Genomic DNA, 121,475 nt, shown 5'->3' with positions numbered 1-121,475 from the left:
ACTGGAGTACAGGGCAGGGAAGCAGGAGTGTAGGAGTGGCCCATAATGGACAAGGATGTGAAAGTTACTCTTGAGTTTAGCAATCTTACTGATTTCTGTGTCACTTGTGGTGGTGTAAGATTTCCGTCTGAGCATTTATTCACTTAATTACTGAATTGTAGCAAAAGAAAGTCAAGGAAGATATTTTCAGTTTGTGAGTGCAGAAAATAGGAAAATGATTGATCCTGCCCTTTGCTGTGAAGATTTGTAATGTTGATTTAAAGTGCAGTTCTGTTTGTATCTCCTGCATAACAAGAAAACATAAGAATATTTTGAGATGTGGCTTATTGTCAAAAAACAGGGCTGTGAAGAGAACAAGAAGGTTGAAATCCATCTCTAATCAGAAATATGATTGACAGCTCTCAGCGCAAACTTTGACCGGCAGTATGTGGGTCTTTCCTCCAAAGGCCCTGTAACTGCTGCCCCAGGAGAGTGGAGAACAATGCCCAGATTCAACCCAGTTAGGTGGCTGCGGGAGAGCAGGGGCTCCCCGCGGCTGGTGCTAGTGGTGGTGTGTGTGGCCCTGCTGCTGGACAACATGCTGCTGACTGTTGTGGGTGAGTCTCACATACAAATGGGGGTGGAGGTGTGGTGGTGGTGGGAGGGGGGGAATGAGAGAGCCCAGTGAGGAACAATGCAGGGTAATATAATCATATATATATACATACAGTGTATGGATTTATGTTAGTCTGATTATATATAACTGTAGCCTGATAAAATAACCTGATGAAATGTAGATGTATGTAACTTACTGCATCTTACATGCTCTTACTCATACGCTGCTAGTGTATTTTTTTGCTCGCAGCATTTGATCACTGCACTGCATTCAGCTTCAGAGCTGACATTCAGCAGGGAGGGATCACAATGTTGACCTTTACTGGCCGTGACCTAAGAAGTACGGAGAGTAAAATTGGACAGACAGCACAATATTCGGCCTTCACCTCTCCGGCAGTGATCCTGCATCTTGCAGGGTGTGCACGATCGTTCAGTCGCAAACCACAGGAGACTCCGAGTTCACTTGCTTCTGGTCCCCTTCCCTGCACTTTTCATGATCCGTGCATCTGCCTTTTAAAGTGCATCATGTCCCCCTGAACTAAACAAATCATCTCCAATCTCTTCCAGTGCCCATCATCCCTACGTTCCTATATGCCACCGAGTACAAGAGGCCGGACCTCTCCCTAGCCCCCAACCAGAGCCAGCTTCTCACGCAGAGACCCTCTGAAGAGACCACCTTCTCCTCCATCCTCTCTCTCTATGACAACACCACCTTCAGCACCAGCGTATCTCCAGCCAACCTGTCCGACTCGGTCTCTCACGATGCTTCAAACGGCTCCACCCCGGGGCCTCTGAGCAAATGCCCAGAGAACAGTGACTTCCTGGTTGGGGAGAATGTGCGGGTGGGGCTCATGTTTGCCTCAAAGGCTGTGGTGCAGCTCCTGGTTAACCCCTTTGTGGGTCCTCTCACCAACAGGTACATGTTCTTGCACAAGGAGCCACAATGGGAACGTGCCTGGAAGAAAAAACTACACAAAAAATGAAACAAAACAAATGGAAATACTTTAGAATAGCAATTTGAGAAATCAAAACTTCTAGTTACAACTCCTGTTGGAATTACACTTTTCATCTGATGTTTTCATGAAGACCCTGACTCCAAGGAAAGGAAAAGCATTGGAGTAAATAGTAAAGGAATAAGGAGTGTAACCTTGTAAAGCAACACACGAGCAAAGAATAATGACATGAAATGAAAGCAGAATGTATCTAACTCATTTCTCAGTTTTATTCAAACACACCATTCCTTCTCTCTTTCTTTCAAGGATTGGATACCACATACCGATGTTTGCTGGCTTTGTCATTATGTTTGCATCAACAATAAGTAAGCACTAAATTATTAAATCATAACAATTTCCTTTTGGGTCCATTACATTGGTATTGTTACTGATATTCCTTGAAGGATTTGTACCAGGCTGCTGAATTCTAAAGTGTAAAGCAGATACACTAGTATTTGTTTAATGCTGTACTAATAGCTGCTAATATTTCCAGACTTGCTGTCTAACACTGTGCATGTGATTACAATTCCCTTTCAAGGAGACAGGAGTGATATATCAGTAATGAGATTTTTCAGGGGGCATTTCAGAAGGGTGGGTAGAGATCAAGTGGAGGGAATAACAAAATTTCCATGACTTCCCGTACTTGCTGTGTCACTCTTATCAAACTGCACATCACTGCTCAAATACAAATGGAAATCAGCTAATAATTAATGTTTGTGCCTGTCTGTCTGGCAGTGTTTGCGTTTTCAGGAACCTACAGCATGCTGTTTGTGGCCCGCTCTCTGCAAGGAATCGGCTCTTCTTTTTCTTCTGTGGCAGGTACCATGAATGCTTATTGCAGCCATTCATTATATATGAGTGCTGCCTATTGCCCACATTCTGAGTTCCAGTGCACCAAGGCTAAGGGTTCGCTCTGTCTTCGGCAGCACACACAAAAAGATGGCTTTTGTAAGGCAAATTTATAAATGCTTGGTATCCCTACGCAACTCTTTTCTGAAATTAAATGTTTCAGACGACGCCTCTAGGTGCCCTTTAGATGATCATTAATTGAACTAACTTAGCCCTGGAATGCTGGATATCACAAAGTTGCTACAGGGGCATTGTGGCAGTGATGAGTAATATCTCAATACTTGAGAGGATGCAAAGCTTTCAGGCAATGTAAGGATTCAGGGAACAGGTCATTCTGTAGTGTTTTAAGCTGTATGCTTTACTGTAGGACTGGGTATGCTGGCCAGTGTGTACACTGATGACAATGAGAGAGGAATTGCCATGGGGATTGCTCTGGGTGGACTGGCCATGGGTGTCCTCAGTAAGTGATTTTCCTGTCATGGAAAATTTTGTTGTTCTTCACTGCTCGCTCACTGATGCTCATGAACAAAAGTCTGACCTCTTGTACATGTAAGAGTGATTTGCACAGCCAATCACCAGAGTTGTAACTATATTGTCAGTGCATGAGGATCAGATGACAGCTCTACGTTGGTTGAATACTACATATATGTAGTACAATCTGTTGTGTTGGTGTTATACATTACATAAGGGTATGGTATAAAATATGTCTCATTAAGTGAGGATCATCTGGTGAATTTGGAAGCAAAACAAACCATGCCTGAGCCTGCATCTGTGAACTGTTGTTTATAGTTGGTGCACCATTTGGCAGCGTGATGTATGAGTTCGTGGGGAAAAGTGCTCCCTTCCTCGTTCTAGCCTTTCTGGCTGTATTTGATGGAGGTAAGTCAACAAGATCAATATTAACTTCCAAGATTAGGCCTGGATTAGAGCACAAAGTAAGGGCATTTGAATCTTTTGAGCCATTTGCCGCATGACTCTCTCACGGAAAAACTACAGAAGCCACTGTATCTATAACAAAGGGCAGTAGATGCAATGGAAATCAGCTTGAGAATTTCATTTATCAACCTTGGTAAATGTTCCCCATTTCATGAATTTGATAAATGTGCTTCACTGCAGAATATTTCTGGTTAATGGGTCTGAAAATGGCCACATACCTCTCTGTGCGGCACTCATTCATCTGAATGACTGTCATTCCAGCAGCGTAATGATAATTAGAGAGTGAAACAGGGTTACTGCTTAACTGTAATGATGAATGACTGACACTTTCTGTGTGGTTCTCAGCTCCTTCACGGTGTACAGTCTAGACACATTGTATTGAGAGGGCAAGTAGGACTGCCCTTTGGGGATTTTTGTGAAAAATTAACATAAATTGATTTAAGAAAGTAAAGCTCAAAATAATAGATAAATAATGCAAAAATGAAAGTACACACTTTCCCTCTGCAGACAATTTTTCTAAATGTCAGTTGATTTCTTTATATATCTACAGCATTACAATTATGCATCCTTCAGCCATCAAAGATTTCTCCAGGGGTGAGTGCCTTTTCTTTTCACTGTGCTGTGCTGTTTTTGTTAAATGTATTGTATTTAACTGCCACATGTGGTGTTGCACAATAGTAATGATATACTTTGGTCATTCTAAAACCATGAGAAAAACAAGTCTGATTGAAGTGAATATGAGTCATACTCCCACAGTCTAAAAATGTCTCAATCATACTGCCATAGTCTAAAAATGTCTAAAGCTCTAAATGTGTCAAAAACCTACTGTGTGTCTGAATCAATGGCCAATGATGTGACTGCCATAGTTTGAGGAGCTGACTATGTCACCCAGGCTAAACTTCAGCTTTGACTTACAGAGTGTGGAAGGCACCCCATTACTGACCCTGCTGAAAGACCCTTACATCCTTATCAGCGCAGGTGAGATAATCCTTCAGGTAACCTCATCCCTCATCAGCTGTCAGAGTGGAAGGAGCAGCATTTTAAGATCCAGGGTCTGTATGATGATTTAATTCACTAACAGCTGTAGAACCTCTTAGAATGTTATTTGTGCAGTTAGAGTGTAGGTTGTGGGAATTTGATGATCAGATATTTAAAACACAAGCATGAAACCAGAATTTCTACAAGTCACATTTCTAATTTCTATTCAGCAAATGTACAATTTTCTGAGTGAGAGGAAACCCCGTATTGTGAACTGCCAGAGACATGAGTGAAAGCAAACGGTTGAGAGTGGAGAAAGAGGCAAAGGTGGAGCTGAGAAGTGATAAATGACAATCCCCTGATTTCAGGGTCACTGTGCTTTGCCAACATGGGAGTGGCCATGCTGGAACCCACCCTGCCCATATGGATGATGCAAACCATGTGCTCACCCAAATGGCAGCTGGGTATGTTGCTTTATAATGGACTTTCTTGCAGTATTCTAATGTGTGTAGACATCATTGTTAATGTTTTAGCAGATTACTGGTGCTTCTTTCCTCACACATAAATGTAAGAAATATGGATTAGGTTGTGTAGTAGGTTGGGATATTAGTTGGTTTCATCTCTGTAATGTTCAGAATATAAAAAAAAAAAATTCAGTCTTTGGTCGTATTGAAAGTACTACAAAACATAAATCAAATAAATTAAATTAGCTCTTGAAGTAATTTCATCAAATGGAGCCAAGAGGAGCTTGATGATGTTTGTCTGCTAATTCACTGCATTTGAAATGTTCTCCAGGCATGGCTTTTCTACCGGCTAGCATATCCTACCTCATTGGCACAAATTTATTTGGCATGCTGGCAAACAAAATGGGAAGGTAAATCATTTTCAGCATAATTATTTATCGAATACTGTTTTACATTTGCTCAGCACTGTATGTTGACAACTATCGCAAATCCAAAAATAAAAAAGCTATATATCTTTGTCCAGTATGCATCTAGTCCTCTGCAATTCCCTGTATTAAATGTTTGTCATTTCCCTCAGGTGGCTGTGTTCCATGATAGGAATGCTCATTGTTGGAATCAGTCTCCTATGTGTGAGTACCACCTCCTCAACATCATTTCCTGCTCTGCAATGCCATCACATTAGATCTAGTGATGATACTGTTTTTCAATGTTGTATGACAGGTCCCTTTTGCAAAAAGCATTTTTGGACTCATTGGACCGAACGGTGGACTAGGTTTTGCAATTGGTAAGTAAAGACCATATTATAAATGGTCACGTAAACAAAAGTGAAACACGATTATATTCATACGTATATCGTATTACATTACTTCTGATTAGCACAGTGGGGGTCCATTCAGTAACCTATGTGAGATGTAATGGATTAATTTATTAAGAAATCTGAAGGAGATGAAAAAACTGTAGAACAACAATGAAACGAGATAAAAGACCTGGCTGATGAACCTCGTGTATACCACCTTCTCTGTGGCATAGGTATGGTAGATTCCTCGATGATGCCAATAATGGGATACCTGGTGGACATTCGTCATGCCTCTGTATACGGCAGCGTCTATGCTATTGCTGATGTAGCCTTCTGCATGGGGTTTGCCATTGGTAAGGACCTTCTCACTAGCTCGATTCACCGGTGTCCAGCAATGAACCCCGTCATGATAAAAAACTGACAAAACATTCTCAGACACCTCTGGCACAGCATTCAAAAATCATTCAGTAGATAGAAACCCACAACACTGCAGTGAAATCACCCTTAAATATAATACAAACTGTACAGCACCTCTGATATTCTCTGATGTTCCAGGTCCTTCAACAGGAGGCGCCATCGTGAGAGCCATTGGATTCCCTTACCTCATGGTGATCATCGGCATTATCAACATCCTGTATGCACCCATGTGCTGTTTCCTGAGGAATCCAGCTGCCAGAGAGGAGAAGATGGTGAGTCATAGAACTGGCTTCCACTCCATATCTTGCCCTGCAGTATTGTTTTGCTCTGTATGCCACAACATGCCTCGCTATTGGTGTATTTGCTGGTGTGGGATGGAACGGAAGCATGATTAAGCTCAATTTTGTGTCTCCAGTGTATGATACTACAATGCCTCTTTGTAAGAATCCAGCTTTTAATAATGGGCTCTTTTTGCCCTTACATGAAGTAACTAAGGTCACACTATGGTGCCGGCTAATGAGTTACAAATTTTTGAGCAGGCAAATAGAATGAACAAGGCTGCACACCACAGCACTGTTGGTGGCCATGATGTATCGTAGCTGCGTACTTCAAGGACACTAGAATATGAGCAGTTTCCAAAGCAGCAAAAAAGCTGCCTGTAAGAACTAGCATTAAACCATATTAGTATCCTGTTCTCATAAAATACAACGCAGCCTAGTCGTCTTTTAATGAAATGGCTAATTCTGACTTGAAGGAAGCATGTATATTCCCTGTCACAGTGAATGGCACCGAATGATAAACTTTACGATCAGAACCCATAATACTAATAATAAGGCATTTTGAATGTCTATATTATACACCATCTTATTGAAACAAGAGACGTTGCCTGTTCCATGTGTGGAAGCCCAACAAGATGATTACACAGGGGAGTTAGAGATCAAAATAATGTGAAATTTTAATTGAGTGAATAATTGTTACATATGGCCAAAAGCATGAGAAGGATACAAAATAATCATCTGAATTGTGAATCCTGTACTTTTTCCAGGCTATAATCAATCAGGAGTGCCCTATGCATGTGAAGAGCTACAACACCCAAAGACAGTGCCGTGAGTTTCCATTGAGTGATGAAAGCGAGGATGACATGGAATAGTGACTCAACCACTGCCTCTCTCTCTCTCTTTCTCTCTCTCACACACACACACACACTCACACACATGCTCAGGTAGAAGGCCCCAAACTGCCCTCCTTGAGAACCCAGACATGTGCGTAAGGGAGGTGGAATTTTTTTGACTCCAGTAGTAGGCCATTAGGGTGCTTACTGGAGAAAGAAGAGGGGCTGGGGTTTCAATCAAACCACTGACCCATTTTAGAGTCTGTGAAAGCAGCCTTTTTACTTCATGGTCAACCAGCCCTAACACTCTCAGAGTGACCATGTGATCTGTGGGCCAAATCAAAGTTTTGATTTAATCTGCCCCATTGAATGAAAGGCTGGGGTCTGGTGTTACGCTCCATGATTTGTCACTGTCATATGTGCCAAACTATAATGTTTCATTATGTTGAATACCACATTAACCCATCCTACATTATTGTAAACTGACATGAAAATGCATTCCAACAACCAAAGAGTCATGACAAATCGCTGATATAGTCTTTTCCCTGAATGCAAGAGAAATGCAAGTGCTTTCTCTTATTTATTTCACATGGTAGAGAAACTATAAAGAATATAGCACAATGCTGGTTAATAACAACAACATTACAGTAGTAACAGTGGCACATGAAAAAAAATGTTTTTGACAAATTCAATTCATGCTAAAGAGCTTGATACTTAACATGTATTGTTCATATTTGTGTCCTTAATACATTTTACTGTGAATCTGAACTTTTTACTTGCCTTAAGCCCCACTTGTGGGTAAAAAATGTGAGGTTACCAGATTTTTTTTTTTTTGGATAGCTGTCTCTTAGTAGACGGGATTCCCATTGGTGAGTGCTGACACTGAAAGACTTGGCATAGTAAAAAATGGAAATGTTATGATTTCCACCTGTGGTATTACTACATTTTTTGTATAGCGTATAATTGTTATATTTTCCTCTATTTCCAAACAGATCTGATATTTGCATATGGAAGTATTATTCTACATTGTAATTTAATATACTGTGTGTCTATAAATGTGGGGAATCAATGGAAAAATTCCCATTATTATTTTTTAAATGTAATGTATGTGTTTTGGTAGTAATTACAGCAAAAAGTCTTAATCATTCTGTGATGTCTGGTTTCAAATAAGGATAAGTCTGCTGCAACAATGACATGTAACAGTAATGGTTAACATGTATGGGAATATTAGCTACACACTACACATATTTCCCGCTAAAATAAAAGCAGACAGAAACTGCAAACTTGTCAGCATATCAGCAAATATTCTTGATACTTGAGTGGCCACACTACTTGAAAATCACACCTTGTTATTTATTAGTATTGATATTGTTATGTTGCTTCTTACATATTCTGTATTCAATGCTGCAGTATGTAGCAATCTCTTCATTAAAAATGTCTCTCATGTGCAAACGTCACAATTGATTGCATTTTATTGTTTATATCTTATTTGTTGCTGAAGTGCTCTTCAACCATAAAGATTAAAAATATTGTAGACACTGTATGAATTGTGAGATGTCTCTGAATTCAGACAGGTGTCAGTGAAATGAGGTTTACTGATGAGAGTAAATGTGCAAATACCTTAGCACAGGGCAAGCGTCTTCATACGTCTCAGGACTCACTATGATGGTCCACTCAAAGTTCAAAAAGAGGGACTTTCTTAACACAAAAACAGTGGTGACTTATACTAATGCATGAACCAAGTGGCTTCCTTCCTAAAGACATGTAAGTGAGCCTGCTTGAGACACCTGGTTCCACTGTCAGTAAACCAGTCTAACTTGCAAAAACACAAGGAGACTCAGCAAATCATATGGTCAATTTTCCTTTCAAATTAAATGTCGTATATGAATGCTCAAAGTGTTTAAAAGAGGTGTAATGAGAAAAAGTTATGTGGACATGTTGACATAGAATTCTAATACAATGTATGATAATTACTACACATACACACATACATGCACACACAAGCATAATTTTAAAAAAGCACATGAATTTGAACAAAGAAGTGTTTTCATTTCTACAACTGAGTCACACATCCTCACGGCTGCTGGATGAACGAGGAAACATTTTATTCCTTTTTTTCCTAAGCTACAGTTCGAATGTTGTAAAATTCAATATGCTTTCCTTTTCACAGCCTACGTCTCCACGTTTCTTTGTAAATACATTTTTATCTGTTAACAGAAGGGCTATCTTGACTCACCTTTAATTTCCTTCTCAGCTGAGGCTAGTTTCTATATTAAGACAGGGTTTACTGCTTATCAAAGAGGGAAAATGATGGTGAGATGGAAAGAAAAAGGACAGAAAGGGCAAGATCTGCATCAGTTCAGCGCCTGTACTTTCAATTTCCACATCCCATAAATAACAAACTTGAGTCTGCAAGTAGAGCAACTGAAAAAAGGCTTGCCTCTCAGAGCCATCTGCAGAAATTATATTTGATTACCTCACTAACAGTCATGTTCTCAGTTGCTTATGTAATTGGAAAGATTGAATGAACTGATCTGGTCCCTGTACTTAGGGACTTTGTGCCATTGATTCTTTCAAATGAGATTTGTGCACCCTAGTATGTTTAACAGTAGAATGTCATCTACATCTATTGTACATCTATCATCTGAACATCATCCTCATTACTGTTGTTATTATTAACAATCAAAGTATTCATAATGACAGTTGCACTATACAGTTGCAACAGTTGGACTATTATTGACTTTGTGTATAACAGTGCATTTCTATATAATAATTTATTTAGCAAATTATTTAGCAAGTTATCTTATGTACAGTGGAGGTGGTTTTGCCTTGACTAAAAACAACGCAGAAATGGATCGTAACTCCATTTTTTTCAGTTTATTCTAATCCAAAATGTGTGCATTCAGGATTAGTTATTTTACATCTATCCATTATTTTATAATGTATAGTATATAAGACAAAACAATATATGATAAATGAATAAATAAATAATTTAAATAAATTAAATTATAACAATAGTGGAACTATACTGCAGCTACCAGTATTGCACGTGATCTTGATGATTCATCTTTCATATCCAACAGAAACGGGGTGTTCCGTTTCTCCTGTTTTCCGTTGTTATTCAATGGAGGGACACGCAAATGTTGAGGTGATGGCTTTGTCATCCTTTAGATTTAATATCTATATTTATCCATATGCTGACATTAGACTTCCCACACCAATATGCCTCCCCTTTGGTTGATGGAAGCTGAATCAACAGAGTCAAGCCTGTGTTTGCACTATCATTATGAGGGAAAAGGGTGGCATTTGTTTAATTAAATGTTTCAGACCTGCTCCAGGTTTCAGATAACAATAAACATGGTTATAAAAAACACTTGCGTCATTTGAAGACGGGTAACGGTAAGGATTAATCCAATTTCCTGGTGACCTGGACGTTATGCACGTAAAAAAAACTCTTTCAGGTGCAACCAAGTCTTACAGCACAGGAAGGGTAGTCTAAAAAGGATAAGCGATTTAAAGTCATAAGCTTTTAATATCAGCTAAACAGTAAAGACCGGAGAAATTATCATCAAAGACATGTACAGGAAATAGATCCTTCAAAAAGTTTTGTTAATTTTGTTTTGTTGGGGGAAAAACTCATTCGAACTGGCAATCCATTCTAAATGAGTTGGAATAACTACGAACAAAAACGTTTAAGCAGCGCGTCATTTGGCAGAAGCCTTGTCGCACACAATGAAGCTATATCCCTATGTCTGTTCAGTACGATAGCCCCTGTGATCTTCACAGAGAGGGTAGCTGAAGGGTTTAATGCCTGATTATTGCCTTTGTTGTAATCACTACTTTATACCAGCCCTTTTATGTTTTCCCAAATCTAATGCCTGTTGGACAACGTCATGGCTGCGGGGTATACAGGCTCCTACCACACGTGCATCGGGCTGAGCACATGGCTGGTAAGCAATGCTGCAATGCTACACAGATGAGACAACGACGAAGACAGATGGAGAGACAGTGAGGAAAGAGATGGAAAGCTCGGATGAAGGATGGAGGATGAAACTCGGATCAGAATATACTGAACCAGTCAAAGTTTGTCATCGTGACTGTACAATGGAAAAATCGCTTGTAATATGTGTGAAAATCTCACATTTTGTCGTGCCAATGAGAATTGTCCTGATGGATTTTTAAGAGGCTCTTATTAGAATAGACGCCCTCTTGTGACCAAAACCTCTTGTAAAGAAAAAAATACTTATATTTTAACGCTGTTGACTTAGAATTCTGAAAAAAAAAATCATGTGACATTGCACAGTGTTTGTTTAGAAAAAGATAATCACCACTTATCATCTCTAATCCTACATAATTTCTTATGATTAAATTATGTAGTGTAATACCGCCTTTACTTATAGTCTTCTTGTTCCATTTAACTCTGTAATTCCATATAAAGGTGATGCAATCTATTGATTAGTCAGATGGGTAGGCCATTCATCTGAACAAAATTCCTTCTATACACAATTAAATCACATTGTGTAATAAAATAGATGAATTTAAATGACAACTCCTCAACGCCATCATCAGTCACCATCTCATCTCATGCACATTTCATTGCGAAAAGGCGTAATGTGAAAAAAATACTTTCCCAATAAAGATGATATTGCCAATTGTATGAAACAACTTTTTCAAAGGATGGACGGAGGAAAATGACATTGCCATTACATAAAGCATCCGTTTCAGAAGTCAACAGATCTATTTGCATTTTATACACAATAAATGTAAAGCAGAATAAAGTCAAATTCTTTTAGTTTGTTTGCATTAAGAACTCGTGTCGTATGTTAATATTTCTGTAATAAAATTGCTGATAGCCTGTGGACTTCAGAGAGCAATCTTATAAATGCGGACCTTTTTGGATATGGGTCCAGGTTTCCCCAGTGAACAGGGACGTATTTTGACGTTGCGCTCTTAGAAGCATGGCGTTCAGTATTGCATTGCTTCTTCGCCTCAGCTGTCGCTTGTCGGGGACTGAGAAGGCAAATTGTTTGTGATTCGTCATGTTAGTTATATGAGAGAAACACAACGTGAAAGGTAATGTATGCAGACTAGCTAGGTTGTTCGTAAACGGTCATTGTTGAACAAATTTCAAACTAGCTAGCTAACTGTGCTTTGAACAGCGTTTGCAGTATTCTATAGAAATGCTGTTTTGAAAATAAATATTGTAATCCTTAACTAACTTGTTAGCTAGCTACACATATCGTATTTAAGTGTCTAGGAAATGCAGCATTTATTTTTCGTGCCGTTGACTGGGAAATTGAAGTTATCTGAATTTCGTGACTCATGGTTAGAAATGAAACCGATTCATGCCTGTAGCTAGAGAGGCATGCAAAGGGTCGATCATCCAATTGGGGTTTAGACCAGAAATTTTTGTATGCTTCTTTAAAAGTAACATCCCTTCTCGGTACATCGTGTAAAATCACACACGTGTGCAAATTAAATGCGTGCCCGTAAATGTGTCCTTTTTCTCTTGACGTGTAACGCGTTTGGATTTTACTCAACAGAGACATCTCAGAAATGGCTTTGTCCGACACTCTTCAAGACCTCCAAATAATAGAGGGACGTGAGTTTGGTGAGTCCCAAACCCGTGGCCAGTTGTCAGCCCGCTCTGTGCGTGAGGTGCTGTCCCGGGTCCAGGACAGCCTTCGAATTGCAGGCTCCTCGGTGGAACAGGGGGTGGATGCCTTGAAGAATGTCCAGCAGATGTTTGAAAGCGGAGAGGTGCACCTGCTCCTCTCTGAGTGCTGCAGTGATGAGGGCATCAGCGTGGAGAACGCATACCTGGACCTTGTGAGCTCTCTGACTCAGTTTGCCGCATTGCCCCTCTGCGAGGCGGACAGCGGGGATCTCCCAGCACGCTCTTATGCAGCCATTCCTGACAGGGCCTGCGCAGTTTGCGCAGTGCTGCTTACCCTGCTGCGCAGACTGGGGACTGGAAAAGAGACTCCACACTGCAGCGGTCCCGCGTCTCCCCCGAGTCAGCTTGCACGAGCGCTGGCGCCTCTTTTCTGCGTGTTTGCAGTAACCCACCTGGAGGATCAGCCATGGACCAGTGAGGCGTCCAGAACGGCAGCATCTGAGCTCCTGGACACAGTCGTCCAGGGGGGGAGCTTTGTGTCTGTCGCCCATTTGCTGTGTGGGGAGGCTCCGGGTGATGAGGCAGGATGCCTGGGGGCCATCTTGGAAATTCTGAAGCCAGAATTAAGAAAGTAAGAACCCAATGTATTCTCCTTTTTGAAGGGTACAAAGACTGCAATTCCTCTATGGCGAAACATGCTTAGGTAGACTTCAAAATGGATCCAAAAATTAAACCACAACATTTTATTCTACTGTGGCCTAATAGACATTGATGCAGTAAAGCTTGGAAGTACTGCACTTGTTCTATTATAACTTCTTTGTCTTTTCCTCTGCAGAGAGACCTGGAAGCGAAACCAGTCCACAAAGCATGTCTTTGCCTGGATACTCATCCATGTGGGTCGTCCATGGTTGGCCGAGTTCCTGGATAGAGTCTTTCCTCCCTCCCTTCTGATGTCAGATGATTACCGCACTGAGAACAAAGTTCTGGGTGTACGCTGTCTGCATCACATCATACTCAATGTGGTGAGAGAACCAGCCCTTCACCCGCTCAGGGATGAGACCCCTGGAAGACAGCATTATAGCTTACATTTACATTTATTCATTTAGCAGACGCTTTTATCCAAAGCGACATACAAAAGTGCATATAGTGGGCAAACAACAGGCACAAGGGCAAGATGTGTACAAGTCATACAGTGCAGATAGTGCCGAAGCTGAGCGCAAGGTCAGTGTTGCAAGATGGAACTAATCTGATTTAAGGTTACATATATCAAATGCAGTCACTGGGACAATATCTTATCTTTCTTTAAACTTCGTAACTGATGCTTTTTTTCTGTTTCAGCCTGCAGCTGATCTTAGGCAGTACAACAGAGCCCAAGTGCTCTACCACGCCCTATTCAACCATCTCTACACATCTGAAGCACAGCTTATAGAGGTATACCTGGAGATGTTTGTGGTCTTATGATGACTGGCATTTTTTATGTTGATTGGCATTGCAGTTTACCTTAATGGCATGTCCAGTAATACACTGGTGAGGGTGCACCAGTGTGAAGGCATTTAGTTATGAATGATTTGATCAGCCTGCGACTTTATTTGGACATGTGCACATGCTCTCTAGTTATGTTAGTCATACCTTTTATAAGCATTAAATCAGGACAGTCTTGGAGACATGGAATAGTACATACTAAAATCTGTCACTTTAAGTCAATTTTCCGTACCTTCTCGTCTCAGGTAGTCCTCCCGTGCCTGTTGGACCTCCTCTCTATTTTGGAGAAGCCCCCTGGTAGCACTGGGACTCCCCGGAAGCCCAACCGCTACGACGAGGTGATGAGGCTGGTCCTCACCCACATGGAGATGGAGCACAAGCTGGCCCTGCGCCGGGTGTATGCCCGCAGTCTCACCCTCTTCATTGACAGGTGAGCTCATCCCACTGTGTGTGAGGGGGGTGACTTATTTTCACAATAAACTACACTCAAAATGAATCATTCCTGTCCAGCCTGACCACTAAATATGAATGTAATAATTAACAAGTTTGTTCATCTTGGACATGATCATTTACCCAAATTGCCTCAGTTAATACCCATCTGTTTAAATGGAAAACATGTAAAAACCATGAGCTATGTGAGTCTATCTGGATAAGGCCGTCTGCTAAGCAAATGTAGTATAATGTAGTTAACCATGTGACCAATGTATTTGCACATTTTTTTCAAATTTACTTGAATTTTTGTGAGCATTATAGGAGTTATGTCCATCTTTGTACCAAATGATGCTTTAAAAATTATCATGCAAAATCAGATGCTGTAAAGTGTGCAAATCAGGCTTATACTGCATTTCTGATTTTTATATTGATTTTTGACAAAGTAGGCCTACATACATAAATGACTCTGGTGGACTGAAATAAAGGAGTTATCTGGAAGTCTTATCAGAATTGGCCTTAGTGTATGATAGGAAAAGCATTGCACAGAAACTTTATGTTCACAGTTTAGATAAAGTACTTTACAAGTACCTCACCATAAGTGTTAACGGCACTAGGATTAGAATTGATATTTGAGTGTTTTGTATAAAATCAATATGGCTGACAACCTATGTGACTTATTACAAGCAGGGGTTATTGCATATTGTTTATAGCTAGCTAGATGTACATGTCATTTCATATTTCCTTTACCTTTCAGTACTTGTATTAACAATTATTCAAATTCAAACAGGTTCACTGACAATTTCACCGATCCATGGCAGCCATATTATTTCCTTTCAAAACAATGGAAAATTCATCAGTCAGACTTGGGGCTCATATATAACTGTCAAATTTGAAATGCTCAGTGATGAAATGACCGACTTATGTTAACAGAATTAACCAGTTTTTTAATTAATGTATATATTTGTATATTATACACACACACACACACACACATATTTGCACCATGTTATTAGCCTCTGTATTTGTCCACTAGGATGGGTATCGTCACGGTCCGCCATCTGAAGAGATTGGAGAGGGTAATTGTGGGATACATGGAGGTCTCTGATGCCCCTGGAGAGCAGGCCAGACTTAGTATCCTTGACGCTCTTGAAAGGACTCTGAAGCTGGCCTGGCTAAGGTGAGCAGGGCATAGAACACAGGCCCCACCTTGTGTGAGTTATTGAGCGTGTCCACCTATACACATTTCTCTGCTTACGCTTTGCATTCTCCCCTTTGCTGGTGCAGAGTGGAGTGCAGGCTGGCTGTGCTGGCGCGTGCTCTGCTGAGGCTGCTGTTCGACGTGTCCATGGACCACACCCCCCTGTCCCCTGGCGTGAGGGCAGAGCTCCGGGACAAGGCCACGCAATGCCTGATGCTACTGGACCACTCCACTCAGGGCAAACTCAAGGTAGGAGGCCTTGCAAAGCCCTTCAGCTACAGAAGGGAAGGAGGCTCAGGCCTGCAGTATTGTGTCAGCCAAGGTGGTAGATGTTATTTTGAGTTACAATGTGACAAAATGGAACTAGTGTTTGTTTCAGTATAATGCTAAAGGAATTGTCTGAATTGCACACCTTACTGAAACGCGTACTGAGTGATACTGTCTAGTACAAATTTCATTCTTTGTTATATGGATGTTTGACGCACACGTAACATGTTTTTGTGATTCATGTTAAAAGTGCTGTAAGGTGAAGCAAGTTTTTTGGAGCGGTCTGTTAAGTAATACATTTAATTATATGTGTATGTATGGGGGTAATTTCAGGAAGTGACAATATTTTCTCCCTCCAGGTGCTCCTCATGGAGGTAGACAGTAGCTGTACTGACCATGCTGTGCTGGAATGCATAAAGAAAGTCATAGACACCAGCTGAAAAGATGCAAATACTTGGACTGAACAGCTAGAGATTCAAACCCAACCTTTCCTCAAACTAATATCTACGCACACACTCAGACAAACAAACCATATGTAACCACCCATTGCAGTGGGATCTGTTGGCTTGAGCGATTTGGAATCTTGGACATTGTCATGTTTCCAGAGGATGGCGAGCGGGCAGATTCCTACGATGTGTGTTGGTCACATCGAGAGGGATGAGTTACACAGAAACAGTGTCAGTTCCATCCCTGCTGGTTTCAGCTTTTTCGGTGAGTCCTCCTAATCTACAAATGTAAACTGACTGCCCAAGGTGTAGCCCAGTATATCTTGGGGACATAAACCCAGGAACCATGTGTTTATTGAAACTGTGTTTTATTGAAAGTAAGCCTGATTTTGTTGAATTTTATCTAAAGAAATATGAAGGCAGTGCCATGGTGACATACAAAGAGTGTAAATGCATTTAATCAGTTTTTAGCTTCATTTTATTTTACATCTTTGAATTGTTTAGACTTGGGACAAGATGTACTTCTACACATCTACACCTTTTTAAATAAAGACATTTCAAATTTCCAGAATTGCTTGTAATCTGCTTCAGCAGAAATGAAACGTCTCCCTCATCATTATTTTGCAATGGCATCAAACAATCATAATACTAGGAAACAATTGAGCAACCACAGCTGATGCCTGCAATCAGAGCACCATTACCAAAATGAAGATCACTAAAACATTTTAAATATAGATGGGTAGAAATGGGTTTTGCAGACAACTGGATAGTTTTGTCTTTTCAGAAAAAAAATAATGTACATTTTATATACCATTTTGATAAACCATCAGAATGGTTAGAAAAATACAACACACTGACCTTGCCATTTTGCACACGAACTTACATAATTGGATGTATATCCACATATAATACCCAGAACAACTTGCATGTTATTTTAATATTGTCAGTGGCCCAATCCAGTCACTTTGACTGAGAGACACTGCAGCAAATGCAGATCTCAGATCAGGGTCTCAGAAGGCAACATGGTCCATAATATTCCACTGCACTGACTGATTCCATTGCACTAAAGGAATCAGCCAATCACATCCCGTATGGCATGGGCAGGGTGGTGTGCTCACAGTACGTTATGGGTGGAGGTAGTCTATGTGGCCTTGCTCTTTGCAACAGTCTCAGTTTCCTGCTCATACTCAATCTCCACGTAGGCCCGTTTCTTCCTGAAGGGACCTTTGAGTGGCATCTTTCCTTTCGACTTCCCCTTGGCCCTTGAGGCTGCAGCCTCCTTATGCTTCTTCACCTCTGTCTCCATCTCCTCCTCAGATTCCTCCTCCTCTTCACTAGAATCTTCATCCTCGTCGCTGCTGGCCTTCAGATTGTTCATTTCCTGCCAGAAAACATACATTAAACACCATTGACGTGTGTCACTGACATTCACTGGATGTGTATACAAGCTCTATGCAGAACTCAGATAGCACTGAATACACAAATTATACAGGTTTGGACTGTCAATACTGCAGTTTGTGTGATTAGTATAAATGTTAAACTTGATTACAGGTGTTGGTTTTAATAACCGCCCCTTCAGCTAGCATGGATAGACCCGGCTGGCACAGTTTACACCAGATATACAGTGGCATAGTGGTAAGGAGCAGGGCCTGTAACCAAAAGGTTGGTGGTTCGATTCCCCACTACAGCACTACTGTTGTACCCCTGGGCAAGGTACTTAACCCATAGCTGCCTCAGTATACAGATGGATAAAACTGTAACCTATGTAAGTCACTCTGGATAAGCGTGTCTTGCTAAATGACAGTGTAATATGGGCAGCTTGAACAGGAGAAGACAACGGTAATTGCAAAAAGACCAAGTTAGTTCAGCACTCTCATGATGGCATGGCACATATTCTAAAAAGCAGCCTTGGAAGTGGTCTTTCTCACCTCTGATAATGTGCAGAAAAGGGTGAATAGCTCATCCAGCAAAAGAATAAGTTAAAATAATAAATAAAGTTAAAATAAGGTTATTTTACCTCAAAGTCACTGATATCACTCTCTTCAACTTCATCCTCGGCAACAAATTCTTTCTTCCCAACATCCTACAAACATGGAAGTAACACAAAAAGCTAGAAGTAATCTGTACAATCTCAGCATGACCGCAACAAACACATAAGATGTATTTCTCCTCTTCTGAAGAATGCAAAAAGTCAATGTATTAAACAATACGTTGCAAAGTAACATTTAATGTTATGGCTGGACGGATTTGCTTGAAAGGATTCTATTATTTCAGGTCTGAATGTGCTCTCCTACTTTTGCTGCATGTAGAGTACACATCAGGACAGGCAGAATTGTCATTATGCTTTGATGCTGCCATTCAACCTTTCAACAGAAACATGCCCCTAAATTCCCTTACCTCATCATCCTCCTCCTCTTCACCCTCCGATGAGTCCGTCTCACTCTCCTCATCCTGTTGCTCTAGCGCTTTGTCAAATGCATGGACAGGGAAGTTATAGATGTCTCCGTACTGGGGTGGGGAACAAAAAAAAAAAAAAAAAATGTCATAAAACATGCCTACTGTTCCATGTAAACATATTTTAGTATTTAGAGATGTTTTCATTTAAAAGCACTGATATCAAGATGCAAAATATCAAAGAGCAGTTCTTGCTTAACCTTTATTTTTGACATATAAGAGCAATACATTTTTTGCATTATTAATGGAAAAATTCTTACGGTTCCTTGTTTCAGTCTCTCCAGCAATTCTTTCTCTATGGCATTATCCAGCTGGGCAGCGATAAGGGCCTTTTCCTACAATACAAAAAAAAATAAAGTACAGAAAATTACATACATCAGTTCTGGAACTCTGATACCAAATTAATTCCCTGTCACAGATACCCTCTGTATCTGTGAGCGCTTTCACATTACAACTGTAAATGATATCAAACCAACAACACTGTCTAGCTACAAACGATAAAGGAGAGACAAAAGCCAACCTGAATAATTTTATGAAAAACACGCATGCTCCATATACCACCAAAACAACAATACTAGACCCTATCTTAAGAATGTAGAGCAATATGATCATTGTTTATTCACAAATGTTTTCCATTGGTGTTATAATTTAAAATCTACAGTTATATTTGTGAAAAATACATGTGATTAATATAAATCTGCAATATAATTGACTGTTTTCTCACAAAACAATCCACCTGCTTCACACAGTAATACCATGGCAATGTTGATTCTCAACCACCATCCAACTTCTTAACGGTTTGCAAACCCATATTTACCTCTCTCCTTTTCTCTCGCCTTTCCACTTTTCTGCTGAGAGGAACCAATTTTCTCCTGGGCAAAAAAAAGATTTGTTAATATACAATCACATGTTATGGTGTATCTGTGATTGAGATGCTAAAAACAGTACCAGTCAAAAGTTTAGACACACCTACTCATACACATGCTGTTGCAACCAACCATAACCATAACAATATACAGTACCACACAAAAGTTTGGACACACGTTTCTTTGTTTCTTCTATTTTCCATTTTGGAATAATAATAAAGACATCAAAACTATGAAATAACACAAATGGAATTATGCAGTGACCAAAAAGTGTTAAACAAATCAAAACTTAAAAACTTATTTTATCTCAGAATTATTTTAGATTTTTCAATGTAGCCAAATATATATATATATATAAAACTCATTTTTTGGAAAGAAATTCATACATAGGTATCAACGTCACTATTTATTTGTCTAAGAACTTCAAGCATTTATGCATACATATTTAGATCAAAATGTCTTGAATGCATGTTTCCCATTTTCTTAATCAGGTATGTCTAATCTTTTGACCAGTACTGTATATACAAACCCCCCTCACCCCTACTTGCAAGTAAACCACAACTACTTTTCACTCTGCAGGTTCTGCAATTTCAGCTTGTTCCGGAGTACTGGACAACAGTGTTCATAACTCAACTTAATGCCCAGTACAGTACTCACTGTCGCTTGAGTGTGAGCTTGCGGATGCGGATCAGGTACTGCGTGATCTTGGTGAAGCGCTGTTTACACTTGTGCCGGATGAAGCGAGGCCAGTAGATGAGGTTTTCATCTATCTGCTCCAGAGCCTTCTCGTAATTTTTGCTCAACTTCACCTGTGAGTTGGGACAAGAATTACAAAAAAAAAATGCATGAAACAAGTCAATACACTCCAATGCTCTTTATTATGTTATCAGCTCAAATCCATTCAATCGGATTTATTTTCCCACGTAGGTCTTATTGATTCAGTGATGATGCTTAAAACTCTTCATTTAGCTGACACGACCACTCACCTTCTCCCACATCCGTGCAGGAAAAGCTGCTCTTTCGATGACTTTCATGTACAGAAAACACTGACCTGGGGGTAAACAGCATAAATTAACATAGTAAAACCCCACATTAACATTCCATATTCCTCAACAATATCATTATTATTAAAATATTTATCTCACAAATGATGATCCCCCCCCCCCCCCCCCCCAAGTCAGAGGTGTGACAAGTAGCCGGTTGCTGTACCTTTTTCCTCTCTGACGGTTGCGTACTGACTGTTTGCCAGTGGACATGATGAGCGGTTACAAAGCCCAGTGATATTGTATTCATTTCGGCAAAAATTCTGATTTTTTGTCCTGGGTGGGTGAGAGAGAACATACAGTTAACCACTGCTCCGACAGTGTAATAGAATTATTACGCATTCCACGAACGTCTCATTTCTAAAATGAATCCATTAACTAGCTGGCTAAGTGTATTACATTAGAGAATGGAATAGAAGGTAGCATGCTAACCATGTGACTACCAGTCATATTCACAACCTAACGAAGAAAGTAAATATTAAGGCTCTATCAATCTTAAACCATTACGAGCCAGTTATATTTATATGTTGTGACCTTAATATGCTCTTTACAATTTGCTTCCCAGTTAGTTAACGGAACCGTCTTTACGTATGTAGCCAGCTAATTAGCAAAGTTAAAGACTAACTTACCCAGACTGAACAAAACAGTGTGTCAAGTTGACTGAACGGTTAGCTAATGTTAAATTAGTTAGTCAGTTACCTGGCATGTTCTATGTAGCAAATAAGACCTAAGTTACTTACTTGGCTTTGAAGGAACAGAACTGTTTGTTTCCTATTACGTCCCAAATAACCTAAAATGAGAGAAAAAAAAGTTAGCTCAACGCCACAAGTCTGGAGCTAACTAACCTATCTAACGCTATGGGTACAACGTTAGTATAAAACCCAAGTTATAGATAAATAGTCGTTTAATCATTTGGTATCACAAGTGTCATTAGCTAATAAGTTAGGTCTTAATGGAGAACAGAAGATTCATCAATAGAATATAAGTAGTCAGCTGTATGAAGGCTAGCTAGTCTATGGCTACATTACTTACACACACCGGTATCTACTTACGTCGTCGTGCTGCATCTTCTGATCTTCGTGGAACTACTATTTTTCTGCCTTATTGCTGACCTTGTTCAGGAGAGTTTGTGAACTTACCCCAAAATATAACTGGTTTAATATTTAAGACATGAATTACACGTACAAGAGATTGCCTACCACATGTGAATATGGGAGGCAGCCATGTTGAAAATTAGTGAACGACGTATTTAAATTCTCGCGATACTCAAGAACCGACTTGTGACGTATGCCGCTAACGTAGCTATTAGCTAAGTACTCTGTCCAAAAACAGAAATGTAGTATTAATTGTAGCTGTCGCTGATATGCATAAAGTCTGCTTAAATGCGGTAGGAAATGTAATTTCTATGTATAGCTTAGCCAAACGTAGTCAGTTCGTCCGTACCCACTGGCATTAGCTCCGGTTTCCTTAACTTGTTAGCTTTTAGCTAGCAACAAAATGGCATCTGCATCAGACAGCTAGCGACACGTGGTCTCGAATTTTGCAAAGAAATTTACCTTAGTTAAGGTCAACTATGTAATACTGAAAAGGAAATAATAAATCTGGGACAGTAACACACATTTCACCGAACCTCACTACACGTTAAAATATAAGGGACGTTGTTTTCTCCTCAAACTTTAATCATGAACATTAACATTTCTGTAGTTTCATTAAAAAACACCCAAAACTTGATATTTCCGATTATGTACTTCGATTCAAGATCAGAAGGGTTATGTACACTGCGTAACAAGTTTAGGCTGTACATTTCACAGATCATCTGTGAAACACCCAATCATCATACTCATGAACCGAAGGATCACGGGAGATGTGTGCGAGCTATTCGTATATCTAACGGCTTAAAGCTTTTCGCATATGGTGGGGAAGTAAAACTCAGTTTGACATGAAACCAATACGGAGTAGACACAATATAAACCGTTGCATAGATATCAATGCATGTAATGAAGATAACTATGTGAATTTTAAGTGAAAGCAAAATGTGTGTCTTGTAATATATTCATTACAGATGCATTCTGGGGAGAGCTCATTGGTTGGATTTTGAGTCCACTCAACTTTTTGGAATTTGTGCAGTGTCGAATAAAAGCGACGAGGTGTTTTTCTTTTTTGAAATAGTTTCTACTTAAACAGAACGTATCACTGAAAATGACATACTTGTTCAATTTAGAACAACCCTGATTTCATGGTAGACATGTTGTGCAAATTATTGTTCAAATTTGGTAAAACGTCACCGTTAAGATCTGGCAAAGAGACTGCGTTTGAGTGCTTCCACGGGAGAAAGCAACTCTGCTGTATTATGTATTAATGTACTAATGTATTATTAATGTTAATATTAATGGATTAATTAGTAAACGTATGGCTCACCCAGTTATGCATTAACTAAGAGAACCAAAGGCGTTGTGTTGCTAAAATGAATTATTCTATATTTACAAATTTCCATAGATATTTTGAAAGAGATTTTCTTGAAAGAACGTGAAGACACTATATGCAATAATCCGAAATACCCATCTGGGTTGTCCTAACCTCAAACTGAGACATATTTATGAACCACTAAATCTTTGATTTATTTAGTCTGAGAGTTAGTCATTGCATATAGGTTAGGAACCCTGGGTATGGAGGTCTGAGTATCTGAAGGTTTTGGGGTCACATTTCGATAAGCGACTATCAATTACCGTGACTGTATTCCAGTCCCGAAATTGTAAAGGGGAAAAGTAGAACAAAAGGCTCTGTAGGTCTTTTTATTCATGACAAATAAAAACTTTAACTACTAAAGATTTTTTTTTCACTCAAATGTAATCACTCAAGATGAACTGACGGTTGTGTTTTTCTGTAAATTTAAAAGAACCAGCACTGCACTGTAATTATTTACCTGCAATAACCAGTGTGTCCACTTGTGTCACTCGTCCTCCTTCTCATCGAAAAACTTGACAAGTGCTGATATTAACCACAAGAGTGCGCCGGAAACACCTTCGCAGAGGCTGTATGAAATGGGTTTTCAGTGCAGTTTTTTTTATTTCTGGCCTACAGAAGCCTCATACCAGGTTTGGATAACTGATGCAGTATTTGTTATCGAGGAAAAAACTGTTGAATGAGTTTTTAACGGTAAATTATAGCACCAAAATGCCCACTGTCAATGGAAGGCATGTTTAATATAATTTGCTGCTTTTCAGACCTTACTTAAAACAACTACAGATGTAGGCATTTCCAAGCTATGAGATAGCAAATGTCCAGTCATTTAAAATTCAAACCTTAAAAATCATTTAAATACGTTTCCTTTTAATAATCAATAAAAAGGTAGTGCTCTCATCTACAGAGTTGCAGTGAGATTGTGTCGATTTCTAAAGCTACATTTTCACAGATTAATTTTCCCCTAAATCTGTGTTGATGCTGGTGAGGGCACAAATAATGTCTCAAAGTTACTTTTCAAAATTAAACAAAATATTTATGAAAATAAGAGGTTCAGGGACACTTTTTTTTTTTGATAAGATCCCCTTTTTCTTCTATGCCAAAAAGAAAAAAAAAATTGAACCTGTTAGCACAAAAACTGCAAGCAATGCTAGTAAGGAAAAACAAACCGAAGCAGAGCAAAAGCAGAGACGCAAGTCAAAAAGAAGATACACTATATGGACAAAAGTATTTGGCCACACCTGTTTTTCAGGGTTTGGGCTAGGCCCCCTATCTCCAGTGAAGGGCAATCTTAATGCTTCAGCATACCAAGACATTTTGGACATTGCTATGCTTCCAACTTTGTGGCAGCAGTTTGGGGAAGGCCCTTTTCTATTCCAACACAACTGTGCCCCAGTGCACAAAGCAAGGACTATAAAGACATGGTTTGATGAGTTCGGTGTGGAAGAACTTGACTGGCCCGCACAGAGCCCTGACCTCAACCCCATTGAACACCTTTGGGATGAATTAGAACGCCGATTGCGAGCCAGGCCTTCTCGTCCGACATCAGTGCCTGACCTCATAAATGCTCTACAGAATGAATGGGCACAAATTCCCACAGAAACACTCCAAAATCTTGTGGAAAGCCTTCCAAGAAGAGTAGAAGCTGTTATAGCTGCAAAAGGGGGACCAACTCCATATTAAAGTATATGTATTTGAATGCAATGTCATTATAATGTAATGGTCAGGCGTCCGTATACTATTGTCCATATAGTGTATACATAATTTTTTACACAGACATTTTACCACTGAAAAGACTCAAAATATATAAAGTATGCCCTGGACACGCATTCTGACCACCTCCAGGTTGATGGGGAACATATGAAACTGTACTTGTAAAAATGAAAACCATCTTTGTTTTTGTTGTATTTATTTCCCCCGACAATTATACAAAAGAAAAAAAAAACAAACAACCAAAACAATAATCAGATTGTACACCTTTGTAATCATCGGTTTGGTGGTGGCCACCCCAGTTAAATAACTCGATACATACACAGATAAACTGAATTCAACAAAGCATAAAAAACGTTCTGCAGATATCTGTTTGATCCTCTGTATGGTCAGTTAAGGTGAACACAAAAATGCATGCAGTATAAATGTCAGGCACTTTGCTGGTGGATATTGCCATTTTCCTTGACATCCCTCTGTACATATATATATACATAACATAGTGTTGATCAGAGCATCGCTTTCACTGAAGGAGGCCAACCATATTTCTGGAGACTCACAATCTTGCATATTTCCTAGGATATCTGTAAATCATAAATTACTGAATATGTTGATCAATTTCATTTTTTGATGGAAAAGATACAATTATTTGTAATTGAAAGAAGTGTCAATATGTGGAAAAAAAAGAAAAAAAACAGGACACAATTTGGCACCAAAACTATGGTTGGCAGCAACATTTATACCTTTAGTATTTCATCAACTACACTCTCCATTATCTGGTCATTTCATGACTTCACATTCAGATTAGTTGTTGTCTGAAAGATACTTTTTGGCAAATGAACTGACCTTCAGTGATCACAACGGCTTACGTACATTCCGCAAAATTAACTTTCCATTTGCTCAATCAATTGATCGCAGAGCGTGCTGCCGTCAGTGACCACAAATAAATGGTTCACAGGTTGCTAGGCTACAAGGCAGTCGTCTTTTCAAGACACATTCTTCTGCAGGAAAATCCATCACCCAACTCATGACCCAGGTAACTGCAGAAATGACCTTTTGAAACAGTTGTTACTGTGCTTAGTGCTGTGCTCAGTCTGGGCAGTGTTTGCTTGTTAGTAGTAGACCTAACGAGTTTAGTGACTGATATTCACTGCGATAAGCTATAAGGGTGGCATTAAAAACAGAACCATAAGTACTAAACATGAAAATGTAGCACAGATCAAAACCAGATTTGATAAGACTCATAAGACTCAAAGTGACTTTATCCCTTTTTAACATTTCGGTCTCTGACACTGAAAATTAATGGAAAAATAGACATTAAGGTAGTGACTGAACTTACATATTTATCTGATCGTGTTGTCATTTCCCTTTAGAAATGTCACACAACATAGAGCAAGCCTAAACTACAGTCCCTTTGTTCAAAATCTGACTGAAAGGGTGTAAGTATATGTCACAAACAGGAATGCAGACATAGTGTCTGTGGACTAATGCATGATTTATCTACCCATTCCCTGGTATGTTACCTGACACAATCGCAGGTTTACCAATAGGAAAAACGTGGGTGTGACTGACAATGCAATACAACTCTAAAAATCTAAAAATGCAAATCTGGCTATTCATCCTGTACAAGAGTGTCAATCTCAGAAAGCAACTGAGATGCCAAAATTTTGCACTTGACTTGCATTTCAGTTACATTTATAATCTGCCTTAAAAAAATCTATCCTTGGTTGGTGGATATCTTCACAAATCTGAAGTCACTTTTGCGTTGTTGCTGAATAGCCATGGGCAAGAAAATCTTGTGAACCCAGTCTCAAATTTATCAGCATTTGGCTGGGTCCATTTCACAACAAAATAGAAAGCAACTCTCACTCGAGAACAAACCCGACACCTCCAACCTACATCGCGTGTCACACAGATGCACATCGGGCACCACTGAAGATGCATCCTCCCCCTCATTTCCCACTACACTGTTAGTCTGTCTCTTTTATTCACCGTCCTTACCATGGTGGGGCTGGTACTAGAGTTCCCTGGCTTTCTCTGTTTTGTTTCTGAACTTGAGTGTGTCCTTTTGAGGCAGACGTGTGTGTCACCATGGACTTGAGAGTGTTTGTGTGCGGGCTGAGGAGTGTTGGCTCATTTTGTAATGTCTTGTCTAGACTGCTCTCCTTGGGGGTTGCCGGGCTACACCAGCTCGTCCAGCAGCGTTCCGATGCCCTGGTGCTGCTCTGGGGGCCCCGCGATGGGCTTGTTGCACATGGGGCACACACAGCGCACCTCCAGCCACTTCACCAGACACCTGCGAGCACAGGAAGAGGGGTTAGAGACCCAATTTTACCCAGCATCCCTAAGGCTAATTTTCACAAACATGCAGCTCTGCACAGTCACCTCTCACTCCATACTGAGACAGACCTCTTGCCCCACTCAGTGATAGTCATCCTGTCAATGGGATCAGGGAGGCCAGCAAACCAGAGGCATGAGACCACACAGAGTCTGCTGAATTTGACAGTCTGCTAGTCCATGGGTTTTTGAGTATGTCACAGGAATAATAAATCACATCACTAAGATATCTCTACCAGGAAATAATGATTCCCAAACAGAGTCTAAGCAGATTGCACGCATATAAAGAACTGAAACCAAGGATAAAACTATTCTGCATTTAGGACTCATAACTGGAAGACATTTAAAAGGGTGTTTGCTTTCAAACCTGACCTTCAAGCTAGAAGTTTAGTTATGTTTGTTTTGCAATGCCCTTTGCAGAGGAAAGGATTTGTTTTCCTGTTAGACTGCACTGTTTTGAGGTTACTGTGTTAAAATGCCACCAGCGAAAGACAGATATTTTCAGGAAGATTACTGTTCTGTGATGTTCAGACCTCTGCCATTATAAACCCCAAGCAGTGGCAGCCCTCTTCCCTGCTCTCATTCCCTACTCACTTCCTGTGGAAGGCATGTTGGCATGGCAACACTCCTAGTTCATCTTTCACTTTGAAATCCTCCAAGCAAACAGCGCACGTCTGCTGTGATAGTGAGACAAAGAGGGAGAGAGAGACAGGGAGACAGAGCAAAATTTTGCCAGTGTAAGACAGAATTAGATTTGACAGCGAGCATTAACAATTAATGTATCTTAATCACCTTCACCTGACATTGATTTGCCTACTGCACATTACTGTAAGACGGGCTCAAAAGGAAGGAATGACTGAGACAGAATAAAAGTGCATTCAGTAAGAACAAATACATCTGTGATATTCTAAAACAGGTACACACACATAATTGGATTTGTTTCAAGCCCACCTTGTCTTAACACTTTCCTGAACGTAGCACTGTTTTACTGTGATTGTTCATTGTGAAAACCCTTATCCTATAGTAAAACATTGTAACACAACCTATCAAAGAAATTGATTGAATGTAACATTAAAGTTAGCATAATCCATTAATATATTTGCTACATGTGAGTAATCCATGCTATCCTTACCCCATGAAGATTTAATTTCTTGGCATCACCTTTGAGTATAACCTGATAAAGGAGAATTTTGTTAAAAATGAACCTAACCTTCAACACACCTACTCAAACATAGAAATTGGATGATTTGAGCCATGTTAAACTCTTCCTACAAGTAAGCCTGCAGGACATAATGACCCTTGTGTTTGATCTGTCCAGCCACACTTCCTCAGTTCTACAGAACACTCTTCCTGAATCTGCTGAATACTGCATGGCACAGACAGCTTATGGAGCACTGGAATTAAGCTGCAACTCATGCATTACCAAAACACAACAACAATAACATATATTATAGCTTGTTGTCAGTCTTGCCAGTCACCTGCTGTCCAACCTAAGTTAGAAGACTTGGAAGGGTTGTGACTTCAAAACCAAGTCTACACTGTTATGTGCTAGATTACATCAGCTATTCAGAATCTACTCAGGGATCAGCCTTGACTGACTTTTGCAGAAGGTTTAGAAGGTTTAGTAGGCAGCAGGGAGTGCCTGCACCTACAGAACAAAACTGCAGTGTTGTGGAAAAAATTTCACTGAAGTGCATTGCTTGGGTTCCCACTTTCAATATAGGCACTGGAGAGGGAGAGAATCAAACATCCAATGACATATACACATATTATATTGGGGAATCTGATGTACAAGTCTGATTTACTTTACAATATGCACGTGCATGCTCATTTTCTGTCAGGTACTAAGATTTTGGTACATGTCCTCAGAATTGGCAAAATGTGACTACTTTTGACCGGCGAGTAATGAGTGGCTCTCCTACATATGTGGGAAGTGACAGACTGTGGTATTCAATATAGAAGAATGTCTCACCTCCTTGTATCCGAACCGCTCGCTCTGGGCCTGGTGCCTCAGCTTGCTGGGGATGAAAAGAATGACACGAAAAGAGACTGATGAGCACCCAGCGAAGGTTTCGTAATGACAGCACACTTACAAAGGCATTAGCTTACTGTACAGCCCTTGAACATGCACTTCAACACTCTACGTTCATCGAGAACACACCGTTTCCTACATCAGGGAACGGTTGAGCAATAAACTGCTCCTCTTTTTTTTCCCCTCTTTACAAATAGGCTATGCTCAGACAAATAAATTATGAGGCCTTCACACAATCACAGATGGGAAAGGCTCTACATAATTCCCTCTGCTTGACTTCTGGCTACCCTACTTGGAACCTTCTCTGCCACAGACTTTTTTTTGGCTGCTCAGTACAGGCAGCATTGGGGCCATCTTTTGCTCCTCTTACAAAACACAGTGCGGTGACAGGCTGAGAATATTCACATAATTCACGTTCTTTGGAGGCTGTGACCCGATGTAGGGTCCCCACCGTGGAGTTGCCTGCTTCTGCCGGAGTACCTGTGGAACCAAAGTCAAGGTCCTGGAGCAGTGCAGACTTAAAGTAGCCTTTTTATCTCATCAGCTGCCACGGAACTCTCTGCATTTTTCCTCCCTTAAACAGACTGTACTCAATGAACTCAGGTAGCAGTCATTTGACCTGAAGACACAACTTTTCAGTGGATACAACCCCCTAGTAGGAACTGAAATAAGAAGGAGAGATGCCATGAACAGCTGACATGAAAAGGAAGTGGTTAGTGGGTTTTTTATACTTGGATGGGATGGGTTTGTTGATTGCATACGAAAAATTAAAAGAGGAGAAGGAGGGAAATAAAAATTCTCCTCCCGAATCTTCATAGACCTTCAATTGCTCCACTGCTTACTGTCCTTCATTTTTATCCTATTCTTGCATCATTTTATTTTTTTTCTCTTTTTCACTTCAAACACTTGAGTCTCTCATAATATGTTGTTGCTCCTCAGCTTGCTTTAAACTACCTACATGCTAATTACTAATCATAATTCAGTCTTAAAGAAAGTACACTTCATTCTGAAATTTTATTCAGATATAACATTTTATTTGTATATTATATCTGCTATCAATTGACTATGTATTGTACGTTGCCCTGAATGAGAATCATGCAAGTGTGACGACAGTAATATCGACTCCCAGTACTGGCAATTGAACAATTTGTCCCGACTCGCTCTGCACATTGCCACAGCCTGCTGGTTTGGGTATTAATAGATTATTTCAATAACACGTTGAAGTGAACAGCACCAATTGATAGAAATCCAAATGATTTTTAACTGGCCTCTTCAAAAAACAACAAAAAACACTTGCAATACGCCACACTCTCCTGAATCACCTGAAAAACTGTGGGTGGAAAGAGCTGTTGCTAATGCTAAAATCCACTGTATGATTCACCATGGTGTCATGTAACCAAGCACAGGTTTCTATTAGTGGCCCACCACATTAAGCATGTCTGCAGAGCTCATTCTCAGACACAGAGCAGCGATCAGAAGACGATGCAACCAGCAATCATACTCCCAGACTCACTGACACATTGCATATGGTGCCATGCCAATTTGCTATGGCCTGGGGCTGAATAGGTTTGACTTCAAAGAGTCTAATTAATATTATCTATCATTAAATATTTAACATTCATACTCAGATTGCTCCTCTGGAGACAAAAGTTAACAGAACAGTCTCACAGGTCCCTCTCTTACCTGGTAAGTTCCAAAGACAAACAGACGCTCTCTCAAACACTTACGAACAGATGTAGGTAGGGATCAACGTGATCTCCACTCCATTTAAGCTGTTTCAGACAAAGCACCAAAACTAACAGACCTTGGGGCAAGGAGGTGGATCATCACTTGCATCAATGTAATATTTTTTACTTTATATTGGATACTTTCAGTTCTCTTATTCGCTGATTTTATATTCAGACACATTCATTTTTATAGTTCTTTCTGCCTGACCTGCTTGTCCACATCAACATGGGAACCACCTTGATGGGGCTGACATTTAGGAATTCATTAAACTTCAGATCTTTTTTGTTTGCAAGAGTGCTAAAATACAACTGCTGCATTTACATCTTTAAAATTTAAGTTTTTAAAGGTCAACTAAAGTATTCTTTGGTGGGGTTTTCCAACATATACAAGAGAAGTCCAGTAAATAAAATCATAATTAAGGATGCACATGTTTTTGGTGCCTGATCTATATCATAACCACACTGTACTGTCCAATTAAAAGGGGGCCTTGTTCTAGTAATGTTGTTGGACAATGTCCCTAATAACATTTTGTTGTTTTGAATAAGGCACTACACTAGAATGTGCATCTATGATCAGTCCCCATTACTCCTTTCCTAGTGCACAGAACTAAACATCGAAAAGACTCTGGACTGCCAAATATGTAGGTTAATGTGTCCTACATACTGTTTTCCTGATACCAGGAAAAACTAGGCAAGACTATCAAACGTAGCTTCAGACTGCTCAACCTTAACCTGAAAAACATGTTTTTAAAGTTATTTCTATGCCTATAAATAAGACATAGCTTCATCACTCATTTCATATCAAACAAGGTTCAATATGAATCACACCCTGCCAGACTGGAAATATTTGAAGACAGTCCTTTGTGGGTGAGCAGACACCCACCTGTATTTAAAGTATAGAGCAGAAACTAGGGCTGTGAAACTCTGAGACTTTTGTAAGAATTAATCCAATGCAGAGAACTGGAGGTTGCAAGTAGGTGACCTGTATACTTTGGAACAAACAATGAGGTAATTAACTGTTGCAAGAATGCATAATGGACAGGCATGTACATTTGTTTTATGACAAATGTAAATCCCTAAATATGAAGTCACTTGTAACTTAATTTATGAAAAGCCTGTCATGTTTGGCCTTTTAATGTGATAGTAGGACTCTGGGGAACAGTGATAGCAACTGAGACTGGAGAGGAAAAAAACAGGAATCTCTGTGACCTTGGCCTTTAATCTGAAAATCAGCAGGCTTACACAGATCAGGGACAATAATATTTCTGTATTATTTCTGAAAATGCAAGTGCAGATTTGTCTGGGTTTGAAACTGTAATTAAATGATTATCAGAAGCCTCTGGGCCCTTGACCTTGTGACCTGAAAATCGAGGCTCTGGGGAGTCCTGACGACAACGCTTCAGTCAGGTTTCATCAACTTCCATGCGTGATCATCCAAAAAAAGGACAGTCAGATGACAGATGGAGATGGATGGCCCCAAAATAAAATCCTTCTTTTGACAACTCCCTTTCTTGACAGTTAAAAAATGTTACCTTTAAACAGGCATTTGAATGATGAAAGCTCTCACACTACAACGCAGTTCATTTCCTACTCTGACTAAAACTCAAATGCAACATCTCAAGCGTAAGAATAAAATGAAACACATACAGACAAATAAATAATAGGCAAGCACTGCCAATGGTGGAAAAGCATTCTGTCTCCCAGGCTCTGACATAAATGAGGAGAGAGAAGCGCAGGCTGATGGGAATAAATGCTGAAGTCCTTGAGAGTGATAGGCACAGCACCTCAGGCAATTACCCGAAGGTTGGTCTGAGTCTGCAAGCTTGTGTGCATCATGTCCTTCAGCATGAGAACAAAAAAAGACATGAATCTAGAATGAAACTTCCTCAAAATCAGACACTTCAGACTCTGAAAATCAATGTGCTCTGCCTGAAACTGTGATCTTCACTGTACAAACAGCCTGTCATTATTGGTCGCCATCTTTGCCTGCTGTTTACTCTTGTGTCATCCTTTATGAACACTTCAAGACTGTCAAACAGCATAACGTTTGAGAACTTTTTTGTTTCCCTGATATTGTGCACTGTAGGAAGGACATCAAAGGGTGATGGTATTTTTTTAATGAGTTCATTCATCTATGAATTGTCTCCATCTCAAACATGAATAAAACCTCATGGATGTATTATATTACATTATTGGCATTTAGCAGACACTCTTACCCAGAGCGATTTACATCAGTTACAATTTTATCCATTTATACAGCTGGATATTTACTGAGGCACTTGGGGGTTAAGTACCTTGCCCATTTGATTTGATGTTAATAAAGTGGTTCATGAAATAGAGACCATTCTTGACAGATATTAAAACAAACCAATACAACTGTATCACATAAAGGGCTTTCAACACCACAGTATAATTCTTCTAATGTTCCCAGATATTTGCTTATATTTGAGAAGATCAACTGTCCACAACATTACAGGTTCTGTAGGACATTGTCATGTAAACTTTTTGTAGACTCTGTGTCAATGAAAAATAATAAAAGAGAACAGGACTCTGCTTTCACAGCGGACGACCACAACCAAAATATAGTCAAAAATAACAGTGGGAACAGTGACCGGTGATAAAGATCTCCTTCCAATTGTTTGAGTTGGGAAGTAGTTAAGGGTTAAGGAAGTGCAAGATACTCAGAGGCTGTGTGCATATACTGCTCCTTAAAAATTGACCTTGACAAGAGGATATCAAATGGTTAAGCCTGCCACAGTAGAGCACAAATCCATATTTTAAATATCAAGGCTGACTGATGTTAGTTCAGTACTGTATTTGTTGTCAATTAAGCACCACATAGCGACATCAATACTCCTCTTACTGTATGGCAAACAATTGTATTGACAGCATCAATGCCAAGTTTGCACTAGGTTCTCCTTAAGTGAGTTTGTGGATTACCCTTAGCACCACCAATACAAAAACCAAACTAGCATGTGTTCATTAGTAATAATCTATCTATTTTCTGTACCTAAGTTGCTTAGTGAGACCTCCAATAGGCAAGGGGTGAAAGAGGTAGTGACCTGAGATAAAACCAGAAAAGTGCTCTGCCTCAGATGCTTAACCAGGCTTCAAAACTAAAGTTCACTGTGACAAATCCCTGATGACAACTGCTATTTTTGCACTGTGTGTCCGTTCTAGAACTGCCCACCAGCATGCGCCTCCAGGGCGACTTCAATAACACAGAGAAGAGAGAAGGCAGCCATTCTAATGGGATGCAACTCCTTCTCCCGAAGCCTTGTGAAAAGGACCTTTAACGCAGGGACAGGGGTGAAGCGAGGTAAACGAGGCCTGCGAAGAGGCGTCAGAAGCGCACACTTGAGTTATCAGGCGATAAAACTTCATCCTCCTGCTGAGAGCAACGTCGCCGCTGCAGCAGGAAGGGATCTGAAAGTTAAGAGGAGCACCTTCCTCCTAACGTCACACTTTCCACGACTGGGCAAAAGACCTGCAATCTAGGGCAGGCAACACCAGCAGTCTAAGCACAGCGTCACTGACCCTTGATAAGATGCTGCATGCGAAGAAAAATTCAAACATGAATGCTGAGAGCCAGAGAGGTAGCACTGGCCTCTGTACATTAGTGTGCACTCATTCTGAAAACCTAATGCCATGCCGGTACTGAACTACATCTTCATTTCAGGGTGTGCACCAAGGAGGTCGTCATAAATATGTAACATATAACTATACATGAATAAATCATAACTAAAGCTTGTTCTGGAGCCCAAAACTCAAGTAATATTTTGCTGCAGTGCACTTTGGAAATTGGACAAGCATAACCATGTACAGCTAATTAACAGAATCACTGAATCAAGGGAATTGATTGAAAAAAATAAGCAGACACCATACATGCCCTCACCAGCTTTTTAGCTCTCCAACTCTTCAGCTCAGCAAAACACACAGGCACCATTCCACATTATTTATTTCATATTACTGCCATTATGGGAAGCCAACTCTTAAGTGTTCACTCCCAAATGTTATCTTTTGCAGAACAAGCTGGCCTGCCCTGAGGGGTGCTCCAGAGTAGCATGTATGAGAGGCCCAAGAATGTGATGTTCAACAGAACATCTCCCCTCCAATCTCCCTTCACTGTCCATGTAGCTCAAAATATTTTTAGATCAATGAGGCATTACAAGTCTAATGAGAAAGATGGGTTTATTGAACACTTTGTAACAATTGTGTAATCTCCTATAGTCCTCAGTGTAGAGGCGTAAACGTAATTAGACTTTCTGATTTGACTGTTAATATGCTCATTCTAATCATTCTCTGCTGAACGAAAGCAATTAGAAAATTCTAATTAGTAAAGCTAAATTTATATTACATTAGATGTTTTTTTTTAAATTCAGTGAAAATTAGAGTGGAATAATGCAGACAAGTCTATGGGATTGTTACTTGTATCCTAAAACCTGGGATTTTGAATTACGAATTTATATGTGCAAAGTGCAGGCTTTTTTTCGATGTCAAAATAGGGAAAAATCTAGCAAATAACTGAAATCTGTTCACAAATTCACTCACACTAAAAAATAAAAAAACATATAAGTAAAAATGAAACCAACCCAAAGAAAAAATATGAGGACCTTTGCCAATATGCAGACCTGACTCCACATGTTTGAAGTTCACTTAGATTTTCCTTTAGGTGATTAAATTAAATTTAATTTATGGGATCACCCAACACCCAATACTGAAAGCCATGCAACTGAAATTTTAGCTAAAAAGTGGCATATCCTTTTCAAAAGTCTTGTAAAACTGTCTGCAGAACACTTCAGGTCACCAGACTGCATTCCTCTCAGATGAGAGTGTAGAGAGCAGTTTTCCTACAATCCTCCCATATAGTTAAATCACTACACTTGCCAGGGTAATTGAGGTGAACTCAGTTCCCCCTGCTTAGTGACGTCTTTCCCCTTAGTGTCGCTGGCAACTTCCTGCCTTCTAATTTCCTGCCATTCCTGTCCAGAGACAATTGTCCCTGGTGATCATCAGTTCACTGTCAGGAGAAGAGATCTTAGGGACATGCTGTGGGGGTGGAGGCCAACACAGATTGCCCAAAGCAAAAAAAAAACACCCTGACAGCGCAGTTGTCTATTATTAATCATCTTTACACTAACAGTATGCAAGAAAACTGCCAGTGAATACCCACAAAGCTGTACATTAAAGCTGGAACATTTGCCGCATTGCCCTCAGACACAAGCAGACACAGTCACTGTTTCAGCTGGATGTCACTGAAAGTCAGATCTCACACTGATATCCTAATTTGTAGTATGGTGCCTGCAGTCAGAGCACCACCCTACTGTGAGTGGAGCTGTGCAGGGGGGTGAGCTCCAGTTGGGAAGAGAATTACTGCACATGGCTCAAGGGCTACTGTTGCTACACGTGCACACGCACAGACAGGGCTATTGATTATTGTAGCAGGCAGCCCCCCCCCCCCTTTCCCATTAGTTTCTGAGGGGAGCTGATGTGGAGACACTGGCACACTTTCTGCCTCACGCTCACTGACCTTGTGGGGGAAGCTTTGGGGGAATGATGGCTGTTGGCCAAAAAATCCCCATAGTTTCAGCTGATTTGTAGTCAGACAAGCGGACGTTGGTCACAAAAGCTGACTTGTCTCTCCAGTGCCTTTCCAGGATTTTTAACTGGGGGATGAAAGGAGTGTGTGTGTGTGTGTGTGTTCAAAACTGACAAGCTAAAGCGTCTGTCTCCCTCCTCACAAGAAAATGAAATTCCACTTGGTCATACGACCAATTATACTCTGCAACCTCTCTCAACATTACTAACTGCAAAAGTAACTGCTGGAGGCTACGGCTGATGTCCTTTTAAGGGGTGTTTTGGGGCAACCACACAAGGACAAAATGGTTCCTCTCACACAGCTGTGACTTCAGCTCCATTCACAAATAATAAGAAATTACCATGACGACATGCAAACCCCTCTGATTACTCTCGACTGAGGTTTACCTCAAACGTACCTCACAGGTAAGGAACACACAACTGGGTGTTGTGAGAGACATTGTGGTGTGTGTGGTGCATCCACCTCCGTCTGACACATCTCACCTTATGAAGTAGCAGCAGAAGATGAGGCTCAGGACAAAAACGAAGATGCCCGTCCCGAAGATGACCATGTAGATGTTGAGGGGCAGGTCCTGGAAGGTGATGGGAGGCATTGTGCACGATTTATTGGAGTAAATCAGTCCCAGACCGCAGAAGCACCCTAAACAGACAGACACACAAGAGACCAGATGAGGGCAGATTAGGGCACGGCAATCCCCTGTGTGGGGTCAGAGTCCAGGCGCCTCTTGACCACATCACCTTGCTCAGATCTGGGGGAAAGGGGCTACAATCTTCTGAGGGCAGAAGGGTGAGAAATGTCAGATGATCTTCGACAAAGTGGGGAAGGGTCACATGGTTTGGATTTCTCAACTGATAGCCGTAAAGGAAAATATATGCATTCTGTTGTTTTGTTGTAGTCCACGGCCACACAAACTGCAGTATGTGCCTCCATATTTACCTTTAACAAGGTAAGGAGCAGGGTTCATAACCCAAAGCTTGCCAGTTCGATTCTGATGTGAGGAACTGCTGTTGTACCCTTAGGTAAGATACTTGTCCCATACTGTCTCTCTCAATACCCAGCTGCATTATGAATAAAATTTAAAAATTCGAAACTATGCAAGTCACTGTGAATAAGACATCCTACTAGGCAAATATAATGCAATTAAAATATGCAAAAACGTAATAATCTAAAAACAGACTCCCTGCCTGTATGGTCCTGCTGACAGCATCAGACGACAGAGACATTTTCCTAAATGGTTCTTTTCCATCACTTCCAAAAATCATGGTAATACACAAGGTCTTCTCTCCATGCAATGCGTGTATCAATCTTTTCATCTTGGAAAGACAGAGCACAATCCTTTAATCCCCCCCGCCCCCCAAGAAAAACTCTCCAATGCCACTGTGTACATGAATTGATGCGCGCTGCATTTCAACCTGGGCGCCAAACCTTGATGTGACCAAGGACATTTATAGAGGGAAAAAGCACAAACGCCAACCCATCTCCACATTTTTTTCTGACCACCCATACATTATTTCCAGCTGTGAAGAGCGAGTGTCTCATATAATGTACTTCCTTAAAAATGGACTACTAGGGATAGATGCGACGCAAAATTACAGAAATCACAGACAGAAATCTCTACGCAGTTTAACCCTTACAAACTTTAACTTTTAGTGACGAATCTAAGTTATATTTACACTTTTTAATTTCTTTTACAATTTTGTGACGTCTGTGTTAGCTAAAAGGAATGAAAAATATTGCAAAGAGGATAAACAAAGCTCTTGAAATGGAGGCACACTGCAGAGAGACCCAACAGAGTCTCTGTCATGTCTTTATGCCTTAAGTATTCAGTCGGTTGCCTTTTCCTCATTCCTGTTCTTACACACCAGTCTGTCAGCAGAGTCCGCTCACCAGTAAAACACAGAAGGTGTAGAAAGTGTGTATAGTATTGGTCCTGCCAGGATTCTCTTCTCTTAAATAACACAGACCAAAGCCCTGTCTTGGCCCAGCAACCCCATTCGTCCCTAAACTGAATGTCAGCATGCCTGTACTGCAGCTGTGCTCCACCACCCACCCACACACACACACACACACACACACAAATCCACACATACGGCACATTCGCGAATGCTGTGGAACAGTCAAGTGAGGGCGTGGGGTGGGGGGGCTGAGAAATCTAATAAAGGTAGTGAAACAGGGCAGTGTGCGCAGGGTGACCTTGCTGTGGATCTGGTATGCATTCCATGTGCGTCCACATATGGAGGACAAAATTGTACTGTCAGCAAACACCGCTGCCTGGCCTGCCCCAGCCCTCTCCTCACTGCTCCAGAACTCTCACAGTTCCCGGCACAGGGAGCACTCCGTCTGGCAGTCAACTTTAATAAATCTGTAGGAGATAAATCACCATGTCCATCAGGGCTGCTTGTGCGTTCATGGTCGTTAGAGAGACCTTATCTGGCAGACAGATTTCAGCAGATGGCAAGAGAGAAAGCAAAATACACATGGACAAAGGATACCCAAAGATCGTGCTTTTTGATGTTTGACAGTTTCGGTGGAAAAAAAAACCACAATTATAAGGATGTCAAATTAAAAGTGAAATGGCAGTCAATGTAAATAACATTGTATCATAGAGTAAACTAACTAAGTAAAAAGCTAAAAAAAAAATTTAAAATACTGTGCTTAGCCTGAAGTAAAATGAAGAGAATTTGAAAGGTCTAACATGAGTAAAAAACAGTTAAAGAAAATATACATAAAAATAGAAAATATATAATATATATAGTATATTTTTATATAATATATAAAAATATACTTTGCTTAAACTGAAGTGAAATCAATTGAATTTTAAAGGTCTGAGCAGCAGTAGGCAAGCAGGTGCTCATTACTTCAGAAGATGCCATCCTCTAAAGACGTCAGCAACAGTGAATCGACTCACCAAGGGGCCACTCTATTCTGGCATCATGAGCACCCCCCTCGTGGGACTTGATGTACCTCATCGGACTACCATCATTCAGCATGATTCACTGAGCAACCTGAATGGAACCTGATTGATTTGGAGATATAAAGAAACCTTTCACAAACAGCCAAAAAAAATTTATGGGGATTTTTAAAAAAAAAAATATTCCATAAACCTGATCACTGAGGCAGCAAACAAAGCTTTCAGTGCTTCACAGATACAGGCGCGTAAATGCTCATCTCTGGCTGTAGTAGTCCATATCACTGGGACTCATTTCCAAAAAAGACAAGAGTTACAGTTTTGGAGTTCCAAAAAGACCTTCTGCAAACATTGCCTGAAGTAATGTAGGACAAAACGGTACAACAATGACACCAGATGTCCCCAGATATATGAAATGTGAGACTTGGGAGAAGAAATTCTACTGGAAGGGAAAGAAATGGTGACTTGACCAAGTAGGTATTTTGGTACTCTGCTGGCTAAATAGATAAATAAATAAATAAGTCCACTTATCCCACAAATCAAACTATTTAGATAAAATAACATGCCAGACTGTTGCTAAGACTACCCCAATGACTCAAGCAGGCAGCCAGATGAATCACACTGGCGTGGAGATTAAGGCGCCAAAGGCAATGACCTCATGTTTTATATCATCCACAACTTTTCTGATTAAAGAGGATCATCAGGGGAGTTCAGTGGAAGGGTGGAATCTGACTATGCAGATAAAAACATGACAAGGTTGTAACCAGGCAAACGTTACGAGTAATTAATGGCTTAACCTGATCTTAGAGAGACATTCTTACTCCGGTGTTTAAGCTCATAAAGAAGGATACAAAATGGTCGATAATCATGCCATCCTGGGGGCCTTTTGTGTCCAACAGCTAAATCAAAGTAGGACATGGTTTGGTTAGAAATTTGATGGAATACCTCCTGGGCAAACCAGGCTGATGCTGCAAGAGGTGTTAGTGGGCCAGCAGGAGGCGCACTCCCCTCTGGACAAAATCAATCCAATACTCCAGAGCAGTGATGGGCACACATTGCTCCAGTAGGTGCTACCTTTTTAATGAGAGTTTAAACTGAAGTTTCACTGCGATATTTAAAATTAAAAGGCACTTATTTTTAAGGTACAGGTGTTAACCTTGGAATGCTTGTCAAACCCCCCCCCCCCCCCCAACTGGCTCTCTACATCTAGTCCGCGTGACATGTTACAAAAGACATGAATAGCTGAACAAATGAATTGTATTACGCAAATTTATGCTGATACGTCAGGAAAAAAATCATTGCAGAGAGAAAAGGCATGAAAAGATATGTATTTTAACACAAAAATGATTGACGGTATTTTAATGAACCTATGACTGCATTTCATGCAGCTGGCCATGAGAGACAGAGAAAACTGACTGAACCGTCCAGATAAATTGGGGAATATACATAAATAAAATCCTCTTGGATACAATTTGGACACACCATTTTAAATAGCAGCAACAAGAAGAAGAAATAAAAAAATAAATGAACCATGTTTAGTGATACTCTCTGATGTCATTTTACCATAAGAATGAATGAGGAAACTCTCCATGCAGTCAAAAACAGTATATGCAACATTTTTACTCATAAATAATACTACCCATTCCCATATCAGAGGCTTATGACTGCTCTGTAATTTGTAAAGTTTTGCCAACAAAATGTGAAATTAAAACAGCATCGGTACTATACTAAAAGTACTCCAATTTAGGTCTGCCTATACAGGCAAAACACATCCAATTTCAATTTCACAGCATCAAAGGATGCTAGCAGCGAAAAGCTACAAAAGACATGTTTCCTGTAGTAGCACTTGACTCAAAATAACAGCTGCATCACCATCAATGATTAAAAGTGAATATTCTACACTGAGTGTGTTATTCAGGTCTCACAGTTGTGCTACCATTCCTGAGATTAAGAAAAAGGAGGGTGTCCCTAAGGTGCCCATTAGATTCTGCCGCTAGTTCAAGCTTTGTGGAGGTGTTTCTGCACTCCACACTGCTTTCCCATTCTGTTACAAGGGTCTGCATTTGTTGCTGGATAACAGCAAGAGCATGCTTTGAGTCAGATGCACTGAATGCAGGCCAGTGGGTGGAAAACATTAGCGTTTGTGCTTCACAGACAAGGAGATGTGATGTGGGTGACTACATCTGCAGGTTATGCCATCTTAAGGCTCGTACGTGATCTATTTTTGCCGCGCACGACACTCACAGACCTACTTTGGTCAGCACGCCGAGCCCAACCCGTCTTTAACCTGATTGGTTACATTCTTCGCCTCCTCTCTTCTTAGCTACTACAATAACATTATAGCATGGAAGGGCAAACAGAGCAGCTACTAAGCTGCACCTTGATAAATGAATTGTAAAAGAGCAGAAGTGCTCTCTGATATGACATTATTCAACAAGAAAAATTACAAAGGGCAACATTTCAGTGCTGCATTTACAGAGATCTAAACAGCAAATATTCAACAAATCCGGTGTGTCATCCATTACATTACATTCATTTAGCAGATGATCTTATCCAGAGGAAGAAAAGAATAGAAACGTATCCATTCAAGTTGAATGAGCAACAGTTTCAGACCAGTGAGTGTGAGCATAACACTATTCCAGCCCTGCTGTAAGTTAACTTGTGCAACCTGACTAGACAAGGGAAGCCAAGTGTACTACCATACACTAGTCCCTAGAACACTGAATCCAAAACACATTGCAATACTACACATAAAATAAACAGCACCTGCTACTACAAGCTACTACAAGTAGCAGGTGTTAAGGTGCAGGGTTCGAGGTGGAACTGCGTCAGAAGAGGACCAGTGATTCTGCTGTCCTGACCCCTGTAGGGAGTTTATTCCACCACTGTGGGACCAGTGCAACCAGTAAACTTCCACGGTCAGCTAATTGTCAAAACAATAACATTAACTGGGTAGCAAACAATAAATGAACAAACTAATACAGCTTAAACTAATACGCCTAATACAGCTGACTTTTTTACAATGTAAAAAGCTACAATACATAGTTGCGAAGCACAAGAAAATGCGAGTGTCAGCTTAAAATAATGTTCTTAACACTAACTGGCTAACAGTGAAACTAGCCTAATCTAGCAGAACACTGGACACTCATTCCAAAACTGATGAAATACAGCCTTTACCTACACACTCATTGCCTACACATTGCTCCTGACACAAAGCTGTTTGTCTGCATGGGCATGCGTGCACCTCAGCTTTTGAGTCTTTCAACATTCATGACAAATAAGTGTGTTTATAAGTAACCACAGACCCATTTAGAGGGTAACCTGACATTGTTTACAGTACTGGAACATAACCTGAGCGCTCCACTGCAAGATCCATTCAACCGTACAATCCATGGGTAGAGCCCACCCCTCAATGAAACACATGGCATTCCTGGTATACTTCAGGGAAACGAAATGAACGCATGAATGAGAGGTGTGGTTCGGACCATGTCTAGGCGTTAGGAGAGTCAGACACCGCAACACCGACTAACAAAAATCTCTTGATAAACCGCAGTCCACGAATAACGAATTCCACCCTGGTTGATGTCCAGCTGGGCTCACGTCAGGGATTCGGATGCCAGAGGGAGGTCTGACAGGTCGGGACGCCTATAGCACAGCTCTAGTGTGACCCCGGGGCAGAAGAGAGAGGCACACACTTTTGGCCACAGCTCCGCGAGGACCCAGGTTGGGCAGGGAGCCATATGGTACCTTCAAGGACACTCCAGTGACCCTGGCTCACTGTCCACCTACACAATGAACCCGTCCTGCTCGATAATTGTTTTTAATTAAAGAAACTAATTAATTCTGAGTGAATTCGCGGCAGATGGGATGACTGATGCAACTATCCCCCGTGAACTCCTCCACAAAAATAAAACGTGGGAACTTGAAGGCTGCCAAGCACAGAGAGTGGTTCAGTGCAAAAGACAGTAGATATAGTAGATTAGTTATAACATAACTAAATTAAAATGCTGTGAGTACCATCAAAGGCGTACTGTGGGATAAAGCCAAGGTCAGAAGTGAGAACACAGGGAAGAATGGAAAGGGCTGAAGATGGGAAATTGCCAATGAAGCGAGAGTCCTTTATCAACACGGGATAAGGTCCGCACAGCTTTTGAGACCGTGCCAAAGGTGCTGCTGTGGGTGACCCCAATCACCTGAGAGGACAGAAAGGCCTGCCCCCTTGTAAAACCTCCTTGCTCATTTCAGTGCGCATACATTTGCAGAGCGGAAAAAGCCAGCACAATGCTAGGCTTTCAGGCTATTCACACTGTACACTTTTACTCTTCGTTAGAGAGCTTCAAAATGCAAGAGGACTTGAGAGACAACACATTCCACAGAGGGACTCCTCTACCTCCTGTTACCCAGTATACAGGACTGAACAGAGCCAATGGACCCTCTGTCTGAATGAGTAGATGGTGTTCTTTCATTTCTAAAGACTTTATGAGAATACAAATTCCTTGCTGCATCTCCCTCTTGTGCCCTTAGTAAACATACCTTTAATTTGGGTCTCAGACAGTGATGTGCAGTCCTATACAAATGCAATAGTTCATACAGCCACTTAGTTCCCTATTAAGTGTACAATGTTATCAATACAAGATTTAGCATTCACAGAAGAGGACCTACCTGTTGATGGTGGCTCAACCTTCAGAATACAAGGGCTTGCAATGAGGGGACTCGATAGCAGAAAACAAGCTCAGAATGCTTTTGAAATACAGTTGAAATGGCAAGCAGTCTGTGGTCCCCTGACACAGATTGCTTTCAAAATGCAATGTGGAGAACAACATTTCACATTCCAACACAGCTACATCACAGCGAGATTCTAGAGGCCACATCAAGCAGCATTGTGCATAAAGGCAATGGGACAGAAGATGTGTCTGGACATGTTACCCTGGAACAAAGGGACACAGCGTTGAACAGACAGCAATGTGGAAAATTTACCTCATTTGAACAGCAGTTTATCAGGCCCAACTTTAATGTCAATATCTTATTGTTACTCACCTACAAGAGTTATCAATATCCTAAAATACTTATAAAAGACACAGTAGACTGTGCGAATTAAGACCCCTGCCTGGATTTGGTTCATTTTTCATGTCAAATTACTCAGCACCCTGGTTCATATCAATTCAGCTGGCTGGCAACCACCATCCGACATCCTTATCTTCTCACAGACAGATTTCCTGTGTCATTTCCCTCACTGATATTATATTACTGCTGCGATCTGTGGAAACTTTTACCGGTCCGCTTGCTACAGAACAGGTAAAATAAAGACGGGAAAGAGTGTAAGGACAAGATCCCCGTGAGGCACAGTGCCTCTGCCATTTGCTAATCACAGCCTCCACTTATTATGCTCAGAGGTGAGTCACTCCACGACTTCAGATGCAATGGATTCACCACTGAAGGCTCCTGGAACAAATGTAAGGCAGAAAAGGAAACAAGAGCATGAAGCTTCCTGTCGTGTTCACAGAGAACCCATGCAGTTTGCACAGATATAAAATAGGACATCGCACCGTTGCCTGCGTGGTTGCGTGCCGTTTTAGTCAGGACACAACTGTGAGGACACTCCACTCATCTCGTTCCCCCATCACCCTGCAGCGCCACATGAGGGTCACATCACGATGGAGCTACTGCACCGGAGCCACACAGGCAACCAGAGGCCAGACGAGCAGGGAGCTGTCGATATAAACGTCAATGAGACCCTCTGTTTACTGTTTCTGGCCTCTCCGTATGAAAATGGCACGCTCGCTGATGTTGCTCAGTGGGTAGCTTTGGTATTGGCACTGCCTAAGCATCCTTAGACCAGCATAGAAGTAATTTAGTTAATGAATGAGAATGTGTACAAAACATAGGGTGAACCTGTTTTTTTAATTACACTGCATTATCGTCATTTAGCAGACGTTCTTATCCAAAGCGACTTACATAGGTTACAATTTCTACATGTTACATGCTACATTTATATGGCTGGATATTTACTGAGTTTACACTTTTGAGTTATACACCTTGCCCAAAGATACAGGGGAATCAAACCAGCAACTTTTCGGCTGTGAGCCCTGCTCCTTACCAGTATGCTACACCGACGTCCCTTTGTAATTAATTCGTAATTAATTTACAAATTAAGTTGAAGAGTCCCCAAAAGAGGCTGAGAGCTAAACACTCATGCTGACATAATTTGGCTTTATGTACAGGCTTCCAAAGACGGCCACATCTCCTTGCGGCCCAAAGCTGACATCACATACATCTGGAAACAGCTATGGGCAGTGCGCCTGTGACGTGTAAACGTGTAGATAAGGTACACGTAAGGATCTGAAAGGAACGCCGCACGACAACTGACCTACATTGCCAGCCTCCAGAGGGGCCGGGGCGTTACCATGGCACTGAGGCCTGAGGATGGGCAGAAAGCCCTTGCTCAGCTCGCCTTCTCACAGCCCACTCTGAACTTTATATCAGCACTCCCCTCTGAGCCTTTCTCCCCGTCAGAGGAGAGATAATAAGCCTTCACTGGTCCTCCTCTATTGGAAAGCCCACGCTTTTAAAGATATATTCCCGTACAGCATCATTTTTTTTTTCCATGTTATTCACGCAGCAGTGCACAATCTAGAAATAACTGCTACATACCTTTTTTAATACAAAGTATGTAGCCAGTACCTTTGAATTTGTACTCTTCTACCAGTATCTGAAAAAACATACACACTTCCCTGTGCACTTTTTCCTTTACATGCCCAAAAGCCGGCATTTCACGGTTATATTGGAAATGTCCGCACTGATCCGGCAACCACCACCTAGAATGTACAGTAGTGCTGTTTAATCAGAACACAACAGACCATTTATGTTCTTTCTCCCACATTTTGGCAAAGTGAACAGTTCAGTCCATATAAGAAAATCACAGCCATCTCTCTTCCTTGCCTACTATCACCATCACATCTGTGGTTTGCATAGCGTGACCGGATGAAGGTTCACAAAACCTGCGTGTTGTCCTTGAATTGAGAAGATTAGGTCAAATACATCTGGAGCATTCATTATGTTCTCCCAATGTTGCGTACCTTGGTGTGTCTTGAATGGAGTCATGCTTACACTCTCTGGTCTGTGAGTGTTGTTAGCCTGGTCTGACACTGTTGCTCATTTAACTTGAATGTATGCACTTATGCTCTCTTGTGCTGGAAGTCGATCTGGATAAGAGCATCTGCTAAATGCATGTAATGTAATGTAATTCCGTCTTCTGTAAAAGAATGGTATTAAGTCACAAGGAACCCCCAGTCCTGGCTCGTCGGGGACTGCTGGGTTGAAGGCCCTAAAAACAACCACTACACACAAAAATACAATTTATTCAAATATCACTGAACAACACCAGACTTCTGTCATGCTGCTCTAATGGTTTGCCTTTGATTACTGGCCAAGACATACTATTTCTGAAAGAAAATGTTTTGTTTTTGGCTGTGCGCCAGGGACCTACATAACTATTACTTACAACAGAATTGCAGTCAAGAGGTTATGATTTTATCATGATTTATACTACTGAACATTTTTTAGTGCTACTGACTGCCTGCTGTACAGTGCTCAAAGCTTCATTGTGCTGCTTTCACATGGTGTTTTTGCATTGTTATTATCTGATTTATTTATGAAGTCGCTCTGGATAACAGCGTGCTAAATGAATGTAATGTAAATGATTTATTGTCTGAACGGATGTGACAATTAATCAAGCTAAAATGAGTTGTACGATGAATTACATGTATTTTTGGTAATTGGATAATATGTGGAGCATATAATGGAGCACGTTATTATTATTACCTAAAAAGTAACAAAAGTAACAAAAATTACAGTCACCAAATCAATGTTTGAGAATGTAAGAATGAAATAGCCAACAAGCTGGGAATTGCCGAGACAACAGTCTGACTTGAAAAGAACACTGTGTGACTAACTACGAAAGAGGAGGATAATATTAGCAGTGCAGATGTTAGCTGATAGCACAGCGTGAAGCTGAAACACTCAGACAATTTAAACAGTGCGTACATGTGACCTCAAATGTGCCTAAACACTCCGGTCGTTTACAACGAGAGAACCCGTCAACCACAATTCATTTTCAGTGTAACACGATTATACTTTGAGCAGCAGACATAATGACAACACCATTGACAAGGAATCAGGGCAGCAGTGTAGTGTAGTAAACCAAACCAGTGTAGTATAGTATAACCAAAATGTTGTGGGTTCGGTTCCCCACTGGGTCACTGCTGCTGACCCTCAGGCAAGATACAGTATCTAACCGAGAATTGCCTCAGCAAATATCCAGCTGTATAAATGGATAACATGCAAAAAAATTGTCCTTCAATGGACAATCGGCTCATATAAAAGTGAAATAAGAAGCATGGTACAAGAGCAGCAGAGCTGAGTCATGTCACTTCCCATGTTCACAGGCAACGATATGACATTCCACCCTCCTTTTTGCATAACATGGCCCTACAGATGTCTGAACTCAATATCTGGAACATCCCAAAGAAAGACCAGAGAAGCTCATCTTAATTAACTGTCATTGGTAGCAAGCAGTGAAAGTAACACAGAAATGAGCAAGACTGGCAAAGAACAGTGACTATATGTGCTAAATGTATGGTGAATTCATAATGACTCATAGTAGCTTCAATGAAAAAAACAAGACCCACACTTGTCTAATGAAAATGTTTGAGGTTGGTGCAAACGACACATTCCCTATTCGGCCTATTAACTGAAAATGGATTTTTCTCTAAATTGCCTTCAGCACCTCCCAGTTTCATCACTAGAACAACAAAGACCAAGGTGCCGCCTCAAAATAAGCCATTTCTGTAACTTCCTTTGCTTCATACTGCTTACAGCCCATCCTAGGACAATGACACATATTGTAGTCTGAAAAAGAGACCTGCTTAGAAATGGATTCCAGGAAATTTCAAGGAAAGTTCCTTTCTAAGCCCAGAGCTGGAATACCGATTTCAAGCAATGGCAGTTATAACCTTCAACCAAACAAGTCAAAACCACAGGAGAACAGAGGCTCCCTCTACATTCCATTCATTTTGAAGAGAAATATGGGAGGGAATATATGAATATGAATGAACACTTCTGCAGCCTGTCTCTCCCCTGTAGTCTTCTTTCTTCCTTTCATCTCTTTGCAAAATGCAAAAACATTTTTTCATACACTGAAGCTGGATTTCCATCCCTAACATCTTGCTACTATGTTTTATCCAAAGTGGCTGCTACTGAAGTTCTGGGTAGTTTCAACTGGTGAGACTGGAACGAGGGTTTGATAACTGTTAAAAACATTACATCGAACCAGCAACTTTTTTGTTACAAACCCTGCTCCTTACCACTACATCACTACTCAACTTGTATGTAAGAGATGCACAACAGTTTAAAGCCAGAAATCAGCCAACGATTATGAATGAAAAAACAATGTTGGGGATTTGACCCAAGAATAAATTAAATAAGGGCTAAACATTTCACATCATGAATTTGTTCTAAATAAAATACTGACAAATGGCAAAACCAAATAAACTCAACAGCAGCAAGTTTGACCAATTACAATTCTGTACTCAAATTCCTATCCTAACCTCTTCAATAGTAAAGACTGTGCCTAGCTGTTAGGCACTACCTGACATGGTCTGACTGAGCCACCATTACCTTACTGTAGAACCCAAGACGATACTTCTCTAGAGAATATACTGAGTGGGATTATGCTTGTCTCAGAATTCTCAGTCCAACGAAGCTAATTTGGCCTCTGCATTCCTAAACTGTCCATCAATCCCTGCATTATCCTGGCTGGCTGGGTGAACTGAGCCCTGACTATCCAAGCGGTGGCCCAGGGGGAACAATTGAACTCTTTATGCAGTTTCTCTCCTGTTACATCTATTTAAAAAAGCCACATTTTTTTCAACCACATCTAGTTCAGTAAACCCGCTGTCACCAGTTAATGGTAAAAGGAATGTAGAATCCTACAGTAAATGAAAAGATGACTTGTCCAAATCAGATCCTGATCTGAAACACTTTTTTCGTGTGGCAATTTTACTGAATTACAGAGTTGCTGTGAGAAATCTATGGCCCACACACTAACATGGTTTCGGTAAAATCTGCACTTCAATGTCAATAGTGTTCGCCCCAATAACAGCTACAGCGACACTGTCTAGTGTTATTAATGCAATATGCGGAGCCACAGATTCTTGAGGAAGATTCTCCAGCATAAGAAGATCAAGTGAAAACGACAGTGACATAAGTCAGACGCTAATAAATGTATAACACTTGTGTATTGCTCCAACAGCTACAGACAACTAAATGTATTAACCTACTCGGTGCGCTGTGAACAGTGGTTTTGATCGCATCCTGTTATAGCTCACTGCACTATAGGGTAACTTTCATCTCTACTATATATATAGCGATTGCCCCGGTCACTGACATCCCCTTGTCCGTGTGTCAGGGGTTAAACTGACACAATTAACAAAATTATCAAGTGATTTTGTGAAGCGGTTCGCATTACAACACCTATTAAAAGCCTTTTTTAAAAAACTCAAGACAGATTGGGTTTTTGGCTGACAGCGTTTGTCAGATGCATTAAATTGATCTGAATGTTAAATAATCATAAATTGTTTGCATTCAGAGATTACAGCCAAGAGCAAAAGTATAGGCCAATCTATGTAGCTAGGAGGTCGAAAATGTGTTGTCTCAAGACGAGAAAACCACCCACGTCTCAAGGTAATCTCTATGGTGGATAAATTTGCTATTCTTTGTTTGAGGTTTGATGGAATACCAGTCCACAACATATACAGCTAAATAAAGTGTTTCCAGAGTTTGTGCACCTCGTCAGAGAATAAATCAAATTACTCATCAAAAGCAACTGTATTTTACTTCTTTTTTTTACCAAGTAATGAAATGTCAAGACATCAATATGTACGTTCTTGAGCGTCTTGACAAAATGATTTACATTCAAAGTAGTCAATTTCTTTCCAATTAATCAGCAGTCTTATATATTATATTTTACCATCGCAGTAAAGAGAACAAAGTTCACCAAACATAACACATTTTATTCGAAGATGGTGGAACAAGTCACGATGTGTAACGATTTAGATTTGGGGAATATTAATGGTCGCTTCAACATTAGCGGTACAGCGTCAACAAAACAAGGCACTATAAGATGTAACTATAACATCTAACTAAACACCTTGCCAAAACATATTTTACAATGTGTAAGTTGTTTATGTACTATTATGTAGTAGGCAATATGAAAAACTAGCTAACTAGAAAAAAAGAAATTAAAACACGAAGCGAATACAGGCTACCGTGCTTAACATTTCCACCTAACATAAATGATCATGTTAGATTATATTTGCTAACCTGAAACATGTCAATTCCTTTAAGTCCCTTATAAAACGGCGATCTTGGCGCAGTCACGCCAACCAAAAAAATGATGGAAAGGGAATATTGCTAGCTTGCTGGATCTAAATCACACCAAGTGCAACTGAACAATTAACAGGCCTACCAATGATGTATTACAGAATGCTCACCGTTACACCACTGGAATGGGTGCATCAATACACCAGAAGTATGTCTTGGAGGGAGAAAATGTGTGTTATAAACAGCGAGCCGATGCTCCAGTCCGTCGTGTCCTCAATTTGCTGGTTTCACATCAATGTCTTAGCATCTGGCAGGGTCTTCTTCATCAGTGCTACAGTAACCCCCTAATAACCGGGGAATAGTAGAAATTAAACACTTTCTTGTTTATTATCTACCGACATGTATCGATATGCCCACAGCCTGAAGCAAAGTTGTTAGCGCAGTGGCAATTACGAATGAACATCTATTTACACCGCGCCACACGTTTCAGAAAAAAAAACGTAGCTCGTGAAATACCATACCATCCGTAAATCTGTTTATAAATTAAAAATGCAAAGTTGTTATCGCTCCTTTGTCTGTTTCTCCCAGTCAAACCAGCGACGACCATTTAGCAATTGCATCCGTATCCATTGAAGACGAAGAGAGGGGAAATTTTTCTAATTTGCCTTTTTTTCATCCCGCCCCCTTTAAGGCGACTGACACTCACTCGAACCAATCTTAACCGCTACTTAATTCCTAGCTGGCCTTGACAAAGCCCGGTAACAGGTCAACCCGCCCTCGACTGTCCAGTTATAGTTTTTTCAATCAATACTTACGGACAGGATATAACTTGCTCTGACAGCACTCAGATCATGAGACAGTTAAAGGCGAAAAATCGTTTACTACAATTATTTAATTAACATCCTATAATAATCTGATATTTTATATCAGATTGTGGATTGGTAAATGAGAGTACTTCCAGTAAATTCAGTGGATCATACCATTTAATTGATTCCTTTTAAAAATGTTCTCATAACACTTTTAGTGATTTTCTACAGTTCATTAAAGACAAATGTGGCCATGCTGAAAACAAAGGAACATCTGTACACAAAAGATCTGTTATTATGAAAAACATAAAACAATATAATGGAGAGCAGTCTATCTGAGAAAAGTCTTTGCCCCTACAGACACATAATGTAATATTACATTATTAATAATTACTAATTATTAAAGTGTATACATGTGTGTCTCACCTGTGTGTGCGTGTGTGTATTAGAAAAAAATATAAGAACATACGTAAATATCCAAAAAAATAGAAATGTAAGTGGTATAATACTGTGAATTAACCAGCAAATATGTTGTCTTTTTTATTTATTGAGCATTGGTAGATAAAAAGAATATGGTGAAGTAGTGATCACCATATTGTAGGTGAACTGGCATCCCCATGAGCCTGGTGCTGGCAGTTCACCTACAAGTGTCTTCCAGAAGAGGCCACCAGCCTTCACTTTAGGTGTGACCTCTCAACTCCAGAACACATTTGAGTATTCCATGTAATTTTGCCCCAGAAATAAAAAGTCCCTGAGCAAAATTTATAGAAAAGGGGGTCCTCTGTGTTTCAGAAAAAATAACACTGCTCATATCCACTGAAATTGCCGACATACACAGGGGTGTAGTTGTATATTAGTGCTGCTTCCTCCTCCTCAGGCTTGAAAAAGTGGTGCAGACTCTTCTTGGCTGCAAACAATACCAGACAGTCATAAGTGTCAGTCATATTTGTGATGTAAGTTGTATAATGCGCATTGCTTTTACAAGCTCTGATGCATTTTTAAATGGATAGCATGAGCAAAAACATGCACTGGAAACATGCACATATTGGACAACACCAAACAACCATCGTTATTTATAATATTCATATGAGCACAGCATGAGCACGGTATCACATATGCTTATTTGTATGAAATGGCAGTACATGAGTAGTTTGCACAACACAATTGTTAAATCAAGTCGATGGGCAATGTGAATGCATTTTTCCTTTTCCAGCAAATGTCCACCATTTACCTTCATTGATAAAAAATTCTGACAGTAATGATGACACGCGCACAGCATTCTGGGAGTGGGGGAACTGCATGTCAGGATCCCATTGAAAACGGTTCACCTCAGGGTGCCACTGTACTCCATAGAATGGGTATTTCCTTCCTTAGTAAAACAGGACAATAACATGATAGTTGTCTTACAACAGATATTATAACACACACATTATGCTTTCTAAATTTGTAATGGAAATAATCAAATAAAATCTGCACAGGGTTCAATGGAAGATCCATATGCTATTTTTTCAGATACTAATATGATTAGTGATCATATCATTTTAAAAATATGGCCATTGGTTGGAAAACTATTACCTTCAATGGTGGAAACAAACTCAACACCATTTTCTGCTATGTTTGTTGACAGGACAGAAAAGAATTGTTGCAGTTTCTCATTTCCTCTGAATGTCTGCACAAGAAAACAAAATATCACATCTTAAACCAAGGCCAGGTATTTCACAAATACACAGAATAACAAAATCTTAAAAAATGAGTCAAAGAATAAACAACACAGACATTCCCCAGTGCTATCATTAAATGGGGACACATTATTTAAAGAAATGAAATATTTTTATGGAAATCATTGGACAAAAATCAAAGGCAGTTGCAGTTCTCTCACATCAAAGTCCTTGTCAAGGCCATCACTACCATCAGTGTATAAAACAAGTGTAGGCCATTACAAATCCCAACCATCTGCATCGGAGTAAGATGACCTTACTCAAAGCACATAGAGCAATAGGAAGCTGGCATTGTAGCAAGAGACAATCAGCAAACACATTTTTCGGTGACACAATTTCCTCTAGCGTCTAAAAGCTATGCACCCTGGTTGCAAGGCAAGTGATGTAATTTTTGCTGATTGTTTGAAACAGTAAGCTGAGTGAAGTCAGGGGGTCCAGCTGCACTACAGATTTCCTGCTAGGGGCGTGCAATGAGTGCTGTGCTAAATTTTAATACCGATCAAAACGGCTAGCCTGTCTCACCCCAACACCTGGAGCCCAAGTTTCCTTTCACTGGGTTTGCCCCGTCTTCTGGCCTCAATTCCTACTCTAATTTCCCACCACAAACCCATCTTAGGTTTATCTAAACTTTGCTTTCAGGTGCACAGTACAAATGAACTGCAACTCAACAGCTGAGTGACTCCGAGATTTAACTAACAATCCTAGCAAAATGTTTTAATAGCAGGTCTTCTCTATATCTATAATTCATGAAATGCGTGAGCATATGAAATCTATAAATGTGAACACGACTGTGTTTTCTAGCAACCTGTATAATACCACCTACTTGCATTTTAAGTGTCTCTTAAAGCTGAGAGTTTTATTTGTTGAATCGTTCAATGAATCAATTGCATGACCTGCAGTTACACACATGGCTGCAAGTTATCCTCCGCTTTACGAAATGTTTTCAGTGAAACAGTGCATGGATGCTGAGGATGGCTCTCAACAAAACATACCCATCACCAGCTATTTTTATGTACAAAAGCTTTAAGTATATGTGAGGATGAACCAGTTTGTTGCTTTGTCCATATACTGGCTGAGCAAGGGGTTGGGGATACCTTCTCAGTGACTCCATAATGATGGAAATTTCCCGTCAGGTCTTCTTGGGACAGAGCCTTCATCAGATCAGTGGGAAAACTCTCAAACATGCGACTGGATGTAGCTTCTGATGAAGTAAAGGTCGGAATATTATTGAATAAGTCCGCATTACATTCTATGCTTACAGTATATCTAGCACACAGTATGCAATGCAGTATATAGCCTACAGCTCTAACTATAATAAAATGACACTTTACCAGCATGCCTTTGGGTTTATTTTTTTATACATGGGCAATTCTGAAGAAGTGTGGGGAACTGAATAGTCATTAATCTGGTTAATAGTAAAATCCTCCAGTGGGATATTGTGGCCTTAGAACTCGTGTCCCTTAATCACAATGGAGGGGGATGGACTGTAGTATAATACAGTCAGGTTGTGATCTGATTTTCCTATATATCAATCACATTCAGGTTATCAAATTTTGCTTGATACAGCACATTACAAGGAATTTGTCCCAGAAGACTTTACAATCGGAAAATAGAAATAAATTATGATCAGTGTATCAAAGATTTGATAAAGCTGATTAAGGCCACATAGGACAGGACAGATCTGGGAATTGTTCCATAGTATTAAAATTATGAATGGATATAATGATCTGTAAAGGAGAGTAAAAGACAATGAAAGCTTAAACCACATGAGACAACTGTAGAGCCCTAAGGGATTTTATACATCATACTGAGAGCTCATTTCCTATCCCTTAGATGTTAAACATTGTTAAGTGAATATAGAGTACAGAGTTGCAAATCACTGGCAGCAAGAGTTGCAAGAATTTCATAAGTGCTCCTAATAGCTTCCATCAGATTCCTCAAATCTCCGTTACTGGGTGACTTAATTGTTTCCAAATTGCATCTGTACAGACAAAACCATACACTATTAGCAGACAGCTGCTGCCCTCTGGAGGTTAACGGGAGCTATTTATTTACCAGGGAAATCAGGTTTCCAAAATCATTTTATTTTTCACAAATTAAAGTTCCTGAAAACCAGTAAACAAAGCCTCTGAGTTCTAAGCTTGAAACCCAAGGCTGGCCAACATTGAAATGATGCTGTTCAATGATGATGCTGTTTGCCTGTTGCTGGAGCGGTCTGCAGGAATAATACAGTGGCATACCTACAGTGAGGTTGAGAGGAAAGGCAACATTCTCTGCTGTGGTGTTGCTCAGAAGGTTCTCTCCTGCCACCAGAACAGTTAGCAGCTGGAACCCCATGCATGTCCCCCACAAGGGAAAGTAGTCTCCTGCATCGTTTGACTGGACAAAGCAAAATCACAACAGGGCATGGGTCTTACAAGCTGTAGTACTTTTGAACTAAAGGGCTGCACTGCTCATTATTCTGTTTTCTGTATGTGTTGTAAAGTAAAAGAAAGAAAAACATCTTTTAACATGCCAAACATGTTGGAAAAGATTTTTTCAAGGTTTTCCAGTAAATTCTTTCATCTATATATCAACTGACATCAGGATACCTGTATGCCAGGCTTCTTCTTTTTTCAAGTAAGAGTTTGGTGGTAATATAACAGATTCACTCTGCTCTCTACAAGCAAAATTTAAGCCAATGGACTTGTATATGTGGGAGGAAGCAAGTCAGAGACTAACAACTGTCGCTCTACCAAACCGGTTTAAAAAATCATAAGATCTGTTGCAGTACAGGAATGTGAACCCTTTGAAACAGGCTTGTGTCAGCCTTGGTCAGGTATGCTCACCTCCACAGCCAACCTGTAGAAAGCCTTTGCAGCCCTGGCATAGTCTGAGGTCTCCAGATCTGCAGCACCCCCGATGAACATCATGCTGGGGGAAAGGAAGGGGTAGTGAGTCACTCTCACCCCTCCGAGCCCTGCTCCCTCCCCCTGCCACGGCTCAGGGCACGCCTTATAGACGACATTTTGTTCTGCAGTTTGTCATTGTCATAGGGATCCTGACAGATCAGGTTCTGACACGATCGGCTCCATAGAAGGCAGTGATTGAAAGGCGCCACCCACACACTGTCTGCATGGCCTACTGATCACCCTAATTAGTCACGCCTCGTTCTTGCACCCTGTGGAGTCTATATGTTAGCGTGATTGCTACAAGCTATAAAAGAAATTGTGCAAGTCTCCTTGAGGAATCTGCCACTGCTTAGTGGTGAAACTGTTGTAACCCTGATGACAGTTGGCCATGATTATATTTGCTCTACATGCCAAATTATTACAGGCACGGCATGCTGCACAAAGGTTGGCATGTTTTTCATAGTGGGCCCCCTCATGTCTCTATTAACAGTAGAAAGTAATCTAAAACATGTTTACATTTAGCCATCTAAGAATTTAGTTTAAACATATACGTCATAATTCAGATAAGAATATAATGAATATATACCTATGCCATTTTTGAGAAGCCCTGGATAAAAGCAGGAAATGAGTTGTTACTCAAGCATAACTATTACATTATGTTTGGTTTCATGGTTTCATTTTGTATGAGCACGTACCCATTAATTGATTTGAAGATCTTCTCATACTCAGGCAGGGTCTGATTCAGTCTGAATAAAAGATACATAACTTTGAGCAAAAACATCTTAACATTTTCAGCAAATACCACCGAAATACAGGTTATGTCAACAGATCTAAATTCCAGGAGAAAATTTACATTTGGACAATGTATGCATGCATTTTATAAAACAGTGTGTCTCAAAACTGTAAACAAACTCTCTAAAATGTTTTCCAGAACCACAATTCCCAAACCCCCCAAATGACACCATTGCCAAAATGAACAATGCCACGTGTGTTTTACTGTATTGTTTTATAATTATTGATAAAAACATCTGGTGTGTGGGAAGGGATGCTGTAGTAGGATTGCATTAATTACATTACAGGAACATGAAAATGTAATGTGATTTTGTGTACCTTCAGGAATTACAAGCATTTAGAGGTGCCTTGGTTGACAAAGGATTGGTCACCATTGCCATGAACATTAGGTATTATGTATTTAGTGAGCAGACACTCTTAACCAAAGCAACCTACGAGGCTGTCATTGCAAGATACATTATAAATACATACCACGGAGGAAACAAGCACAAGAGCATAAGTGTGACAATGGCACAATGAGCATAACACACACACACAGTGCCCAACTGTCAGAGCAAAGCTGCACTAGACTTCACTGATGTTTTGCAGTGATAAGGTGGCGCTTATTAGGTGTAGGAGGACACCTACAGGTTCTGGGGAACTAGTGATGGGAATTTTGGCTCTTTTTAGTGAGCCAGATCATTTGGCTCAGCTCAGCAACACGAGCCGGCTCTTTCGGCTCCCAAAGGGTTCTTCATGTACCACTTCTGGCTTTTATAATTCAGCCAAATTTAGCAATGTTTTGACCTTTGATTGGCATGTGTACACGCATGTCACTTAAATTATTCAATGTAATTCTACTAAACCTTATAATACCATTATTTTACATTATGTTTGGTATAAAAACATTCATGTAAAAACATCAAACACTATTACACATGTGTATTGAACGTTTTATTTATATTGAACGTTGTAAATGCGTTTCGCCACAAACACTAAACACAGTGCATCTGGTCCGCATGGAGTGCCCATGGCCGAGCAGTGTGGCAAAAAGATCATCCTATTATTTTGTCTTGTATTAATTAACAACAAAAAAGCAAGAAAAAAATAATAAATCGGCTCTCAGACGGGAACCGGCTCCCATCGTTCACATAAAGGAGCTGGCTCAACTCTTCAGGTACACATACCGCGACAGCGTGTCCATAGCGTATCCATTTTTAGATGCCTATTTCCCCATTCAAAAGTGAGATTACTGGCATGAGAATTGCTGTCTTACCTGATTGGCATCACCCTGCTTCCCCCTGACTCCACGTCTTTCACGTAGGAGGCGGGGATGAAAGTCTTTCCAAATCGCATCATATCATCATCTACCACTTCTTGAGTCAAAATCCCTGTTGACAGATTTAACAAATTCATGCCTCTAATTATTGTGAGCACATCATCTAAACATTAAATTTTCCACTCGTTTAGCTATTTTAGGACCGTAGAAATTCAAAGGACAACCACATCTGTTAACTGTTACTACATTTTCTCCAATTGTAAAAACACAAACATTCGAAACAGACCATTTTTCATCACAAAAGGATTTTCTGGTTGTGTTAATTTGCTTACGGTGTTATTTTTCATGCAGTTCCTTACCAATAATGGGCCGGTCGTTTACTGATCCGTCCAAGCTCCCCGCTGGAAAACCGTCGCTCACACAAACGGCATAAAGATACACCAAAGCGCACAGACAAAGCATTTTCTCCCGTTTTCCCACCATATAATACCAAGTTACTCTAACAACTAAATAGTTCAGAATTTTGCACCTTTGTATTACAAGAAGAAACACATGACGCGTTTTATAACCTCAACGAAAGAGAACCAAGAGGTGTGGTTTAGGTATTGGAGAAACGAAAACTGCGCGGTGAAGTAAACTCGCAAGTCATGAAAGTTCAGAGGGAAGTCCGGAATGCACGTCCCCGTGCTAAGTTTCTGCTGTATCCCACACAGGAATTTCCATAGGAAGCTTAGAGCAGAAACCGATGCACGTTTGAGAAAATAAATATGCATTCGTGACATTCCGTGCCAAGATTGTATAAAACTGTCAGCTCTTCAGCACCGGGGGGCTGCACTCCACCCCCTTGCTGCAGCTGGAGTGAATTTAGTGGACATAGCTTATATAAAGTCAAATACTGGCCAAATGCAATTCATTTAGACATATTTTTAACAGTCTTCTCCTGGCTGTCCACTGAATATATTGTGTGGTGCATTTGTAGGCTCTTACAAAATGTGTGACCATCTTTAAAGTGCAGTTGTGAGGACATAGGGGTTGAGTAATGAAATAGTCAGGATTTATAGTGGAATACCCATTTACATTATTGGCATTTAGCAGATGCTCTCATCCAGAGCAACTTACATCAGTTACAGTTTTTTTTTTTTTTTAACAATGTTATGGATATTTACTGAGGCAACTGTGGGTTAAGTACCTTGCCCAAGGGTAACAGCAGGGCCCAGCGGGGAATTGAACTGGCAACTTTTCAGGCTCAAGTCCTGCTCCTTAACCACTGTGCCACACTGCCACTGGGGAGTAAAAACAATTTCAGTGCTGTGCCAAGGAGGTTTATGGACATTCTTGGTTGTACCTTGGAGTTTCTCTGCAAGAAAATTCATGACCCTGTTAAAGAAATAAGAGCAGATCTTGTTAACATGGGTTTATTTAAACAGACCTTTAAACAGTACAGAGCATTGACAATGACAGCATTTCAAATAGGCAAAATTCCACAATCTACCAAGAATCCAGAGAAGAAATTGCTTTAACAAACTGACATGTTACATTAATTAAAGTCTCATGGTATTACATTTATTTTCCTTTGCCACACGTTTGGTGATACAGAAAAAAAAAACAATGGGTTTAAATATTTCAGAATAAGAGTGTCGAAACCGATTTCCAGCGCTGACACAGCACAAACACTAACCAGTAAATAACCAGATAATGCACCACATTCACTTACATAAACATGAGGGGGAAATTTCCACAGAACTCACTGTAGTCTGCTTTGACCACCTCATTACACCCTGTCATACCACATTTGCAATTAAATTTATCACTAACTTTTGGCTTTTTTTATCACTAACTTTTTGCCAAACCAACAATGGAAGCTGCAGTGTGTTGTTTGTTCTTTGCTGTCTGAAGCACACATAAACATACGCAGTGGGTACAGTATGCACTGCCTTTCCAAAGGTCATTGTTTTTACACAGATAAAGCCTTCAAAACAAACTTAAGAAAATAATGCATAAAGGCATTTTTAAAAAGAATGTGTGCAAAATACGCCTTTGGTTGTTTTAAATTCAGGTATTTCAAAAGAGAAATAAGGTATTTCCTAAAAGAGAAAAGTGACAGTCTTCCTGTTTTGGAGCTTTCAAGATGTTCTTGTGCAGCTCAACAACCCAGTAAAGTCCCATTGTCCTTCCTCTTCGCTGGGATTAGACTGCCTGATCGCTGGGAACATGCTACAGTCTAGGCTTGCACAGGAACTTCCAGGCAGGATGTTTTTTGTTATGATGGTGTGGGTAAAGAACACTTGTAAAGGAAATCCTAATTCATTTATCAGGACAGCATCTAATGTGAGCTTGACCTGAAATTGCAGCTGCCTAGTTTTCTTTTATCATTGATAGGATGCACTCAAATGTGCTCTCACTGAAATAAAGCTGTGAGTAGAAAACCCCATAGCTTCACTGTCCTGCACAACTTCATTCATTAACAAAAGATAGCACTGATCATATCTGGAAGATTTTTTTTATCCATTAAAGCGATGGCATCTGTTTTCGCAAAATCTGTTTACAATCACTTATATATATATATATATATATATATATATATATATATATATATAATCAAAACATTAAGTTGGATCAAACATGGAAAAAAATATGCTCCTGTCCAATTTGGTTGCCCAAGCCCCAGAGAGGGCTGCATCACTGAGTTTGAGCCTTGAGTTTGCATACAGTAACGTAAGGACACACCTGCAAAGAGGTACACACCTCTTCAAAAAGGTATCAAAGCATTTCTGTAGATACAACAGTGAGAGTGCCTACAAAACCAAAAACACCTCTACCTTCCACTCTCTTTGCTGACATTTCAGGTAGAAATTAAAATGATTTTCTGCATGTACAGAAACTGTGCAGCATCCAATCCACCTATAACACTATTGCAGATAAATTTGAAAACATTGAATATAGTATTGAAATCAACCTGCAGCATGCCAAACCATGTCTCAAATCACAGGGGCAAACTCCTTGCATACTCCTTGCGCGATGCTTTTGGCAGTGCTTCAGGGAAAGGTATGCAGTGCTCATTTCAGACGTCATGTTATTTTTTGACTGTAAGCTGGCTTGGTTTCCTCATTTCCTCATTTCTCTGAACTTCCATATTTGGGTCACAGCTGTAAAGGCCTTTGAACTATTGTCACAATGGAACTCACAAAACTGGAATCTTAAAAATATAAAAACCTCCAAGCATTGAGCAGAGAGGCATGGGGCACAATGGAAAAAGCAAAATACCCTTCATGTTGACCTCTGTTTTGCTACAGTATTTGTATGTTCCAGTGTGGGCGTGAACAGACCATTTGTCTTAACTTACTATGGACAGTACATTCTTATGCTTTTAAGCATACCGACAGATAAACTCCAGACAGACTATTCTGAAGTTCCCATGTGTCTCATTTTTGAGCCGTTTCAATTTTCAGGGCAATGCAGTCTTGTCTCAGTCACAGACATTAAAACAGGCCCAGTCTCAAACTAAAGGGAGAATTTTTCATTCCACTAAGATAACATTTCAGTACTCCATGGAAATATGAAAGCACTTCGGCTGGGAACAGCCAGCTGACTTTTTTGTGCAAAAGCATGAACAAACATCGGGCACAATCAAACTGAAAAAACTGGTGATATTTTTTACTCAGCACCCTCACAATCCTTGTGGGATGTTATGTATCATCCAGATGAATTTGTGATTTTCCTGTAATGCACTCAAAGCTGTATAGCCACTAGTATTATGCAAATATAATCATCTACTCAGGCATTTATACACTTTAAAAAGCACTTTGCGGGGTGTTAGTATACTGCTTTGTCATAAGCGACATTTATGTTTGTTGTTCCTGTCTGGAATACAAGATCTAAAAGAATGAGGAAATGAATTAACTTGTCTTTGTTTAACACGGTTTCAACAATACACAGTAAGGCAATGCAAAGAAGCAACTTCCAACCCTAGAACACGTGATAAACTCTGGAAAAAAAAGTAGCTCCTAAAGTCTCTGAATGTCGAGCCTGCCCCACTTTCATCACACGTGAAGAAAGCTCTATATAGAAAGGGTCCTGCTGTTATAATTTGGACTTCACCACTACCCACTTCTACGTGCAGCATCTGATTGGATACAGCCCCATCCTTTGCACATGCCTCAGGGGAAAGCAGATGAGGATGTGTTCTGTTTTTTTTTCTTATGAGCATGAGTGTTATGGTTTTTGTTATGGCTATTGTTCTCTGTGCACAGACATTTTACGGCAGAACCCATATCACAGGGAAACCTAGACATGATTTCAGATTGAAAGATCTATGGAAAGATCACCCAATTATTGGTTAGCAATGTTACTTTGTGAATCATACATATCAAATTATCCTTTCTCCAGGAAGTGTAGTTTGAGAGTTACCAGAACAAGGTGTCTGTCTGGTTAGAACCAGGGTTGGAAATACCTTAATAAACATAATTCCATACCCTAAATACAAAAGAGACAGTCAGGTGTGCTCTCTGTAGCAAATGAATCTCCCTGATTGCTCTAGGTCATGTACCTGCGATGAAGGGTGCTATCTAGCACAGTCAGTTGTCGCAAGAAACCGCGGTTTGGGAAAATACTGTGACGGTCGTTCACGGTCTTGATTGCATCCACCAGAGTCATGTTCTGCCGGATCATCAAGTAGGCCAGAACCAGTGTTGCTGATCTGCTCACTCCTGCTGCACAGTGCACCAGGATCTTCCCTGTAGAACCCCCAAATGCAAAACATTAGGTAGTGTCTTGGCAATTAGACATTGCAGGCTATTTGAATGACAAGGCACAAATTCTTCAGCCAGCTACCCTACATTTGGCTTGTGGACAGGAAGCACCTCAACAACATTTTTTTAGTTTTCAAAAACTGCATGACAATGGATTACTGATACAGACACAGCAGTAATTTCACACGTGATGAGAACAGTCTCCTCCCCAGCATTGTCCTCAATATTGTAACACACTGTGCACAAAGATACTGCATGTACTGGAATCTGATTTGAAGTTTAAAGACTTTACTGCACTGCATTCACAAAATAAAAAGGAGAGTTTACTCATGAGCAGAATATGAGCTGCTTTTCAAACCCAATGTGCTTTTTTTGCAAATAATGTTTTTGTTTTTTTTACATCATGCTTTTCGTGCCAACAGCCCATGGGCACCACCTCTCACCTCCGCTGATCAGTGCCTTGTGTATGAACTCGGCTGCAGGGTGGAAGTGGACACTCATGTCAAAAGTGGGCGAGTCACGGGCTTCAATACCCTGGTATGTGATATTCATGCCCTCATAGTTCTCCGCACCACCGCGAAAGTTGACGTGTGCACAGTTCAGAATGTGCGTAATACCGATCATAGCAAGCTCACGGTGGTCTGAAGCGAAATCCCTGTAAAATCAACGTACACATTACATGCGCACCAACAGCATAGCCGATAGTTTGCTAAACCAGATCAAACAAAACACATATGAGCATTAAGCGTACAATCTCTTAATGTAAGCATTGACTTCTAGGTGTCATCATTAACATATTTCTTGAAAGCACTGCTACAAAATCAAGCGTGAAACAGACATCATTTAATCATTCAGGACAGTCTTGTGGAGTAAGGAATGACCCAACCTTTTGGGTAAAAAAGCAACCTTTTAGATTTCAGTGTCTGCAGCCGAAACAAGTGCCTAAAATTCATAAAATGGCATGTGTTAAGTGTAGTGTGGGACTGTGTAAAAAAGCAATAGGCTATCTACCTTAGTGTGTCCATAGCAATTATTCGTATGCGAAAAGTCATCAAATGGAAGGGTACATGTGTTCAATGTGTTGAATGCCATCGCGATTTAAAACCTGTAAGGAAAAAAAAGCAGTAGCCCATAGTAGGCTACAGTACTTACCGGTCACCAAGATAGAGCCTGGGCCACACCTCGTCTGCACGATTGAAAAACGACTTCCCTGTGCAAAGAAGGTGCTCGAGGTCGATTAGAGTCATTACCGGCGAGCTACGATCCAGTTCTTTTCTTGCAGAGCTTGCGCTGCTGTACAAGCGTGAATATCTCGACATCATTTACGCTCAAGCTGCGGCCATTACCCTGATGAGTCAAAAAAAGTCATCGTAATTATTTTCAATTACTTGTCACCACACATGTGCTACATAATAATAATAATAATAATATAAAATTAGTAGGGTATTAGTATTAATAGGCTACACTGATATTATGTGCACGTCGCAGTAGGCTTAGTAATATTGTTGGTTCGGAAATATCATTGCCTAGATTAGAACATCTTGAAGCGTTTAGCTCCAATGGTAGCTGAAATGATTAAAAAGTGATGTCCTACAAACACAACCATAGTGAGACAATATTTCATTTACTTAATAACGCAACAAGCACCGCATACATCTTTCGTTAACAAAAAAACAAAACAAACAAAAAAAAAACAAGCAACACCTTCACTTGTAAATGGTTAAAGCTAGCTACGTGATACCTCTGTTAAACAACGACGGTAAAGAGTGCTCTTCTGCAGCAGCAAGTTCACTTCCACTTATTTTTAGTTGGTTAACTCACCACTAAGTATTACTTTTGTTAAGTCGCGTCCAGATAGATTGCTCTAGGTCTAGTTGTTGGTAACACTATCTACATATTCTCCTAATGCAACGCCAGGGACAGCCTGCGGGTTTAAACAGACACAGTATTTTCTTTTAATATTATTTCCCGGGGTTTCGTTGGCTGCATTGTGAACAGGCTGCATGTGCCCCCTGTACCTTAAGCACGCGTCACGCCTTGAAAGCCCTCGGTTCTGGACCAACATTCCTGCAGGCAACAAGAGGCCATGTTTTGCTTTCATAGCCGGGCATGCTATTTTAAGCAGTGCCTGTGACGAATGATACGCAGAGTATAAAAAGGATACCAAGTGATCACTGATTGACCTCGTCTCCAAAAGATGTATATTTTGCTTTAGAATTGCTTGATCTTGATATGAAAATCTCTATGGTATTTTTGTTGGGAGTGATCTAACATGCTGTGATTAAAACCAAACAGATTAAATTAAAAAATAAATAGGCTAGCTAGGTTAACAGTAAGTAAAATGCCTTATCTTCATTCCAATACTTTGTCTTCGTTTTCAACGTATACTGTATGCCTTTAGAAATATCTCCAGTAGAGCAACTACTTAGGTTTATTTCAGCATTAGTGTAAATTCTTGGGTAACCTTGTCCACCAAACTACACATAATTGGTCCGCTTTGACTAGGTATTCACAGTACGTCAGGAGTGTACATCAGTGAGTGCCCCCTGAATTGAGCCTGAAAGGGAAAGGAACCCACATCCATCATGAACTGGAAAAATGGTATGGTTGAAGATATTACTTCTAGGCCCTGTGATGCATGAAATGCTACTACAGCACAGACAAGCATAAAGGCTTTCGTCAACAAGTAGTGTTCAGGTTATGCCTGTCACAACCCCAGGAGAATAAAACCAGCAGAACTGCAATGTGTTTTTGTGAGACAGCTATTCCATCACCTCCTACTCATGTCAACAGAAAATAAGATTCTCACAAACACAGAAATGAATACACTGATAATAAAAACATTTAGACAGTTCTCAATATAATGACTGACTCAGGTGTTAAATGTACCTAAAAACATTTTTACTGCAGCCCTTTGACAATGATGCTGATAAACTGTGGCTCCTACTCTGGATCAGTTTGGCGATCCCTGAACATCCGTTTTCCTTGGACACCCCCCTGTGTTGGAAACATGCATCGCATTCAGTACCTCTGATGGTTCGCCTGATTGAAGTTTTCATGGAGTTCCTTGCTAAAACAGGCAAACAACATGCACAATGGGAATGAAGGAAAGCAGATTAATATGATCATAGTTCATATTTCTTGGTGGAAACACGACAATACATACTGAACATATATTGCAATTTCTACTGTGGGGCATTCATATGTAAAATATATTATAATGTATTTTTTATTATTAAAAAGTATGTTGATATACCTTATTGTCATAACGTGCAAAGTAGGTTATTCACAGTACGAATAAAGAACACACACAAATCAAAACACTTCCATGCAAAACTCCAGAGTGATAATGTTTATTTTGAAATATGAAAAAAGCACCCGCTGAAATTATGGCACCAATTTAACAAAAATATCCTAGTGATTGTAAAACAAAGAATCTAAAAGAACAATCTAAGAAGTGACTTTGGCACAATTAATAAAATGAACAACACACTTGGATTGGGGATGCTCGTTTTGTGTTTCAAGACATAGGTTTCAGTCTACCCACCCAAAAAAGCCTTCCATTAATGAGTAGGTTGAAAGGCAAAATGCCACCTGCACCTGACAACTACCTTCGCTCTTACTCTCTCAGTGAGCCCTCGTATCCTCCATTGCAGGTGTGGAGGTGACAGGGGTAAGTGTGTTAAAGGGAAACACAATAACAAAGACAGCCCTCAAAAGTCCTCTCCAGCCGATCGAGAATCCCCTGGATCTTCTGCACCGCCTCCTTCCGGGCCTGTCTGACTGCCTCCTGTCCGTTAGTCTCCATAGAGTCCAGCTCCAGCAGCTCTTTGGTGAGCAGTTCCTCCAGGTAGCGGTAGCTCTTGTCCATTTTGTGGCCCACAAACTCGTCAACATCCTCCTGCAGCAGCGACACTCGGGCCAACACCTGCTGCACCCGTGCCAGGCTTGGGTTCTCACTCAGCGGTGGGCCTCCGATGGCTATTGGGGCAGGCTCCCCTTGGGACAGTTTTTTAACTCCTGCCCCTTTCCTGCCTTGTTGTGAACTCCCCTGCCTGCCCCACAGCATTGTTGGAAGGTCTAGGTTTTGCAGCATCTGATTGGTTACAGCCCCATCTATCACACATGCATCAAGGGAAAGCAGATGAGGATGTGTTCCATTTTTTTTTCTTATGTACACGAGTGTTATGGTCACAAGTGATGCAGTTGATGACCTGTTGTTCTCTGTGCACAGACATTTTATGACAGAACTCATACCACAGGGACATTTCAACATGACTTCAGACTGAAAGATCTATAGAAAGCTCAACCAGTTATTGGTTAGCAATACCCAGAGGCTGAAGCATATCTAATTTGTGACACAGCTGACCAAGCCAAAAAGGGTGACCCATCCAGACTGAGAAGCAAGTATCCTACTCGACACATCTGTCTGCTGAGCAGGCTATTGAACAGCAGTAACTGCAATCATTTCTTTGGCTGAATGATTCAAATGCAACATAAGCTGTCATTTCGTGCAAAAACCACAATATTGACTAAATGTTACTTTGTGAATCATGAACATAAAATTATCCAGTCTTCAGGAAGTGATAGTTTGGGAGTGACCAGAAAAAGGTGCCTATCTGGTTAGAACTAGGGTTGGAAATAAATTAACAAACATAATTCTATACCCTAAATTCAAAAGAGACAGTCAGGTGTGCTGTCTGTAGCAAAGGAATCTCCCTGATTGCTCTAGGTCATGTGCCTGTGATGGAGGGTGGTATCTAGCACAGTCAGCTGTCGCAAGAAACCGCGGTTCGGGATAATACCGCGACGGTCCATCACGGTCTTGATTGCATCCACCAGAGTCTTGTTCTCTCGGATCATCAAGTAGGCCAGAACCAGTGTTGCTGACCTGCTCACTCCCACTGCACAGTGCACCAGGATCTTCCCTGTAGAACCCCCAGATGAAAAACATTAGGTAGTGTCTTGGTAATTAAACATTGCAGGCTGGTTGAATGACACGGCACAAATTCTTTGGCAAACTAATTGTTCAGTTTACTGAATTCATCGTAACTGCTGCATGGAAAACATTTTGGGCATTTCGGGCAGTGCACACCTACCAGCTCCTTGTATAAACATGCTTGTGGACAGCAACCACCCCACCAATACAACATTTGTTTTTTTCTTTTTTTTCAAAAACTGCATGACAATTAATTAGTTACTAAAAACAAACACAGCAAATATTTTTACACATGATGAAAAACAGTCTCCTGCCCAGTATTGTCCTCAGTACTATAACACACTGTGTACAGAGATGCTGCAGGTGGTGGAATCAGTTTTGAAGTTTAAAGACAGCTTGGTAAGAGCTGCATAAACTGCACTGCATTCACATAATAAAAAAGAGAGTTTACCCATGCACAGAATAAGAGTTGCTTTTTCACACTCAATGTTTTTTTTTTTTTTTTTTTCCTTATAACGTACAACAACGATTGTATCAAAAGTCCTTTAAATAGCTAAACCATTCATGCGTATTGCGCATGAAGCAATGAGCCTCTCCTCTATGCAATATTGGTTTCGAAAATAAATACCCCTTTCAATCATACTAGAAATGTTCTCTTTTCACATCATGCTTTTAGTGCCAACAGCAGTAAAAACTAAGAACCTCTCACCTCCGCTGATCAGTGCCTTATGTATGAACTCGGCTGCAGGGTGGAAGTGGACACTCATGTCAAAAGTGGGCGAGTCATGCGCTTCAATACCCTCGTATGTGATATTCATGCCGTCATAGTACTCCGCACCACCGCGAAACTTGCTGTGTGAGCAGTTCAGAATGTGCGTAATACCGAGTTTAGCCAACTCGCGGCGGTTTGATGCGATATCCCTGTAAAATCAACAGATTATATGCGTTCTAGTATCATAGCCAATAGTATGCTAAACCAGATGAATCCAAACACATAATTAAATGTTCAATCTCTTATCGTAAGATTTGAGATTCAGGTGTGATCAATAACATTTCCTGAAAGTACTGCTACAAAATTAAGCATGAAACAGACACCACTTAATCATTTAGGACAGTCTTATGGAGTAAAAATGGACCAAACTTTGGGTCAAAAAGCAACATTCTAGATATGAGTACCCAAAGCAGTAGAATGTGTACTAATGTGTCCAAAACATCGTATAATGTCATGGCTTGAGTGTAGCATAGTGGTTAAACAGCAGAACTTGTGACCAAAAGGCCGGTCTATTCCTCGCCGGGACACTGCTGTTGTATCCTTGGGCAAGGTACTTAACCCACAGTTGCCTCAGTAAATAGATAACTTATTATGTAAGTCGCTCTGGGTAAGAGCGTCTGCTAAATGACTTAATGTAATGTATAGGATAAGGAAAAACATTACCTGCGTGTTCATAGCAGTAATTCGCGTATGAAAAGTCATCTAATGGCAGGGTACATATGTTGAATGTAATACACAAAGGTTTGAATATCATGTAGATTTAAAACTTTAAAGTACAAAAAACACACTAGCCCATAGTACAGCACTTACTGGTCACCAAGATAGAGCCTGGGCCACACTTCGTCTGCGTGGTTGCACGTCGATTTCCCCGTGTAGAGAAGCTGCTCGAGATCGAATACAGTCAGTAACGGTGAGCTACGATCGAACTCTGTTCTTGCGGAGCTTGTGCTGCTGTACGACCGCGAATATCTCGACATCATTAACGCTCAAACTGTGGTAATACCCTGTTGAGTGAAAAAAAAGAAAATTAGTAATCGTAAGTCTATTCAATTACTTGGCACCACAAATGTGCTACGTGATAATAGTATAAAATGATTAATAGGCTACATTGATAGCCTATAGACAGTCAGAACCATAGTTAAATATGACGAAACATGCATTGGGGTCTTTGGTAAACAAAAAACACGTAATACCTCAAACTGCAAATAATTAAAGCTAGCTACGTGATACCTCTGTCAGAAAACCACGTGAAGAGTGCTCTTCTGTAGCAGCAAGTTCACTTCCACTTATTTTTAATTGGCTAACTCACCACTAAGTATTACTTTTGTTAAGTCGGGTTCAGACAGATTACTCTAGATCCAGTTGTTGGTAACACTATCTGCACATTCATCTAATGTGTTATTTTAAGAAATACACGCAACGCCAGGGACAGCCTGGGGAATTGAACAGACACAGTATTTTCTTTTAATATAATTTTCCAGAGTTTCGTTGGCTGCATTGTAAATATATGCCCCCTGTACCTTAAGCACGCGTCACGCCTTGAAAGCCCTCGGTTCTGGACCAACATTCCTGCAGGCAGCAGGAGGCCTTGCTTTGATTTCATACTCGGGCATGCTATTTTAAGCAGTGTCTGAGACGAATAACACAGAGTACCACAGAGTTTAAAAAGAAACCAAGATAGTAATGTCAACCGTAGTGGTTGACCTCGTCTCCAATAGTTTGCTTGTGAATGACTGAAATCTTCACATAAAAATCTCAACAATATTATAACCCACAGTGACCTACTCCGATGTAAAATATCTCACCCACGCTTTCTGAAGCTGTTTTCAACTGTTCATGGTATTTTTGGTAAGACTGAGATCTAACAGGCTGTGATTAAAATCAAACATATTTAAGTAAAAAACAAATAGGTCTATTTAAATAGTTAGGTTAAAAGTGAGTAAAATGCCTTATCTTCACTCCTAGAATTTGCCTTTCTTTTCACAAGTATACCTTTAGGAAAATATCTCCAGTAGAGCAACTGCTTAGAATTATGTCAGCATTAGTGTAAATTCTTGGGTAACCTTGACCACCAGAATACACACAATTGGTTCGCTTTGACCAGGTATTTACAGCTCATCAGGAGTGTACATCAGTGAGTGCCCCCTCAGTTGAGTGCAAAAGGGAAAGGAACCCACATCCATCATGAACTGGAAAAATGGTATGGTTGAAGATATTACTTCTAGGTCCTGTGATGCATGAAATGACTGATTCAGGTATTAAAGGTATCTAAAAACATTTTTACTGCAGCCCTTTCACAATGATGCTGATAAACTGTGGCTCCTACTCTGGGTCAGGCTGGCAACCCTTGTAGTCTAGTCTTCATGGACACCCCCCTGTGTTGGAAACATGCATTACATCCAGTACCTCTGATGGTTAGCCTTATATTTCACGGGCTTCCTTACTAAAACAGGCAAACACCATGCACAATAGGAATGAAGGAAAGCATACTAATATGATATAGTTCATATTTCATGGTGGAAACATGACAGTACATACTGAATATATATTGCAATTTCTACTGTGGGGCATTCATATGTAAAATATATTATAATGTATATTTTCCATTATTAAAGAGTCTGCTGATATACATTATTGTCATAACTTGCAAAGTAGGTAATTCACAATACAAATAAAGAACACACACAAATCAAAAACATTTTCTTCCATGCAAAGCTCCAGAGTGATATTGTTTATTTTGAAATATGAAAAAAGCACCTGCCGAAATTATGGCACTAATTTAACAAAAATATCCTAGTGATTGTAAAATAAAGAATCTGAAACAAAAATGTAAGAAGTGACTTTGGTTCAATGAATAAAATGAACAACATACTTGGATTGGGGATGCTTATTTTGTGGATTCAAAATATAAGGTTAACTTTCTACCCACCCAACAAAAGCCTTCCATTAATGAGTAGATTTAAAGGGACAATGCCACCCGCACCTGACAACTGCCATTAGCTTTGCTGGTTTGGGGCAATCAAGTGTCACTCAGTGAGACCCCGAACATCGCTCAACGAGTCCTCATATTCTGCATCGTAGGTTTGAAACCCCCAGAACGAAAAGAAGAGTCAATAAAAAGCATGCCCCCCACCATGTTGTGCTGAGAGGCTATAAAGATCCATCTCAAGCTTTAGTTCCACATTATACCCATGTAGAAGTTTACATGCGGCCCATGTGGCCAGGGAACAAGTAAAGTGATAGGCAATATAATATCATAATGGCAGTGCAGGGAATGTGAAGCTTTTGGCAGAGGATTTTGTGTGTGTGTGTGTGTGTGTGTGTTTTGGTGTTTTTTTTTGGGGGGGGGGGGGGGGGGGGGGGGGGGGTGAGGATGTCACCAGGGCAAGTGGGTTGAACCGCAAAACAAAAACAGAGACAGCCCTCAAAAGGCCTTCCTCTCCAGCCGATCGAGAATCCCCTGGATCTTCTGCACCGCCTCCTTCCGGGCCTGTCTGACTGCCTCCTGTCCGTTAGTCTCCACAGAGTCCAGCTCCAGCAGCTCTTTGGTGAGCAGTTCCTCCAGGTAGCGGTAGCTCTTGTCCGTTTTGTGGCCCACAAACTCGTCAACATCCTCCTGCAGGAGCGACACTCGGGCCAACACCTGCTGCACCCGTGCCAGGCTTGGGTTCTCACTCAGCGGTGGGCCTCCAGGGGCTGCTGGGGGAGGCTCTCCTTGGGACGGCTTGGGCTCCTGCCCCTTTCCTGCCTTGTTGTATATCTGTGGAGGCGCACTGAACTCGCCTGCCTGCCCTGGGGCATTGTTGGAAGGTCTGGGTTTTGGTCCCACTGGTTGGTTCCGATGGGGGTACCCAGGATACTGCCGATCCTGCAGTGCAAGGAAATAGAAAGGTAAGTTAATACTCTCATTGAGAAATTTAAATGAGCACTTGGCAACCTGGCATACTTTTGGAATGACAGCCTAATCTATAAGAAAGTGTACAACCGACTTGATACCTGATAATGACTGGAACTAACACTCAGAACAGTGTATTGTGGAATAGTATCTACTCTCCCATGGCCTCATCAAATGTGTGTGATAAATGAAATTTGTCATTTATCATACATACAGAATTTTCCATACACTCTTCAGCTGAATTTCCCAAACCTGTGTATGAATGTTTTCCCTAAATAATTCATAAATCCCAACTGTTATAAAAGTGTGTGTGCATATGCAAAATAAGCAATAGGCAGTACAAGAAGAGGGCAGGGTCTGGATTGGAATACAGCCTCCATCGCTGACATTCCTCTGAAGTAGTTACTCCTCCTGGTTGAGATTCACATAGTGCTAAAAAGGCCTTTCCAAGTTACCAGTCTTCTTGAAATTGATGTGTGGGCTGTGGCAATAGTGTGCTTTGGCATGCCTAGGCAAAGGGGTTACAGTGTGTCTATGCATTTTTTTTCTTCATAAATGACACTTTACCTGTGACAGTGAACAGAAAATCATGTTTGTACAAGTGGTTCATGAATGAGACCCTTGGACCATGACCGCTGACATCACACTCAATTTCTGCATTCCAAAGTGCTACCTCACCCCCTACACATCAGATGATCACCTTGTATAATACCAGAGAGTAATCTCTTGAATGTTTGCTCAAGGTTGTTGCAAAAACGCCATAAGCAGATCGCGGAAAGCGGGTCTATGCCTGCATGCAAATTCAAAGCATGAATCATCCATTACAGTACACAGTATTAGCATCCATTTCTGCCAAATATTAGGGAAATGGGAATACACAATCACTGCATGCCAGGCTTAAAGAACACATGATCTGTGAAAAGATACCTTTGCGTCATACTGTGGTACAGCAGGACCAGTGCCTGGCCAGGCAGGGGGGTGTGGGGAGAGGATAGGGTTTCCATAGTGGCCGTGGGGGGGCTGAGTGCTGGGCTGCCACTGCTGCTGGGGCGCAGGTCCGTAGCCACCTGTGTGGGACCAGGCCTCGGGCTGGGGCTGTTGGGTGGGGTACGAAGGATTCTGGGGCACAGGGTGACCTCCATCTCCATAGTGAGGGTAAGGAGCAGGTGGGTATCCAGGAGCCTTGAGTACAAAACATTAAAAGAAAAGCAAAAAGGGTGCCAGGGATGATATGTTGACATCATAGAATAAACAGACATGATTCAGTCATTCAGTCACTATAATACAAGATATCATCTTGAGTTTCTAAATAAGGACCATCCAGTTCAACACCAGATGAACATAAACGAGACAACTTCACCATCATATATGACAGATGCTAATTCGTCATCATATCACTTCATTTTAAGTACAACAACAAAGAGGAGAAAACAGTCCAACCCACCCCTTGACAGTGTGGCATCGAGTAGTGGTGGTGCTGGGAGGGGGGCTGACATGACCCTCCTGTCCCTTGCTCGGGGCAGCCTTGGCTGGGGTAAGGGGGTTGCCTGGGTGGTGGCTGGTCACCACAATAGAAGGGATTTGATGGATGCATCATGCTTGTTGGATACTGTCCTGGATTATAGACTCCATTGGGGAATCCTGGCATTGCCTGGGTCAGAAGACACAGAGCAAAAAGTCAGCAAGGACAAAATTCATGGATGGATATACGCCACCATGGAGTCATGTGAATGCAACCTGTGGAACTGCACAAACTGTTGTACCTGGGGATTGTATGGTGCCTGCCCATTGACCTCAGACCCTGAGGGGTAAGCATTTGAATAAGGCCCTGCTGAATGGGACTGAGGATACCAATAGTTTGAAGGGTAGCCAGGGTAAGGAACAGCTTCCTGTGAACACACAACACAGGGAGACCTAAGAGGGAAGTTACAGTGTGACATTTTGGACACTCTTAGTAAATACTTCTAGTTAACTATTGCAAACATATGAACTTCTGGTGCTTAATAAACTTCAGCATGGTTCCTCTGCAGTTATTCTAATCTTACAGACAAATTGTCAAGGCCATTATCTAATGAGAGGTTACATAACTGTAAAGCAGAGTAGCTAGCTAAGCTTTTGTACTCAGTTAACTAGTCTAGGTAGCAAGCAGTATGAAATTATCAACAAACCACCAACGACTAACCTTCTGTTGTGGTAACATGTGGGATGTTGTACTGCATTAACTAGTTTGATCATGATTTAAAAGAGGATACTCTCTTATGACAGACCCGGCGAACGTGGCACTGTTGCCAAATAACGGCTAGTTTATAAGATTTCATTGTACCACGTATGTTTCACAAACCGGTTGAATACGGTTTAAAGCTAGTTAGGTAGAATTTATCACTAAGCACTAAGCTGTTTGTCACCTAGCGCAAAACGTAAAGGAATATAAACCTAGGAACTAGTTTGATTTCCCGTGATTAAAAAAAAAAAAAAAAAAAAAAAAAAAAAACTTTACACCTCTTTTGACTAGGTTGTCTATCAACAGCTCTAAGTAGCTTTAAAATAGGAAAGACAACGTTGTCACAAACCCATTTCAGATCGAAACCTTATCTTACCCGACTGCCGGTTACCATTGCGGTATTCCAATTGTTATTTTCCGAGTTGTTGTAATTTGTAGGCCAGGCTCCTTTTGGATTTGCTTGCATTTGATGCATCACCCAGGCAGCGTCTCCCCCACTCCTGTCGTTGCTGACCGAATTATACGCCATTTTCTTTATCTGTGGTTTAAACTCCAGCTAAATTCTTGGTTCAGCCTCTTGCTGTTTTATTTTGAGATCCAGATTATTAGCATGCGATGTTAAAATAGACAGCAACGTACAAAATAACATTTTAAAACGATACACCACCCCTTTAAATTTTAGTACTCGAGTTTCCTCGTCCTCACGGACGGGTTTACATAATAACATTTTATATGTGCGTCAGAAGGACATTTCTTATCTGGACAAATCAGCGCCCACAGGTTGGAAATAAACCCCACCTCTTGCTTGAAAATTCACGAATGGGTAAAGGAATACGTTCGTGTGCGATGACGTCACAAACTGGTAACTATTTTTTACCGGGGTTTTTAAAGGGGAAGCTGAGAATAAGGAAGAAACCCTTACCTCCGAAAGACCCTGAACACATATTGAATAGCTGCAGTGTTGCCCAATAGTTTTTCAGCCTTTATGAATCGTCACGTCATGTCCTCATTCAAGAACAGTTTGCGTCTGGCTATAGATCCCCTATTAAATTTATAGGTGAATCATTAACTAGCCAACAACCCTCGAATTTGTTGTACAAGAGTGCAAGATATCTACAATTATGCACTGTTTAGAAAAGGACGTCAAATACAGTAGAGTTTGTTATCTTGCATGAACAAAACCAAGCCAGATTCTGAATCACCACGTGCTTGCACAATTCAGAGCTTACCAGCCTCGTGGAAGGCTTAACGTTAGGTCTGTTTTAAGGATTAGGTAACAAGCAAGGTTTTACGTTATGGAAGGAAGGTCTTCCTCTAGCTTGCATTTTCTGTAGATAGAGGATGCACATTTTGAATGATTTGAATGGATATAACAGCTCTAGATTAATAAGATTAAGATGTTAACCTAAACGTTCGCAAAATAGTGGGACAGACATGAATTACATGCTGGGGACGGCTAGCCTCATAGAGGATATCGATAATAAGTTGAATCATATTATTCAAGTTCGATGGGCATGGGCTTGTGAACCACCTAGGTACTCAGCTGCAGACACAGCTAACACTAACAGGCTAGGTATCTTCATCGACTCTCTTTAAATTCAGTAGCTAACTAGTTATCTGAATGTCTGTATCTACCTGGTTTAATTCTTAGAGCCTAAACGAGGCTCAATATTAATAGCAGACGTAGGCCTATGGAAACGTTCTGGGAGCTTAGCGAACTTGGAACTTTAAGATACCCAATTGTCCTACAGAAGAATGGTGTAACCATACTGATTTGAGAGAATTCTGTAAGTCATGCAATTAATTATGCTCAATGACATTTTATCTGAGTTGAGTAAATTATGCATTGCTTGGCAGCTAATCTAGTTTAACACCAGACTGTAGAGTACATTCATTTTGGCAAGAAATCTGGGGACATTCCCAGAGTAATATTTATTGTGAGAGGGGAAAATGTTGTCGTACTCCGAGGAATAGTAAGTGTCCTTCACTGTATCTTTCTAAACCAGCAAGCAAAGGTTTATCCTGTGAACACAGATTAAATTCAATGATCAATGTTGTCCACCAATCAAATTCCTTCTGCTGTTCAATCCATCTGTACCCATTTTGCCTACACCAGAATACTAGAGTGAATTCTTACCAGAAGTTTTGTTATTCCCGGTAAACTATTTTATGCATTAGTAATTCTGTGTGTAGAGAAATATTTCCTAGTGTCCCTGTCAAATTTACCTTTTAACTAATGTTTACCAATGCCCACTCATCTCAATCTGGCTTCTGTAATCAAACCCCTAAATAAAACCCCTTATTTAAAACCATGTTTTTTTTGTTTTTGTTTTTTTTTTGTGACATGATGAAAAGTGACTAAAGGGAAAATGGAAATGTCCTGAAAGACAAAGAATGTTCATTTCTGAGCTCAACCTGAAATATATTTATATTTTTGATGCTGAAATGGAAGGACAACATGAATATCTCAGCTATCACAAACTCATATCACAAGCAGGAGAATTTTAATTTGAGAACTGTTGTCAAAAAACGTCTGTATACTAACAATACATGTTCCTCATGTCCCAGGAGATGGCGCCAATTTCCTCAATATAGCAAGTGGTAGTGCTACTGATTTGCTCTGCAAAGTCTTAGGTTGAGATTAATGGTTGCTGTTAAAGAACAAGTTGTGCAAAAGAAACATTCATATTCTAAATATCAAGATGCATGTGTGTATATATGTGTATCAATAGCTTTTGCATAATATTTTAGAAGGGGTTCATCATATACAGTATAATTCAAGGTGATGTGTGAATAAAGGAATCTGAATAGCCTGAAAAGCACTGATATGAAGATAAGCAAATTGTTTAATTTTGAAGGGACAGTATGAACAGTAAACCTTTTTATCCTTTTGTAATGAACAAAAAATATGCTTTTTACTAGCATGTCAAGGCAGGGTTCAAGGGATGCCTTAGGGCTCCCTGTTTTTGTCCCATGTCTAGTAGCAATCGAAATGTCTTGGAAAATTGATACTCCCTTAATTGTGGTCGGGTCTCCCTTTGGTCAAGGTCATAGGGGCCTCCTATTCAAATGTTGTAGCATTTCCTTTCAGGTCCCCCTGACACTAAGTACATTTTTATTCTGAGGTTTCCTGAAGAATAAGAAGATGAGAAGAGTGAGAAGATGGGTAATTTGCTGGTCTATATAACAGTTACTAGTACCATATTTATTGAACCCTGTCCCTAACAGATCCAAGGATTTATATCCAAGCATTTGTATAGCCCAGTTTTAATTTAGGATTATGGTATACATTTAATATGTATTTCATGGGCTTTTGTGGGCAAAGGCTATCCTTAAATGAAACCTTTCCAATTATGTAAGACCGAGACCTAAAAATGGGTGAACTTTGAAAGTGCATGTGCACTTTTCACAGTGCACTTTTCACACAAGTATGCAAAGAGGTTTAAAACGTGTTTCAGTATGCATTTGTCTTTACAAGTGACACAAAGTGCCTCTACTATAGCCAGCACTAAGTAAATATGAAACAACACAGTGTTCAAACAAGTATTACAGTTTAAACATTTAGTAGTTCCAACAGTGGCAGAAGCATAATGCATTGTAGTTTCTAAATCCAACATCTCAGGGCTACTGTATGCAACATATATCACAAGACACTACTATACCTATGTTTAGTAAAATCGACTGATTAGTAAAATCGATAATCCAGGTCAATTAGCTTTACACTGGTGAAAAACATTTTTCATAGCTTCGTAAATGTATAAGCAGATGATAAACACTGTCATCCAAAAGCCATATACTATACGTTATAACGGGTAACCTCATCATACAGTTATCTTACCTTCGAGGTCTTACATCCGCTTCCCTCCCCCCTTGGCATTGTAGATGAAGGGGGTGGCAAAAAATGTTCAGCTATCAGATGTCTTTGACAGCCAGACATGCCTCTTCTCTCAGCGTCCGTGCGTCAGGGCCAGCCGTGAATACGCCTCTTCCGACCGCTTGTGGTGGAGTAGAACACGGCAGTTGCCCAGTTACATCTAGATTTGCCTTGCTAGAGAACTGACAGTAAATTACAAACTGAGGCGGGTTGGCCGTTCGGGCCCCGACGGAAAACAGCACCTGTCTAATCTGACCCAAAACCTGACCAGAGCCACGGGGAAAGCCGCTTGGACCCTCGCCAAACCCCACAACCGAAAGAAAGAAAGAAAAACCAAGCCTGGTTTGATTACGCACCGAGAGGGGGAGCACGATGATATTGTGACAGCCCAGAGTGTACTTTACCAACTCCCCAATTCCAAGGGTTGGGATCTAACGAGCCTCTTCCACTTTCGGGAACATAACGTTATATTTAAATAATGTAGACGTTAGTCTCTTGATGTTGAAGCTGATTGTTTAAAGTTGTTTTCAATGACACTCCTTGCCAAATTGCGCTGAAGGCTGCTGTGTTTTGTTACTGGAAATGTTCTCCCAATACGATATTGGAACCGACAACATGAACCACGCTTACATTACAGGGATTTCGCCGATAGCATATGTACAGAGCTGTACAACTTCACAACGTGTATTTATGAATTAATCTTTTAAGAAAAGAAAATCAACATCAACAGAACGCAAACGGTTTGGTTGCGAACAACGAAGCGAAGCTGGGATAAGATCTGAGTTATTACTGCTCGAACAGTGACTGTGCGACCACTTTCTTTGATTCACGACAACATCGCCAGATTTTGATGGAGCTGGAGAATATTGTGGCAAACACTGTACTGCTAAAGGCGAGAGAAGGTAAGACGTTGAACAGACTAAACTAATCGAATACGTTCGTTAGTCTTAAATGGAGTTAAATCTTCATGATAACTGACTGCAAAGCCAAAAGGCTTGAATCAGATGGTGATGCAATCTAACTTAAAATGGTACTTGGAAAGCGAGGGTTATTGCTGTGATGTTCGCGAAGGGTATATACAAATATCTCTAGGTATTTTTTTCAAATCTCTCCTATTTGTTACGACAGCATTCGTTCTGTGTACAGGCCTACGGATAAAAATGACCATATGACAGCTCCCAGCTACATGGAAAGGTAGTCTGCAGCTAAGAGGAAGAATATTAGCTTCCTACATCCGTTTCACGTTCAGCGAAGCAAGCTGTGAATTTATAGCATAGTTGTGATGTAGCGGTGGCTTATGCTTTTAAGTAGTAAATTGCTACATTGATCTTCAGAGTAACATGTGTTGATATCTAACAAGTTGGTTAAACAAATATAGGTTACATTTGATGAAAAAATACCTGATGTAATCAAATTAATAGTATTGAAAATGTCTAGATTACCTAAATACCATGGTCATGACGTTTGGCTGTAGAAGAAAACAATAGAGACATCGTGAAACTCAAGACTATTCATGCAATCAACCTGTTTTATGCTTGGTAATGAGCTTTCCTAAATACAAGTTGCCTTCAAGACCACAACCTACAAGTTACCCTACTGCGACTTGTAGTGTTACTACCACGTATTTTTCTTTGAATGTGAAATATGTATAGATAGTTAATTTCCTGGAATATAATAGGATTCAATTGTAGGTCAAGTATTGTTTCTCGCAGGGAGCAGTTTCTGCTTATTCTAAGCTGTCCGGTTGTTCTTTCGATTGTATTTACTTGTCCCTTTGGCTGCAGAATTGATTCAAGTAAAACGCCTTAGATGGCCCCTGTTGATGACGTTTTTAAGACATAATATATTGTGAACCTGTACAGCAGCTGGTATGTTGCAAATTTAGGACAATTCCTCAGTGTGGGGAAGAAAGTTGACCGATGATAATGACCAAAATGACCATTCTGTTGTGAGAATTCACCTTGGTTTAGATGTAATGAAATAAGTCAGATTGAGGGTGGACCTCTACTGTTGTAAACCCAAGCAAAAATGCCAGCAGTTATGGTCAGTTGCTCTGGAAAAATTAAAGAATAGTTTGCAGGAAAGTTAAGTGCAAACATGTGCACATGAATTTTGTGTGTATATAATCTAAGTCTTCTATGTCTATCAGAGCAAGTAGTGCGAAATGTGGAAAACAAAATGTGTTCTCTCAAAAGCAGCCAATGTCAGACACGTTATTTTCATGCTTTGCATGGTGTAATTTGGCCATAGTGGTTACAGTGTTTAATAGTGACGCACAAGAAGAAAAAGCATTTGGCTCCAGATTGTTTCAGTGGCTGTAGCTGAATATCCAAATGATGTCGTATTGCACAGAGGACTACTCTGAGGAAGGATGGAAGCAGATATCCCAAAACAGAAAGAGCAAGCAATGGCAAATAAGCCTTGAATAGAACTGTTTATCCCTCTATCCAAAAGTAATCATCCAACATGTGTTACACTGTTAGCTGATTTTTAGTGATTTCCAGCCATGGAAATTTCTTGCATGACTAGTGACAAGTATGTTGAATGTTGAAAGACGACCCTAATCTAGGTTTTTGTTTATTCTAATTTACAAGGCTGTCATGGAAACATGTAGTGACATAGAAATCCTTTGTCTTAAAATCAAAGGTTGATAAATAATTAGTTTGAAATTAATGGTGCAGTTGGTGCTCTGTATGAAAAAGTCTGTAATGTTTAGCATTTGCTGCTGAATTCAGTAATGTTCAGACTGAGTAGTTCACACAATCATTTTTCTACCTAGGCCATTTGTAAATGTATCCTAACATCCTAACAGCCCTGACTGGCAAAATTGATCAGAAACCTTATGTGTACTAGTGGTGACAGTAAAGGACACCAGTGTGAAGAAATGAATGTTGCTAAATGGTTTATAAAACCTGATTTGATCTTGGCAGAACATTTTTCCCCTGACTGCAGATCAGCAAAGCAGAACGTAGCCCAAAATGATTGGATAGAGGGATGTGTGAGCATTTAGGAGCTGGGAGTACATGGTGACACAGGTATCCGTCTGGGTGCGTTGTGTTCAGAGCCTTGTTTGGGGTTTGAGGTCACTGTTGGGGAAGGAGAATGTCAGTGAAGAGGACAGTGTTTATCCCTAATTGTTTATTGGCGCATTTTTCTAAGAGAAATTAACCAGGAGGCATGCATTCTCTGTCCAAATTTTCTCTGAGACAGAGATAACAGGAAAGCAGAGTTTATACTGCACACAGTGTGTTTATGTTGCTGGCCTGACACTTCCGAAATCACTAAAATAAGGCGAAACCCAGCCTGTCCAACCTAAATAAAAAGGAATCAATGTCCTTAATTCTTCTCCACAGACTTTGAGAGAGAAAGTGTGTCTTGAGATGGCTGATTTCACTGGTAAATGTTATTAATTGTGATCTCAAAATAAGAAGCCCTCTTCTCATATGACTCAGAGTCTACGGGTTGCAATAAAAATAAGATAATGAATTGACTGAATTTAGTATTGAAGTATATGTTGCTGTCATAGTAGATATTGATCAAGTTATGGAAGAAGACCTCATATTCTCTGCTGTCTGCACATCTAACATTACTTGAATGAAAGGACACAGTAAGGAGATGCAGGTAATCAGGGAAAAGCAACATGGTTGATCACCTCTATCTGTGTCTGGGCAGAAGTGAAATTTTTGCCACCTCTGTTGCACTTTGCTTTTCTGCTCATATGTGTCAACTTCAGCTTTGGAATAAGTGCAGTGGATGCATTGCCATATTCTTTTGTGTATTACTGCAGTGTATATGTGGAATATCTATAAACCGTACTGAGTGTGACATGAATTATGTTTGAATGTTGTTCATCTCACACATAGAGGTGCATCTGCGCATGGAACTTATGGAAAGAGATCATAGGTCATTAACGCTGGAGACGCTGGGGACATGTCCCCACCACTTTTTGTCGTGGCCCATTTCATCCCCACTACTTTAAAAAGGTGTGAACACGTCAAACCCATCGTTGTCCCCAGCACTTTTCAAAACAAACGGACACCCATGAAAGAGACCAAGTGATCCAGTGATGATGGTTAAATGTACTAAGACCAAGCCTTGCAGTTGCGTGCCCTTGTTTACCCTTCAGCCTGTTTCACATGCCTGTACACACATTTAAAAGCCATGACTGTGTTCTGATCACTGTGAACATCTAGCGCTGGCTGCCCTGAGTCAGGGAATTGGAAACACCCAGTCATCATAATACTTTCCACAGCAATACACACTCAGGGAAATGTGAGAGGAGTCCTTATAGAGGTTACTTCAGCATCTCCGTGTCGATGGACCATAGACTGCATGACCTATAGATTACTAAGGGCTGAGTACTACAAAACTGTATTTATAATCATAACCAAAGTTAGGTCACACACACAATGTTAAAAGTGCCTGCATAAACATTCAGTGGCATGGCAACGGATGTCTAAAATTCAAGACGTGCATCTGTGTTGAGTACAAAAAAAGACTGTGATTAAAAACAATAAAACATTAATGGAATGGGTTGTATGAATTGCATTTGCCATGTAATATAATATTGCATGCCCTTTACAGCATAAATGGGAGGTAAAAAGGGTGTTTGCCCTGTATTTTGTAGTCATAATATGTGCTGAAGTCAGTTTATTTTGAGTAAACATAATTACAAATTCTGTGAGACATAATGTGTAACATATGAACATTTCAGAGAATGTCTAGGTTATTTACCCCAACTCTGAAGCTCTGTCTTTTAGATAGAAGACACTTATGAACCAGTTGCGAGCACCTTACTCTTTCTGTGATCTTGAATGGCAGATGTTGACACTGGGAGTACTATCAAAGAAAATCAACGTGATTTTCCTCCTACAGGAAAATAAAATCACAATATTACCTTGGCAATGCTTCCTCACATCACTTACAGAAAGATTTATTGAGAAGTACTTGGTGTAGGTGATTTTTTTTTACTTCAGGTTACTGTGCAATTATCACGGCTTTGCCAGGAACCAGCTATGTTTGACCCATGTACTAAGTATAGCACTGTATGTAATAGAACTTGAATTACAACGAAGAGATAGATTTAAAATCTGAAACTGATATATTTTGGTGTAGATGTGTGAAATGTTGACAGCATTGTGCAACGGCAGAGGCTGCTATCCATTTTAAAGGAACACTGTGTTCTTCTGGATTCATTTTTGGAGGGTAGGGGTGGGGTTTAAGGGGACATATGATTTCGAAACTGTAAGAATGATTCTGGCCTTGAACTCTTCCATGTGGGTTTCTTGTTCATTCAGAAAGTGAGGAGACAGCGTCATGAAGCACAACACGCCCTGAACAGTAATGTCCTCTCTGTACAGGATTTTCCAAATACTTTCCAAATGTGCTACTTGTTTAGGGCCATCACATGTCTTGTCAATGTCAACAGTACCCATTCTGTTATGAGTGGCCATAGTACCTACATTGCCCAGGTACAGTGGGTGGACGTCTGGCAGAAGTTTTGGTGCCCAAGGAGGTGCTTCCTGAAACATTCACGGAACCAGCTTCCTCTGTTTACCCACACATTCTCAAATACGTGGAAAGGAGACACTACATCCTCTGCACAGTGAATGTATTCCTGTGTGTGTAACATGATCCGAGCTCCTCTCATGAGAAGTGCATCCTGAACCATGTTGATTGTGGCTTTCATTCAGAAATCTTCGATTTGCACTGTAACTTGAGCCAAAAATTTAACAAACAAAATCTGCACTGGTGTAGTCATTAAATGATACAACAATAGCAAAAATACATTGTTGAAACCCAGATGCATTGGGACTGTGTCAGTAAATTACGAAGCTGAATATCCGGCCCGCTGGTTTCCTTTGATTTTGAGATGGCGTCAAGGGGTTTTGATCATCAAGCTGTGCTTTTTGCCTCGTCAGATGGAGTTTGTCCATCTTCCCCATCTGAGTATGTCTTGCATATCAGTTCATCTAAATCCACCAAAATGTTAAACATTTTTTTATGTACAGCACTGTGTTTCGTTCTTCCCTGGTACACCCAGCATGGTGAGGGGGTCTAGGAGTGCTACTGGAATTGCACTGGCTCTGAGGATGGAAGCGAGTGAAAAATAGTGTGGAGTGAGCAGCTGCAAAGGGGAAAGGCCAGTCTCCACTGCCCTCTGTTGCTCTCTAGACATATCTGCACTAACCTTGTGGAAAGTGTCACTATTTCATCCAAAGGGCTGTCTGCCTCTATTTTGGCTAAATCAGAAGCACATTAGAGATATCCTTGACTACATTTTGTATTGCAAATTGCTGGATCCCTTTACTGTTTGTATTATGAGAGAGGGGGAGGGAGGGAAGGAGAGAGAGCAGTGGAAGCAGTGAGAAGAAAGTGGTGACAGAATATGAAGGAGGGGGAGGGGCCAAGAGACAGGGTGGAAGGAAGGAAGGAAGAGAGAGAGAAAGTGTGTCAGAGAAGCTACAGTCAGTGTGAGTATGCCACCTATACTTCCTCTAAGTACACAATGAAAACCACTCTATAGCACAAAGAGCCATAGACTCAGAGCCACATCCATGCAAACTTGTTGACTTACTTGTGGTGTTGGTTGGTTATACTGGAACTACACAAGCAAGAGCAAAAAGGAACATTGTGTGCATATTACTGAAACACCCTCAGTTTTTTAATTTATTTTAATAAATCTGGAAAAGGAAAAGAATGTTTAAAAATGAGGCCACTTTTACCAGTATTGGAAGTAATGGTTAGTTAATAAAAATGTTCTAGGAATGAAAAGAAAAAGAACACTGTGTACATGCTTTCAGAGTGCTGGACAGAAAAGAAATTTAAAAGGGAGAAGATGACATTTACAGTTAACTTTGGCAAGTGACAATGCTGATGTTATCCATTTGAGTTTAGTTGCAGTGTGGTGTAGCTGCAGTGTTACAGCCTCAGTGATGTAAGTCACTGAAAACATCCAGCAGAAGAATTGAATAACATGTTGACCATCAAATAAGATTCAGATATCTGGATATCACTATCCTTTTTCATCAGGAGAATCTGCCTTGCTAAAATCCTGGGAATCCAGCCAATCGGTGGCTTTTAAAAACCGTATTGAGATGTTTATGAAGCCACCAACTGGCTGTGTACTCAGTATTATGGTATATAATAAGTGCCTTTCAGCAGGGCATATTTTTCTCTGACACTGAAATCTCATGGTAGAGTGTTTGCTATGAAGTCAGCATTTTGGTCATCTACAGAAAAGAACTCTGTAGATGACCAAGAGTATCACAGATCAGGGCCCATATTCTTCGGATTCAGAGACCCTGATTATCACTGATGGCTTGAGCTCATTATAAAGTATAAAGTCTGTAAAGTCCTATTGTATTGGAATTTTGAGTTAAACTACAAGCACCTGTTGAAAAGGAGTGACTGCCCCTGCTCCCAGTAGTTTAAGCATGCAACTGAGATGCCCAACGGTTGAGCTTAAAAAGAAGAAATTTGCATTCATGTGCATGTTATATTTGTTATGGTGGTTTCACTCACAGTATGGTTGTTCCATCTCATAGCGAGCACACAGAACTTATAGGCTTCATGTAGCTTCATATAACATCAATGTGGCAATGTCTGAAACAGTTTTACTCGGTGAAGCTGAAAACATTATATTTTATGTTGCATTTACTTCTTCTGCATACATACTGATGGTATACATTAGTACATTAAATGTCTTTATGTTGTTCTGATTCTTACTCTGTGTCATCCTCAGCCTCTTCCTTGTAGTAAAAATGATGTGACAATTTCAGAGAGATCAGTGTTTTGTATGGTCAGAAGAGATAAGTGCGTCCTGACCATTTCTTCATAGTAAACATGAGCTTCTTGATTTGCAAGATAACATGTCTTGGCAGATTAATGGTGCTATGATAGGGGTGTACTGTGTTCTTGACAGCTTTGCATCACCAGATCTGTAGCATATCTAAATGACCCAACTCTTCCTTCAAAAATTCCTTCAGACAGAGCTGCTTTCTACTACAAATATACTTCTGTCTGGAACTCTCTCCCTCTATCTCTTGAAGATAAAAGTCCTTGCATACATTGAGAAACAGTTTTACAAGGATGTGATATTTCCGTTAAATTCTTGTTACAGCCTTCCCTTCTCAATCCTCATATCAGATTTCATGACAGAGTAAAGTGTTATCCTGGTCTAATTTCCTTTCAGTACCTTTGGCTTCATGTTTTGGATCAGTCTGACTGAGCCAGTGAGTGAGGAGTGACTGATACAAAGGCGAGAGTGTTTTTTTCATTGCAGCTCACAGAGGTTTGAACCATGACATAATGCTGTAAATTTTTATTGGGGCGACAACTGTAGCGCAGTAAGAGAAGTGGATATTCGTCAGAATTCGGCTGCCTTTTCCCTCCTTTTTTGGGTGGTTTTGTTTGTTTGCCTGGATACGGAGGAGAAGAATATTTTAGTTTCTTCAGGCAGGCCACGTTACAGCAGTGGTGTGAACAGAAATGGCCAACCAGAGAGGACCTTCGCAGGTGGCGGATCCAAACACTTCTCGTGCCGCGGCGATCTGTGTTTCCACACACAACACCGCCTCTCTCTGCCCTTCTCCCACTTGAGTTCTCCATGAGGTAACCTCGTGGAAACAAATCCAGATGTATTTATTATCTAATCTAGCTAGTTTCCATAGTAAAAAAAAAAATAACTATGTAATGTACCCAAGTGGAAACAGGAAATGGACGATCGTAATTACAAAGGAAAATATAAAACCTGAGGCACAATGTAAAGAGAGAGGAACCTCCATTACAGACTGGATTTGAATTAGAGACCCCAGGGATGGATAAACACAATAATGGCAGTCGTAAATGGCATGTCTGGCGCAGGACAGGTAAAGATTGCAGAATCTCTCAGGTCCTGTGGAAGCCGTCCAAAGGATCTGGCCGGAGTTTGTTGGGGGGGGGGGGGGGGGGGGGGGTGTTCAGCTTCTGAACGGGGTCGGCAAATTCAACAAACCTTAATCACTTCAAATGCTAAACAGAAACTCGAAACCTCTGAGTACTCATGAGAAAGGGGAACCAGGAGACATTTCCTAAGACAAAGATAGCTGTATCAGGAATGAAAAACTATAGCAATAGCTGTTTAGGTTTCCTGTGAGGAAGAAAAAGGTATTACAGTAAGATTCATCGGGTTAGTGTCAGCGCTGATAACTCAAAAGGCTACTAGACAGAGAGCAGAGAATGCAATAGTGAATTATACAAAACAATTGAACAGGAATATAAAAAAGGCCTGATTCCATCACAGGATCTCTGTTTGCTGTGCTAATGGCACTTGACATTAACAGAGAAATTGAGACGACGCAAATGTTGAATGGTGGGTTTTATTTTTAAGAATGGAGAGAGGTCTGTACCGCTCTGCAATCTTAGAAATTTCAGAGAGGGCAGGTGTTTTTTTCCATTGAGACTGGCCTGGCAAGAGAAGCTGGCAGCTCAGAGTACATCTTTGTTTGTATCAATCACAGCCTCCTTCTATGTTTTTCAGAGAGGGAGACAAAGCAGAGATGTGGCAAAATAGGATTTCAGAAATTTTCAAGTGGAAAATGCTCAGTCCAGCGTTTTTCATTGAACCTCAAATCTTCATATGAAGACCTGAGGTTCGGTCTCAATGTTGATGTGTGGACAGCGTATAGGATTTATGTGCTTGTGCACTAAATGTGTGCAGCAAACAAGTACCGCTGTGCGTACCATGCGTTATTTCACTATGCTGAGTTGTAAGCTAAAACCTCATTTTATTCTCGTAAGACCTATTTAGGACCATTTGACCTGTCATTACACATGCTAATGAGTGATACCACAGTCAATGAGATGTGTGAATGACTTGTACAAAGATGCCTAGAGTCATATTTAGACCAATGCAAAATCAAGTATGTGGGCAAGGCCAAAGACCTTGGAGCTGTCTGGAAAAACAAAGAGGCTGTAGATGGCGGGTTGAATCAGCACATGCAGCAGTTTGTGACGGAAGTGCGTTAATGGAGGAAGAGTATGTGAAAACTAGGCCCGCGACAGCACATTGTGCAAGGAGGGATGGATGTGTGTCACATCCTAAACAAGCCCCTTCGTTCCTGTCTGACCCCGCTGTGCTGACTCATCCATGTTCACTCTGAGACTCTCTTCTGCACTCTCTTCTACGACTCAAGATGGCTATCCTCGAGGTCCGCTATAAAATATAACGGATTATGCATAGAAAGGGCCGAAGAAAGGGTTGTATTCTCTGTCTGGTTTCCTTCCATGCAAAACTCCTATTTTGATTTCCAAAAATACAATAAAAAAACACAAGGCAAATCCATGCAATGTCTTGGAGTTGAGATTCAGATTTTTGCTGTTAGTTTTCCTTGAATTGTATGGAGCTAACAGCCACCTATTAATGAGTAAGTAACCCCTTGTGATTTCTGCCCATTATCATTATAGGTACATATTAATCGCCCATGAAAGTGCTGAAGCAACAAAGAGAAAAGCCACATGAATATTTTATGAAACCATATGAGCTCCAGTTAGGGTGAGCATGCAGAGCAGGTGTCAACCAGATATACGAATATTAGTCATTACTCTGTGAACAGGATGTTATAGCAGCAAGGAGGGGAAGAGGAGTGTGAGAAAACAACATGACACATTTAATCATGTAAGAAACAGCACTGAGATTGACATTTAAGGCATTAGTCAGGGTCATCTATATAGAATGCATATAGAATTAACTGCCTGCGTTACACTGTCATGCAGTAGTTAAGTGAAATCATAGAATGGTCACACATGTCAAGTGAGATTGTCTCAGAGGTTTTGTTCCATTGGTAGTAATTCTTGTGGCAATAATCAGATCTTGGAAAGTAAAATGAAAAATTAATGTGAGGCTTTCTGTTGCAGGAATCTCGGCTAACGTGGAGTTGCAATATTTACCTGCAGAATGATTCACAATACAATGTGCTCTCGAAGACAAGAGGCAGATAATCTGTAAAGCAGTGCTTCTCTTTGGCATGAGTTTGTGAGCTGACGTATGCAAAAGTTCATTTCAGTTTACACTTCCTGTGCAGAAACAAACAATAACTGCAGATTGTGCTTGTTGAGAGTCAGAGTGGCGGAAGCTACCCTGAAGAATATGATCAAGGATCTTTCTCAGAAGGGGGACAGAAAGGGTGGGAAGGGAAGGGTTTGCTTTTATAGATTTTGTGTCATAAACCTAGGGAATGTTTATGTACAGTGATGCTTCCAGGGTCACATGACCTCATGTACAAGCATTTGGAAGAAAACAAAGACTGAGGTCATTTGTACTGGAACGTGAGATGTTAGAATATTTGGACGGCAGTGCGATTTTGCTTTATTTGTTTTCACTGCATGATCACTCACTGGTGATAGCTACTCTGCTGTGCCAGTCAGCTGCCAGCACCCAGACTGTTATAAGCCTCGTGTTCCTGGCCTCCAGCAGATCAGATGCCTCATGCGGTCCCCAGCTTCCTCACAGTGACCTTGGGGAGTCAAAGCTCTCCTCCATAGTGTGACAGCCTGTGCAAGAAAAAGGAGGAGGACGGGGGGTGGGGGGCCAAGGAAGGTTTCAGGGAGAGGAAATTGGGAACAGCTGGAGAGGAAGCTGTAAGCACTGAGAAGGGCCGAGTAATCGGTTTAACCCAGCTTCCTGGCTTGCCATACATCTTATTTCCTTCTGTTTAAGTTCCCTTCAGTTGGAGAGCTTGAAATGAAAACAAATGATGTGGCCACCTCGTCCAGGTGCCACTGGACGCTAGCCTTAAAGTGCTGCTTTAGCTGTTGTGTTGGGAAAAACACATGAGATTTCCAGGTGTTATCTCGTTTGTTGTTTGTTGTCATTCTGCACGAATGCTTGTGGCTTACAGAAAACCAGTGAAAAAAGTATCATTGAGTTCATTGCATTCATTAGTTAATTGACGCTCTATCGAATCATTAGCATTCATGGCGGTTTGGTGTGAAAGTGTGAATAAGAGTGAAGCCTTAAGAGCAGGTCATGTTACACACCAAATATGGTATATTTATAGATCAGGAAGGCTGCAGCATCATACCTTACAGGAAGTATTCTGTGGTGGCTGCACAATACACTACACAGATACAATCGCATTTCATGTGGTCTAACTGATGACTGCGCTGCAGTCACATCACTATTATACTGAGGTCACGAACGGGTTGGATTACTTTTGCCAATCAGTACGTCAGGCCTGGCTGTTTGGCATTATCAGATGGTACCCTCAGGCTTAAACACTATTTTTATACTTGCACTAAAAATCCAATGTGCAATCTTTCCATTTATTTTTGGAGTATTCAAATTATCTGAACTTCAAGACAAGCTTCCCTTGTTAAAAAAACAGCCTGTATAAATTGGAATTTCTCTTCACAGTACTGTGGATAATGCATGTTTTCAGATTGATCACTGTGTTCGTTGGTACACACATGTGCTAAAATAGAGCAGACATGAAATTTGAAACAGTTGATCTGAGAGTAGAATCGTACCATAGGTGACAGTCATATCGCTAAGTATCTGTATCAGTGCAACATGGCTATTACTGTCCTCTGTGTATTATTTGTAGTTCATGGATTTTTTCCAGATCGTCTATGTTCCATTAAGCATATGACATAAAAGCACTAATATCAACTGCTCTGACAAAATGTATTGCAAAAGTGAAGCAGTGGTGAAAATAGTTACTCAACTGCCATTCAGAGATCAGGAGATCAGGAACATAACATTGTTACTGTGTTTTAACGTCTACATTAAAAGACATTGAAAGTCTAAGCCCCTCCAGCAATAAAAAAGACAAATGATTGCATCATGGTGGAACTTTATAACAAAGGGCTCTTCCTCCAATAGTCCCATTCTTCACCTTTGGAATAGGCAGCACATTTTTGCATCCTGTGGCACAAAGGCCCCATATTTAAAGAGACACACCTTTTAAAGCACCCAAACACAAACTAGTATGCATTCAGTCACATTTCTACTTGATACATGCACCAAGACGAGCACCTTAACTACAGGTGACCCTTCTTAACGCTGGTAACAGTTGTACACAGTCTTTTCGTATGGCCAGTCTAATGAATGGCCTCTCGGCCTGGTAATGCATACGATATCCGGAGTTTGGTCAGATGTTAGTGGTCCCTAATAGTAAGCAGACACAGCAGTAGTCAGACTCTGATGTCACCATGAAGTTTGTGCAGCAGTAATCCCGCAGTTTTGCAAATGCAAAATCTAGGGTTGCGATATAAACGGAGGCCTCTCCCTTTCTCTGGGCTGTGATGCAAATGTGATGAAAACGTGATGCAAATACCAGGGACACAGAGCCTGTCAGTCTGACAGGTAAGGAAAAAATGACCCTAGATTGCAGCAGAGGTTAGTTAGTAATTGTATGTAAGAAAGGCTCAGAATAATTAAACTTTTAAGATTACCGTACCTCACAGTTGCTTAATCATATCTTTAGCAAACATAGGCAAATCCTAATCTCATCAGATTTGATTCCTAGTGGAAGTTTATCTGACCACCTACATTGTATTGTGTGAAGGGTCAGATTAAACCAATCTGATAAAATATCTTTGTACACCTTTAAGTGCTGGCATTTTTATTTCAGAGTGGAGATCACACACACACACACGCACATGCACATATACATGTATACACTATATGGACAAAAGTATTTGGCCACACCCGTTTTTCAGGGTTTGGGCTAGGCCCCTTATCTCCAGTGAAGGGCAATCTTAATGCTTCAGCATACCAAGACATTTTGGACAATGCTATGCTTCCAACTTTGTGGCAACAGTTTGGAGAAGGCCCTTTTCGATTCCAACACTGTGCCCCAGTGCACAAAGCAAGGACTATAAAGACATGGTCTGATGAGTTCGGTGTGGAAGAACTTGACTGGCCCGCACAGAGCCCTGACCTCAACCTCATCGAGCACCTTTGAGATGAACTGGAACGGAGATTGCGAGCCAGGCCTTCTCGTCCAACATCAGTGCCTGACCTCATAAATGCTCTACAGAATGAATGGGCACAAATTCCCACAGAAACACTCCAAAATCTTGTGGAAAGCCTTCCAAGAAGAGTGGAAGCTGTTATAGCTGCAAAAGGGGGACCAACTCCATATTAAAGTATATGTATTTGAATACAATGTCATAACAATGTAATGGTCAGGTGTCTGAATATTTTTGTCCATATAGTGTGTGTGTGTGTGTATATGTATATATAACTAGCTCTGCGTAAAACTGACTCCAAATGAGTCCTGCAGAGTACATTGGCTGGTAATCAAAGCTGTGTACACTTCCTTTAATCTATGTGAATTGAAAGTCTTTATTTTGGTTCTGGAGCTGATTTATGTTTGGTCTTCTGTTTACGTGCTTGTACCAGGCCAGATTGCTTAGAGAACCAAAAGAGATCCATTTTGATCATATGAAGAAGTAAAGGAAACAAAGCTTCATGCCACCCATAATTGACAATAGTGTAAACAATGAGGCAATTTTCATTCTGTTTTTCTGTAAACTAACTTTTGTTGGAATTGTATTTAAAATCTTCAATATTATGCTGAATAGTAACCACATGGTACCAAACAACATCAGAATTATAGTATTGCTTAGTGCTGTGGTCTGAATGTAGCCCACTTATTTACTGTACTACACTACACTGATGAGCCAAAACATTATGACCGCTCACAGGTGAACCCAATAATGTTGATCATCTCCAAACAAGTGCACATGTCAAGGTCTGGGTAGATTAGATGGTAAGCGAGCAATCAGTTCTTGTAGTCAACATGTTGGATGCAGGAGAAATGGGCAGGAGTAAAGACCTGAGCGACTTTGACAAGGGCCAAATTGTTATGGCCAGACGACTGGGTCAGAGCATCTCTAAAATGGCAAGGCTTGTGGGGTGCTCCCCGTCAGCAGTGGTGAGTACCTACCAACAGTGGTCTGAGGAGGGACAAACCACAAACCGGCGACACCTACCTAAACATCGTTGCAGACCAGGTACACCCGTTCATGGCAATAGTATTCCCTGATTTCAGTGGCCTCTTTCAGCAGGATAATGTACCCTGACACACTGCACACATTGGTCGGGAATGGTTTGAGGGACATGATGAAGTGTTCAGGGTGTTGCCCTGGCCTCCAAATTCTCCAGATCTCAATCCGATTGAGCATCTGTGGGATGTGCTGGACCGACAAGTCTGATCCACGGTGGCTCCACCTCGCAACTTACAGGACTTGAAGGATCTGCTGGTAATGTTTTGACGCCAGATACCACAGGACACCTTCAGGGGTCTTGTAGAGTCCATACCTCAGGGGGTCGGCATTGTTTTGGCGGCACACGTAGGACCAACAGCATATTAGGCAGGTGGTCATAATGTTTTGGCTCATCAGTGTATATAAACTGACAAGTAGGTAGGTAGCTAGCTAACATTATTTTAGTGGGCCATATCTACACCTACTGTCTGTCTTTCACGTCACATAGTCAGCAGTTTTGTTAATTCCAAATAACAGAAAACTTGCAGAAAAGAATCAGAATTTGTTAGGTTCATTTTCATTGAATAGGTGTCATACAGGAGACTCCATAGGTGCCTATAGTTGAGCTAAGCTGATGTGTAAACGTATTTGTGAAAGTAATACTATAGCTAGCTGTCCTATGGTAAGTTATGGAAACCAAGATACCATGAGCTATATGTTAAGATAGCTGCTTTACTCACTTGCAGCCTGTGAGGAAGCTGGCTTATGCTTATCACTTAAAAGTAACATTTTGCAATATCAAATAATTTATCTGAAAAGTAAACTACAAACCAATAAAACTAGCCAAAGCGTAGCCAAAGGGCTCACAAAGCATAGCCAAAGGGCTCACATATGCAGATGAACAGTTGCACCCAGACAATTACACCTGTTTTAGAATGTGTTATTGGACAATTCTGAATTGATAATTTAGACAGGACCAGCTTAACACTTACACAAACATATAACAATTACATGGCATCACAAACAAACTGGCGTCACAAATTTACAAGTTTATCATAGTTTGGGATTAAGTTAAGGCTCCCCCTTCACAGGGCCATAGCTGGGGTTTACAACACACACTAACAATCTTCCTGGAATAAAGGATTTAAGATATTTTTGCTCAGAAACTTAATATGCAAGTAATTCAGAATTCATAGATCAAAATAATATTAAATCACAAGCATTTGTTGGAAATTGGTTCGTTTACTCTGTCTTTTTTTACATTACAACTTGCATCATATTGCTTTGTTCTACAGTGTTGAAATCATGTTGCAGGGTATTAAAAGCAAAAGTTAGTCTGCTGATAGAAAGATAGCAAAAACAATGTCAGAGTATGAATGGACTCCATTCAGAAGTTTCAGTTGTTTTTCTGTCTAGCTGTTTGTCACAGTATGGCTGTCAGGATGTGGTTTACTAGCTACCTTGAACATCAGTAATAACGAGACAGAGGGAGAAGAAAAGGGGGAGTGACAGAGAGAGAGAGACAGACACTCGTATTGAGCATTGTGTCCAAGGAGTTGAATGGCAAGGTGGAGCTCTAGCACAGAGGATGTGAAAGTTCTGTTTGAATGGCTTTTGTGGTCGGAGAGAAGATACAGTGCAAATATGTGATGACGTGAGTTACGGGAAACATGGGAACAGGTCAGCATGGGCCAAGCCCCTGCAGCAGCGCTCACAAAAGCCCAGCCACCCAGTGAGTCTGTTGGGCTGTCCGTAGCCCATATCAATGAACAACTTCACACACTTCCATGACTAATAGTGGACAAGATATTTTGGTACTGTGGTCTGTGTGTGTCTCTGTGGCAAGAATCTGTTTACCCTTATTAAGTTTTCATTTTGAGAACACTGACCTTTTCAATATGATTGTGGTTATTTTTTATGGAATTCTGTGGTCAAAGTGCAGTCTAAACAGGTTTTAAAAACGGAAGGCATCCTACTGTATTGTTCCATGAAGAAATGTGCTACTGCTGCTCTATTTCAGGCTGATCCTACATCAAAGCATGGGGGCTGACTTGGTGCTACGGATCCAGCTCTCATAAAAATATATGATATATGATATATATAGGGGGTAGACAAAATAATGGGATCACCAAACACTATATGAATAATTCTTAACTAATAAGGAGATGGGCTACCCTTTACCTTCAGAACAGCTTCATAACAGTCTTTCTTGGAATGCAGCTATCCAAGTTTTGAACTGTTTCCAGTTGGATATTGGACCATTCTTCAAGAAGGAAAGCCTCCAGTTCTTATATTCTTGACATATGACGGAGGTGAAAAACTGGTCAGCGTTCCAGAACTTCCCATAAAGGTTCAGTGATGTTTAGATCTGGTGACGGGGGAAGCAATGGGAGGTGTCAGACTTCATTCTAGTGTCCATGAAACCACCCTTGAATCTATTTAGCAAGTTGTATGGGGCCATTATCATCTTGGAATATGGGAAAATCTTGAGGAAACAATATGCACACCATAGGGTGCACCCAGTTGCCTAAAAAGGCTTCTTATTCCTATGCCTTTCACAACTCAGAAGTTCAGGTTTTGTGCTCGCTACACCACGTTATGCATTGTTGCACATTTGCCTTAGTTACAAGCGGTTTCTGATTGGCAGTCCTACCATAAATAGCAACTTTGTGAGGCTCTTGATGTACAGTTTTTGTTGGGATTGGGTTGCAAAAGTGGACATTCATTTCTGTGGTCGTTTTTGAGCCTGTCATTTTGTGGTTTTCAGCAAATACTCTGTTAACCGTCCATCCACCCTTGTCCGTGAGATTGAAATGGTGACCACTGTACCTTTTTCCTGATGTAGTTTTTCCTTGATTGGCGTGTGTCATCATGATTTTCCACATTGTAGCCCCTGACACAGGCTCTTTCAAAATCTGTTGGATCTCTCAAGTTGTTTTAGAAACTTACACATTAAAGTGTTGATTTTAGAATGTCTCAGAGCAGAAACATTTTGGTAATTACTGTTGACATTAATATGAAACATGTGTCAACTTTAATTGTGATTTAGTTACTTCAAAATTCAAGTCCAATTTCATTTGGCCTCCATTATTTTGTTGACCCCTGTATGTATGGTGACCCATCCATTTCCAGATGGACTATGAGTTGTAAATATTCTGACCACTAGCATGTGATCAAAACTTGAAAGAAAGACATCTGCGGGCTTTTTGAGAAAATGAATGGTGTTTATTTAATATAAAGACACAGCTTATGAAAGAGAAGCTTAAGAGCAGGGGATCCACACTGTTTCAACACTGTGGTTCAAAAGGCAGTAGACATCATGCACTGGTAGGCAGAGCTCTCCTTTCTAGATCTATACATATTGTACTGTCCTCATTGTAACTGACCTTGGATGCCATGTTTATAGGATAACTGCGTAAGATGAATGAAAAATTAAAATGAAAGGAAATTCACACCCCCACTACAGATGATTTTTGTTGGGGAGGGGGGGGGGGGGGGGCAGGGGAGCTGGGAGCCCTCACCATAGTAGATAACAGGAGATGGAGTAGACAGCTGATGGACAGGTCGTAAATCACACATATGTCAGAGCTAAAAACACACACGCCTCCTTGGCGTCTGATAAGGGCCCTGCTGAGGTTGTGCAGTCTGTCTGTAATCTTACCTTAATCTTACCGCTTCGTCATTCTGAGAAAGTGAAATAAGGTCATCGTCGGATAACAAGGTTTCCACTTGGCCAGCTCTCGTTCAGTGTTATTTCTTCCTGCTGAGGCAGAATGGCAATCGAACTGAGTCATCGCTGATTGGGCCTGCGAGATATTCAAGGACATACATAGACGTGCACGCTGCTGTGTTGCCGGTTCCATTCCCAAATCCTTTGCTGTAACTCAGTCAAACTGTTTGGGTTAGCTGCTTTTCGGAAGGGGCCTTTCCAGATGAAACGGCAGCGGGGAAAAGAAGTCCCGGAAATTCTTATGGGGTGGAGCATGAAAGAGTGTCCTTAAAAGAAACGTGCTTAGATAAGCAAGCTGGGACATGCATGTACATTCAATGTGTGCTGAAGGATTCCTTTCTCAGGTATAAAGCTGGAGAGCTGGTTGAGGCTGAGTGAGCTGGGCATTGGACACAGGGATAAGTGCAAGTGTGATCCAACTGTTCACCGAGAGTGCAGCATGTATAATTCACACACCCCTAAAACCCAGTCCATTATCACAGCACATCACAGAGCCTGACAGGAGTTCACTGTATCCCGCCCGCCGGATGCCAGCCTTTTTAACATCGTTTTTATGACTGATGTCAGAGAGTAATAAACTAGAAACATGAAACAAAGGGAGTAGTCCACATGACCCTGATGGAACAAATTATGCTGACTAGTTCCTGTGCACAGCTTTTATTTTGGTGTATGTGGGTGTGAGTGTGTGCGAGTGTGTGTGTGTATGTGTGTGTGTGTGTGTGTGTGTGTGTGTGTGTGTGTGTGTGTGCGCGCACGCGCTCATGCATCTGTGAGTGTGTGAGCATATGTGTGTTTCATGGGAGTGTGTGTGTGAGTGTGGCGAGTGTGTGTGTGTATGTGTGTGTGTGTGTGTGTGTGTGTGTGTGTGTGTGTCTGTGAGTGTGTGAGCATATGTGTGTTTCATGGGAGTGTGTGTGTTTGGGTCATGGTTTCATGACATTATTCACACATTTATAGCTCTGGCACGTCAAACTGCAAACTGCAAACGACATCCCGACCATGTGAGCCAAACAGAGAGACTGGAGTGCAAATTTATTCTCACAAGATTTGTCATCTGTGGACATTTACATGGCCTGTTTATTCATACACACATTTATGCAGAGTAAAGTCAGCCAGACTGCTGCATATGTGCTGTCTCCACTCTCACAGCAACAACAGACCTCCATCATCGCTGCCCTCCACCCAGTGCTGAATTTTAATTTAAGTTCATTATAATGTGGGAATTCTCTTTTCAGGTCTTCTTCAGGCTTGATGATTTCTTAGGGGAAACACAGAGGGGGAAAAAACACTTTTTGTAAAAAGGAATAAATAAACTCTTTCAGAGATAGGGGTATAGTGTCTGAAGTCATAATTCTGCAGAATGTTTTATAGTGACAGCTGGGTCAAAAGGGGATTTCATTAAATCTTTCTTTCTTGTAAGAACCATGATGTCAAACTGACTGGAAATACTATAATAAAATATTGTGTCATGAAATGGAAAAATTATTCCAAACCCTAATTGTCCTTGTACATATATACTTAGAGTACATGAACACACATACAAACTCAGCATGATCATCACCCACAGTAACACACATACACATGGATTCATGTTGGGCAAAACAGCACACTATAAAGTTTGGGCACTGCTCATAGGCAAGTGCTAGCCTCTTGTAAGTTTCAGGTCGTCATCCTTGTCCTGGTCTTCATTAGAGTCAACAAGCTTGTCAGTTGTACCCCAGGAATAGCCAGTATTCTTGGACCAGTTCCTACAGCAGTTTGTTACAGCTAACAATTAAATGTGCTGACATGGGCAGGGTTTGCCAAGCGGTTACAAATGCTACCCCTTTACAAACTGCATCGCTTTTTTTCCAACAGACTTTGTCCCCTTATTTTTTGATGGTGTCCTGAATACTGAAGTAAAGTTCACTGACGCAGTTCTTCTTTTCACTTCATAGGGTAGCAATCTAGCCTGCAATGGCTCAGTAAATGTATGGTTCATTGACTTTTAGGGGCTATAGGGGGGGAATGCTGGTGTACATTTTCTGCCTACCCGTGATGGTTTTACTAAGAATTACAACATTTAATTTGTAAGCCTCCCGTAGGCCTCTGAGCTCTCCTGAGAATGGAGAACAGGTTTCCCACCGTCAAGAGCATGTTATAACATTAAAGCTCACCCACATCTGTGTGAGTCACTGAAAATGAGATTTAGAAAGTCAGAAACAGACAGCAAAGCACTGAAGGAGACATTTCCTTCACAGGTAGTAATGTGTGGCTTTCAAAGCCTGGGAAATACTCAGTGTTGGCTGTACTATAGCGATGGTGTGTCTTGCAGATTTGGCAGTGTTTCCTCTTGGATGATGGCATCCACGTTAGAGAGTAATTTAAGCATGTCTAGTCTTTCCTTACTGATCTTTCAAATATCCAGCTGTATTTTAGTTGGAATATGTGAGCATTTATGTTTGCGTTTAAAGATAAAAAAGCATGTTCAACACTTAGGTTTGCGAGTCTTGTGCTTTTCATTTATGAAAGTACACATAACATGTGTGTTCTCAGGCCCCCACACTTAATGTCACTAGTTAAAAAATAACCCCACAATCTTATCTGCTGTTGTTCATGGTTTTGTGAGGTTGACATTTTTGACAAGTCCTCTTGGTGCCCAAGTGCTGAGCAGATTGTTCAGAGCTCTTGTATACTTTATTTTGTGCTCCATGTTTGGTAATGTATCCTTTCTTTCTGACCACAATGTTTCTCCCTAAGTAAGACCATTCTTCATGTCATACCGTTTTGTGTTTACTCTTTGATCTAGATGGCATACAATAATGCAATAAGTGGTACTGTGTGTAGACAGAAACATATCATTACATCCATGTCAACACTGAACTGAAGTGAGAGACATAGGTTTCAGGTTTATGTCCACGTGATGGAAAACAAAAATCGGCAGGACCTGAACCTCCATCTGTGACCCTTTAGAATTGCCTTTATGTAACCTTATTGTCATTAAGCAGACGCTCTTGTCCGGCCATCTAATAAAGTGGCATTAAGAGATGCGCAAAGGGAACACCACTAACCACAAATGAACATGCGTCACTGCCAGACATAGATAGGTCAACATGTAAGTGCAATGCAATATATATACGACAGAGGGACTGTACCATTCCAAATACAATGGACAAACCCGAAAGTAAACCTCTGCATAATTAATTACACGTAACCTTGAAGTACAATTCCACATAATTACACATAAGAGGGAGAAAAGCTCACACCTGGGTAAATGTGCTGAGGTGTAGCCTGAAAGAGGTGGGTCCTCAGTCTGTGAGATAAGATCGTCTCTGCTGTGCTAACTGAAACAACAGGCTCATTCCACCACATAGGGGCCAAGAGAGATAGAGGATGTGACCAAGGTGCGAGGTTTTGAGAGAGGTGGCTACAGCTATCATGAAACAGTTGAACGCAGTGGCCTGGCCAGTGTGTAGGGTCTGATGATCAATTGAAGATAAGAGGGAGTCATTCCTCGCACCACTCAGTCGGGTAACACCACCATTTTTAAACAGATGGGAGCTGTCACTGGTAGTCCGTGAGGGAGATCAGGATATGGGAGATAGGGGGGAGTTTTGGGACATTGTGGAGGGTTTTGGGACATTTTGTGGACCAAAGTGAGCAGCCGTATTCTAACAGAGCTGATGGGATAAATGATTGCATAAATGCAATAAAGGCAGCAAGGAGGGAGTTGCAGTAGTCTAGGCAGGAGATAATCAGTGCTTGGATCAGGAGTTGAGGTGACTAGGTGGTGAGGAAGGGGCCAATTCTTCTGATGTTCTGGAGAGGAGGAGAGGGAAGTGGGGTCAAAGGAGAAGGGAGTTATGTGATGAGACATCAGGACTTCTGAGGTCTTTGCATTTATGAGCAGTGTGAATGAGGGTAGGGTGGGATAATTAACGGAGGCCTGGTTGCAGAGTGACTTGGTTGCGGGTCGATTGAAGGAACCGCAAATGGTGGCAACTTTCTCACCAAAATACAGGGCAAAGTCAGTGGCAGTGAGAGAAGAGGGAGAAGGGGGTGAGGGTGGAGAGAGAAGGGAAAATAAGGTGGAGCACAGTTTGCAGAGGTTAGTGGATGACTCTCGGTCTCCATCAGAAAAAAAAACGTAAAAAATAGGAGTACAAGAGAAGAGTGATTCTGCTAAGAGTAATGTCCTACACACCGAGAAATAAAAGGAATCTTATTGGCCAGCGGCAGTGAAGATTTGTGGTGATGATTCAGGCATTTATAATCCTGGAGAGAGGAGCTGTTTTTTCACATGAATTGACCTTATTTTCTCTGAAGCTTTTTACTGGCCTTTTCTGCACTCACACAATGGTCTGCCACATACGATTTACAGGGCAGTTATATATCTAGACAGGGTAAAGCAGAACATCAAAGGTTGTTCTATGGGATTCACAGGTGTCCTGTTAAAAAGATTGTTCTGCTTAAGGCTCAGTGAAATTACATTGGCTGAGAAGTTCATTTTTGTCTCGAACTCATTTCCTGGTAGTGGTTTCATCATGATACATTGACGTTTAGCAATGTAAAAAGCTGCTCTGGGAAACCAATTAACTGTGATTACAATCTGATCATGTCAAAATAAAGGAGAACTTCACATCCCCTCCCAGGCTCCTGGACAGAGCTCCCCAAAGGTTAAGCACCTGGAATTAAATGTCAGATCTCTGTGTGTAAGCAGTACTTTCACTTTGAGAGGTAGAGGTGCAAGGTATAGAGTCAGCTGTATCACCCAGGCAAGTTCTCCCCTTTTCACTAGAATGTGACCTGGAGTTAGCGGTGATTGATAACTCTGTGTGCTGTAGAGAATCTGATATCTTGCTGTATGGTCACTTGCTTTTGCAGACATAGTGGGCATCTATCCCAAAAAAATACACTCCCCACCACACACACCCAGCTACCTCCTCCCCCCAGGACCCCAGGAGGACTGGTGGTGTCCACAGCTGTGATTCCCATCTACTCCTGGACCCCAAAGGCTGGAGATGTCATTTCCCAGGAAGAGTCTTGGGGCCAGCACTCTTTCACTCTGGGAAGTCATTCCAGTTTAAACATCAACTATCAGATGAATAAACAGTGCGTGCAAATTGCCTCTGACCCAGGCTATTGTTTCAGAGTTTGGCCCAGTGGCAGCAAGGGGGACTGGGGAGGCCCCAATGCTGGCTAACCAATGAATGTCCCCTTATAAAGGCATGGTAACAAAGGCATTGGCACACATGCTCCATTGAGCTATCCTCTCCTCACATACTCTCACTTTCCTGTCTTTAATGTAGATTAATCTCTCCCCCCCATGACTTTTCATACACACTGCCTGGCTTCAAAAAATGATGGACAGCCCTCACAACCTTTTACCCTTCCTGGCCAAAGGTTTTGCCGATTTATTTCACTCACCTCTTGGACTATTCCCTCAAACACCACTACCAGTGTACCCGACAGTTACTATTTTATACTGTATTTGTGTATAACCGGAGCTTGAAATTTGAACACATCTACCATAGTGGTAAAGGCATTCAGACCTGAGTCAGTGTTACCGCAGTCATACCTGGTCTTCAGCGCGAGTCATCGTGTCTGCAGAGAGAGTTACAGTGTTACATGGAAAAAGCATTGTCCACTGGGTCAGACATGCTGTCAGACAGGCCTACACTGGGAGGTGAAGGAGGAGGGTAAAGTGCGCCCCACACCCCTGCTTCCTTTGTGTCCACTTCCCCCCCTCCATATGGAGATGCTCAGGTAGGACGCAGCCTGGCGAGGCATCTGCTGCCTCTGAGCCACCTGTGTCTCTCCCTTCTCGCTCTCCAGCCCTGCCCAGGCCCACCTGTGGAACCCTGCTCACGGAGGCATCCAGACTAGACCGCGGGGAGGCCAGCTCATTAAAAAGGCTCGTTAAAAACAGTCTGCTGTGACTTCACTGTGTGGGTGAAACCCTGACCAGCAGGGCTGCAGACTGGAGCAGAAATGGAGCGGCAAGCGGTGATTTATTCCCAGCTGTTCTGAACAAGGCGTGCATTATCAGGCCATTTGTCTTGCAAACGTGAAGGTCGCATGTGACATCTGCATCAGCCATCGCTCAACCGGGGAAGGCTGATTATGTAAGGTCCTCCTTATCTCTTACTCTGTTTCTCTTTCTTTCAGACCACTTTCTGCATGACTTAACGACACGTTGTTGCTCTGTAAACATCAACATAAATGAGAGATATCTGTTCAAAAACAGGCTAATTTACTCTGTGGTCATTGTTGTGAGTCATATTAAAAAGGACCAACGGGCAAAAATGTTAACCTCGGTGGCGGTGTGTCCTCTGCTCTGGCTGGACACTTAAAGGTATTGTGCTGAACAGAGGTCAGAAGGAGAAGTAGAGAGCGATGAGATGAGAGAAGGACTTGGTGTGTGGTGCGTGTGTCCACGGTGACAGGTGGGGCCCGGGGCAACAAGGGACTGCGGGTGGGACCCGGTCTCCAGGAGCGGAGTAACCTGAGGAGGAGCAGTACTCTGCATGTCTGCATGCTCTGCAGGACCGTCATCCACCGTTCCTCGGCGGAAACCCGCAACATGTCAACCCAACAGTCTGAGCACGGTGCCTGGTCACACACAGTTTGGCGCCCTGCTTCAATTTCTGGTTAGAGGAAGAGAAAAGGGAGCAAATTAAGTAACGCCAATTAAATTCAGCCTTGATAGGGCAGGACAGAGGCTTTAAGTGAGATCCTTAAAAATCACTGACAACTTTTTTTTCCCCTCATTTCTACCCATCTCTGGCATGATATCATGACCACTGGCAAAGCTGCGACCTCAGGCAGTTGTGGCTGGCTGTCGCGGCTACAGCCGTAAATCTACTACCATTAGATATGCCTGGTGATGTCATAGAGACTCTTGCACCGCGGCAAAGTTATATTGAGGATAACGTTCAGCACCGGTGAAATCTCAGGCACACAGACTAGACTTTGGTCAGCTTTACTCCCAAGAGTAACATCTGCACCAGCAGTTTTATGTAAAGGGATGTGAAACCTGCTAAAGTGGTCACACGGAGGCTGAGTAACATGACGCACTAGAGCATTCTTGGATTATTACTTTAAGATGTTCGTACCCTTGCTCACGCAAAGCAAACCCACAATTTTAAATGGTCTTTTGAGGAATAGGGGAGAGAGCTCTTTTAATACTGGTTTGAAGCTCAACCGCTCTTAATCTAGTGTCACTGGAACTCTGGAACCATATCCTTTAATGTAAAAAGGGGCCCTTTTTTGTTAAAAAATAAATAAAGCTGAGAGTTTGTCTCTTTCCAACTCTGATGGCTTTAATTGTGTGTGAGCCCTGCTGGAAACATATTCAGGATTATTCACAGTGATGGAATCTGAGTTGGCAGAGGGTTATGTTCTAAGGGGAATCTCGGTGGATGTGACATATTCCTGTTTCTAGCTGTGTTGGCTGTGGTCCCTCGAGCCCTACTCAGAAAAGAGAGGGGGGGAAGAAAAGAAAATGGGGATTCAGGGAGGAAGTCAAACGTAATATATAAATTATACATACGCACTGGGACCATGATTTCATTTTAGCTGTAAAGCTGTAAGCCCACACACACACACATTGCACAAGGTCTCAACAAACTGATGTTCATTACTAGGAGTCTACGCAATGAGGTCCCCATTAAAACCAGTCCCTCCCAGTAGTAAAATAATATTTGAACAGCCCCCTCTGACACAAGGAAAGGCACTCCTATTGAGGGCAGTTCAGGGAACAGAAACAGTGAATATTCTAACACTGCTGCTCATGTAGTCCATGCAGTTTCCTCTTCTGTCTGTGATTAAAGTATCATTCTGAGGATGTTTTATTTTGTCTTTGCTTGTAATCACCTTTGCCTGCCTACTTGTATATCCTGCTCTTATAAGTCTGGGTATATTGACTGTATGCATGGTCTCCCCACTGGAAAGCTCTTTGAGCACCTTTTGTGAGAAAAAAAACATTTTCAAATAAATGTGTTCGTAAAGCATGCAGAGACACCAAAATCAAATATTCTTTAGGGCAAAGGCTTAAGATAGCAGGGCAAAGGTTCACAGTGGAGGAGCTTTTGTTAGAATCTGAGTAAGTTCTACAGGTTAGGGGCACTGGGAGTTTGGACAAAGACAGGGAATACTTGTCAACATGGTCTGTCACCCTACAGCATGCTTCTGGGACTACTCTATAGGCTGCCAGTTCTTTCCCCTGACTTAAGTGAAGCTAGGCAAACAAAACCCCAACTTTTCATTGTCCAGGCATAACACAATGTATGAAGTCTAGGGCAATTTTTATTTGAGATGTGGGCCTATATTCTGTGAGCAACAGATTTCTGTGCTGTATTAGTATTTCCTGGAGTCCTCTAGTGGTATAATGACTAAATGCACTATGGGAAGCAGCAATGTTAAGCCAGTGAGACATCTGTGCTGTAAAATTACAGATTGTGGATGACTGCAGCTGTAGCTATACTTATGCTGTTTAATGATTAATCACTAAAGTCATGAGTGAAAGTTGACTTGCAGATAGATCTGTGAAAAAGGTGAGCTTATCTTCAGCCCGACTATCAAAGGTTTTTCAGACTAAAACCAAGCTACCGGCTTGTTGGCAGTTTAATTGCATTGCATAAAAAAATGGAGAAAACACATAACCATTTGATGCAACAAATTTTCCAGTTGAAGTTTTTCACAGTTTAAAGCTCATTAATTTTCTTGCTCGGTGTAAAACCCGGCTGAGGTCATGACTTAATAGATTCCTCAGTGACGAGAGTGAGTCAGAGTGTAAGCCACAGCCTTGACAGTTGTAAGTGTTGACCTGCCCACGAGGAGTGTATGGAGCGGACAGAATGTTTATAGTATGACAGGTTGGGCGACCACCTCACAGATATTTCTGCCATTTCTCCAAAGGCGGGGGAGGGAAACGGAAAGGACGGAGCAAGAAATGGAGGGAGATCCTACGCTTTCCTCACATCAGCCAGTGTGTGGAGCTGGGCAACAGCATCGGTGAGTTACTACGCCTTCTGTTCTGCGTGACAGATTTAAAACAGGACTAACTGGCCCCTGTTTCTTTCAGGTCTAATCCATTATTTATTCAGCGTTCATCATTGTCTATTTGTATACAGAAAGTGTGATTTTATACAATGACTCTATGATATCAATGCATTAAAATGATGGGATATGACATCAGAATGTGTGCTATTGCCTTGCAATGATGGTGAATGTCCTTGCTGTGCTAGATACCCACACCTCCAGCAAAGGAAGAGAGCCTTTGTGTGTTTTTGTGTGTGTGTGTGTGTGTGTGTGTGTGTGTGTGTGTGTGTGTGTTTGTGTGTGTGTTTGTGTGTGTGTGTGTGTGTGTGTTTTTGTGTGTGTGTGTGTGTGTGTGTGTGTGTGTGTTTGCGCGTGTGCGCCAGGTGCATTGCTGGCTGCTTGTGTGTGTAGGCATTGTTCCCTGCCAACAGGCTACTTCTTGTATTTATTTTACAAATCCCCTGTGACTCAAAGTGCCCAAGCCAGCAGGGTTTAGAAATGTCACTGCAAAAATGACAACATCCTTGACGAGCCTGTTCTAAGGGTCAGTCAAGGTTCAAGCACCGATATTTAAAGATTAAATCAAAGGGAATTAATGAGCGTCAGTGAGAAAATGTGATTTATCCAGGATGTGTTGAGCGTGCGGTGGTTGTAATGAGAGGTGGCTGTGGTGGACTGTGTTGCAGATAGAGACTACTTCAGCCTATGCGAGAGACAGCCCATCGGGAGACAGCTGTTCCGCCTCTTCTGTGAGACCAGGCCGAAGCTGCAGCGCTGCATCCACCTGCTGGATGCCATGGTACTGACACCACTGGGGCTGGGCCTGGGGGCCTGCTGCAGCATGCGCATTCGCTGAGACAGCCACGCGCAAAGGCGCACACATGCACACACCGACACACTCACACACACACCGACACACTCACACACATACACTCATGCAGCCGGCTGCCATAGGCCGCCGCTTTTGCTAAGTTAAGACCTTTAACCCTTAACGGCGAGAACAGGTCATTCCGCACATACTTGCCGCCAGCTAGCTGTTGCCAACGTCGACTCGCAAAAACTTGACCAAACTGTTAATTGCAGATGACAACCTAGTTCTTAACCACACCGTCTTTATTAATAATGCAGACAATATGAATATCACATAATGTTGTATGTATGCTTATTTATCTGCCTAGAACTGCAACTAAGATTTTGTAATGATGATGAAGCAAGATCTCTTCAACAACCTTAGCAATCTGCTCACTGCATGTAAAAGGATATCACATCTAAAAGTCAGGGTATGAGTTTCATTGATTATGAGTAATACACTACCCCAGTGTGGTATGAATTCCCAAATCCATGCTGCATGCTTTGTTTCCAAAAAAAAAAGCCACAGCGTGTTTGAGTTTTTTAGCTATGAATAATTACTGCAATGTACTAAAGAAATTAAGTGGTCTGTCTGACACACAAACACTCTAATCTTGTTATTTTCCTGCTGAAGTGGAATAACATGGAACACAAAAAGATTGATTTTCTGGAGAAAACAGACAGCTACCGTGGAACTGCTGTTACCGCAGAGCCATTGGCAAGTGCGAACACATGCAAATGAGTCATCCACTCTTTTCCCAGTGACTCCTTTATCTGATATACGACAACAGGGTAAATAATTAAAACATCGGCCTCTTTCAGACCTCTGACCCGTTTTTTATGTCTAGACAAAATGCCTCCCCCATGACACATTTTAATCTTTAAAGTAAATCCAAAAATATCTGAAGAGGCATGTGGCTGTAGTGAAAGAAGGTATTGTTTGGCACAGCATGCCCTTCAGAATGCGCGACCACTGGGTCTAAAAATGAACATGACACTCGCAGTGAGATATGACTCCTCCGAAGTTACAAACTCATACCCTGACCAATATCGCAGTAAAAGAGAAGAAAAAAAAAAGGTGCGGTATCATTATTTTCCAAAAGTACAGCTGACAGGGTTGGAGGAAAAGGGGAGGGAAGGAAAATAGTATTGAAATGTCAGGAAAATGCAGTTAAAAGGCATCCTGAGGGAAAGCATCGTGCAGGGATGTTGAAGCGGTTCGTGTGTTCGGTACCGCTAGCTATGTGCGGGAGCCCAGATCCTGCAATGCGCAACAGCATGAGCCGGTGTCCGCTGAGCTCGACCGTCACAAGCCAGGAAGGGGAGCAGAAAGGAGAGAGGGGAAGAGGGGTGAGTGAGTGTGCGCAAGGGAGGGGGGGGTGAGAGCCTGTGAGGGTGAGAGGGAGGGAGAGAAAATAAAGAGTGCACGAGAAAAGAAAGAACTGCGAACGTGTGTGTAAATAAAATAGGGAGGAAGGTTCTGTGAGAGAGAGAGAGAGTGAGAGAGCAAGTGCAAGAGAAAGGGAGAGAGCACGAGAGAAAGAAGGAGAGAGCATGAGAGAGAGAGAGAGAGAGAGAGGGAAAATAAAGAGTTCATGAGGAATGCGCCTGGGGGGTTCCTGGGGCCTGCTCTGACGTCAGTACGGAGCGAGATCACGATTGTTGGAGTGTGGCGTTGGGAGGCTGCATTGTGTAACTGCGGCTTCCTGACAGGGTGGGATAATGGTGCTGGAATGAGCTGGCTGATTGTTATCTCCAGCGCTGGGGAGGAGGCAGGGAGCACCCTCCAGGAGCAGACGAAAGGGAAGAGGAAACGCCTCTTGGCCTTTTGGCAGCCCTCGACTGCGGGGATCAACCCAACGCCTTTCACTTGAAAAGCCAGAAGGACAGATCTAATCGCGTACTTCTGTTCGCCAGGCACCTTTTTAACAGCAGTTTGTTTTGAGTTTGGCCTTCAGAGACATCATTCAACTACCAAGAGGAGTGACGTCCTTACTTTTTAGAAAAGTTGTTTTTGTTTGATTTTAGGATAAAGTAAATCACGCCACTGTTAGGTGGTATGAAGGGTCACTCACATTTGTTTCTTAAGCACACACCAGTGGTGTGTTATCGACTGCCAAAATAGCCTTTTTCCCATCTGGTTTCCCAGATGATCATTGCCTGGGGCAGCGTTACGGCCATAGTTTTTGGATGGAAACTTAATGATTACAAAACCATTCCTTCTCATGAGGGCTGGTGAATTCTGAGCTGAGAGAGGATTCAAAGTGAACACGTGTGTCAGACTGGAGGGGAGTCCAGCGGAGACCCGGTGCCCTCCCATGAAGCTGGCAGTGTCCCGTGTCGCTGCAGGGACTGGGAGTCCGTGTGCTGCGACACTCTAAAACCCTCAGGAATCCTGCGGTGTTGACAGGGCGGTCGCCTGGCAACATGGTGTCACATGCGGAGGTCTTTCCAGTGCATCAAAGGGGTCGGGGGGATGGGCAGGTGGTCCAGCGGAGAAACTTGCGTAATGGGAAATCACAGTTTGGGAGGAGGGGGTATGGAGAAGGAGTCGTATGTGGACTACCACAAATGTACACATGAGCTGACAGAAAAAGGGTCAAGTTATCCCCACGTCAGGCTCCATTGGAATCTGTTGGTGTTCTCTTGTGTAATGAGAGCATAAGGCCCTGACAGAAATAGCCTGCTATACACACAGTTTAGTATGAAAGCATTATGGGTGGATAAACTCTTCAGAAGGCCAGCGTTCTCTTGTATCAACATTTATTTGCTCTTCATATGCCCTCACCAAAAGTTTTCAAATGGTAAAACTATGCAGTGAGAACATCAGTTTCAAAATGACATTTGAAATCTCTCAAATGATGACGATGCATTGTTGAGTGCTATGTGCAGAGGAATCAAAACATTTAACGAACAAACATATCTTTATATCATTGCCTGCACAGCAGGGTTAATAGAAAATAAATAGAAGGTACCAGTCAAATTCCCTCTAACTGTGTAATTGGTCAAAGAAGCTGACACTCTGTGACTCTGTGACTGTCGTTGTCCACTTGGGTAACAGTTGTGACTCGATTTTAGGAAGACTATGAGGTGACGCCAGACGAGAAACGCAGGAGTCGCGGGGAGCAAATCATCCAGAAGTTTCTCACCGAACAGGTGTGTCCAATTGCACAGGTGTGTCTTTTGGTTCAGGTGTGTTAGAGGCGCAAGAGTTTCTAGCCTTCAGGACAGCCACGAGTGTCACCTGTGTTGCGTCAGGATTTTAAAGGAAGTGGTTTGTAACGTGTGGTTTTACTCTGGGATGTGAAGACCAGTTCACGTGAGGTCTCTCTGTGCGTGTGTGTGTGCTCAGTCTGAAGAATATGTGCCTGAGGTAGCAGAGAGCCACATCCAGGAGTGCAGACAGAACCTGGAGCAGAACCCGTCCAAGGAGCTCTTCAGCGACTGCCGAAAGTGAGCTGGCTCTCCACCCCCCTCGTACCCCTCCCCTGCTTTCTTTGTCATCCCCGCAGCTCTCACAACTTCTGCTACCACATCACAGCACCAGAGGTGGAAAACCCCGGCTTCAGAAAGTAAAAGTCCTGCCACGTATTTGTTCCACCCATGCACTACACCAGCTGAATTTAATTAGCACAACTCTTCAGCCAGGTAGATGAGCTAATCAGTGAAATCACCTTGTTTAGTGAATGGCTAGAACTAATACATGGTAGGACTTTTACTTTCTGAAGCCGGGGTTTTCCACCTCTGCACAGCACTCATCTATATCAACCGTTCAACCCTTTTTTAAGTGCACCTTAGGAGTAGCATATCTCACAGTTGCCATTTAATGTGTGCGTTTAGTTGTGGCTTCACGTTGATATTATGTTTGATGGAAAAGATAAGGGACTGAAATCAGCCCCAACAAAGTGCACCAAGCCCACACAAATCAAATGGCCCCTACAAGGTGTTAGAAATACTTTGTCCAAACACTTTCCCAAGATGCTTCTCAAGGTCTCTTCTTACAGCAACCCTCTGAGCCTTTTAAAGAGTAGCATTTGTATCCATTGTATGAATTCAGGTATTACATTCAGTTTTTGGTTCTTTCTTTAGATGATTTGAAAAAAATGTAGTTTCTTCATTTGATAGGTGGTGCTGCAAATTCAGTAGTAGTGACTGTATCCCTTTGAAGTTGTGAAGGATGGGCTGGCTGACTGCACTGTCTGTGTGTCTTTATGGTAACAGGGCCCTCCATGAATATTTAAGTGGAACCCCCTTCTCCGACTATCAGGACAGCATGTATTTTGACCGCTTTCTTCAGTGGAAAATGTTGGAGAGGTTAGTTTTACACCTTCTTTTTCTGGCAAGGAATGTGAAGCAGGAAAGACTCAAATAAACAGCCATCAAGCAAATTTAAATTAAGATCACCATCATTCACTCATTGTTTTTTTTTTCAATTAAAAAGTAATTGCTGATTTTCTGTTTTCAGGCAACCGATAACAAAAGACACATTTCGACAATACCGTGTGTTGGGAAAGGGAGGATTCGGGGAGGTAGGCCTAAGCAAAAAGCACAAGACATATTTCAGAACAAATGATAACCGCAAGGCTTTTCAACAAGAAGAGTGCTCCATTATGTTGGACTGGATTGTAGTGCAGTTTTCTGTTGTCCGAGGAGATTAGCAAAGACGACAGAAAGGAAGGGAGGCTTTTCTCTTTGTGTCACCGTGCGGTATGTCTCCGGGCATTTCCCCAGGTGTGTGCATGCCAGGTGCGGGCCACGGGGAAGATGTACGCCTGCAAGAAGCTGGAGAAGAAGCGCATCAAGAAGCGGAAGGGCGAGGCCATGGCCCTCAACGAGAAGCAGATCCTGGAGAAAGTCAACAGCAGATTTGTCGTGAGTCTCCTGCTGCTAGCACCAGCGGTGCTGCCTTGACTCCCATAATGCCACCGGCCGCTGCGTCTCTGTCAATGCTGCCACACCCTTCTGTCTCCTCCCACTCCCCGCATCAGGAAATAGACACGTTACATTATATTACAAGTTACAATTTTTTACACGTTACCCATTTATACAGCTGGTTATTTACTGAGGCAATTCCGGGGTAAGTACTTTGCCCAAGGGTACCACAGCAGTGCCCCAACAGGGAATAAAACTGGCAACCTTTTGGTTATGAGTCCTGCTCCTAACCACTACGCTACACTGCCACCCTCACACATGTATGCACACATTTGCACTAATTGTTTCTTAATTCACTTGTGCAAAATGATTACTGATTATCATCCAGACCCCTTCCACGCCCTGCACAGCCTTGATGGCCCCTTGATGGTTCCTGGTCTGCACAGGTCAGTTTAGCGTATGCCTATGAGACCAAAGACGCCCTGTGTCTGGTGCTGACCATCATGAACGGAGGGGACCTCAAGTTTCACATCTACAACATGGGCACGCCCGGGTTCGAGAAAGAGAGGGTTCAGTTCTACGCAGCAGAAATCTGTTGTGGCCTGGAACACCTGCACCAGGAGTCCATTGTCTACAGGTGATGAACCGTCCCAGCCTGTCAATCATTTCAGTCAGTGCCCAGTTAGTGACATTTCATTACCTACGACACACCACCTTCTTACTTATTGTGCTTTTTAACAAGAGACAATCCACCCTGTTCACTAGGTGCACCTTTCCAATATAATCAACAAATTCCACTGATGCTCCATTGAGATCAAACACATGATGTCTATGTATTTGTGTTTCTTCCTCTTGTGCTTATTTTACTCAACGCTTTACGTGCCAAAATTCTGACATTTCATGCTATCATCAGGTAAGGTCATCCTTCAGGTATAAGGAAACTTATTGAGGGGTAAGATAAATCCTCAGGGAAGAGTGATGCATTTGTAATACGGTAAGCATAACACAATCAGCAGTAATGAGAATAAAATAAAACACATAGTATGAGCAGTATAGATCCAATCAAGAGAAAGTGTTTGGTTTGATGTTACACCACTTACTTGGCATGTACTTGGCATTAACCCCAAGGCCAAGTTAATTTTATGCAGACATGTTTAATAACAATTGTTAAGTAAACACCTATACACTCGCTGGTGGCTTCTAAATGTATCTGCTGCATAATGTAATAGTATAATGCCATATTTCCTGTATCACAGTACATGATTGTGTTTATTTTTCAGGGATCTAAAACCAGAGAATATTCTTTTAGATGACAATGGTAAGTGTAACACAATGTTGCAGTACTCATGACACAGTCTTTAAGCGGCATCAGCCCTTCCAGCTTTTCACTGTAGAATTACATCTGGCCGGAATTTTAACAAGCATGTTGCGTTTCCTTATCTGATCCAAATGTCTACATTTGTCACACGTGTGGCAACCTGCCAAGAAAAACAATGTAAACTCATGTCCCTTAGTCCCATAGCTAAACCTACGTTTACAAAATGTAGTGTGTAATTGTGGATGTTTTCCCATGACCTGTGCTTTAAACATGACATGTAAGTATGCATTGTCTCTGTGTATATATGATGGAATGTTTGTCAGTCAGCATCAATCAGCTATATCAGCTCAGTTATTGTTAGTTATTGCCCTGAGCTGTTGATATGGGTCCTGCTTCCCTACTTAAACGCTTTGATCCTCCTCTTCTGAAAACCGCTCAAACGTTTCTTAAGGGAAACACTGGACTTACATGAAATCCCTCACAGTAAGAATCCATTGCTGTATTCACGTACAAATCATTGGTTATATTCACTAACAGCTCCCTCTGTCATGGCTCTCTCTCCGGCTGCTGTAGGACACATCAGGATATCAGACCTGGGTCTGGCCATCAAAGTGCCTGAAGGGGAGCTCATCCGTGGTCGAGTTGGCACAGTGGGGTACATGGGTACGCAGTCACACAAAGCTTCCCTTTTCATCGGAAGAAAACAAACTGTGAATAATCTGACGTTTAGATCGAACAAAAGAATTCCATTAAAAAAAAAAAAAAAAACAGAAAAGAGCTTCCGTTGAATGTGTCCTAAAATGTTTTGTGTAAGCCTATGGTAATAACCTGACAGTATGTGATAATATGAATGTACAGCGGTAATGATGCTGTCCACATGCAGTTGTGTGAATGTTGTGGATGTCATTACTCACACTTAAATGCAGCTCGAGGGCAGAGATGGGAAGGTTGTGTCAGTATCGGTATTAGTGTCCCTGAGTGGTGGTAAGGACCCTGTGCAATGTGTGCAGCCCCTGAGGTGATAAACAATGAGCGGTACGGCATGAGCCCAGACTGGTGGGGCCTGGGCTGTCTGATCTACGAGATGACGGCCGGCCGCTCCCCGTTCCGGGCCCGCAAGGAGAGGGTGAAGAGGGAGGAGGTGGAGAAGAGGGTCCAGGAGGAGCAGGAGGAGTACAGCGACAAGTTCACCGAGGACACCAAAGCCATCTGCCGGATGGTGAGCTGTCCCGCTGTAGCTCCCTCTACCGGACGTGCCCTGCGCTAGCACTTTCAGTCTGGGTGTGATTAGAACCGGAACCGAGCGCAAACTCCTTGCTCTCTTGTGACCTCATTTCCAGCTGCTGACTAAAGATCCAAAGCAGAGGCTGGGGTGCCAGTCGGACGGGGCAGCAGCGGTGAAGGCGCACCCCTTCTTCAAGAACACCAACTTCAAGAGGCTGGAAGCTGGCATGCAGGAGCCCTCCTTTGTGCCTGATGTAAGCACCTGCCTAGCTAGCTCTCCTCTGCTTGTAGTCTTTTCATTTAAGTCCCAGTATTATTCCCTTAGCTGCCCGTCATCCCATGGGTCTACGTGACCAGAAATGGAATCTGATAAGAGGGGCTGAGTGAGGCAGCGCTTAGCTAATAGAACCACGGTTATATCTGTAACCTCCAGTCTACAGGGATAGAAGAATTAAGAAGCAGAGCCAGCCACCTGGGGCCTCTGAGTTTGTATCATTTCTTATTTCTGGTCTCAGAAAGCAGGTTGCAGGACACAAGCTCCAGGCAGCAGACCACAGCAGCAAGCTGTCACTGCAGTTACACTGATAGATATTTACACTGTGTATTATCATTGGCCTCTAAATACACATACGATCAAGTGGACATAATTTAACCATTCAGAAATGAGAGGTATGCAAGCGGGGCTCCCAGTGTTTTTCCACTCTGTCGGCTCATGGTCTCCTTCCTCATTGCTTCAGCCCAGAGCTGTCTACTGCAAGGACGTTCTGGACATTGAGCAGTTCTCCACTGTCAAGGGCGTCAACCTGGACCAAACTGACAATGACTTCTACACCAAGTTCGCCACTGGCAGTGTGTCCATTCCCTGGCAGAACGAGGTACGGAGCTCAAAACAGGAACTGCAAGTGACAGAGGGAAGCACGTGGTCACAGCCAATCACATTCTTTGGCAAATGGTCTTACAGAGGCTGAACACCAGTAGAAGTGCTGAGTAAAGTGCTGTGCAAGGCATGAAACATGAATACACTTATCAATTGAGAGTAAAACAAATGGAATTATACTTCATAAATATAGAATCCACTCAGTGCAGGCACAAGGGCAGAGTCTGGTGCAAAGCCTAGCGCAAATTACAAGTTATAAAATATAAGAAATTGAACCATACACTTGCACAGACAAGTTGATTACCACCGGTAATAGCTTCCAAACAGAAGCATACATCCAAGCTAATAGCTGTCTTACCTCAGTGCCAATCATTGCCTCGGTAATGATGGAAGACTTTGCTGTCTTTGGCAGATGATTGAGACGGAGTGTTTCAAGGACCTGAACGTGTTCGGACCCCAGGGGTCCCGCTCTCCGGATCTGGACTGGGCCCAGCCCCCGGAGCCCCCACGCCGCAGCCTGCTGGACAGGATACTCAGGAGACATGTGAGAGAGCATCCACAGGGGGACATTTAGCTGCAAACCTGTACACAGGCACCACAAATGGCGTAGTGGTAAGGAGCAAGACTCCTTAACTGAAAGGTTGCCAGTTCAATTCCCTGCTGGGGCACTGCTGCTGTACCCTTGGGCAAGGTATTTAGCCCAGAATTGCCTCAGTAAATATCCAGCTGTATAAATGGATAACCTTGTAAAAACTGTAATTGATGTAAGTCGGTCTGGATAAGACTTTATGCTAAATAATGTAGTGTAAATACGCAGGGCACTGCAGCGTCCTACTCTCTCAACACGTGTCAGCCATGTAGTTTGGGCACGGTTTGTAGTGTTAAGAAAGGACTACTCAATTCATATTCAGGTATTTATTCTTTGGTCATGATCTGTCAACCAAAAGTTTGCTTGGTTGGTTGGTTGATTTCACATAAATAAGTTAAGCTCCCCCTGGTACATGTTGTGGAATTACCAGCACCGCTTTATTGCTAAGAAACAAAGCAGGTTTTGGCAGGCGCAAGCTGCCAAGCAGAGCACAGCAGTGCTGTTCGCTGCCTACCACAAGCGGAAGACAACGTCCAAAATGAAAATGCCATTTTAGTGCTGTGTTTATGCAGCCACACCTCAAAGTCTGGCAAACCTCCCATCCCCAATAATACACAATGCAAGACTGATGAGAGCTGAAAATAGCAATTGAGCACTGACAACATGTTTAGGCACAAGTGCCAAATTTTTTTGCATTGACAATAGGAAAAAAAAAACAACAACAAAAAAATTTTGCGCCTGTGCTAACTTCTGTTGTGTTTAAATTCGGATACAGTGTATTTTAATTTATTATGTCTTTTTTTTTTCCAGCATCCAGAGGTATCCATCGCTCACACACGGGTCTCTTCTTCCAGTGTGAATTCTGTGGACTCTATGTCGAACTCTGCCCCCTAGTGGAGAGAGCCTATTTGTGAGGCAACAAGGAGAAAGGACAATTCCACTATGGGCTGGTCTCACAGATCCAGATTAGCAGCCGTTCTTGACCATCAAATGTAAACTCGCTGGTAGTCCAACACTAATTGGGGTCTGTGAATCCACAGGGATGAGTAGGACTCTCTGAGAAAAAAGAAACTTAAAGATAGAGAACAGTCACCTCATATACCCTCAGGATTGCTGGACCAGAGAAGGGCCATCGATTATAAAAACAAATTCAGGGGATTGCTATTCAAAGAAAGACCACTGCAGGGAATTCAAGTTGGTGTCTTTTTTTTTACATTTTGAGAAATAAAATTAAATAAAACATACTCTCTCTCACACACACACACACACATACACACACAAACACATTTGCTCTCTCTCACAAACTCACAAACAACAACACCAACCTCAAGACAAAATGTGCTTTGCCTTGCATAATCTCAGGCCAAAGATTGTTTTCATTCTTTTTTTAGCTATTGTATTTGTTACACTTGTAATTGTTACACTTGTTTGTGGTGGTTATTTTCCAATGGAAACATGTTTGAGCAAGAAAGGTTCAGGAGCGGGGTTACACAGCGCGAAAGAGGTCCATTTTTATTCATTCAAGGAACCTGGATGCAGCAGTTGTCATCAATTCGGCGAGAAACGAGCATGGCCCACAGTCTGAGCCTCCGCTGTGGAGACATGGGAGGCGAAGTGCAGAGAGCCACAAGGTCCAGGACTGAAAAAAACTCCTCAATGGCAGCAGTTGAACAGCACAACAAACAATGGATGAAATTTCACTCGCTACCAAGTATTTCATCTGATAAACGCACGGTTTCATATGGGAAACATCTGCCCAGACGAGCAGCCCAGGGAAAACCAGACTGCGACAGCCCTGCTCTCCCTCTCTGAAATAAAGGCACCGTGAGCAGTGACTTCACATAGGCTTAGCTCGCAGGGGTTCACCTCACCACATTAGTCATTACAGTGCATTCCAGTTTCTGTCAGCATTACGGAGCACTACCATTTATATCAGCAGAATACACGGTTCTAGAACTTTCGCACAAGAACATCACACTTCATCCAGCTTCGAATTCCTTTGAATTCACTTGAAGTCAACGAGGTGCCACTTATTTGTAATTGAAAAATGGGAAAAAAGATTTGCAATCTTAATGAAAAATGTTTTGTGTATGCATTTTTCAAAGCTTGCAGCACAGAAGTACTCCTGAGCTGAACTTATTAATGTCACAAAATTAATTGCCATTGGGGCATGCCATTTATCCATCAATAAAATGCGAGAACCATAAATTTTTTATTTATAGGAACAAAATTGTATTTATTATTTTTTAATAACTCAAAAACTGAACTTGTATATTTAGACAGAGGGCCTTGTAAAAAAAACACTGCAAATGGCCCTTTGTTAAGTATTGTTATCATAATTGTTACTTTTTGCTTATTTATTGTTTTTTGAATATAGTCAAGTCTGAAAAGATCTGTTTTGTATGCACTTATTCATGCAAACAGAAATCTCAGCTCTGCTCATTTCCCAACACATGGTTAGTATCAACTGGGGCACATAGGTGTGGACTGTAAACCATAGCAGAAAGAGAAATTATCATACAAGTGTGGCCAAACTAAAGGGAGACCGTGAAAGAATTTGTTTTATGTTTCTGTGTTTTCCATTTCGTTATGCCAGTTTCCCCATTAGGGTATTTTTTAGCTACAAAACATCAAATTGAAAAATTCCAAGTTAAGTGCCTCCTTTTTAACACCGTTTCCCAGGTAATGCCCACGCAAACCCTTTGCCCACATGAGATTTGCACTCTTGATCGTGTCTTTACTGTTGTTTGTTCCTCCACAGGATGCACATTGTGTGAGTGGGGTGAAATGCGAAATGCAGGAAAAAGAAGTACAGTTCCTCCTTGATGTAAAACACCAATTGCATGTGAAGCCAAACTCATGTTGCATGTTGTGTCTACGGGCACCTCTCTGCCACAGCTCCTAATAAAAACCTGTGCCGGCCTGAGGATGCTTGCAGACTTTTCATTTCCACCAGGACCCCTGTCCACCAGCAGAGAGGATGTAGCTGGACACACCCACTGCGGGACCTGGAGTTCCACGGGCTCCATGGGGCGCCTTTCGATTCAATGTATCCCTGGAGCAACAACTGCTCCAAATTCCCAACCAATCGGTGGCTCAAATTGTGTAGCTAAGACCTGAGTTGAATAAATATCCAGAAACCTGTGGAAGCCATGGTAGAATTTCCTAGTAAATCCAAGGTACCTTCCTTTGGCGCCATTTAATTTGGCAGGTGCCAAGTCTGTGTTACCGTAACACTGAGCCGAAAAGAAATGTTGCCATCAATCATCATCTCCAGCAAGCTACATTTACAATTGCATTTCAATGTAAAAGTCTTTCACAAAAAAGTTTTTTTCATTTTCACTTTGTCTCTACATTTTGTTTATATTGACGTGAAATTACATGCACCATTCTGTTGTTCCAGAATAATCTAATCAAATGTAAAATTGGCTCTGGAGATTAATATCATCCTATTCAAACACTATGCAGCATTGGAAACTAAAGGGAACCATCACAAGGTATATGTACAGTTCTGTGTCACTCATCTGCTTTTTCAGAGTTACACCAATATGACACTATACTACAACACTTATAACTAATGTAAAAGTAAAATAACACAATATACCATCAGTTTGTGTAATAACTTTGTGCTAGGCACTGTGACATCTCTGTCTGAAAAAGAATTTATTGATGAATGCAACTGTAAGAAAGCATGCACACTGCCTCAAAACTGCACCTAAAACTGAATGGAAACTCATTAGAAATTCAGATCTGAGGATGCCCACAGTCCATCATACTCTGTCCATCACTCCTCTGCAACAATGTATCAAACGTTAATAGTGGAAACAAACACATTTTGAAGTACAGATAAATTATGGGCCACCCCTACCAATATCCTACCAAATGATGGGGTTCAAAATATATCACATTTACCTGTGAAACAAAGGACACATGCGACATGGTGCACTCCACATAGTGCTTCATTGACTAGACTGACCTGTCAAGACAAACATAATTGTTTCTTTTATCTGGTAAACACAACAAAGCCTGCAAACAGGCAAGTTATGCTAATATCAAAGATATGAAAGGTACAGAACTCACAGATCACACGGAGGGAAAAGAGGTAAAACTGCCAGCATACCAAAGGGCTAAGCATGTCAGCTTTGTCTGCTTCATAAGCTGAACAGGGTGTATGAAGCTACATCTTTAAAACATACAACTTACATTCATACTTAAAATTTATTATATTATTATATATATATTATTATACATTTATATTCACGTTTATCTTTGACCTAATCATGTTTTGCCTTCTCAGTTTACCTTACCTTTTTATTTGAAGTGGGCCCTAATCCATTCATACATAGAGTTTAGCATTAAACAGACAGTGCAAGACCAAATTGTTCCCATTTATAATGGCCTGCAACATAGCAGTTAAGGTTAAGGACTGAGAAATAAATTATGCCACAAGCCTTGATGAAGCAGGAACAGGGGGTTGAGGGTTAAGGTGACTTAAGTCATCGGCCACAATTTATAGTGACACTTTTGTTGGTTTCAACATAAAGTGATGTTAAAACACTGGCATCTCAGTGCCACTCTCAAAGCAGATGGGGAAAAAAAAAATTTCTTAGCACACAAGCTTTAGCTAATTTCACACACCAGGGTGGTCAGATATAACATTCGTTTTAGCCTAAATCATCGCGATAATAGGGTTCAAAATGTCAGAGCTGTAACCATTATATATTTTACACATACATTCAGTGTACCACAGAGATTGAGTCATCTTAATTCAGTAAAATGCACATTCCATGTCATGCCACAACATTTGACCTTGGAAATTAAAAATGTATAAGACTGGGACTGATGCAATTAGTATGATGCAGTCATGTACAAAATCTCTCAGGGGTTTGATCCTTGAGCAGGGGGGACAACAACCTGGTCAGGACTGTGACAAGAGACAAGGGATCTGGATCTTCCTTTTTATTCATCACAAAATGTGACTTTAATACACCTCTGTAATTCCATACAAAGGAAAAGC

The 121,475-nt window shown here is 41.3% G+C and overlaps 9 protein-coding genes and 1 non-coding gene across 13 annotated transcripts; 3 read left to right on the top strand and 7 right to left on the bottom strand.

Moving 5' to 3' along the window:
- The first annotated feature begins 481 nt into the window (after positions 1-481).
- Positions 482-7,278, top strand: LOC118777008 (chromaffin granule amine transporter). Its single transcript, XM_036527695.1, has 15 exons — positions 482-596; positions 1,162-1,510; positions 1,854-1,912; positions 2,322-2,405; positions 2,803-2,895; positions 3,225-3,314; positions 3,922-3,965; positions 4,289-4,349; positions 4,718-4,813; positions 5,145-5,223; positions 5,391-5,442; positions 5,534-5,597; positions 5,843-5,962; positions 6,165-6,298; positions 7,072-7,278. The coding sequence occupies exons 1-15, from the start codon at positions 482-484 to the stop codon at positions 7,174-7,176; spliced, it is 1,545 nt and encodes a 514-aa protein (XP_036383588.1). The 3' UTR covers positions 7,177-7,278.
- Positions 7,279-12,106: 4,828 nt separating this feature from the next.
- Positions 12,107-17,325, top strand: tti2 (TELO2 interacting protein 2). The gene is made up of 8 exons (XM_036526715.1): positions 12,107-12,210; positions 12,681-13,385; positions 13,590-13,776; positions 14,093-14,185; positions 14,482-14,666; positions 15,702-15,845; positions 15,953-16,115; positions 16,493-17,325. Exons 1-8 carry the CDS (start codon positions 12,188-12,190, stop codon positions 16,571-16,573), a joined length of 1,581 nt encoding a protein of 526 aa, XP_036382608.1. The 5' UTR covers positions 12,107-12,187; the 3' UTR covers positions 16,574-17,325.
- A 124-nt stretch (positions 17,326-17,449) lies between these two features.
- On the bottom strand, positions 17,450-22,173 carry mak16 (MAK16 homolog (S. cerevisiae)). The gene is made up of 10 exons (XM_036526716.1): positions 21,995-22,173; positions 21,683-21,732; positions 21,109-21,218; positions 20,886-20,950; positions 20,557-20,708; positions 19,851-19,905; positions 19,294-19,368; positions 18,977-19,087; positions 18,597-18,662; positions 17,450-17,960 (listed from the first exon to the last, which is right to left on the bottom strand). The coding sequence occupies exons 1-10, from the start codon at positions 22,007-22,009 to the stop codon at positions 17,721-17,723; spliced, it is 939 nt and encodes a 312-aa protein (XP_036382609.1). The 5' UTR covers positions 22,010-22,173; the 3' UTR covers positions 17,450-17,720.
- Positions 22,174-22,700: 527 nt separating this feature from the next.
- LOC118777309 lies at positions 22,701-22,798 on the bottom strand. The gene has a single exon (XR_005004954.1). It is a non-coding gene; the product is annotated as a small nucleolar RNA U13 (small nucleolar RNA).
- A 3,752-nt stretch (positions 22,799-26,550) lies between these two features.
- rnf122 (ring finger protein 122) lies at positions 26,551-51,933 on the bottom strand. Of its 2 annotated transcripts, none has more exons than XM_036527418.1 (6): positions 51,262-51,933; positions 37,287-37,443; positions 29,419-29,464; positions 28,579-28,620; positions 28,041-28,123; positions 26,551-27,405 (listed from the first exon to the last, which is right to left on the bottom strand). In XM_036527418.1, exons 1-6 carry the CDS (start codon positions 51,284-51,286, stop codon positions 27,291-27,293), a joined length of 468 nt encoding a protein of 155 aa, XP_036383311.1. In that variant the 5' UTR covers positions 51,287-51,933; the 3' UTR covers positions 26,551-27,290. The 2 variants fall into 2 exon arrangements, with proteins under 2 accessions (XP_036383311.1, XP_036383312.1); XM_036527419.1 differs by having other exon boundaries at positions 28,041-28,120.
- A 397-nt stretch (positions 51,934-52,330) lies between these two features.
- LOC118776909 (gamma-glutamyl hydrolase) lies at positions 52,331-59,158 on the bottom strand. Its single transcript, XM_036527545.1, has 9 exons — positions 58,916-59,158; positions 58,554-58,668; positions 57,202-57,252; positions 56,444-56,528; positions 55,856-55,994; positions 54,710-54,816; positions 53,473-53,566; positions 53,129-53,266; positions 52,331-52,804 (listed from the first exon to the last, which is right to left on the bottom strand). Exons 1-9 carry the CDS (start codon positions 59,037-59,039, stop codon positions 52,686-52,688), a joined length of 972 nt encoding a protein of 323 aa, XP_036383438.1. The 5' UTR covers positions 59,040-59,158; the 3' UTR covers positions 52,331-52,685.
- A 3,931-nt stretch (positions 59,159-63,089) lies between these two features.
- LOC118776114 (dual specificity protein phosphatase 26-like) lies at positions 63,090-65,387 on the bottom strand. The gene is made up of 4 exons (XM_036526208.1): positions 65,323-65,387; positions 64,457-64,651; positions 63,748-63,959; positions 63,090-63,289 (listed from the first exon to the last, which is right to left on the bottom strand). Exons 2-4 carry the CDS (start codon positions 64,624-64,626, stop codon positions 63,090-63,092), a joined length of 582 nt encoding a protein of 193 aa, XP_036382101.1. The 5' UTR covers positions 64,627-64,651; positions 65,323-65,387.
- Positions 65,388-67,904: 2,517 nt separating this feature from the next.
- LOC118777014 (dual specificity protein phosphatase 26-like) lies at positions 67,905-70,587 on the bottom strand. Of its 3 annotated transcripts, none has more exons than XM_036527702.1 (4): positions 70,536-70,587; positions 69,826-70,019; positions 68,953-69,164; positions 67,905-68,232 (listed from the first exon to the last, which is right to left on the bottom strand). In XM_036527702.1, the coding sequence occupies exons 2-4, from the start codon at positions 69,993-69,995 to the stop codon at positions 68,033-68,035; spliced, it is 582 nt and encodes a 193-aa protein (XP_036383595.1). In that variant the 5' UTR covers positions 69,996-70,019; positions 70,536-70,587; the 3' UTR covers positions 67,905-68,032. The 3 variants fall into 3 exon arrangements, with proteins under 3 accessions (XP_036383595.1, XP_036383597.1, XP_036383596.1); XM_036527704.1 differs by lacking the exon at positions 70,536-70,587 and adding an exon at positions 70,325-70,383; XM_036527703.1 differs by lacking the exon at positions 70,536-70,587 and adding an exon at positions 70,246-70,322.
- A 1,778-nt stretch (positions 70,588-72,365) lies between these two features.
- Positions 72,366-75,826, bottom strand: bag4 (BCL2 associated athanogene 4). The gene is made up of 5 exons (XM_036527190.1): positions 75,508-75,826; positions 74,674-74,799; positions 74,355-74,561; positions 73,838-74,092; positions 72,366-72,883 (listed from the first exon to the last, which is right to left on the bottom strand). The coding sequence occupies exons 1-5, from the start codon at positions 75,658-75,660 to the stop codon at positions 72,440-72,442; spliced, it is 1,185 nt and encodes a 394-aa protein (XP_036383083.1). The 5' UTR covers positions 75,661-75,826; the 3' UTR covers positions 72,366-72,439.
- A 3,246-nt stretch (positions 75,827-79,072) lies between these two features.
- On the top strand, positions 79,073-117,721 carry grk5l (G protein-coupled receptor kinase 5 like). Its single transcript, XM_036526128.1, has 16 exons — positions 79,073-79,907; positions 106,607-106,702; positions 107,416-107,528; positions 110,657-110,734; positions 110,931-111,031; positions 111,800-111,892; positions 112,044-112,107; positions 112,310-112,450; positions 112,897-113,087; positions 113,731-113,768; positions 114,342-114,431; positions 114,779-114,987; positions 115,109-115,246; positions 115,730-115,867; positions 116,282-116,413; positions 117,269-117,721. The coding sequence occupies exons 1-16, from the start codon at positions 79,856-79,858 to the stop codon at positions 117,350-117,352; spliced, it is 1,758 nt and encodes a 585-aa protein (XP_036382021.1). The 5' UTR covers positions 79,073-79,855; the 3' UTR covers positions 117,353-117,721.
- The last annotated feature ends 3,754 nt before the right edge of the window (positions 117,722-121,475 follow it).

The sequence above is a fragment of the Megalops cyprinoides genome, chromosome 4, assembly GCF_013368585.1.
Source record: "Megalops cyprinoides isolate fMegCyp1 chromosome 4, fMegCyp1.pri, whole genome shotgun sequence".
In the NCBI taxonomy this organism is placed as follows: Eukaryota; Metazoa; Chordata; class Actinopteri; order Elopiformes; family Megalopidae; genus Megalops; species Megalops cyprinoides.
Note: the sequence above shows the minus strand (reverse complement) of the source record. Positions and strands in the feature narration are given on the sequence as shown.

Excerpts from the sequence above, each read along its gene's own strand:
- LOC118777008 (XM_036527695.1), top strand. The coding sequence starts at position 482 with ATGCCCAGATTCAACCCAGTTAGGTGGCTGCGGGAGAGCAGGGGCTCC. Across the intron at positions 1,913-2,321 it reads TATGTTTGCATCAACAATAA|TGTTTGCGTTTTCAGGAACC; the intron begins GTAAGCACTAAA and ends TCTGTCTGGCAG. Across the intron at positions 5,443-5,533 it reads TTGGAATCAGTCTCCTATGT|GTCCCTTTTGCAAAAAGCAT; the intron begins GTGAGTACCACC and ends GTTGTATGACAG.
- rnf122 (XM_036527418.1), bottom strand. The coding sequence starts at position 51,286 with ATGCACCCATTCCAGTGGTGTAACG. Across the intron at positions 29,465-37,286 it reads TTCTGCTGCTACTTCATAAG|CAAGCTGAGGCACCAGGCCC; the intron begins GTGAGATGTGTC and ends TTTCATCCCCAG. Across the intron at positions 27,406-28,040 it reads CAACATGCCTTCCACAGGAA|GTGTCTGGTGAAGTGGCTGG; the intron begins GTGAGTAGGGAA and ends CTGTGCTCGCAG.
- bag4 (XM_036527190.1), bottom strand. The coding sequence starts at position 75,660 with ATGGCGTATAATTCGGTCAGCAACGACAGGAGTGGGGGAGACGCTGCC. Across the intron at positions 74,800-75,507 it reads CAATGGTAACCGGCAGTCGG|GAAGCTGTTCCTTACCCTGG; the intron begins GTAAGATAAGGT and ends GTGTGTTCACAG. Across the intron at positions 72,884-73,837 it reads TACCACAGTATGACGCAAAG|GATCGGCAGTATCCTGGGTA; the intron begins GTATCTTTTCAC and ends CTTGCACTGCAG.
- LOC118776114 (XM_036526208.1), bottom strand. The coding sequence starts at position 64,626 with ATGATGTCGAGATATTCACGCTTGTACAGCAGCGCAAGCTCTGCAAGA. Across the intron at positions 63,960-64,456 it reads AGGCTCTATCTTGGTGACCG|GGATTTCGCTTCAGACCACC; the intron begins GTAAGTACTGTA and ends TTGATTTTACAG. Across the intron at positions 63,290-63,747 it reads CAAGGCACTGATCAGCGGAG|GGAAGATCCTGGTGCACTGT; the intron begins GTGAGAGGTGGT and ends GGGGTTCTACAG.
- LOC118776909 (XM_036527545.1), bottom strand. The coding sequence starts at position 59,039 with ATGGTGGGAAAACGGGAGAAAATGCTTTGTCTGTGCGCTTTGGTGTAT. Across the intron at positions 56,529-57,201 it reads ATCTTCAAATCAATTAATGG|CATGATGTTCATCGGGGGTG; the intron begins GTACGTGCTCAT and ends CCTTTCCCCCAG. Across the intron at positions 54,817-55,855 it reads TCCTCTCAACCTCACTGTAG|AAGCTACATCCAGTCGCATG; the intron begins GTATGCCACTGT and ends TTACTTCATCAG.
- tti2 (XM_036526715.1), top strand. The coding sequence starts at position 12,188 with ATGAGAGAAACACAACGTGAAAG. Across the intron at positions 12,211-12,680 it reads AGAGAAACACAACGTGAAAG|AGACATCTCAGAAATGGCTT; the intron begins GTAATGTATGCA and ends TTTACTCAACAG. Across the intron at positions 13,777-14,092 it reads ATCACATCATACTCAATGTG|CCTGCAGCTGATCTTAGGCA; the intron begins GTGAGAGAACCA and ends TTTCTGTTTCAG.
- grk5l (XM_036526128.1), top strand. The coding sequence starts at position 79,856 with ATGGAGCTGGAGAATATTGTGGCAAACACTGTACTGCTAAAGGCGAGA. Across the intron at positions 113,769-114,341 it reads TATTCTTTTAGATGACAATG|GACACATCAGGATATCAGAC; the intron begins GTAAGTGTAACA and ends CGGCTGCTGTAG. Across the intron at positions 116,414-117,268 it reads ACAGGATACTCAGGAGACAT|CATCCAGAGGTATCCATCGC; the intron begins GTGAGAGAGCAT and ends TTTTTTTTCCAG.
- mak16 (XM_036526716.1), bottom strand. Across the intron at positions 19,369-19,850 it reads GGCGAGAGAAAAGGAGAGAG|GAAAAGGCCCTTATCGCTGC; the intron begins GTAAATATGGGT and ends TTTGTATTGTAG. Across the intron at positions 17,961-18,596 it reads GTGATATCAGTGACTTTGAG|GAAATGAACAATCTGAAGGC; the intron begins GTAAAATAACCT and ends GTTTTCTGGCAG.
- LOC118777014 (XM_036527702.1), bottom strand. The coding sequence starts at position 69,995 with ATGATGTCGAGATATTCGCGGTCGTACAGCAGCACAAGCTCCGCAAGA. Across the intron at positions 69,165-69,825 it reads AGGCTCTATCTTGGTGACCA|GGATATCGCATCAAACCGCC; the intron begins GTAAGTGCTGTA and ends TTGATTTTACAG. Across the intron at positions 68,233-68,952 it reads TAAGGCACTGATCAGCGGAG|GGAAGATCCTGGTGCACTGT; the intron begins GTGAGAGGTTCT and ends GGGGTTCTACAG.